The 144179-nt window shown below is 41.3% G+C and overlaps 3 protein-coding genes and 5 pseudogenes across 5 annotated transcripts; 7 read left to right on the top strand and 1 right to left on the bottom strand.

Annotated features, from left to right (window-relative positions):
• Positions 1 to 1590: 1590 nt before the first annotated feature.
• Positions 1591 to 4333, top strand: LOC101976322 (amyloid beta precursor protein binding family B member 2 pseudogene; annotated as a pseudogene).
• A 6432-nt stretch (positions 4334 to 10765) lies between these two features.
• Positions 10766 to 11629, bottom strand: LOC101960080 (trimeric intracellular cation channel type B pseudogene; annotated as a pseudogene).
• An 11953-nt stretch (positions 11630 to 23582) lies between these two features.
• Positions 23583 to 27592, top strand: LOC101961229 (HLA class I histocompatibility antigen, alpha chain G-like; annotated as a pseudogene). The gene is made up of 7 exons (XR_013424550.1): positions 23583 to 23599; positions 24561 to 24676; positions 24948 to 25209; positions 25453 to 25715; positions 26648 to 26922; positions 27040 to 27153; positions 27553 to 27592. The product of XR_013424550.1 is annotated as an HLA class I histocompatibility antigen, alpha chain G-like (transcript).
• A 15480-nt stretch (positions 27593 to 43072) lies between these two features.
• Positions 43073 to 50096, top strand: LOC101960943 (patr class I histocompatibility antigen, B-2 alpha chain-like; annotated as a pseudogene). The gene is made up of 7 exons (XR_013424549.1): positions 43073 to 43090; positions 46636 to 47050; positions 47446 to 47673; positions 48238 to 48516; positions 48613 to 48725; positions 49744 to 49791; positions 49958 to 50096. The product of XR_013424549.1 is annotated as a patr class I histocompatibility antigen, B-2 alpha chain-like (transcript).
• A 3542-nt stretch (positions 50097 to 53638) lies between these two features.
• LOC144364807 (H-2 class I histocompatibility antigen, Q9 alpha chain-like) lies at positions 53639 to 54581 on the top strand. Its single transcript, XM_078020314.1, has 2 exons — positions 53639 to 53988; positions 54292 to 54581. Exons 1-2 carry the CDS (start codon positions 53643 to 53645, stop codon positions 54579 to 54581), a joined length of 636 nt encoding a protein of 211 aa, XP_077876440.1. The 5' UTR covers positions 53639 to 53642.
• Positions 54582 to 80415: 25834 nt separating this feature from the next.
• On the top strand, positions 80416 to 81122 carry LOC101960652 (H-2 class I histocompatibility antigen, Q9 alpha chain-like). Its single transcript, XM_078018601.1, has 2 exons — positions 80416 to 80520; positions 80801 to 81122. Exons 1-2 carry the CDS (start codon positions 80457 to 80459, stop codon positions 81049 to 81051), a joined length of 315 nt encoding a protein of 104 aa, XP_077874727.1. The 5' UTR covers positions 80416 to 80456; the 3' UTR covers positions 81052 to 81122.
• LOC144364744 (patr class I histocompatibility antigen, alpha chain E-like) lies at positions 81104 to 83376 on the top strand. The gene is made up of 5 exons (XM_078018540.1): positions 81104 to 81120; positions 81202 to 81605; positions 82271 to 82612; positions 82733 to 82783; positions 83342 to 83376. The coding sequence occupies exons 1-5, from the start codon at positions 81104 to 81106 to the stop codon at positions 83374 to 83376; spliced, it is 849 nt and encodes a 282-aa protein (XP_077874666.1).
• A 32-nt stretch (positions 83377 to 83408) lies between these two features.
• LOC144365787 (patr class I histocompatibility antigen, alpha chain G-like) lies at positions 83409 to 98106 on the top strand (annotated as a pseudogene).
• Positions 98107 to 144179: the final 46073 nt, after the last annotated feature.

Here is a 144179-nt window from a genome sequence, read left to right as displayed (position 1 = left end):
GAACAGCTGTGACAACGTGTTCACAACAGATGACCCTAGATTAAGGGTTAAAAATAAAAGCTAGAAATAATAAATACATGTTTTCTTTCTATCTGACAATTAGCATATTCTTCCATTATGAACAGAATACCAAGGTAGTAGGAGCCTTACCTCCTACTTTGACCATTAATTTCACAGATGTTTGCATCTCTCATTGCAGTGTAGCAGGGAGCTCAACACATCCTTTATACTCTTTGGTACTGGTTAAACCTGTATCCAGGTCTGTCTATTTAATGTGTCAAGAAATAAAATAATATATTTTAGAATTTTCAATCATTTATTGTGTTTTTATTCATTTATTGCTTTTGGAGAGCATCATATCTTAAATCCAAACTCAAAGTTTTTTGTGATTATTGATATCAGAATTAAACCCAGTTTTTAAAAAGATGTAGCTTAGCAACCGGGCTTGACACATAAAGAACTTTTGAAGATACTTGTTTTTGAAGTGCTAAGGATTAAGCCCAGGCTTCATACATGCTAGGCAAGCATGTTACCATTGGGTTACATCCCCAGCCCTCTACACTTGAATAGGAAAAGTCTGCATACTTGAAGTCTGCATGATCTTCAGTGATCCAGTAAAGTTTGGTGCCAAAAACTTTGAACCACACCTAACTGTGGTTTCAGTTTGTGGTCAGGAACTCAGCATTGGCGCCCAAGGTCAACTGATAGAAAGCTCCACATAATTTCTGGATTTGGGGGGTTTATTTGTGTTTGGTTTTCTTTGTTGTTGCTTATTTTGGGAGGAGCTGAGCATTGAACCCAGGGTCTGGTTCAGGCTGTGCTGTGTTGTTAACCACCAAATAAATACATTTTAAGGAAACATAATCATGGGAAAATAGAACTCTGTTACCCTTCCTTATGTTTCTTTTTGGATACACACACACACACACACACACACACACACACACACACACACACACACACTGGGGATTAACCCAAGAGGCACTTTACCATGGAGTACATCCCCAGCCCTTTTTAGTTTTTTTATTTTTAATTTTGAGACAGGGTCTCAGTAAGTTGTTTAAGGCCTCTCAAATTGCTGAGGCTGGCCTTGAACTTGGCAATCCTCCTGCCTCAACCTCCCAAATCATTGGGATTACAGGCTTGTGCCATCACCACCAGCTGGTTTTTATTTTAAATATGATAAATGGAGGAGGGCTGTGGCCTTTTCTGCAGTGGGGGTTGTGGGGTGTCACTAAAGCTCAGGATCTACATCCTGTTCTGGAATCTTAATGGTGTAGATTTGGAAGCAGAGGCTTGATCCTGGGGGAAGGCAGGTAAGGGCGGGACCTGACAGCCCTCACCTCTGCATCTCTTTCTCCTTCCTGCTGTCCTTTCTTTTTAAATCCTCCTCCCCTAGCTCAAGTAGGAAGCTCTTGTGCTGTGCCTGCAGCTGATCCCGGTGCTCTGGGGAGGGGAGACTGGAGCAGAGCTGCAGGGGCAGTGAGCACAGCTGGTTGGAGCTGCCATGGGTGAATCGCTGTGATTGCAGGCCAAGCTTGCTGTGGTCGGATCTGCCCAGCCGAGGAGCAGAGACATTGGCCGGATGGAAAATCCATAAAAGAAAGCTCTTCTGAAAAGCTGAGACAGACAAGAACTTCCACAAACTCAGATGTATTTGGGCTGCCTGACCGCCTTGGGTGATTGCTATTAATTAACAGACTTTGTGGGGAGAAGGGAGCTTGCCTTCTGAGCTCTGAACCAAGGATCTGGGAAAACTAATCAACTCAATATTTCGTGAGTACTTGGAGCAGTTGAGGTCCCTACTAATGTGCTGATTGTCACTATGGGCAGATGATACCTGGAGGCTCACTGTCACCCAGGCAGCTCATATTGCAAATTATAAACTATTTCCTGCACCATTGCTGACGCCCAGTGATCCATGTCAGAAGTACTTCCAGGTGACTCAGGTGCAGACACCTTGGCAGTGTTTATGGCCAGCAGCGGAACCACAGAGGTTGCAAATCAGAACAGCCCAGCCACACCACCAAACACCATTAATCTCCGTTCTTCACACAATGAACTGCTGAATACTGAAATAAAACACTCAGACACCAAGAACAGCACACCTCCCAAATGCAGGAAAAAATATGCACTAACATCCAGGCGGCAATGGGCCTCTGGGATCCGGCTGCACAGCCCCTCCTGGGAAACGGCTCAGCCAACATTGAGCTGGTGAAAAATGGGGAGAACCAGCTCTGAAAGGCTGCTGAGCAAGGGCAGCAGGACCCCAACAAAAACATCAGCCCTGCGGCAGTCATCAATATAACTTCTGAGAAGTTAGAAGGTAAAGAGCCCCACCCACAGGATTCCTCCAGCTGTGAGATTTTACCCTCCCAGCCCAGGAGAACTAAGAGCTTCCTAAATTACTATGCAGACCTGGAAACCTCAGCCAGAGAACTGGAGCAGAACCTTGGCAACTGCCATGGGGTCGGGGAAGAGAAAGCCCAGCCAGGCCAGGGCCAGGCCCCTGCTGCCATCATGGGGAATGGTGACTTGCTGCTGCAGAAACCAAACAAACCCCAGTCCAGCCCGGAAGACGGGCAAGTAGCCATAGTGTCCTCCAGCCTAGAGTCCAAAAAGGATCATCCTAAGACAGGAGCCAAAACCGACTGTGCACTCCACCGGATCCAGAACCTGGCGCCAAGCGATGAGGAGTCAAGCTGGACAACATTGTCCCAAGACAATGCTTCCCCCAGCTCCCTGGATGAATCAGCAGATATCTGGAGTGATCAGTCATTTCAGACAGATCCAGATTTGCCACCTGGCTGGAAAAGAATCAATGACATCGCTGGGACCTATTACTGGCACATCCCAACAGGAACAACTCAGTGGGAACGGCCTGTCTCCATCCCCACAGATATCCAGGGTTCTAGGAAAAGGTCACTTAGCTCTGTAACGCCATCTCCCACCCCAGAGAATGAGGATTTGCATGCAGCCACAGTTAATCCAGACCCCAGTTTAAAAGAGTTCGAAGGAGCAACGCTACGTTATGCATCTTTGAAACTCAGAAATGTCCATCATGCTGATGATGATGATTCTTGTAGTATCAACAGTGACCCAGAAGCCAAGTGTTTCACTGTGCGCTCTCTGGGATGGGTAGAGATGGCAGAGGAGGACCTCACCCCTGGTAAAAGCAGCGTTGCTGTCAACAACTGCATCAGGCAGCTCTCTTACTGCAAAAATGACATCCGAGATACAGTTGGCATTTGGGGAGAAGGCAAAGACATGTACCTGATACTGGAGAACAACATGCTCAGCCTGGTCAACCCCATGGACCGCACAGCGCTGCACTCACAGCCCATCATGAGCATCCGTGTGTGGGGCGTGGGCCGCGACAATGGCCGGGATTTTGCTTATGTAGCAAGAGATAAAGATACCAGAATTTTGAAATGTCATGTATTTCGATGTGACACACCAGCAAAAGTCATTGCCACAAGTCTCCACGAAATTTGTTCCAAGATTATGGCTGAACAGAAGAATACAAAAGCCCTGGCCTGCAGCTCCTTTCAGGAGAGGACCAGTGTGAATCCCGAAGTCCCTTTGCAAGTAGATTTTCCAACGCCAAAGACTGAACTGGTCCAGAAGTTCCACATGCAGTACTTGGGCATGTTACCTGTCGACAAACCAGTTGGAATGGACATCCTGAACAATGCCATAGAAAGTCTAATGACCTCATCTAACAAGGAGGATTGGCCATCAGTGAACATGAATGTGGCCGATGCCACTGTGACGGTCATCAGTGAAAAGAATGAAGAGGAGACCTTGGTGGAGTGCCGGGTGTGATTCCGGTCCTTCATGGGTATCGGGAAGGATGTCCACACGTTTGCCTTCATCATGGACACTGGGAACCAGTGCTTTGAGTGCCACGTGTTCTGGTGCGAGCCCAATGCTGGTAATGTGTCGGAGGCGGTCCAGGCCGCCTGCATGTTACAATATCAGGAGTGCTTGGTAGCCCGGCCACCTTCACAGAAAGTTCGACCACCTCCTCCGCCTACAGACTCAATGACCAGAAGAGTCACAACCAATGTAAAACTAGGAGTCTTATTCCTCATTGACACTTTGAAACAGAAACTTCCTGTCACAGAAACACCCTAGTTGTATATGTTATAGGACTGTCATCTTTACCTGAAGATGGAGTAGCTTAAAAAAACAAAAAAAGAACTGATCTCAGCCTTCCATTCCGTTGCTGATGCTTTGTCTTCAGAGAATTCATCTGTACCTGAGCAGTGTTAGACAGGCATGTTCTCTCGTCTTGCCACCATCTTGTGCTATGAAAAGAAGCATGAATCTTTTTTTTTTTTTCCTGTCACTAAGTTACATTCTCAGCAGTGGAAGGTCTTTTTCTTACTATAAATATTGTGAACATTATGACTTCCCACATGCAGAGAAGAATGTGACCCCCGCCCCTCCTAGTGAACAATGCTATGTCCTTGGAGTGAATGATGCCTGCATTCTCTCACTGTCCTCTCAACTGGATCTGTCACAAGCAACCTTCAAGTTCCTGCAGCACTTTGCCCTGTTTTCAACATTGGAAACATGGAGACACTGCATAGCAGATACCATTGAATTGCTGTAAAGATAGGATGACGAGTTGGGGTTTTAGTATTTCATAAAATTGGACCTGTTGGTTAACAAAACTGGCAGTTGGCATCTGTATAGAAACCAACTGGCAGCTTTCCTTGACGAGCTGTGTGACACATGGATGCCATGTCATGTCTCCAGCTGATGGTGGAATGTTGGAAAAGAGAGGAACTTTAAAATGGATGAAAAACTAAATTTGAGGAATTAAAATCAAACAAAAATAAATAAATCCTCCTCCCCTCCCCCACCTTTCTTCCTCTCCTCTCTTTTCTTCAGCATTTCAACCTTTCTCTCCAGGACCCTCCTTTCTTCACTCTCTCCATTCCTTTTCATTTTGTTTTTTGAAGGCTGGTTGCCAAGACAGGGGACTGCGTCCACCTGGGACAAGCCAAAATAAAGAGACACAGGGCAGGGCTCCTCACCAGGGTGCTGTGCACACTGAGGCGCTGTCTTTGCTCTTCCTGGGAAGGTTCAGTGAAAATCACTTCAGTCTTCCCTGGAGATCACAGTGTGGGGTCCGGATTAGGGTCCTCACTGAAGGATAGAAACATTGAGAGGATTTTCCTTGAAGTTAGTCTTTGTTTTCCTTTGAATCTGGGGGTTTTCAATCAGTCCCGCCCTGAGGAGGGAATTCTGCTCCTGGCGGGAAACGGAGCCCTGGAAGTGATCTGATCCTAGAACCCAAAGGGGGGTGGGGGTGGGAGGGCTCCTCAGCTTTTCAGATCCACCCACCACAATCCAGGCGGATGCTAGTTGAAGTGTGTGGGACTCCACATCCCGCTCAGGACTGCGGATATCCCCAGCCTCAGGGTCTGAATCTCACAGCCCACAGACTCCCCTAACTGCCAAGCAGCCCCAGAACTGAAACACAGATGTAGCCCACTCACCCCCAGGCACCCACAAGCACCTTCACTCTGCTTTTTATTCAACCAACAGTTTTGATTTTCTTTGGCCCAAGTGGGGGTGACGTGATCTTCAGCAATTCCGTAAAGTTTGGCGCCAGAAAGTTCAAACCACACTGAACAGTGGTTTCCTTTATATTCAGGAACTCAGCATTGGCGCCCAAGGTCAACTCAGAGAAAGGCCCTGGTATTCTTGTGAGTCCAGGAGTCCAGAGGGAGAGTGGAGGGAGAAAGGGTGTTTAATGACAAGGCAAACTTCAGCACAGGGAGCTTTCTGGTAAGCATGGTTATTACTATTACTATTGAGATGTAATTCATTTATCAGAAGTCAGACTTTGAAAGTGTGCAATTCAGTGGTTTTAGTACAATCATGAGGTTGTGCCACCACCACTATTACCTTCTTTGGATTGTTTAAAGGATGTGGAGAGGAGGTCTGATGGTTGGAAGGCAGAGGCAGGAACAGTTCCCAGGGAGATTGCTTTGCAGTAATATCCTGTTGAGACAGGGCAAGGAGACAGGGCAGCCTGCTTTGACCCCAGCCTAGGAGAGATGTGACCAGAGAAATGGGGAAGAGGATGATGCTAAACAGCAGGTTGTGGCACCTGTGGGCTTGGATGGGAGAGTAGAGGTATCCTACGTTAAAATCAACAGATACAGCTGCTGTGGCTTGGATTGGAGCATTATGGTGACAACAGGAGATAGACACAGTATTTAGGAAGAAGTCTTTGCAGGAATCTAGGATAAAGGTTGTTGAAAGTTAGTACCAAGGTAGTGACTGTTAAGCTGTAAAAAAAATCCACTGGGGAAGCCAGAGGAGCAGGGGAAAGGGTCAGTGAGAAGTGACCAAGGGTGGTGATGCAGTTAATAGAAGTAGGGCATGTGGGGGGGGGTCTATAGTGGTTGGAAAGGTGTAGAGTGCACTTATAGACCTGTCTGATTTGAGGGTCAAATGGGCCCAGAGATGCAGATACCCTAAGGAGATTGGTCGGTGTTGGATTGGCCGATGGGGAGCAGCCTGATGGAGCTCATGAGTTACCCTGGGAGAGCTAGGGCAGTTACAGGATGTGGCCAGAAGAAAGGAAACCTGGCTGGATCTCTGAGTCAATGGCAAAAAAGGAGCAGATTAGAATAGCTGAAATGTCTAAGAGTGTTTGGAGCCTGAGAGTGCAGAAGGTGCGCATCTGAGAGCAGAGGTGGCTGAAATCTACAAAGAGCTCATCTAATCTGGTTACTGGTGACATTGGCAGCAAGGCTATACTTGATGGAGGGCAGTGTTTTGCTGAGAATGACAAGGCTTGGCTCTTCCAGAAATGTGCCATGCAAGGAACAACCTAGAGCCAGCCACATGGGGTGATGTGTTACCAGAGGTTGGGGAGATCCCTGCTTCTCTGTGGGCTGAATTCCACTAGGTTCCCAGAGATGTGGAAGTGCTTCTAAGGTTGGGCCATGGCACTTGCTCAGAATCTGATGCCACAGCATTCACCTAGCTGCCCTTACTTGCTGTCTAACCTACCTGAGGCATCCTAAATCACAGTCGCTTTTCTGGACTTTGAGGCTGATGGGACCCGGTGGATATTTCCCATTTTCTTTGGAATGTACCCTGTACTTGTAGGGAAATTCCATTTTAAACATAGCCCCTCCCTCTCTGCTTCTGTTTGGTCTGTCCCCACTGAGTGAGTGCTTATTGAGCAACACCCAATGACAGTTAAACTCCACCAGAATCTCCCTTCCCGGGAACTCTGAGCTGTGGTTCAGCAGGAAGGGTGGCAGACTTGTGAGCTTTGGGGCTAAACTGTTTGTGCACCCCTGAGTGCCTCCGCTGGTGAGTGCCCTCAATGTGGGTCTTCAGATTGGGAAATGCCTGACAAATCCAGAGCAAATCCAGGGCTTTGGGTGCCTACCCTGCTTGGCAAGCTCTGGAGGGGTGCGGGGCTGGACATGACCAGTTTGCCACAAAACCTCAACTCCTCAACTTTGCTCTTCAGGGCTCACTCCTCTGTCACCTCCTGTCACCTCCACATCTGGATGTGTGCTGTACCTTGCTTCCCTCCCTCCTCCCCTCTGAGCCTTGCTCTTCCTTTTGTTGTTCTTGGGACTCCCAGGGTCTGCCTCCTGCTTTGCTCCTTTGAGAGATATTCAAGGTCCCTTGGAGGTCTGCCTTTCAAGCGACCACCTGCCACCAGTGAGGGGAAGAATGTCCATCCCCCAGAAGCCCCGTCCTCTTCCTGGTGCCAGCAGCATGTTCTCACTGAAGTCCTCAGTGCCTGGAGTAGGATCTTCCTTTTTTCCTGCCAGGAACTAGTAGGGATGTCCCAGGCTCCCACTGCCTTTTCTATTGCTGAGGGCACTGTGGCTGCTCCAAACACTCAAACTGAGCAAGGTTAGAATCTGAGGACTTTGTCCAAGAGATTATTCCAGTGACTTCTCTCAATTCCACCCTCAAGGTCCCCTGGTCTCCTGCTGCTTGTGGGGCAGGATCTTCTCCCCTCTTGCACCTCGCCTTACCCTAATAGGAACTCCACTGTTCCCACCTCACCTCTCTGTGCCTCCCCAGCTGCCTCACACACCCCACCCTATTGTCCCATTGCCTTGCCCTCCCTGCTCTCCCCTCCTGCCTGTAGTGCTTTGATCTATTTCTAAGGAGTCTGTGTTTCACCTCCCCTGCCTCCCCACTGCTGGCCCTTCCTCCTTCCCTGTGTGTCATTGCTTACAGTAGCTGTACCCAATGCTGCTGTAAAAAAAAACCCTCACCCCATCCGCACTTCCCTGTTCCAAATTTTGCTGTTAATTTTTTTTTAAATTTTTTCCCCCAAGTTTTCTTTTTCTTCTCTCTCTCTTTTTTTGGTGTTGAATAACTTATTTTAATGAATTTATCTTTTAATACAAGGGTGAAAAATTGCTACCATTTTAACACAGTTAAATCTAAACTTCAAAACTGACCAATAATTAATGACATGTTAATTTTGAAGTTTTTGACTATAAGGATATCAAATATAATACAGAACTCAATTTAATGCTGTTAAGCTTCTTAGCATTTCAAGAGTATCAAATTGCTTCTCCTGCCCCCACCCCTTCAAAAAAGAAAAAAATCACTTCTCCTAAGCAAGTATAGTACCTGCTGGTATTTGCAGTCATTAAAAAGTAAAGACAAAGAACTTTCAACTTGAATATGATTTGAGCATTTGTAAGCCATCTAAAATTTCTACCTGATACAGGGAGTAGATAGGTTCATAACCTTGGCATAAGAAGTCATGACACAGAGTTTGAATGTTGAAAGTGTACTTTTATCAGTTAAAGCAACTCTAGCATCATTTAGTACCTTTTCTTGTTTTTTTTTTATTTTGCCAGTAAGAAACCAGATTTAATGTCACCATTCTTCAATCAATGATATTTCTGTTGATCTGTTTCTTACCTGATTACTATCAATTGTACACAGATAGTTCTCATCAGAGCTGAGCATTTTCACATGAAGCTAATCAGTTTTTATTTAAAATTAATAATACATGCATGTAGATTAAAATTAAACATAATCATATGTAATCTAACATGGGATATTTAAACAAAAAACTAAGAAAGTAGCCACTAGAAAGGAGACATGGAAGAAAAAAATTAAATGGAGATAATATTTTTTTTAATCATTAAGACAACTGCTAGCAATATATTCAGAACAACCAAAGTCAGAGAAAACATGTAAAACATGAAAAATTTCTTTCCAGTTGAAATAAATGTGTTTTAAGGAGAGAGGAAGAGAGGAACAAAAAAAAAAAAGCACTTTTTAAAATTTTGGAACACTGAAAAGTATCGAACATGGAATTAGTAATTTATCAAAAATCACACCCCAGCTGCTTGTGGGGCAGGATCTTCTCCCCTCTTGCACCTCGCCTTACCCAGATTTTCTTTTGAAGGGAATAAGAAATACAGTTTTTGAAACAAGGGCATGAAACAGACTTCAAATTGAAACTCATACTAACAATATTTTGTTTTTACTGAAAAATACTACTAGAGATAAAATTAAGTTAAATTTCAGGTACTTTCTATAAAGGACGATGGAAAAGCTCCCTAAACTCAACAAGCCAAAACAACTGTTTATCTGTCCCAGATGAGATTTTATTAGCAGGACCATAGTGGCCAGTCTCAGAAGAGAAGGGAGGAGAGGAGAGAGAGAGAGAGAGAGAGAGAGAGAGAGAGAGAGAGAGAGAGAGAGAGAGAGAGAGAGAGAGAGAGAGAGAAGAGAAAGGGGGAGAGAGAGAGGAGAGGGGGAAGAGAGGAGAGGAGGAAGAGAGAGAGGAGGAAGAGAGAGAGGAGGGGGAGAGAGAGGAGGGGGAGAGAGGAGAGGGGGAGAGAGGGGGGAGGGAGGAGAGAAAGGGGAGAGAGGAGAGGGAGGAGAGGGAGTAAGAGAGAGTAAGGGGGGAGGGGGAGAGTAAGAGAGGAGAGAGAGAGAGGTGAGAGGAGGAGAAAGAGAGTAAGAGAATGAACACAAACAGGATGTTGGTATTTATGGGTCTAACACAAGATGAGGAGGAGCAGGGCAAATGAGCTGTTACTTCTTCTTGGCTGAGAGTTCCTGCTACTTCAGGGATTGGAGGTGCAGCATTCAAAGTTCACACCATTCACAAGGATTGGAGGTGACAGTTTGCTCCACTTTCAATGCCTCATGAACCTGAGCTCATGGAAGAGAAGTGCTCCAGGCGCCATCTTTACCAACACTTTCCATTTATTGTGGGCAAAATTACAATTTTTACATATTAAATATAAACCAGCTATTTATTTGCACTTAAAATATAAAGTATTTTATATTTTATTTTAGGAAAAGTTTACAGTCTTCAGTGCTCAAAATTAAATAGCAATTTAATTTTTTAATCAATTTTCCATACCTAAGAATTATGATGGCAATATAAAACAAAAGTTTAATTCTGCTGAACTAAAGCTCAAATAGATTCATATTTTTAAATGTATGAAAATATTCAATCTTTAAAATATTGATAATTTCTTTTATCAATGTAAAATATTTAAGTAATCACAAGAGATACTTTATATCAGAAAAAAATTAACATGATATATTCATGACATTCAAGAATTAAAGTCAAGAAAGTGGTAGTCACCCTAATATTGAATTTATTTCTTTTTGTCACTTCCATTCCTTATATATAATCGTAATTTCACATCATCTGCATAGAAGCATTTATCACAATCTGAAAGGTAGAAAATATTTTTTTTTACCTTCTAGAGCTCAAGTAAATTTACTCAGTGTTCTTAGTATATTTCCTTTTGACATTATCTAAACCATCAGTCATAGGTTTTAAGACCAATGAACTAGTGCCATTAGAAGATGATTTTGTTCCACATTTCTTTTCATACAATGAAAACTGTTGCTGCTAAAGAGCAGCCAACTCAATATATATTCAAAAGGACTAAGAGTCATAGAAGAAAACTGTGTAACTATGATGGTTATCTTTTTGGCCACAAGAAAGAAGGTATAAAGGAACATAAGATTATGCTTTGATGTGGTCAGATGCTTGGTGTGCTGAAATGTGAAGGGACCCCAGCAAGGTTACCTTGGAAGGATAAGACATTTTTCGCCATTCATCATCTCTGGTTTCCAATCTCCTTTACCAACTGTTCAAAATTCATGATAGTGATACCAGCTGCACCTTGGGCCCATCCAATAGCTATCATGACTGGCCAGCCATTTTTGTAATAGCTATTAGCATGTGTGATTCCACCTTCTAATTTCCAAGTTTTTATCACTCCTTCATTCCCACAGCCAGAAGTTGAGCAGATAAGAATGAATAGTCCTGGGAATTTAGGTCCCATGGGCAAAATTATATGTAATATACCAGATTGAAGATGCCAGTAAAATATTAATGTGGTTTGCAAGAAACCTCAGTGGAGGCTCTTCAAGCAGTACACATGTTAAAATTCCTCCACCCAATCAGGGAGCATAGCAGTAGACCAGCTTGAAACAGGATTCTTCCATGCCCCTTCCACTCCTATCAGCTGATGTTTCAGTGCCATCACAGACACCAGATGTGGGTGATGTCATAAAAGGGGAACATGGATGTGCAAGAGAAGGCCAATGCCAGCTCCTCCCATGGAGAGTCCATGGCTGCACTTACCCCTGAGGCCAAACAGACTGGGCCTTGCCAGCTGGCCTCTAGTTTTATTTTCTTTTCCTTAACACATAGTTGTATAGATTTATAGGACACAGTGTGATGTTTTGATACAAGTATACATTTTATAATGGTGAAATCAGAGTAATTAGCATATCTCTCAGGTCAAACATTTATCATTTCCTGTGACCAGATCATTTAAAATCCTCTTTAAGCTATTTTGCATCATACACTACATTATTATTCACTGTGGTCATCTTGATGTGGAATAGAATGGCACAGATGTAATTCCTCCTATCTAACTGAAACTTTGTACCCTTTGACCAGTGTCTCCCCTCTTCTCTCTACTCTCAACCTGTGCTAACCAGCACCCCTCCTGCCTGCCTCCATCTCCAAATATAAGTGAAATCATTTGTGAGAGCATTATCTCCTCTAGGTTTATCTATATTGTCACAAATGACACAATTTCCTCTTTTATGGGGGCTTTTTAAATGTAAATATACTAGGGATTGATCTCAGGGTCTTGTGTCTGCTGGGCAATCCCTCTATCCCTGAAGAGCTTCATCCTCAGCCCTAATTACCTTTTTGTTGTGGTTCTTAAAACTGACTAGTATTCTTTTGTTTTTGTTTTGTTTTGTTTTGGAGGTGGGTCTGCTGTTTTCCAGGTTTGCAAGAAACCTCAGTGGAAGCTCTGGAAGCAGTACACAGGATAAAATTCCTCAACCAAAGCAGTGGAGCATAGCAGTAGACCAGCTTGAAACAGGATTCTTCCATGTCTTGGCTCAAAGGAATGCTCCTGCCTCAGCCTCCAGGTAGCAGGCCTGCACCATAGGGCCTGGCTCCTTGTTCATTTTTTATTTTCTATATTTTTTTTTATTGGTGCACGAGAGTTGTACATAATGGTGGAATTTGTTGTTATGTATTCAAATGTGTACACAATATAACAATGTAATTGTCTAATGTTATTCCCCAGGATTTCCCCTTTTCATCTCCTCCTCCCTCCCCTGGTTCCTTTCCTCCACTTATCTTCCTTTGATTCTCATGAGACCCTCCCCTCCTTTCTTTGTTTTTTCCTCTCCAGCTTCCACAAAGAAAACATGTGACCCTTGACTTTTTGACTCTGGCTTATTTCGCTTAACATAATGTTGTCAAGTTCCATCCATTTTCATGAAAATGGAAATTTTCATTCTTCCTTATGGCTAAGTCAAACTCCATCCTTTATACATTCCATATTCTCTTTTTCCAACCATTGATGGAAATCTAGGCTGGTACCATACTTTGGCTATTTTGAATCATGCTGCTATAAACATGAGTGTGCGTGTATCACTGTTGTATGATGATTTTAATTTTTTAGACTTAATACTGAGGAGTGGTGCAACTGGGTGGTGGTTCAATTCCTAGTCTCTTGAGGAACCTCTCTACTAATTTCCATAGTAGTTGAACTAATTTACAATCCTACCAACAGTGTTGTTCTTTCTTCACATCTTCTCCAGCATTTATTATTGTTTGTATTCATGATGGCTGCCATTCAAACTGGAGTGGGATGAAATCTCAGTGTAGTTTTGATTTACTTTTCCCTAATTGCTAATAATATTTTCATGTATTTGTTGGCCATTTGTGTTTCTTTTGAGAAGTGTCTTGTTTAGGTGATTTGCCCATTTATTATTTGGATTATTTTTTATGGTGTTGAGTTTTTTGAGTTCTTTATATATTCTGGATATCAATCCTCTTTCAGAAGAGTAAGCGTCATTTTCTGAGCTTTCAGGTTCCTATTGAGAAAGTCATTGCCTGTACCTGTATATTAGGTGTTGAACCTCCTTTTTCTTCTAGGACTTGCATAGTTTCTGACCTAATTCCTAGGACTTTGATCCATTTTGAATTGACTTGTGCAGGGTTAGAAATAAAAGTCACGCCTTATTCTTCCACATATGCATAGTCTATTTTCCAACACTATTGCTTAAAAGACATTCTTTTCTCCAATGCATGTTTTAGCACCTTTATCAAGGATCAGATGACTGTATCTGTGTGTGTGTGTGTGTGTGTATGTGTATGTTTTTATACCAAATACCCAAGTACCATGCATTTTTTGTTACTATTTGTTACAATGATGTCTCCAGCATTGATTTTTGGGTTTAGAATTCCTTTGGCTCTTCTGGGTCATTCATTCTTCCAACTGCACAGTAAAACTGTTTTCTCTCATTCAATGAAAAAAATGTCATTGGTATTTTGATGGGGATTGCATCAAATCTGTATATTGCTTTTGGTTTTATGTTCATTTAGCAGTATTCATTCTGCCTATCTTTGACATGGGACATCTCTCCATATTCTTCTGTCTTCTTCAATTTCTTTCTTCACTATTCTATAGTTTACACAGTAGAGGTTTTTTACCTCCTTAGTTTGATTTATTCCTAGGTACTTTCTTTGTTGAGGCTATTATGAATGGGATTGTTTTTCTAATTTCTTTCTCAGGAGATTCATTATTGATATATAGGAAAGTACTGATTTTTATATGTTGATTTTGTAACCTGCAACTTTGCTGAAGTTGTTTGTTGGTTGTAGTAGTCTCCTGGGGAGATTTTTTGGATCTTCTAAGTATAGAATTGTTTCATTTGCAATCATTGAAAATTTGACTTATTTTTTTCCTATTTTTATCCCTTTGATTTTCTGTCTTGCCTGTTTGATCTGTGTAGAATTTCTAGTAATATATTGAATAGGAGTGATGAGTATAGACATCCTTTTCTTTTTCCAGATCTTCAAGGAAATACTCCCAGTTTTTTCCCATTCACTATGATGTTGGCTTTGCGTTTGTTGATCATAGCATTTATGATGAGGTAAGTTCCTTCTATGCCTAGTTTCCTTGGTGCCTTTATCATGAATGGGTGCCACATTTCATTGAAGGCTTTCTCTGCATCTATTGAGATGAGTATGTGATTTTTCTCCTTAATTCTATTTATGTGGTATATTGCATGTCTTGATTTGTGAATGTTAAACCATCTTTGCAGCACCTGGGTAAATCTTTCTTAGTCATGATATACAATCATCTTAATATATTGTTGAATACATTTGCTAATATTTTATTTTTTGGTATTGATTTTTTGTCTTTTTTTAAAATTAATTATACATGTAAGTAGAATGCACTTATGTACTTTGATACATAGATAGGATATAATTTCTTATTTTTCTGAGTATACATATTGTAGAATATTATTGATCATACAGTCACATACATACATACAGTAATAATGTCTGTTTCATTCTACTATCTTTCTATCCCCACCTCCCCTGCCTTTCCTTCCTTTCACTTCCCTCTACCTAATATAAGGTAAGGCTATTCTTTATTTTCCTTTTTGCATTACAATTCTTAATACACATATGTACCACAATTTTTGTATCTCTGTTTACATATAAAGTATGTTGACTTCCAATTCAAGTCTTCATACATGTACTTTGTATAATGATGTCCAGCACATTCCACCATCCTTGCTAATCCTCTGCCCCCTCCCTTTTGTTAATATTTTATGAAGAATATTTTTATCTAAGTTCATCAGAGATATTGATCTGTGGTGATACTGGCTTTGGTCTGATGATGACACTGGCTTCATACTATGAATTTGAAGTGTTTATTCCCATTCCATTTTTGGAATTATTTGAGGAGAGTTGGCCTGAGTAAACCTTTAAAATTCTGGTAGAATTCAGCTTAGAATCATTGTGTTCCTGGTTTTTTTCTGTTGGATAATGTTGTAGTTGGCCTTTTTGTTACTGTGGCCAAAAGTTCTAACAAGAACAATTTTAGAGGAGGAAAAGTTTATTTGTTACTCATGATTTTAGAGATCTCAGTCCATAGATGGCCCACTCCATTGTTATGGGACCTAGATGTGGCAGAACATCATGGTGGAAGAGCATGGAGGAGCCTCACCCAAGACCTGCATGGGGTTGGGGGTGGGGGTGGAAATGGGGTTCCTCTAGGTGGAATTGGATAGGTGCAGAATAAAGGCTAAGAAAAACAGAGCAAGGGATAACACCACAGAACACAGGAAATATATATATATATATATATATATATTTTAAGCAGGAGGAGGGGGGTCAGGATTGGCTAGCTGCTTCCACACTAAAAAAAAAAAAAAAAAAAAAGCAAAATGGAGCCCATGTGTCTTGGGCAATCTGTTAAGTGGGAGAAGCCACAAATAGTTCCCAAAGTTAAACCTAAATTTCCTTGGCTTCCATTCCTAGTGAAGACCCTCAAGTAATTCACAGGTGGCTTCATGCAGAAGAGGAAAACAGGGTAGGACATAGCGACCAGGAAGTGGAATGAGGGTGAGAGTGAGAGTGAGAGAGTGAGAGTGAGAGCAAGAGCCAGAGTGAGAACCAGAGAGCTAGAGAGTGAGAGCAATAGAGCAAGGTAGTGAGAGCACCAGAGAATGTGGGGGGGGGTGGGGAGAGAGAAAGAGGGAGGGAGGGAGGGAGAGAGAGAAAGAGAGAGAGAGAGAGAGAAACAGAGAGATTCATTTATACAATGTAAGTACCTCCCCTGTCCCCTAAATCAGGTAGTCACTGCCTACAGTTACCTCTGGATTAATCCACTGCTTAGCTCATACCCCTCTACTCACTTCACCTCTGAAAATCATTGCATTGTCTCACATATTAGCTTTTCAGGAAATCTCATATCTAAATCATAACAGGTGGGGTTTTTAAAAATATCTTTTTAGTTATAGATGAACACAATACATTTATTTTTATTTACTTATTCATTTTTATATCTTTATTTTTATGTGGTGCTGAGGATGGAACCCAGTGCTTCACACTTGCAAGACAAGTGCTCTAAAACTGAGCTGCAACCCCAGCCTCCAGGTGTTTTCTTTTTTTTTTTTTTTCAATTACTGCTTTAATCTCCTTATAAGTTATTGATCTGTGTAAGTTTTCTATGTCTTCTTGATTTGATTTTGGCAGGTTATATGTGTCTAGAAATGTATCCATTTCTTCTAGGTTTTCCAATGTATTGGAATATAAGTTTTCAAAACTGCTTCCTAATAATCCTTTGGATTTCTGTGATATTTGTAGTTATTTCTCCTTTTTCATTTCAAGTTTGATTAATTTAGGTCTTCTATCTTCTTCTTTTGGTTGTTTGGCTAAGGTCTTATCAATCTTGTTTATCTTTTCAAAGACCAACTCTTCATGTCATTGATCCTTTTTATTGTTCTTGTCTTCTCTATTTCATCAATTTCACCTCTGTCCTTAATTATTTATTCCCTTCTATTTATTTTGGAATTGATTTGTTTTTGTTTTTCAAGGGTCTTGAGATTCATCCTTTGATTGTTTATCTGGGATCTTTCTGATTTTCTAATATAGGCACTTATAGTTATAAATTTGTCTCATAGAATGAGTTCATAGTGTTGCCAAGGTTCTGATATGTTGTATCATTATTCTTGTTTGACTCTAAGAATTTTTAAATTTCTCTCTTCTATTACTCATCATTATTCAAAAATGTAATGTTCAATCTCCACGTTTTTGTAGGTTCTGAAGGTCTTTTTTTGGTGTTGATTGCTAACTTCATTCCATTATGATAAGATGCAAGGAATTATATCAAGTTTTTTCTTATTTGGTATGGGTTGCTTTGTGGCCTCATATATGATCTGTTTGTGGGAAAGGTCCATATGCATTTTAGAATAAGGTGTATTTAGCTGAAGTTGGATGAAATTTTCTCTAGAATCTGTTAAATATATTTGATTTATAATTTTTTTTCAGTACATAAGTCTTTACTGAATTTGTGTCTGGATGACCTATCTACTAATGAGAGAGGTATGTTGAAATCAACCAGTATTGTTGTACTGGGGTCTATCTGAGTCTTTATGTAAGTAGTGACTGTTTTATATAATTAGCTGCACCACCTTTTGGGTTTTAACTATTAATTATAGTTATATTCTTGTTGGATTTTCTCTTTACCATTATGAAATGACTTTTGTCTCTCCTAATTAATTTTGGCTTGAAGTCTTCTTTGTTGGGTGTGAAAGAATAAACTTATGCTTTGTGGGAGGGGCTCCATTTGCACAATATTTCATTTTCCATCCTTTCACTTTCAGCCTGTGGCTATCTTTGCCTGTCAGGTGAGCTTCTTACCAACAGCATCTAGTTGGGCCTTGTTTTTTAGTCCATTCTGACAGCTTTTTTTTTTTCTAATTGGAGAGTTGAAACCGTTCACATTTGATATTATTACAGAGAGATGACTATTATTTCCAGTCATTTTGATTTATTTCTAAAGTTTAATTTTTCCTGTTTCTCATTTGTGTAGTGCCACTTCAAATGAGACTTGTCCATTTGTGGACTCTTTTTTTTTTTTTAAATTTCTTCGGTGTTAATTATGTGCTTAAATATTTTCTATACCACCAGCTGAGTATTTATGAATTCTTTTTGTCTCTGCTTATCATGGAAAGATTTTATTTCCACTTAAATTCTGAAGGAGAGCTTTGCCATCTTGGCTGACAGGTATTTTCTTTCAGGATTTGGAGCACATCATTCAAAATGTTTTGGCTTTAGAGTTTGTGCTGAAAAATCAGGTGTGATGCTGATAGACCTGCCCTTAAAAGTTACATTTAATGGGACGTTTTTTTCCCAGAGGCTTTTTACTATTTTATCCTTGCTCTGTATGTTAGGCATTTTAATTATAATGTGTTCTGTAGAGGTTCCTTTTTGATGTTGTCTGTTTGGAGTTTTCATTGCCTCCTGTATTGGATGTCCTTCTCATTCTCAAGTTTTGGAAAATTTTCTGTTATTTCCTTGAAGAGGTTATCTACACCATCAGCCTCCCTCTCATAACCCTCTTCAATTCCAAAGATTCTTAAATTTTGTCTCTCAATGATGTCCCAGAGTGTGTGTTCTCTGTCTCTGTCTGTCTTTCTCTATCTATCTATCTAGATAGATAGATAGATAGAGATTATATATATATATATATATATATATATATATATATATATATATATATATATATCTCCACCGATGACTAAATCAAAGATCATCGAACCCAGGGCCTCAAACTTGCTAGGCAAATGCTCTACTGCTGAGCTACAATTCTGGCCCCCTGGACCTTTATTTATTTATATGTGTATCTGAGAATTGAACTCAATGCCTCACCTATGCTAGGCCAGCACTGTTCCACTGAGCTACAACCCCAGCCCCATCCCAGAGTTCTTGTATATTCTGGTCACCTTACTATTCTCTGTAATATTGTCTGAATGTTTGAGGCCTGCCACCTTGTCATCGAGCTCTGAGATTCTGTCTTCAGCGGGGTCTACTGTCTTAGACTTTCAACAGAAGATTTTATTGACTTAATTTGTCTCATTTCCAAGATTTTTGTTTGGTTCTTTTTTAATATCTCTATCTCCTGTTGAACTTCTCTTTCATACCCTTCACTGACTTCCTTAATTCATTCAGTGGTTTTCCTTTGTTGTCTTTAAATTCATTCATCATTTTTTATAGTCATTCATTTGAATTCTTTTTTTTTTTACTTTATTGTTGGTCGTTCAAAACATTACACAGTTCTTAATACATCATCTTTCACAGTTTGATTCAAGTGGGTTATGAACTCCCAACTTTACCCCGTATACAAATTGCTGTATCACATCAGTTACCCTTCCATTGATTGACATATTGCCTTTCTAGTGTCTGATGTATTCTGCTGTCTGTCCTATTCTCTACTATCCCCCCTCCCCTCCCCTCCCCTCCCCTCCCCTCCCCTCCCCTTTTCTCATCCCTGTTTAATGTAAATCTTCTTCTCAAGCTCTTCATCCTTACCCTGTCCTTGTTTACTCATTTGAATTATTTGTCTCATATTTCATCCACCTGAATATCTTTAGTGCTATTTTCTGATGAATTATGAACTTTAGCAGGTGTTGTGTTAGCTTGGTTTTCATGTGTATTTTATTCCTTAGTTGGATTTTATGCATGTGTTGGGATGGATTTCTCTTTCACTCTTCTGTGTGGGCCTTTTTAGGGCACAACCTCTCTTGCCACAGTGTCCTAGAGTGCTCTACATTGGGAACCCTCAGCAATGTGGTACCCGAAGCCTTTGTGTTCATTCTCTCTCTTTTTGCTATAGGGAATGCCCCATAGCATACCCCTAGGTATTCACACATGGCATCTGGTTTTTAACTGGATTGTTTCCTCTTATATTCTTTGCTCTAAATATTGCTAAAGTTAGTGTGATTCATTTGTGTGTACCAAGGTGTGCTGTCTCTTTGCTGTGTTTATTTCAGCAGCAGAACATCTACCCTGTGAACTGTAGTGTCCCTGTAGATTCCCAGTCCCTCACAGAAAAAGGGAAACCAAGTATCTCAACAACTGAAACAAACATTAAAATCAATACCTGGTGCCTCCTATGACATCTACAACTCTAATTACCACAAAAATGGGAATACTGCAATTGCCAAGAAGAAATATAATTAGGCATGAACTAGGTCTGGCATTAAACAAACAACACATGTCGACTATGCCATCCACAGTACTAATTAAAGCAAAAAGGTGAATGGTGTGAGCAGGAGTTGTATAAACAAGGTATTGTAAGAGATGGTGAAAATGCTGTTCAGTACAAGAGAAGAAAATATAAGAGGATAGTGAAGAAAAGTTTAGAATGCTCAAAATGTGAACAGAGGGAATATAAAAGAGATGTAGCAAGTGATGGTTATAAAGAAGGATGAGAAAAAATAAATTAGAAAATAGTAAAAGGACAGAGAAAGAGAACAAGAGAATTTGACTGTTGGAGAAGAGGGGCGAAAAAGAGAAACAACAGACATAAACAAATAAAAATAAATCAAAACTAAATTTAAAAAACCCTAACCCTCAAAAGAAAGGGAAAATAAGTAGTGTTAAAAAATGCTAAAACTGAGAATAAAGAAAACAAATATGTATGGGGAAATATATTCACAAAATAATTAGAACAGCAAGATCACCCCCAAAAAAGATAGATCTTAATGAAAACTGAAAGAATTTTCTCCACTGAGGTGGTCAAAACAGTTGATAAGTATAGGAGGTCACTACCTTTGTGACCAAAGCCCAAGTGTCATTCTTTCTATTTATTCTGGGGATACATGAAGAGAAAGAGACCAAGAACTGGGTTAACCCTTCCTCTTTTTCAATTTCTCTCACATAGTTGCCAGCAGGAGTGGTCTGAAACTGAAGCTGGTTGAAATAGCTCTCAGCTTCTTACCAGTGTAAGGGGCGATGGAATGGAAGGACTGATGACTGGAGTTTTCTCTCACAGACCAGACTGATACACTCTCAGGGTTTAGCCTACTACAGAGTTCCAACTGGGGAGATCTGGTGGCTGTGGCTTGGGTCTGTTCAGGCCTTGGGAACTTGGTTGGATGGCATCTGCTCCTGAGAGATTAGATCAACACATTCTATGACCAGGCAGATGAGAATCTCTCCTGGGAGTCTGGATCTCTGGAGCCTCCCAAGACCTCTACTTGTGGAGCAGGAGGGCCAACCCTACACACACTCAGCTGCCCACAAACATGGCCTTCCCAGGGTTAGTCCCTGAGTGTGCTCATGCCCACCTGTTCAGGTTCCCAACCCTCTTCAGCTGGTTACATGATCCACCAGACTCAATGGGACAGCGAGTTGCACATCTCTCTGTATTTCTGACTTGAATCCCACTGGGTACAGTATTCTCTATGCCGGTTTCACTCATTGTTCTAGGTTCAACCCAGGCCACACTGTGGGTACTCATCTGGACAGTATAGAGATAATTGTTAGGATCTCCTGGGCTCTGGCAGCAGCAAGCTATAGCATGGCCTCCTCAAAGTGCTTCCCACCTCAACTGTCTGCTTGCCAGTTGAGAAACAGAGAACTCTTTTCAAACACCTGTTCACTGTGCAACTTCTGGGTCAACTAAATACATACTGCTTTTCTGATCTCCAATGTTTCTGGGCCAAATGTTTTTCTATGTGTTTTTCCTCCCTTCTATGGTAAACCAGTGCCATTGACACAAGCAGCTTGGTATTTGTACATTGTGTTGCACAATATTTTCTGAGCCTCTAAGAGCCTGACTGATATTGAATCTGGGTGAATTTCCTCTTTCACCCACCTCACTGAGAAGCAGTACTCCTGCTGCTTGAATCCTGATCCACAGAGCAGCTGGAAATGCAGACATCTTCTAATGCACCATCTTGAATCTCTCCTCCTTGGTAACTTTTAAATATGGTTACTTGTTTTGGAAAGTTACAGTTCCTTGTATATATTGGACAGTAACCCTTTGTCTGAAGTATGATTTGTAAATACTTTCTCCCATTGCATGAGTTGTCTTTTCTCTCTCATTGTTGTTGTTGTTGTTGTTGTTGTTGTTTTGTGTGTGTGTGTGTGTGTGTGTGTGTGTGTGTGTGTGTGGTTGTCATTTATTTCTTTGCTTTGTTTTCATTCTGGGGATTAAACCTAGGCCCTCAAATATGCTAAAAATATCCTGTACTATTGAGCTACACCACTACCAGTCCCCCTAAGTTTCTTTTTTCCCCCAAGTAGTAGGGATTGAATCCAGGGGTGCTCTAAGACTAAACACATCTTTAGCATATTTTGAGATAGGGTCTCCCTGAATTGCCTAGGCTGTTCTTGAACTTGACATCCTCCTGCCACAGCCTGTAGAATAGTTGGGGTTACAGTTGTGCACTTTCATGCTTGGCTTCATACTTTCACCCTATTGCCATCTCCTAAGGAACTGATTTTTATTGTTTCTTATGGATCTTTCTAGAGATTAAGCATGGATTTAAACCCCTATTCTGTTCCCTAATTGATAAAAGATTATTTCCATTAGGATTTGTGAATTGCTGAGGAATTTGATGAAATGTGAGTTGGTGCTACTCATTGCCCTTTCAAACAAGGAGTTGTTCCTATGGGAGCCCAGGCAGTGACTTAGCATGAGGGTGACCCTCATCTCTGACCATGACAGCAATTGTATTTCCTAGGGAAAACTTAAGATAAGTTCTGCCCTGAGGTTTTCACTAGATTTGATGTTAAACTTTGTTTTTGGAGCAGATCCAATCCCTAGGTCCCATGCCCTGTTCCCAACTCAACCCTGGACAATGCCTCAGTTACTAGCAGAGACCTTAGACCCTATCTGGATGCTGGCTGGTGGGACTTGGCCACCTGCTCCACTTAAGAATTAGGCAAGTGATGGAAAAAGAAAAATAATTTTTATGCAGTTCATTCAAAATGGGAGGAAGTAGCTACTAGTAGCATCTTCATTCTAGACAATGGAAATGGGGTGGAAATAGACCTGACCTAGGGTCTATGCCCAGTGGACTTCAGAAGGAAGGACAAGATGGAAACATCTTATGGGAGTGTTTATTTTCTTACTTGGATAAAGGACTTGAATAGCTTATATCATAATGCACAATTATAGTGGGGAAATTAGAAATAAACAATAAAAATCCACATTACAGAGTAGAGATTTTGACACTCTGAAGATGTGAGATTTATGGTCAAGCATGATGTTCAGCACCAGCTGTGGTTCTCAGGTTTCTGGCACCTGAAGGGTAAGAGAAACAAATGGGGAGTGCAGCAAATCTCCCGGGGAGAAAAAATTATCATGGTTTAAAGAAGAACTAATGGGGCTGGGGATGTGGCTCAAGCGGTAGCGCGCTTGCCTGGCATGCATGTGGCCTGGGTTCGATCCTCAGCACCACATACAAATAAAGATGTTGTGTCCGCTGAAAACTAAAAATAAATATTAAAAAAAATTAAAGAAGAACTAACTATGTATATCTGTAAATAAAATGATATTGTGTAAAAAATGAAAATATTCACAATTATTAGGCAGAAAAAGTATAAAATCTTTTAAAAATGTTTACTTGAAACATCTTCTAGAGAGAGATTGAGATTAAACAATTAATACTTAACTTGGTGAAGCCCTATTTGTGGAGATCTAAGGAAATGTGGCCTAGGAAATGTCCTTTCCACTATCTGAATGAATTTACAGGAATGGTGAGTCTGCAGTGGAGTCTGCTGGTGTACAGACAGTTTTCACTGAGAGTGTGACTCCTACAGCTCAAGATCCCAGGTGAAGTGAGAGCTGCAGAGCTGCCAGTCACTGGGAATCACCCTATGCCTCCTTCAGATTCTCACTCAGAATAACCTTGCATCTACAACCCCTGGGAAGAGGAACCAGGGAGCCAGGAAGTGCCATTGAGGCTAAACCAACATCCTTTCACTGGATCAAGGTTCAAGCACAGGTCTGGATCCTAGACTCCCCCTTGTCTGAAGCACATAGCTCATGAGGAATACTTTGGTCTCAGCATCCCCAATAAGGGATTTTTCCCCCCATTGAGTTGCTTTCAGTGGAAATTGTCTGAGCAATGCACCTCTCTCATGACCTTGGCACTGCTGACCTTCCTGCCTGGAGGGCTTCCCCCAGGTCTCCCAAGGCATCCTCCCTCACTTCTCTCCTGACTCTAGTCTCAGTGTTGCCTGACTTCTAGAAAATTCCAATTCTCATACTTATTACCTTCTACATACTTTTCCTGCCTTGATTTTTCTCCACAGCATAAATCATGACCTGATAAACCACACCACTGTCATTTAATTTATTCTTTGTCTCCTAATCTCCTAAAACTATAATGAACACCCCATGAAGTATGGATTTTTGTTATTTTTAAGCTATTTTCCCAGAACAATTACAATATTGCCTGCCAGATTGTGTGTGTATACATATATACATATGTGTATATATATATATTTGTTGAATGAAAGAATCTGAATATATTTTATTTTTAATATGATGATCACATCAAAAGTCCTCATCAAGAAAAATAACTATAGGGTAAAAGGTAGATCCTTTTAGTAAAAGCAATTTGTTTTAAAATTTTTGTGTTCATTTTTTGTTTTGTTTTATTGTTATTGTTTTTTTTCTGAGGATAATAATATAAAACTGTATTTACTCACAAAGTCCTCAGAGACAGGCTGGGACTGGAGGTCTCCCCAAATCTGAGAATAGGATCATGGCGCGCTGAACCCTGTTCTTGGTGCTCTTGGGGGTCCTGGCCCTGACCGAGACCTGGGCAGGTGAGTGCGGATTCTGGAGGGACCACCGGGAGGAAGTGCTGGACAGGGGGAGATTGCGACCCGCTGCCACCGATCTTTAATCCCCAACTCCTACCCTAACTACTCTTCCTTGGTAGTTTACTGCCCAGACCCCACTACTTCGTCTCCCTCCTGGTCCCTCCCCTCTCGAGTTCTGCATCCCGCCGCGCCTGTTCGGTTTCACCAGCACCTGCCCCTCCTCCGTTCCTCCGGGTCTCATCCAACTGGGATCCTGGTCGCACCTACCCTTCAGGCTCCCATTCTTTGAGATATTTCGATATCGCCATGACCTGGCCGGGCCGCAGAGAGTACCAGTACATGACCGTCGGCTACGTGGACGACAAGCAGTTCGTGCTCTTACGCCGCCAATCCAAGGATGGAGCCGCGGGCGCAGTGGATGGATCAGGTGGGGCCTGAGTATTGGGAAGATCAGACACGGATCTGCAAAAACTCGGCACAGATCGACCTAGGAACCCTGCGCAACCTGCTGGGCTACCACAACCAGAGCGAGGGCGGTGAGTGACTCCGGTCCGGGTAGGAAATCACTACCCCCACCACCCTCCACTGGCCCGAGCTGTCCCTGGTCCCCAAGTCCAAGGTTCATTCCCAGTCTTGGAGATTCGCGAACACCCTCCACCTGGGGAAAACCTGCTGGGGGCCGTTAACCCGTTCCATTTTCAACCTTGGTAGAAATCCCCTTGGATTGGTGAGGGTGGGGGCTGGCTGGGGGCAGTGGCTGACCACGAGGACGGGGTCAGGATGTCATAGGCTCCAGTGGACCCTGGGCTGTGAAGTGAGGCCAGATGGACGCCTCCTCCGCGGGTACCCTCAGGCAGCTTTTGTAGATTACCTTGCTTTCAAGGAGGACCTGCACTCCTGGACCACGGTGGATGCGGCGGCTTGGATCACACTGCACAAGTGGGACACGGAATTTTACAGGGCCTACCTGGAGGGCCCGTGCGGTGCGTGGAGTGGCTCCACAGATACCTGGAGAAGGGAAAGGAGATGCTGCAGGGCTCAGGTATATGAGTTTCTTGGATATCTCTCCTCTGCCCTCCTACTGCTGCTGGCGTCTTTGAGGAGGGGGGGAAAACGGGATTCTGGTTAGAATTCTGCAGCTCTCTGGCATCTGGAGGGAAAGGGGGAGATCAAATTTTCAGATCCAACACCAGGGAGTGAGAGAGAAGGTCCCTGAAATAACCCAGGAGCCCTTCCTTCCTTCCTTCTTTCTTTCTTTCCTTCCTTCCTTCCTTCCTTCCTTCCTTCCTTCCTTCCTTCCTTCCTTCCCTCCCTCCTTCCTTTCCTTCCTTCCTTCCTTCCTTCCTTCCTTCCTTCCTTCCTTCCTTCCTTCCTTCCTTCCTTCCTTCCATCCTTCCTTCCTTCCTTCCTTCCTTCCTTCCTTCCTGTACTGGGGATTGAACCCAAAGACTCACTGCCAGCTAGGCAAGGGCTTTACGACTGAGCCACCCACCCCACTTTTTTGTTTTCTTTTTTCACATTTGAGACAGGATCTCTCTAAATTGTTCAGGCTGCCCTTGAACTGAACTTGCAATCCTCCTACCTCAGCCTCTGAGTAATAGTTGTGCACCACAGAGTCCGCCAGCACTTCCCCTTGACTTAAGCAGCTGATTGGGAACTCATCTCTCCCACATCTTGTTCTTTGCCCCACGTTTAAAGCCTTTGCTTATCAGACTCCAGATATTTTGAGTTTCTTGGCCTCCAGTCAGAAACAGAAATCCCTTTTCTCCCCTTCAAAGACCTCGAGCCTCCTACCTGGGCTGGCTTACTCTGATTCTAGACCTTTCCAAGGAATAAGTTATCCCAGATGCCTCTAGGTGTTTTGCAATCTCCTCCACCCTCAGTGTCCTGTCTAGTCTCTGATGGTCTCATGAGTGCTGCTTCAGTGTACCAGGAATAATGCAAGGTGGCTGAATTTTCCAACTTTTCCCCTAGACCCCCCAAAGACATGAGTGACCTACCACCTCAGCCCTGAAGGAGACATCACCTTGAGGTGCTGGGCTCTTGGCTTCTACCCTAAGGAGATCACTCTGATCTGGCAGCGGGATGGGGAGGATCAGACTCAGGAGATGGAACTTGTGTAGACAAGGCCTGCAGGGGATGGAACCTTCCAGAAGTGGGCAGCATGGTGGTGCCTGCTGGAGAGGAGCAGAGATACACATGCCATGAGCACCATGAGGGGCTGCCTGAGCCCCTCACCCTGAGATGGGGTAAGGAGGGGATGAAAGTACAGAGCCTGTTGGCAGGGAAAGTGGAAGCTCTTCTGGAGGGTCAGGGCTTAGAGCTGGGGGTCAGGATCCCTCACCTACTTCCCCTTCTCTTCCCAGAGCCACCTTCTCAGTCCACCATCCCTGTCATGGGAATTGTTGTTGGCCTGGTTCTCCTTATAGCTGTGGTCACTGGAGCTGTGGTGTCTGTTATGATGCAGAGGAGGAATGCAGGTAGGGAAATGGAGGGATCTGAGTGTTCTTGTTCCAGGCCCCTGGTAGAAGTGAACTCTGCCTCATTAATGGGAAGCACCATCCACAGGCACTTGCTGATGCTCTATTGTATAGCACAAGGAAAATTCATCACAAATTTATTACCTTTATGGTGGTGATGATGAAGACCTGATTCCCAGAAGTCAGAGGTCACAGGGAAAGTCACTGCTGAGGACAGACCTCCAGGATGGCAGTTGATTAAGTTCCTGAATATCTCCTTTTCTTATCTTTCCCTGAGTCTGTGGTCGCAATCTAGAAACTTCCCTGAGGTCTAAGACTAGGGTGTTCCTCTGGGCCTTCATGGCCCTGCCTTCTCCTTGGCTCCTCACAGGTTGTTGTTTTTATTTTTTTCTCTCACAGATAGAAGAGGAGTTATCTAGGCTCCAAGTAAGTATTGGGGAGAATGTTGTCTCTGGAACTTTTGGGATAGTGTGTATAGGAGCCCATGGGGGAACTCACCCTTCTGGGCTCTGAGTATATCATGTTTTTCTGCCCTAAGAAATGACAGCGCCCAGTGCTCTGATGTTTCTCTAGGCCTGTAAAGGTGAGACCTAGAGGGCCTTAATAAGTAGGAGAGGGGTTGGGGCACAGGAGATTGGACTAGGTTACAGGTACTCTCTGGATCTTTTGAGTGAGCTATAGGTTGTTCAGAACATTATCACTGGTAGGAACTTCCCTGAATTTGTTCATGGTACTTTTGTTCTGAAGCATGAAACAACAGCCTTGTGTGGGATGGAGCAACACAAGATTTGTTCAAGTCTCCCCTTTGTGATTCCAAGAACACAGGGATTCTCTTCTCTTTCTGCAACTGGTTTCTGTTTTTGTTTTTTTTTTTTTTTTTTTTTTTTGGACTGGAAATTGAACCCAGGGGCACTTTACCACTGAGTTACATCCCCAGTCCTTTTTATATTTTACTTTGGAGTCTCACCAAGTTGTTTAGGGCCTTGCTAATTTACTGAGGCTGGCCTTGAATTTGCAATCCTCCAGCCTCAGCCTCCTAAGTAGCTGAGATTACAGCTGTGCACTATCACATCCACCTCTGCAGATGACTTCTGAATGTGTCTGTGTTTCTATGAGCATAATGAGAAGAGGTGAAGCGACCAGCCCAACCCTGCTTTCCAGGACTCTTGTCCCCACATTGTCTCTTCTGCAGTCACCTTTCCTGTACCAGCAGAGATACAGCTGGGACGACTCCATCCTAGGTTCAACATCAAGGTGCACTGAACTACAACTTCCTTCCTGAAAATAATAATCTGAACATAATTTTTTTTTCAAAATCTCGACCCAAACAATTGAGTGGTTAATTAACAGAGAAGATTCCTAAAATTTGAGGGAGGAAATAAATGGAAGCACTGAGAACCGATGGGGACACAGTATCTGTGGTATCAAGAGATGGATTTTCAGACTCATAAGCTCCTGTCCTTCTTCCATGGCCTTTTCCTGGATTGTCCTTCTTTATCCAATATTTTTTTTAATATTTATTTTTTAGTTGTAGGTGGGCACAATACCTTTATTTTATTTTTATGTGGTGCTGGGGATTGAACCCAGTGCTTCACGCATGTTAGGGGAGAGCTCTACATCTGAGTCACACCCCAGCCCATTTATCCAATCTTTTAAAGTCTGATTTCTAATTCTAGGATTAGCTGAAAAGAGGGATCCCATAGATCCTATTTTAGACAAATTCCTGCTGATATTCATTTTCTGCTCTGCTCTTGTATACCTCTCTCCCTGTCATTAGCTCTAGTAATTCTAGCACTGGCTCCAAAGTAAATTCAAGTATTTATAATTTAGAGCCTAATTTAATTTTTTTGGTACCAGGGATTTGAACTCAGGGGTGCTTAACCACTAAGCCACATCCCCAGCTCATTTTTTATATTTAAATTAGAGACAGGGTCTTGCTGAGTTGCTTAGGGCCTCACTAAGTTGCTGAGATTGGCTTTGAACTCACGTTCCTCCTGCTTCAGCCTCCCAAGCTGTTAGGATAACAGGTGTGCACCACCATACCCAGCCTTAATTTATATTTATTTGTAAAATAGGACCTGTGAGCCAAGAATTGTCATTTCTGAAGGGAGAAATGTACTTGTATGCTGTGAAGTGCAGGAGGCCTTGTGTGTGTGTGAGAGAGAGACAATAGCACTGTTACAAAAGTCCAGACAGCCCTGACCTCAGTGTTAGTGGACCTTGTGCTGCAGTAGCCACTGAGCAGCACTTGACCTGAGGCTCCATTAAAAAACATAGTGTGTTAGAAGACAGAAGGTGCTTTATAGTAATCATTCATTCATTGTGTACTGGATATGTGACACACTGTTTTTTGCATGTGGGAACCTTATTGAAGGAGAAATAGAAAAATTGCCTACCTTGTACAGCATGTGCCATAATGGGAAGAGGCAAAGGATACACTCTAGGCAGAGTAAGGAAAATTTTGATGTTAGAAGGTGGAAAGTATTATGGGAAAGGTGATCCCAGTGTGTGGGGACAAGGAAGATGACTGTTTTATTAAGATGGTCAGCATGGAAATCACTGGGAAGGAGATCTTTGAAGCTTTGAAGAGCATGAGGAATCATTCCTTGAGGGTGTCCAGAACAATTTCGTTCCAGGCAGGAGAAACTTTAGGGCAAGTGCACTGGGGCAGGAGTGTATCTACATGTTCTGGAAAGAATAAGGAAGTGGGGTGTCTGAAGCAGTCACTGAGATTTGGATGATGGTTTAACCAGATCATGAGTCCTGGAGGATGCTGGAAGATTTTGTACTTTTTCTCTGAGAAATAGGGAGTTGGAAGTCAGTTTGAGCAGAAGAGGACCACCATGTGATTTGTTTTGTAACAGAAATGTGTTGTAATAGGAACTGTGGTTTCTCTGCTGAGAAGAGAATCTTGAGGCTGCATAACTAGGTTGCAGCAAAACTGCAGGGGACTACTAGTGTTCTGTTTCTGGATGCAGACATGGTCCCCTCAGCAGAGATGTGAGCAGTGAAAATGGTGGGAGTCATCAGATCCTGGATCTATTTTAAAGATGGACTTTACAGCATTTCCTAATGGACTGAATCTGGAATGTGAGAAAGGAGTCAAGGAGGATACCAATGGTTCTGGACTGTGGAATAAGATAGGTGGAGTTGCTGGAAGACTATGGAAGGGGCGTACTTGAGGATAACTGAAGATGGAGTCGTGGGTGCCTTGGGTGGAACAGGAGGGGTCAGAGTATTGGGAAGAGCAGATGAGGTATGCCAGGGGTCACACACAAATTTACCAACTGAAGTTTTGGACCCTACTTGGCTACTATCATCAGAGCGAGGGCGGTGAGTGAACCCAGGTCCGGGTCAGAGGTCACAACCCTTTCACATCCCTCATGGGTATCCCAGGTCCCCAAGTCCAAGATGCAAGAATCCATGCATCAGCAGCAGGTGATGTTCTTCCACTTGGAGTTTCCTTATTTGTGGATGGAATGAGGGAGGACCATCTTCATTTCTGGCATTTCCATCTGGAGTTTACTTTGCCTCAAAGGCTGAAGCAATGAAAAATAACTATGTGAATGGGAAACCTTTCCTTGAGAAAAGCTTTAATAAACATCTGGAGCTTGAAGATGCTGTTGAGGCCTCTGAACCCCAAAGGAAAGCTTTGAAGGGAAAATTACAGAAGATGTTATAGAAGTTGAGATCTACAATTCAACTGGATCTAGGGGGCTTATTCCAGCTGAAGTTAAGTATTACTTAGAAGCCATTGCATAATAATAAAGTGACTGAAAAATCCAGAACTTCAGATAATCTATCTACTTACCATGTTTAAGCTATATTTTGTTTTTCAGACTTTTGTATACTTATTTCTGCGTTGTTTCATGAAGTTACACTTTTATAATAACACTTATAAATCATAATGAATTAAGTCCAAAATAAATAAAATAACTTGCTCTAAATCTATTTTTTTTGTAAGCTCATAGCTAGCTACAAAGCAAAAACCTATGGTATATGTGATAAAAAAAAAAACAAATAATCCCCCCCAAAACAAAAACAACAAGATACTCTCTAAATAAATAAGGACACTGAAGTAACTGCTTTCATGCCTTACAATGCTATGAATTAGTTAGTTCAGTTTTTGGAATTTATGCATATGGAATCATATAGCATCTGCTTTTTTTGTGTCTAGGTGGTATTGATGAAATGTATATATGTATGTATTTTTAGTGAGATCATCTGTATTTTGCGTACTGTAATAGTTTGTTCATTTTCATTCTGTAAATATTCTTTCTCTATTTTTAAATCTCTCCACTAGTGCAGTCTGCTAAAAGCCCTCCTATACTTCTTGGACTCCTAGTTACCACTCTGACTTTGACAAATACTTTGAAGCAGAGTGTTACCAAATACTGACAGCACATACCTAGCATTTCCCTCTCTGAACTCTGGTCTCATGGAGTCCTCAGTGCCTTGGTGGCTCTGCGGTGTCTTAATGTGGATGTTCTTACCTACCAGCCACTTTCACCATTGTTCCTGAAGGAGGCTCAGTTTGAAACAGGCTGGTCTGCCATCACTGAAAATGGAAACTTGTGTGGTTTTTTTTAAAAGATACAGTAAGAATTTCTAAATCTTTATGCTATAATTAGTTTACTCATGATGAAAACTGCATATGAATCAATTTACAAATTCAATCCAGTAAGAAAGGAAGAATCCCTTGGCAGACTAACTGACCAAAAATGCCACTTTTAATTTTTCCTCACAAGTGAATAAGGCCAGTGAATTTGTTTAAATAATGGCTTAGAGCAATCACAAGTTAGGGATGATTTCTCTGTCTTGATGTTCATGACTTAAAAACAATAACACACACACACACACACACACACATACACACTTTGCAATTAAATATGTACATTTGGAGTTTTCTCAATTTTCAGGAGGGATTCTGTGTGGCCTTGAGTAAGTGTTGGTTTTTATGTTAGTCAGATTTGCAAAAATACCCAACAAGAACAACTACAGCTACACATTATGTAGCTCTCTTTCACCTCTCCATTCTGTTCTATACCCTTTGGCCAGTACCATATTCTCTTTGATTAATGTTATCTTTATAAAAAATCTTAAAATAGTATTACATAATCTTCAGTGATATGTTTTCATTATAATTCAGTTCAAAATATTTTCTAATTTCTCTTAAGTTTTCTTCTTTGATCCAGGTTATTTTGAAAGGTGCTTTTGAATTTTCAAATATTTATTTTCTCCCTCTAGATAAGTTGCTTTTGATTTCCAATAAAATCTGTTTTGTCCTCAAGCATACTATGTATGAATTCAGACTTTTGAAATTTGTTGTTGACTCATTTTAGTGAATATACTTAGGCACTTTAAAAATTAGTATAGTTCCCAAAAGAAGACGTACATATGGCAAAATAGATATTTCAAAATAGGTATTTAAGACTTTTGAAATGTATTGTTTTCTTCCCCAATAGATTTAACAATATAATTTATTTTACATAGGTTAAGATATTAGGTGTCCACCAAAAGCTCATGTGTGAGTCAATGCAAGAAAGTTTAGAGGTAAAATGATTGGGTTATGAGACTCTTAACCTAATGCAGGCATTTATTCCCTGATAGGGATTAGTTGGGTGGTAAGTAAACGTATGGAGATAGGGTGTGGCTGGAGGAGGTGGGCCCCTGGGAGTGTGTCTTTGGGGTTTATATTTTTCCTCTGATAAGGGGAACTCTTTCTCTCTGCTTTTTGGATCCATGTCCTCCTCCACACTCATTTGCCATGCTATTCTGCCTTATCTTGGGCTCAGAGCAGTGGAGCTGTGTATCTATGGACCGTGACCTCTAAAACTGTAAGTGCCAAATAAACTTTTCCTTCTCTAAAATTGTTCTTGTCAGGTCTCTTGGTCATAGCAGTGAAAAAAATACTTTTTCTTGGTATTGGGGATTAAACCAGGGACCTTTACCCTGAGCTACATCCCCAGTCCTTTTTATCTTTTATTTTGAGGCAGGATCTCACTAAGTTGCTGAGGCTGGCCTCAAACTTGTGATCCTCCTCCTCAGCACCACCATGCTTGGCTTTGTTGTATTTTTTTTAAACCAGAAGAAAGATTTTGAACGTTTTCACTATAAAAGAAATGAGTGATGGGATTTAGCTCACTGATAGAGTATATGAGGCACTGAGGAAAATAAAAAGAAAATTCCCTGAGAGTCTTTTTAAGCCAGACAAGATGGCACATGCCATTCAGGAGACTGAGGTAGGAGGATCATGAGTTTGAGGCCAGCCTCTGGAATTTAGTGAGATCTTGTCTCAGGTGGGAAAAAAAAAAGGCTGGGGCTGGGAATGTACTTCAGTGGTAAAGTGCCCCTGGGTTCAGTCCTCAGTACCATCAAAAAGAAAAAAAAATGATGAGGAAATGTTTAACCTGATATAAATATTACATAATGTATATGTATATACACATTATGCATAGAAACATCATATGGTACCCCATAAATATGTCTAATTTTTATGTTTTTATGTATCTGTTAAAAAGAAATATAAAGTGACATATAGTTGTGGTGTTCTGTAGTGGTCAATTAGGGCAAAATGGTTAATATTGTTCATTTGCATTGTAAAGAAACTAAGATAAAAAGAGTATTTTTTCCCCAATAGACTTAACATTTCTCATGTTATTTTTCCTATCTGTTGGTTCAGGTCTCCATCTAGTATGATTTCTTTCAACCTGAGATATTTCTTTAGTACTTTCTTTGTAGTGTAGTTCTATCTACAATACTGAGCAAGTGTTTCTGCTTCTTGCACTAAAGGTGGGCTCTGTCCACCCGGCAGCCTCTGTCAGCAGCTTTCTCCAGAAAAAGCCTGAAGTCTTAGAGATAAGCCAAGAGCAGGTAGTGTTTCTGACAAAGAGAATGGAAAACCCACATCTGGAAGGGAAGTGACTAAACTGGAGGCCGGGTCATCACAGGTTCTCTGGGGATGAAGTGTCAACAAAACGATGATGACAAATGAAGGAAAGTGGAAGAGTGAACATGTGACCAGACCTCTGCTAGTGTCCTATTTCCAGTTGCTCTGACTGCTCCAAGGGAAATTATCTGAAGGAAATACACCCTATTCTGTCGTCATGTTGGTCTTTCCTGTTATTCAAGCAAATAGCCTGCAGATGGCGCACTAGGCATTCGAATTTCTGGTCCCCATTTTCCTCCCCTTCTTCAAAGGGAAAGTCAGAGTCACTAGGGGAAAAGGGAGGATTTGGAGGTACAAATGATCACCATTGACAGTTTTTTCATCTGAGCTGGGGTTTCTTTGCAAGAGTGAGAGCACAATTTAGAATGGACAAAATTGCCCTGAAAACAGCCAGAAGAATGTGAAATAGATCTCCTTCCATAGGGACTTCTCAGCCTGAGCTGGGGCTGTTAGGAGAGTCTGAGAGGTGCTGAACAGTCAATAAAAAACATACACCAAAGCTTGCACTCTCTCTTTAAAGAAGCACAGCACTGGCATCCTCAAAAATAATTATCAACAGATGAAATAACATCCTGTTTGGGATTTTTTTTCAAAAAGACCCAGTGTGGTTCTGGGTAGGGAAGGAGGTGCATCAAGACTGGAGAGCTTCATGGCTATGGCTGAGTGCAGGGAACAGGATTTCCCTGTACTCTTCTCTCCATTTGTGTGTGTACTTAAAATGTGTCCTTAGTAGATTTCAAAATAAGGATCTAGATATCTGTGTTTACTTAAAGGAACTGAATTTTATGACCATCTGTCCATCCATGCCATCCTGTCACCACACAGTGCTAGTGTCTAGCTCTGCTGGGCATTTCTCAGCCTCTGATGTCCAATGTCTTCTGCCCTCAGCATCTCTGGGAAGAGGAGAGTTGCTTAAGGAATTCAGATAAAAAGGCACTGACTCTGGGAAAGCAGAAGCATTTTAATTGCATGTGTTTGCAACCAGCAAACCATCTGTTGAGTTGCATTTCTGTGTGTGGGCCTTGCTCTGTTAAAGTCATGGGGCTTCTAAGGGACATGGCAGACAAAGTGAGAAGCTTTCTCTTACCCTGTCAGGTTCAGATGGCCAGATGCAGGTGCACCTCTGCTTGGTGAGTGCTGGTCTTTGCTTCCTTGGGTTTGGGCTGTCATGTTGGAGGTCTCTGTGAGATCAGTAGTTTTGATGCTGTGCATCAGTGAGAGTTTCAGAAGCTCTAACAAAACCCCTCTTGCATTCTAGAAATTAAAAAAAAAAAGGATCCAGGACTAGGACAGGTGGAGGCATCATGTTTCTCACATTTGTGAAAGCATCAGAGATACTGGCTTTAATTTCAAGTCAAAGCTTCAATAAAAATACATTTGAAATAAAATTATAGGGACAAGATGCCTTTAGATATCTCCAAACTCCTCATTTTCCTCCTCAAAACTTGGTTTGGTCACTCCAGGAGTATGTGTGTGTGTGGGGGGGGGGGGTTAAGTACTCCATTGAGATCAGCTGCAGGAAAGAGGACTAGCATTAGCTGAAGGGTCAGCAGAGACACCTGGAAGGTCCCTATTGCCAGGACATTTTTTCCATTCTCTGAAAGTATGACAAGATTCAAGATCCTTGGTTTTCAGGGGTCCTATTTACCCCCTTTCCCAAGCTGAGGCAAGGTGGTGTGGGATGTAGATCAATGAGTTTTGATTGGGGCAGGTATTGTGCGAAGTTGGTGGCCTCAGATTGTGGAAGTCATACACATCCATGGAAGGGATCAGAGCCTCTAAATAGAACGTACCCATTGCCTGAGACAGGAGAAACTGGAGACCAGGAATTGAAGGATTCACAGACACCAGCCCCCACCAGTAGTCATGGCTCCTCTGCCTCTTGCTTCAACTGTGTGAATTCTCTGGAAGCTTTCAGATTGTGTTGAGGCCTGAAGTGAGATGACTCTGAGGCTGATGAGGATGAAGTTCAGGGCCCCTCCACTTGCTCAGGAGCTCTCACTTGCTTAGGGCCTTCTTAACCATCTTTTGCTTTTGTGTGTAATACTATATTTGTATTTTTGGATTATTTTCTTTCTTAAAGAAGATTTCCAAGTTATATAAACATCAATCTGCAAAAACATTGGGTCTCAGGTGGGTGTGGTGTCACATGCCCATAGTTCCATTGCCTCAGGAGGCAGAGGCAGGATGATTGCAAATTCAGCCTATGCAACTTAGTGAGACCTTGTCTCAAAATAAAAATAAAAAAGGTAGGATATAGCTCAGTGGAAGAGTGCTCCTGAATTCAATACCCAGTACTGTAAAATAAATAATAAAAACCTTAAATCCTCCTAATTACATATAGATCTCTGACCCTCATCTGTAAATTTCACAAGTGAAAAGTAAATGGCTTCTTCTCCTCTTCCCCCAGTTACCCTATTGCCATCTCCTAAGGAACTGCTTTTTATTGTTTTTTTTAATGGATCTTTCCAGAGATTGAGCATGGATTTAAACCCCCATTCTGTTCTCTAATTGATAAAGATTATTTCCATCAGGATTTGTGAATTGCTGATGAATTTGATGAAATGTGAGTTGGTGCTACTCATTGCCCTTTCAAACAAGGAGTTGTTCTTGTGAAAGTCTAGGCAGTGACTTAGCATGAGGGTGACCCACACCTCTGACCATGTCAGCAATTATATTTCTCAGGGAACACTTAAGATAAGTTCTGCCCTGAGATTTTCACTAGATTTGATGTTAAACTTTGTTTTTGGAGTAGATCCACTTCCTAGGTCCCATGTGCTGCTTTCACTCAACCTGGATAATGCCTCAGTCTCCAGCAGAGACCAGGGATCCTGTCTGTATCCTGGCTGGTGGAATTTGGCCACCAGCTCCAATTAAGAACTAGGCAAGTGATGGAAAAAGAAAAATGAATCTTATGCAATTCACTCAAACTGGGAGGAAGCAGCTCCTTCCTGGCTACTAGTAGCATCTTCATTCTAGACAATGGAAATGGGATGGAAATGAGACTTGGCACCTGACCTAGAGTCTATGCCCAGTGAACTTGAGAAGAAAGGACAAGACGGAAAAATCTTATGGGAGTGTTTATTTTCTTATTTGGACAAAGGACTTGAATGACTTATATCATAATGCACAATTATAGTGGGGAAATTAGAAATAAACAATAAAAATCCACATTACAGGGCAGAGATCTCGATACTCTGAGGATGTGAGACAGTCAAGCATGATGTTCAGCACCAGCTATGGTTCTCAGGTTTCTGGCACCTGAAGGGTAAGAGAAACAAATGGGGAGTGCAGCAAATCTCCCGAAAATAAAAATATTATGACGTATTTAAAGAAGAACTAACTATGTAGATTTGTAAATAAAATGATATTGTGTAAAAAAAAACTGAAAATCATTCACAATTATTAGGCAGAAAAAGTGTAAAGTCTTTAAAAAATGTTTACTTGAAACACCTTCCAGAGAGAGATTGAGATTAAACAATAAATACTTAACGTGGTAAAGCCCTATGCATGGAGATCTAAGGAAATATGGCCTAGGAAATGTCCTTTCCACTATCTGAATGAATTCACAGGAATGGTGAGTCTGCAGTGGAGCGTGCTGGTGTATGGACAGTTTTCACTGAGAGTGTCACTCCTGCAGCTCAGGATCCCAGGTGAAGTGAGAGCTGCAGAGCTGCCAGTCACTGGGAAGCACTCTATGCCTCCTTCAGATTCTCACTCAGAATAACCTTGCACCTACAACCCCTGGGAAGAGGAACCAGGGAGCCAGGAAGTGCCATTGAGGCTAAACCGTTGGATCAAGGTTCAAGCACAGGTCTGGATCCTAGACTCCCTCTTGTCTGAAGCACATGGCCCATGAGGAATACTTTGATCTCAAAATCCCCCAGTGAGTTGCTTTCCATGGAAATAGTCTGAGCAATGTACCTCTCTCATGACCTTGGCACTGCTGACCTTCCTGCCTGGAGGGCTTCTCCCAGGTCTCCCAAGGCATCCTCCCTCATTTCTCTCCTGTCTTTGGTCTCAGTGTTGCCTAACTTCTAGAAAATTCCAATCTCATACTTCCTACCTTCTACATACCTTTTCTGCCTTGATTTTTCTCCACAGCATAAATCATGACCTGATAAACCACACCACTGTCATTTAATTTATTCTTTGTCTCCTAATCTCCTAAAACTATAATGAACACCCCATGAAGTATGGATTTTTGTTATTTTTTAAAGCTATTTTCCCAGAACAATTACAATATTGCCTGCCAGATTGTGTGTGTATACATATATTTGTTCAATGAATGAATCTGAATATATTTTACTTTTGATATATTGATCACATCAAAAGTGCTCATCAAAATAAATAACTATAGGGTAAAAATCTAAATTTGTGGACAAGGTAGATCCTTTTAGTGGAAGCAATTTGTTTTAGAATTTTTGTGTTCATTTTTATTTTTATTGTTATTGTTTTTTTCTGAGGATAATAATATAAAACTGTGTTTATTCACCCACTTGACTCAGTTTTCAGCTCATACTTCATTAGATTAGATCTACTTCTGAGAATCCTTTATTTTTTTGGTGTTCAAAGACCTTGAATTCTCCATATGCACTTCATCCCTTGAGTTTAGACCCAACCTTGCCAATACCCTTCATGGTTAAGGTTAAGGTCAGAGAAATGAAAGTATGAAATGAATTCATGTTCCAGTTTAGTTATGAGGTGTCCTCAAAATGTTCATGTGTGAGACAATTCAGGAAAGTTTAGAGATGTAATGATTGGGTTATGTCAGCCCTAACCTTATTAGTGCATTAATCAACAGACATGGATAACTGGAGGGGTGAGGTGACTGCAGGCAGGGACAATGTGGGTGGAGGAGGTAGGTCACTGGGGGCATGTCTTTGGGGTTTATATTTTGTCCCTGGTGAGCAGAACTCTGCTTTCTGTTGCCATAATCTGAGCTGCTTTCCTCTGCCATGATGTTCTGCTCACCTTGGACCCAGAGCAATGAAGTTGGCCTTCTATGAACTGAGACCTCTGAAACTGTGAGCTTCAGATAAACTTTTCCTCCTGAGATTGTTATTGTCAATTCTTGGTCATGGTGATGGAAAAACTGACTAAAACAATGAGAAAGCACCATGACCAGAATTCCTTAAAGCTAATGTCCCCAGACTCCTCCTAAGATCTCAGGGTTGGAGAATCACTGGATTGATTCATGTGGCAGCCCAAGTTCCAGTGGTAGCAGACAGAACAAATGATAGGAACTTGGCTTCTAAGTTCCCATCCAGTTGACTAAGGGCACTAATACTTTTGTGGGTCTACACTGAACTGGGATCCAGATGTTATGGGTTGGAGACCTTTCCTGCCTTGTGCTCATTCAGTGGACCGGAAATATGAATACCACTGTGGTTTTAGGAAACGGGTTGCACCTGGTACCATGGGGGATAGGAGGACCCCAGTGTGCAGAGCTCTGTCCTGGTGCTGGGATCCCAAAGAATCCTTTGTAGGAAGGAAAAGCTGAACTGGATTTCTGTGTTCAGCATTGTGGCCACACGGGGGAGCTGTCACATTACTCTGAAATTTTGCCTGAGCAGCCCAGGAGAGAGCTGGGCTGTGAGTGGGTCAGAGGTACCACTCTGGGGTTGGGTGTCAATGAGAATGAAGAAGCTTCTGAGGAGCTCTGGACTCCTCGAGGTCCAGGTCAGGGATGTGCCAGAGACTGAAGAAGAAAGATCAAGAGAACTTACGCTCTCCCAAAGGCTTCTATCTTCTCTCTGCTACTGAACTTTTTAGCTTCCTGGCAACACCCCATTACATATGACAAGAAAAAATATTTTCCTCTATTCCCTATTTCTGTTTTTTGAAGCTCAGTTTTAAGAATCTCCCTGTTCACTAGGTTTTTCAATAAAATCACCTCTTGTTTGTGAACAATGTCTTAATATCTACCTAATATCCTAGAATGTGGACATGCACATTGGGACTATCAGGACAAAGGGCACAGCCTCTCTCCTCCTTGGGCCTCTGGTACTTACAGCAGGGCAGAAAAAAAATCCTGTTCTGGAGTCAGACATGTTCCCAGAAGTCTCATCTCCAGCAGCAGGTGCCAGAGGACCTGAGCCTTAGGGTGGGTGCCCTCTCTTCTTACGGGACAGGAGTAAATTATACATCCTTTCAAGATGTCCCTCCTAACAGAAGCCTGGGTCTCCCCAAGGACCCAGCCCCTCTCAAGTTCTCTCTGCATGGCGCTTCCCCGGGGACATTGCACTCCTGGCTTAGGAGGTGAGGTGGAGACCTTATTCCTCATTGTGGTTCTCAGACCTTTCTGTTTCTTTGATTTCTACCATTCCCTAACTTGTCACCAGAGTAGAGCTCCCATTCCTCTCTTTGCTACTATTCCCCAATTCATTCCCCTACTTCTGGGCTCTTTGCTCCTGGGTCCCTGTCTCCTCTCCAGCAGCAATGTCTCCTTGATCCTCATGGATTTCAACACAAGCAGAATTGGTGACTGAAGAATGAGCCCCAAAGATGCCCAGGCCCAGGATGCATCACATGGAAGAGGGGACATTGCTGATATAATTAAGGTTAAGGACCTGAAAATAAGGAGATGTTCCTGGATTATCTGGGTGACCCCATCAAATCACATGAATCCTTAAAAGCAGACACCTTCTCTGGCTGGAATCAGAGAGATGCTGCAGAAGAGGCAGGCAGAGGGGAAATCAGAAACAGATAAGAGGATGTCAGAGGTTTCAGTGAGAGAAGGATTGGTATGTGCTCTAGGGGGCTATGTGTGAGGGCTAGAAAGAGAGCTCTAGGAGCTAAATGCGACTCCCAAATTACTGTCAGCAAGGAACTGGGAGTATTAGCCCTACATCTGCAAGGAACTGAATTCTAACATCCTGAATGAGCTTGGAAGCTTATTTATTCCCAGAGCTTACAGTAAGTTTCACAGACCTTCTGACACCTTGACCTTAGCCCTGTGAGACCCATTACTGGACTTGGAAATTCATAACTGTCAGGTCATAAATGGTGCTGGCTAAAGCTGCTTAGGTTGTGGTAATTTGTGAGGCTCCAGGAGCTCTGTGAAGACTGGAAATAATGATGTCCAACTCTCAACAGATGGAATACAGAGGCTGAGGGAAGTGGGGGTGTGGAATGTAGAGATTTTGGGAAGGCATCAGACCCATATTTTGTAAGAGACCCAGCAGGCCCCCCACTTTTACCATAGTCTTCAGAAACGAGCTGGTGACAGGGACCTGCATTGCTAAGAAGTTTAGGGTGCTGTTCTCTGCAGGCTGGTGGTAAACGTAGTAAAGGTGATCCTAGAGTTAGGCTCATTAATACCTAAGGAGAAATCCTGGCCCTGAAGAGCTGGAGACCAAGTGGTGACAGTTAACTAGCACAAGTGAGGGGAAGCCACCACAGTAAGCGCAGAGCAGAGGCCAGGAGCATTCCACCTGCAGAGGGCTGTGGAGAAGGTTCATGGGTGGTGTCCTTAGGGTCAAAACAGACAGTCAGCCTGCAGAACAGTGCTCAGTATCTGTGATAAAAAAGCAGTTGAAGATCAGGAGGCTGAAGGTGTTTGAACCAATTAAAAACAAATCATGGGCTGGGGATGTGGCTCAAGCGGTAGGGCGCTCGCCTGGCATGCGAGCGGCCCCGGTTCAATCCTCAGCACCACATACAAACAAAGATGTTGTGTCCACCGAGAACTAAAAGTAAATATTAAAATTCTCTCTCTCTCTCTCTCTCTCTCTCTCTCTCTCTCTCTCTCTCTCTCTCTCTCTTTCTCTCTCTCTTTAAAAAAATAAAAACAAATTATGTTTCCATTCTCAATTTCCAAATCTGAGCCAATGTTCAGATTCCAAACTGTGATGTTGTCCATATCTGAAGGAAGAAGGACCTGGAATATCATGGTGAGTATATACAGTCACAATTTCCTCAGTCCTTCTACCAAGGAACCCCACTGATTTGTCCAGGAGACTATAGTTTAGAGAGAAATTATTAGCACGTGCTACCAGGGAAAGGTGTCAGAGCTGCATTGGATGCAGACACTTTGAAGTCCTGAAGCAGGAGGCTCTGAACAATTACTGCATTAGTCTGGCAATAGTGTCAGACCTCAGTAACTTGTGAGTTGCCCAGCTCGAATATCAAGGCATGGCTCCAGGATTAGGTGGCACCCACTAGGGTTGAATTACACTCAACTATTCCTTTGTAATCCTATGCCTTTGCCCTTTGGGATAGAATGTTCCATGGAACTTCCCTATATAAGAATAAAGAATTCCATTGGCTCTCTCTCTTTCCACAGACCCCTAAGGTCAAAGGAGCCATCACAGAACCCCCCAAAAATGTATTTCTCTGTCTCTGTGTGATTATTTTGTGCCAGCCCAGTTCACCTGGAGTGACCTTGAGTGTTTAGTCATGAGACTTGACAGGAAAGAAACAGGCAGAATGCTAAGGAGTATTGTGATATAGACACCAGCCTCCCATAATGTCAGGTCTGCATGTTAAAGTGGGGGCCCGCAGACCAGGTAATTAACATGAACAAAATCTGGCTCACCATGGGGCTCCTGGGTCTGCAAACATCCAGGTTATTTCTTCAAGTACATAATTAACCCTTGAAATTGGATGAACCTTACACTAGGCCCTTAGCTTTGGAGAAAGGATCTCACTGTGCTAAAGCAAAATGGAAACCTCTGACACTGCCCACTGACCTGCATTGCTAGGAAGCAAATAGAAACCTCTGACCTGTATTGCCAGGAAGTTTGGGGTGCTATTCTCTGCAGGCTGGGGATAAAGGTAGTAAAGGGGGAGATTGGAGCCACCATTAGAGAGATGAAGGGTGCAAGCATGGTAGCACGTGCTAATAATTTCTCTCTCAACTATTTGAAGCCCCTAGGCTCTACAATACAGTGTGAAGCTATCTGGACATCTGGAATTTCATGAGAATATGAAATCTGTTCGTTTCATTGTAACACCAGATTGTCAGGGATGGATGAGCACGTCATGGTAAGACACTGAATTCCAGAATGTGGACAGTAAACCTCATGGAGATTCAGAAGGGATCACTTTAGTGAAGTTTGTGGGTCTAGTTGTTAGAGACAGGCATTGGTTGCATCTTGCTCCTTGTGTTAGTCAGTTTTCCATCCCTGTGACCAAAATGCCTGATAAGAACAACTTAAAGGAGGAAAGATTCATTTTGCCCCATGGTTCAGAAGTTTCAGTTCATTGTCAGCTGGCTCTTTTATTTCTGGGCCCAGGGTGAGGCAAACAAAACTTTATGACAGAAGAAAATGGCAGAGCAAGGCTGCTTAGCTCAGGGCAGCCAGGGAGAAGTGATGGGGTAGGGGAGAAGAGAGGGAGCAACAGATACTCAGGACAAGGGCATGCCCCCAAGTACCTACTCCCTTCAACTGGGTCTCACATCCTATAGTTTCCACTCCCCCAGTCCATTCAGCTATGAGACATGAATGTATCAATCCATTGGTGAGTTGGACTGTCCTAATGAGGGGAGCTCTGAAAAAGACTAGGCTCTTCCTGAGCAAACAAACTCATGATGTGAGATATTTCTTGCAATGTGGGCATTTAAGCTGATGGGGGTGTGCAGAATCAGTGTTGTGAAGAATGTTGGTAGTTGCTGGAGTTGGGAGCACATTTCTTCCCAACTCTGGCAGCCCACAAAGATAGGAGACCTCAGTCCTTTAAGAAATGGAATTCTGCATAAAGCTCTGTATAAGTTTGGAGGAGGATTTCATAACTCAAGATGAGAACAGAGCTTTGTTTAACCCTGAACAATCTGTGAACACCATGCCTGGATTTGTGACCAAGGAACTATGAACCAAAAACAGGTATTCTTTTAAACCAATAGGCTTGTAGTAACTTGCTATGCAGTCATCAAAAACTAATAAACAGCCAGGTACAGTGGCGCATGCCTGTGATCCCAGCAAGTTGGGAGACTGAGGCAGGAGGATCATGAGTTTGAGGCCAGCCTCTGGGCAAATTATCAAGGCTCTAATCAACTTAGTGAGATCCTGTATCAAAAAAAAAAAAGACTAATAAGCAGGGTCACTTATGCAATAGATAAGCACAGATAAGTGCTTTCTCCCTTGGAATGACTTTATGAACTGTTGTACACACTAGGTACATGAAATAAAACCTTTCCTAAATTTTTTTGTATTTTTCATTTTGATTTTTTGTGTGATACAATTTCATTTTATTATAGTCATATTTCATTTATTTATTCAACAAAAATTAATGTCTCTATTTGCTGGGGATATGTTTTAATTAGCTTTTTTTGTCATTGTGACCAAAATGCCTGACAAGAACAATTTGGAGGAGGAAAAGTTTATTTGCGGCTCACAGTTTCAGAGGTCTCAGTCCATAGATGGCGACTCCATCATTCTGAGCCCAAGTTGAGGCAGCCCATTCATGGGGAGCTGACCATGGTGAGGACAATAGTCACAGGTGGCAGGTGAGGGAACTACTGCCACAGTTCAGGAATGATGGGGTGGTGGGTACTAAAGGGTGAAGAAGGCCTTTAGGATGGGAGTGACAGAAAAGGGTTAGAGAAGAGTGGGGTGAGGAAATGAAGCAGAGTTAAAAATTTTTAAAGCAATGTCATCCTTAGATTTAAGTATGCTGTTTTATAAGTTTAATAGGTTAATATTTATAACTACAGAGTCTAGCACAATATATTTTGCATTTATTATTCAATATATTCAGTGGGGGTGCCTAAAAATTAATTGTCTCCTATGTTAATCACATTAAAAAATACCACAACCAACTTTTCCAATAAAATAAGCACATCCCTTAGATGTTGTTATGGTTTGGATGTGAGGTGCCCCCAACTTCTGTGTCAATACAAGAATGTTCAGAGGGGGAATGATTGGATTGTCAGAGCTATAACCTAATCAGTCCCTCCTCTTTGGACTAACTGGGTGATAACTGAAGGCAGGTGGCACATGGCTGGAGGAGTTGGGTCACTGGGATCACGTCCTGGAAAGGTTCATTTTCTTTGCAGCCCTTTCCCCTTTCTCTCTCTGCTTTCCAGCTGCTTTGAAAGGATCAGCACTCCTCTGCCATGTCCTTTTGTCATGATGTCCTGCCTCACTTTGGGCCCCAAAGAATGAAGTTGGCCCACCATGGACTGAACCTCTGAAACTGTATGCCCAAATCAACTTTTTCTCCTCTATGTTGTTCTTGTCAGGTATTTTAGTCACAGCAATGAAAAGCTCAATAACACAGATGTGGATGATTCATAAAACAGTCAATGCACAGCTACTAGTGAAGAGAATATTGACAGTATTGAACATTTGCAACTCTGAGATGATTAAATTTTTTATAGTTCTAGTTGTGCTTTCCTGTGTTTTTCTTTATATTAGCCCCCACAATCCATTAGTTTTACTTTTCAGGTATTCACAATGTATATGCTATACACTCTTAGTTGCTTAGTAGTCAACTGGTTATTAGATCCACTGTCCCACATTTCTACAACATTCATCTGATTTATCAGTGGGCATTGTGTCATTTTGCATCACCACAAGAAGTGTGAGCACAATATTGTTTTAGTCAGCTTTCTTGATGTTGTGACTAAAAGACCCAACCAGCACAATTGTAGAGGAGGAAAAGTTTATTTGAGAGCTCACTATTTCAGAGGTTGACAGAAGGCTCCATTTCTCTGGCTGAAGGTGAGGCAGGACATCATGGCTGGAGAGTGTAGTGGGGGGAAGCAGCTAACATCATGGTGATCCGGAAGCAGAGATAGATTGCACTCTCCAGATACAAATATATACCCCCAAACCATGCCCCAATTACCACCTCCTCTAGCTACACCCTACCACTTCAGTTAATCCCATCAGGGATTGATTTACTGATTGGGCTAAGGCTATAACCCAATCATTTCTCCCCCAAATCTTCTTGTATTGTTTCATACGTGAGCTTTGAGGGAACAGCACATCTAAACCATAACAAATATAATTGGCTATTTTGAAAGAGATCTCATAACATTTATTACAACGTTTAATTGTTACTTAGTAGGCCAGAGGGCAGTGTCTGGGAAGAGGAAGCCATGCATAAGAATGCACCATTTCCTGGGTTCCAAACTGTGCCAGGTTATTCTGCCTGGACACTAATGACGCTGCACCAGTTCTCATTCCCATTGCACGTAGGGTTTCTAGGGAAGCCAATGGGAACCTCGCCTGGATTTCTGACTGGAAAGTCTACCGAGACTGATTCTTCCTTAAATCCCACGGGTCGGGTTCATGGCTCCCTGAACCCTGTTTCTGCTGCTCTCTGCTCTCGGGGGTGCTGACCCTTAGCGAGACCTGGGCGGGAAAGTGCAGTGTCGGGAGGAAAACCGCTTCTAAGAAGAAGGAGCGAGGGGACCATCAGGCAGAGGCACAGGACCTGGAGTAGTTGCGTCCCACCGCCACCGGCCCAGACCCTGCCTCATCCCAGCCATGCTCGGTCCTTGTTCCTAGTCTCCCGCTTCCTCCTTTCCGTCTACGTCAGGGCCTTCCAGTCCCGCTGCCCCAGTTCGGTCAACAAGCCCCTAGCCCCATCCCAATCCCAACGACCTGGACTCCTCATCCAGGGCCGGGAGGAGGGTCGCACCGGGACTCAGCCGCTTCCCTTCCCCAGGCTCCCACTCTCTGAGGTATTTCGACACCGCGGTGTCCCAGCCCGGCCTCCAGGAGTCCCGCTTCATCTCCGTGGGCTACGTGGACGACACGCAGTTCCTTCGCTTCGACAGCGACTCCGGGACGACGCCGAGGGCAGAGCCGCGGGTGCAGTGGATGAAGCAGCTGGGGCCGGATTATTGGGACCGGGAGACCAGCAAGGCTAAGGACGCTGCTCAGATTTACTGGGGCAGCTTGAACAATTTACGAGTTTACTACAACCAGAGCGAGGGAGGTGAGTGACCCCAGGCCCGGGTGGGACGTGACGGATCTTCACGGATGGGTCCAAGTAGCCCCGGGTACCCTGGTTAGAAGGTCACACCGAGGCTGCGGGACCCGCGGAGACCCTGGAACCAGGAAGTGTTAACCGGGTTTCGTTTTGCAGAATACAACAATTACTAATTGGGCATTATGTAAAATTGTGGATGTATAACCGACGTGATTCTGCAATCTGCATTTGGGGTAAAATTGGGAGTTCATAACCCACTTCAATCTAATGTATGAAATATGATATGTCAAGAGCTTTGTAATGTTGTGAACAACCAATAAAAAAAATAAAAAATTAAAAAAAAAAGTAAAAATCCTCGCGGGTTGGTCTGGGCGGGGGGCGGGGCCTGGTGGACGGGACTGACCGCGGGGGCGGGGCCGGGCTCCCTCACCCTCCAGATCTCTTCTGGTTGCAACAAGGATGCCTGCTCCGCGGGTACCTTCAGGATGCCTAGGACGGCACGGATTACATAGCCCTGAAGGAGGACCTGAGCTCCTGGACTGCAGCGAATTCGGTGGCTCAGGCCACCCGGCGCAAGTGGGAGGCGGCTGGTGCCTCCGAGCCACGGAGAGCCTACCTGGAGGGCCCTTGCTTGGAGTGGCTTGGCAAATACCCGGAGAACGGGAAGGAGAAGTTGCTGCGCAAAGGTGCAAGGGCCCTCAGGGAACCTCCCCATCTGTCCTGGGATTGGGACCGACATCTCCCGCTGAGGAGAGGAAAATGGGATCATCTCCAAAATACTGCCACTCTCTTTTGCTTTGGAACCCAGATAAGTGTTCCTGGGTTTTCATATCCAACACTAGATAGTAATTCGCTGGAGGGACTGCTCTGAGGACAATTAAGAATCTGTCTCAGAATGGAAGGAGAGAAGACCCCCAAAATAGCTGAGTCCTCTTTGGGGCAGCAGATTGTGAACCATGACCTGTACCAGGTCTTGTTCCCTGCCCCAAACCCAATGTCTTTGGAGGTCTGATTGCAGTTATTTTGAGTCTCTCAGTCTCCACTCAGTCAGGACCAGTAGTTCTTTTTCTTTCCCACAGAAATCTGGAGTCTTCTACCATGAGTTGGCTCACCCTGAGTCTAGAACAATGAATAGATTATCCCAGATAATCTGTGGCTGCGTTAGTGTCCGTTTAGTAAGGTCACATGAATAAGGCTGGAATGGCCCACAAAGAATGCAAAATGGTTGAATTTTGAACTTTACCCTTCAGATCCCCCAAAGACATATATGACCCACCATCCCAGAGTTGAAGGAGATGTCAGCACCCTGAGGTGCTGGGCCATGGGCTTCTACTTGAAGGAGATCACCTTGATTTGGCAGAGGGATGGGGAAGATCACACCCAGGACATGGAACTTGTGGAGACCAGGCCTGCAGGAGATGGAACTTTCCAGAAGTGGGCAGCTGTGGTGGTGCCTGCTGGGGAGGAGCAGAGATACACATGCCATGTGCATCATGAGGGGCTGCCTGAGCCCCTCACTGTGAGATGGGGTAAGGAGATGAGGGCACAGACCTGCTTGTCAGTGAAAGCAGGAGCTGTTCTCTGCAGGGTCAAGGGCCTGAACCTCGCTTGCCTTCTGTTTCCAGAGCCACGTCCTCAGCTCATCATCTACGTTGTGGGAATCATTGCTGGCCTGGTTGTCCTTGGAGCTGTGGTTGCTATTGCAATTTGGATGAAGATGAAACATAGAAGGGAAGAAGTGAGTTTTGTCTTGTTAAGCACTGTCTCACTAATAGGAAGCAACACACACACACACACACACACACACACACACACACTCATCTAACAGGGACTCCTGATTCCCAGCAATTAGAGGTCAGGAGAATATTCCTGCCGAAGACAGATGTCATGTTGATTCAGACCCTGCACATCTCTTTTCCTTATGCTTCCTGATCTTTCTCTGTCTACAGTCACAATTCAGGAAACTTCCCTGGAGTCCAGGTTTAGAGTCCTCATGGCCCAGTCTCCTCCCTGGCCTCTCAAAGGTTGAAAAAGAGGGAGCTATGCTCAGGCTCCAAGTAAGAATGCTGGAGGGGATGATCCTTGGGATTGTGCAGTCAGGAGCCCATGGGGCAGCTCACTCACTTATACCTTCTATGGGCTCTGCTATATTTGTATTATAGTTTGGTTTTGAAATGTCTCTCAAAGGCTCATGTGTCAAAGGCTTGGTTCCCATTAGAGCTTTTGGGAAGTAATCAGATCAAGAAGGCTCTGATCCCATGAATGGATTCACAACTGAATGGACTACTGGAGATGATGGATTATTGAGAGATGATGGAAACTGTAGGAGGCAGGGTATAGGCAGAGGAAATAAGTCACTGAGGGTATGTCCTTGTCTTCTTGCTCTCTCTTTTTCCTGGCTGCCATGAGATGAGTAGCTTTCTCCACCACATGCTCCTGCCATTATAATGTATTGTTTTTTTAAAATATATTTTTTAGTGTAGTTGGACATAATACTTATATTTTATTTATTTTTATGTGGTGCTGAGGATTGAACTCAGCGCCCTGCACATGCTAGGTGAACACTCTACCACTGAGCCACAACCCTAGCCCCTATGATGTACTGTTTTAACTTAGGCCCAGAAAACAATGGAGCAGTGGATCAAGGACTAAAACTTCTTTACCTGTGAGCCAAGATAAATATTTACTCCTTTCAGTTTTCTCAGGTATTTTGTCATGGCGATGAAAAGGTGATTAATATTCTTTTTCTGCCCCAGGTAGTGACATTGCCCAGGGTTCTAACTTGTCTCTCATGGCTTGTAAAGGTAAGAACCTGAAGGACTGAAGTAAAAGACGGGGTGGAGCAGAGAGGACAGGACTGGGTATAAGAACTTTCTGAATTTGGACCTTTTGATTGATTGATGGGTTGTTCAACATGTTGTTACATGTAACGACTGCCTTGAATTTGTGCCTGATTCTTTTGTTCTGTAGCATGAGACAGCTGCCTGTGTGGGATTGAGCGACGTAAGACTTGTTCAGGCCTCCTCTTTGTGACTTGAAGAACCTTGGATCTCTTTCTGCAGAGGTATCTAAATATGCCCACATTCCTACTGGCATAATGTGAGGAGGTGGAGAGACCAGCACACTCCTTCCCACCAGGATGCCTTTTATGACACTGACCTGTGTTCCCTTTCACAATCAACCTTCTTCTTCAGCAAAGGCAGGGCTGGGTTTTCTCCATCCCTGTCTCAACATCATGGTGCTCTGAGCTACAGCTTCTTAACTTCTGTAGTAAAAATATGAACCTGAGCATAAATTTATTTTTTCAAATTCTTTTTATTGATTTTTAATTTTATTTTTTGATTTTTAGTGCATTTAGTTGTACATAATAGTGGGATTCATTTTGACATATTCATAACTGCATCTAATGCAATTTTCTCCATTTCTATCTCCTCTCTCCCATCCTCCCTCTCCACTGATCCTTTCTTTCTACTGTATTGGTTTTCCTTCTGTTTATTTGTTTTTTAATTGGTGCACTATAGTTATATGTATAAAATTGCAACACATTGTGATATATTCGTACATGAGCATAGTATAATTTGTTAACTTTATTCCCCGATGTTTTCCCTTTCCCTCCCCAGATTCCTCTACTTGGTCCCATGTTTTACTTTATTGCTTTCTTTTGTATTTTTGTGAAATCTCCCTCACCAGCTTTTTTCCCCTCTCTAGATTGTGTATATGAGAGAAAACATTGACTTTCTAAATCTGAGTCCTTGACTTTATGAATCTGGCTTATTTCACTTGGCATGATGTTCTTCAGTTTCACCAATTTACCAGCAAATGACATCATTTCATTGTTCTTTATGGCTGAGTGGAACTCATTGTGTATATACATCACATTTCATTTTCTTTATCCATTTCTCTACTGATGGGTACTTAGGCTGGTTCTATAACTTGGCTATTGTGAATCGTGCTGCTATAAACATTGGTATACAGGTACCATTGTAGTATGTTGATATTGGTTCTTTTGGATAAAGACCAAAGAGTGGGATAGCTGGGTCATATAGTGGTTCCATTCATTCCTAGTCTTTGGAGGAATCTCCATACTGCTTTCCAAGCATTAATTGGAGAACAGATAGCCTCTATAACAAATAGTGCTGGCAAAATATGGAAAGCCACGTATAGAAGAATGAAACTAGACTGCTGTCTTTCACTCTGCACAAAAACCAACTCACCATGGATCAAAGGAATTAGAGCAGAAAATTTGAAACTTGCCAGAAGAGCACACTCCAACACATTTGCGTGGGTACTGACTTCTTTACTAGGATTCCTAAAGCACAAGAAATGAAACCAAGAATCAAAAATATGAATAGAATCAAATTAAAAGGATTTGTATAACAAAGGAAACAGGAGTGTGAAGAGAGAGCCTACAAAATTGGACAAAATCTTTGCCAGCTACTCTTCTGACGGGGGATTAATAACCAGAATATGAAAAGTTCTCAAAAAACTTAACACTAAAAAACCCTAATAACCCACTCAATCAATGAATGAAAGACCTATAGACATTATTCCAAAGAAGAAATACAAATTATCACAAAATATATGGAAAAAATATTCCACATACTTAGCAATCAGGAAGCTTTAAATCAGAACTACATTGATATTTCATCTCACCCCAGTCAGAATGGCAATCATCAAGAATACAAATAATGAAGCAGGCGTGGTGGCACACACCTGCTATCTCAGTAGCTTGGGAGGCTGAGGCAGGAGGATTGGGAGTGCAAAGCCAGCCTCAGCAACTTAGTGAGGTCCTAAGCAACTCAGTGACACCCTATCACTAAATAAAATATAAATAAAGAGCTGGGGATGTGGCTCAGTGGTAAAATTCAATCCCTGGAACCAAAAACAAAATAAAAACAAAATGAACAAACCAATACGATATGAACAAATATTGATAATTGCTGGTGAGTATGAGGGGAAGAAGTTATACATTGTTGATGGGACTGCAAATTAGTACAACCACTTTGGAAAGCAGGATGGAGATTCCTCAGAAGACTAAGAATGGAAACACCATTTTTTATTTTCAAATTCTAGACTTGAGGAGTTGATCAAGTAATTAAAGGACATTTCTAAAGAAATAAAATAAAGAAAAGAAATAAAGGCTCTGAAAACCTTCTCTGGATTTTCCCATATGCTGACATTAGCAAGAGCTACTCCCTCTCACATCATTGCTCTTACACAGGTCCCTAAACAGGTTACTCTATATTATCAAGAGATGAATCTTCAGACTCATGAGGTCCTGACCTCTTTCCAGAGCTGTTTACTTAAATGCCTTCTTTTCCATAATCTTTAAAAATCCAATATCAGATTTTAGAATTAGCAGAAAGGAGGGATACCACAGTTTCTCATCTTAAGTTAATTCTTGTTGGAATTCTTTTTCTGCTCTGCCTACTTATCCCCCTCCCAGCCCTAAGTTCCAGTAATCCTGGTACTGGCTTCAAAGTAAATGCAAAAATATATAAGGCAGAGTCTAATTTAGATTTATATTTACTTGGAAAACAGGACCTATTAATTAAGGATCATTCTGTGTTGGAGAAATATGATCCTGTGCTATGAAGTGGATGGAGGAGGGCTGGTGAGAGAAAGGAAGAGGGAGAGAGGGCAGCACTTGTGACAAAAGCCCAATCATTCCACATATCAGTATGTGAGTACTTAAAGATTAAAACCTTAGTTTAATCCTAAAAACTGAGATTATGAACATGGACCACAGTGTGGGCTCAGACACATTTATATATGAAGGGTAAAATCACTAGGGGTAGATAGGAATCCAGATCATTGCAGACTATGAAAATTGTGCTTCCCTCAGTGGATAAATCAAAGGAAAAAAGTCTCTGGGAATCTGTGTGGTTTCCCAGGCACTTCTCTAAGATAGAAAGGGAAACCATTGCTTCTCCACCTCCTTTCCCCAGGGCTGCTCACTCTCTGACATCATATGCCCTGGGGATGTGCTTTCTTTTAGAAGGTCTATCCTTGGCTTCTTCAAACAGCCTCTGGGCCAGGACTCAGAGAGATGACGTGAGAAAGACAGCTTGGTGCTGGAGGAGAAAGATCAGAAGAAAACCGCAGGTCCTGGGCGTGGCCCAAGGTCTCAGGCCTGAAGGAGGTTTCTGGGGTTGGGGAACCAGAAGGAAACCAAATCCCCACTTTCCAGGAGTTTCACTTCCTCCTCTTTCATCCTGAGTTCTTCTGCCTGGTGACTCATGACGCGTCCACAGTTCTCACTCTCACACCAGTGGTTTCTAGAGAAGCCAATCAGAGTTGTCGCCGCGATTCCAGGTGACAAGGTCCAGGCACCCCTGCAGGAACTGATTCTCCCTGTCCTTGGAGGTGTGTCATGAAGTTCAGAACTCTGTTCCTGCTGCTTTTGGGGCCTCTAACCTTGATCCAAACCTGGGCGAGTGAGTACCGGGTTGGGTGGGAAACAGCCTCTGTGGGTAGGATCTAGGGGACTGCCCGGCGGGGTCGCGGATTCAGGGACGAGGCATTTCTACCGTGTGAAGCCTGAACATTCCCTGGGACTCAGACTCACCCTGTCCGGATCTGAATCACCGACCATACCGTCCTTTTAGTCTGCCCCCTTTCTGTCTCAGGAGTCCCCTCGCCCCCTCCTCCCATCATGGCCCATCAACCTGGGACCCTGGTCGTGTCCCAGGAGGTGGTCGCTTCGGGTCTTAGCTGCTCTCTGTCCTCAGGGTCCCACTCCCTGCGTTATTTCCACACCTCTGTGTCCCGACCTGGCCACAAAGAGTCTTTTTACACCTCGGTGGGCTTTGTGGACGACACACTGTTCCTGCACTTCGACAGAGACGCCCAGAATCCGAGGGTGGAGCCGCGGGTGCAGTGGATGGAATTTGAGGCACCAGAGTTTTGGGAAGCACAAACCAAGATTGCTAAGGCTCATGCACAGAAATTGAGCTGGAACCTGCGCTCCACTCTCCGTTACTACAACCAGAGCGAGGACGGTGAGTGACCTGGGACCAGGTGGCAGGGGACAAATGCCCCCATCTCTTTGGAACAGGCCATGGTCGACTACAGTCTCCCAGAGGAGACTGCGACTTAATTTCATTTCCAGGCCTCCAACATCCCTTGGCTCCTCAACTCAAAAAACTTGGCAGAGTTAGCTGGGGGTTCATTTTACGTTTATGCAGAAGCCTTAGACCAAGCCACCCCCTCTCCTACCCCGCTCCCGGATTGAGCTGGCAGAGTTAAGCACCAGGGCGTAAAAAGCTGGAGCAAAGCCAGTCTGACTTCCTGGGCGGGGCCAGGCTCTCACACCTTCCAGTGGATTTCTGGCTGTGACCTTGGGCCAGATGGAAGCCTCCTTCGTGGATATGAGGAGTTTGCCTATGATGGTGCAGATTACATCTCCCTGAATGAGGACCTGCACTCTTGGACCGCCTGGGACAAGGCTGCTCAGATCACCCAGCGCAAATGGGAGGATTCAGGAGATGCAGAGCACTACAGGGCCTACCTGCAGGAGGAGTGCCTGGAGTGGCTCCGCAGATTCCTGGAGAAAGGGAAGGACAAGTTGCTGCACACAGGTACCAGGGGATGAGGGGAGTCCTACATAGTTTGGACAAAAATGGAATTGCTAACAGAATACCAGAGGGCCTTCCTTCCTCTCAAGACAATTAAGGCATCAAGTCTGCCTGGAATGGGGAGGGAGAAGATCTCTGAACAAACTTAAGAGCACATTGCTTGGACCCTGACAGCAGCCTTGGGTACCACAAGGTGACTTTCTCAGGCCTTGTTCTCAGCTCCACATTCAAATTGTTTGAGGTTGGACTCCAGGTTTTGTGAGTCTCTGGGCCTCCATTCAGGTCAGAACCTGAAGTCCCTCTTAGAAACCTGGGGCATCTTTCCCTGGTCAGTCTGATTCTACAACTTTCCAAGGTAAAGGAGATTATCTCAGAAGCTTGAGTCCAGGCTGGTGCTTGGGTTTTGCTTTCCTTCTTTACTTCCATTGTCCTGTCTGACTTAGTATGTTCACATGAGCACTGGTTCAGTGGCCATGGGAGGTAATGTAAAATGTCTAATTAAAAAATATTTTTAGTTGTAGATGGGCACAATACTTTTATTTTATTTATGTATTTTTATGTGGTACTGAGGTTTGAACCCATGCCTCATATGTGCTAAGCAAGCACTCTACCAGTGAGCTACAGCCCCAGCCCCAAAATGTCTTATTTTTCTAATTCTTTCCTTCAGAGTCTCCAAAGATACATGTGACCCGTCACTTAAGCCCTGAAGGAGATGTCAGCCTGAGGTGCTGGACCTTGGGCTTCTACCCTAAGGAGATCACCCTGACCTGGCAGAGGGATGGAGAGGACCAGATTCAGAACATGGAGCTTGTGGAGACCAGGCCTGCAGGGGATGGAACCTTCCAGTAGTGGGCAGCTGTGGTGGTGCCTGCTGGGGAGGAGCAGAAATACACATGTCATGTGCATCATGAGGGGCTGCCTGAGCCCCTCACCCTGAGATGAGGTAAGGAGGGGATGAGGGCATAAAGCCTCCTGCCAAGAAAGCAGGAGCCATTCTCAGGGCTGAGAGCTGGTGGTTACTGTATCTCATCTTCCCTCTTTTCCCTTCCCAGAGTTATCTCGTCAGCACACCTTCTCTATGATTGGAATTCTTCCTGGCCTCCTTCTCTTTGGAGTTGGGTTTGCTAGTGTGAAGTGGAACTGGCTGATAAAAATGAGGTGAAGTCTGAATTTTTTGTCCCCCTATGGGTTTCAAGCAACAGGCAGGTGTTTTCCAGTCTTTTGCCTTATTGCTGAGGAGCACCATTCACATGCATGGGTACCCAGAGTGAGGCCCTGTGTGCTGAAACTTTCTTAAAAAGCACAGGTGAAAAACAGGAAACTTTTCACCCTGGTGATCATGACCTTATGAACCTGATTCCCAGCAGTCCCGAGTCATTTTCCTCATGCTTCCTGATCCTTCCCTGGGTCTGCAGTCACAGTCCTGGAAATGTCACTGGTTTAGAACCAGGGGATTCCTCTAGAACCTCATGGCCCTGCATCCTCCCTGACCTCTCACAGGACACTTTCTATCTACTGTTGGAAAGGAAAAAGCTACACTCAGGCTACAAATAAGTATGGGTTGGAGTATGATCACTGGGACCCTTGGGGTAGTATGAACAGAAGCCCAGTATGGAGCTCACCTACCCTATGATTCTCTTTAGCTATAGCTCTTTTGGACTCTGAGTAGTTTTCTTTTCTTTAGCTCTTGTTCTACCCTGGTCAGGAAATAATCCCAGGGGTTTAATGAGTCTCTCATGACTTCTAAAGGAGGGTGGGAAAGGGGGAAGAGACAGAATGGAGGGGCACAGCTGGGTTCTGGGGACTCTGAATCTGGAACTTGTGAGTGAGTGATGTTCAGAATGTTGCCACTTCTAGTGAATGTTCCTAATTGTTTTTCTGCAAATGGCTCTGAATGTGTCTGAGTTCCTATTGATAAAATGTGAAGAGGTGGAATAACCAGCCTATCCCTCCCAATAGGACCTGTGTTCCCTTCTGTATCAGAAAAGGGCCAGGATGTCTCTACCCCTAGTTTAACTTTATGTTGCATTGAGCTGCATCTTCTTATTTCACCATTGAAAATAAGAATCTGGGAATGAATGTGTTTTTTTTAATTCTTTACCTATAGAGAGATTGGCAAGGTTATTCAAGGGGCACAATATTCCACAATTTGTGAGAGAAAACAAATTGAGATCTGAGAACCTCCCAGAATCCATGTGTTTGCTGTGCTGAGTCTGCTGCAGTGGGCACAGGAGGAGCTGCGTATGGGCAGGGCTGCAGCCAGGCTGTGCTCAGTCCTCTGTGGGCTTGGATGTGGTCACTCAACAGCTGGTTGTACCTCAATAGAGTCTTGTCCACTAGACCTGTGATCACAGGGACTCAGATATTTCCTGGGCCTTGTCCTGTGTCCAGGACCAAAGGCAGGAAGGATTTGTGTGGCCAGATCAGCGTGGATCATGCCTGAGTTCAACCCTTAGCTCCCATTTTGGGGTTTGTTTCTTTGTTTCTGTAGAGGATTATGCCTGTTCTTATTCTTGTGAATGAGTTCTGGTCTTTTGCTTTGCATCTAATTTAAATTATATCTGGTGGAAAATTAAATCCATCTGCTTAGGTTCCCCCCCCCAAAGGAGCAAATGAAAAGATGTGCTGTGGAGTGCAGGAGGGCTGGTGTGGGTGGAGGAAGGGAGGAAGAGCGCTCTTATGAGAAGAGCCCAGGCAGCCTGGACTTCTATGTGACAGGAAATTGTGCTGTAGCTGCCACAAGCAGCCTTTGGCCTGAGGCTCCATTAATAATGATAGTGTCTCTAGAAGAGGGAGATGCTCCGGAGTGATCATTCATCCAACTGATACTTACTGTGTGTCAGATCTGTTACACTGTTCTGTACCTGGGAAACATGAGTGAAATTAAACCAGTTGTCCTCTCTGAGGAGCAGATGTCCTGGTGGGCAGAGGTAGAAAATTTCATCTAGGCAGTGGGTAGTTTTCATGGCAGGAAGTGGCAAGTAATATAGGGAAGGTGATCTAGTGCTTGATGTGAGGCAGCGAAGAGGGCTGTGTGCTGGGGTGGGCAGCGTGGGCATCATGAAGAAAGTGAGATTTGAGGAGAGACGTGAGGACCTGAGGTAATTAGCTATGAGGAAACCTGGAGGAGTTCTTTCCAGGCCAGGGGAAGTGCACTGCAAGTGACAGGGCGGAATGAGTGTGTAAGAGTGTGTGTGTGTGTGTGTGTGTGTGTGTGTGTGTGTGTGTGTGTGCATAAAAGAGAAGAGAAAGACTGAGATGATGTCAGAGGGGCTTCCAGATCTGTAGCCTAAAGGTCCTAGAGAGCTTGGGCTTCATCTGACAAATGCCTTGTCATGGTGTCCACAGAGCTCTGCTTCTGCCCCGGAAATTCCTTCACAGCCAAAGAAGTGTGACCACAGCTGGAACTTCTTCGGAATCTCTGCTCCTACCACCTTCTCCCTTCTCCTGAGGTACCTGGCTTGATGAGGGGTGCTATGGCCTTTTGAAGACTTCATGACAGTGGCAACTACATGGAGACACCTTGCAGCTGGGTCAAGGTTCCTCAGGAGGCTGCACGTGCTCTGAACTAGTGTCTGACAGGTGGTACTGTTTCCCCCACAGCCAGGATTCATGGGTCCAGGAATCAAGAAATGGGAATGGGAGTGGCAACTCTCACTATGGCCCCTAGTGACCCACTATGTACTTCCTGTTCCAAGACCTTATGCCCTGCTGGCCTGGAGATCTTAGTTTCACAGAAGAAATGCTTCCATCAAGAGACAACAATGAGTTCACTGAATTGGAAAGGACAACTGTCACTGGCCATGTTGGGCTCTTCTTGCTTTGAATCAAGAGCCCAAGAGTGGAGTTAGCTGGTGGGCCTGAGTGATGGATCCTGGCAGCTAGGGGGACATGTGGCAGCTGCTCCCCAGGAAGGGAGGGAAGAGAATGTCTGGAATACAGGAGTCCCTTAGGGTGCCTCTTAGTGTTACATCCCCTGTGATTAATGTCCATGGGAAACTACATCAACCTAACCCAGGCAGGAGTAAGAGTGGCCAAGACCCTTCAGGAATGAAGGTTGGCATCACCACAGCAGGAGAAATGCCACAGGCAGCTGAACTACTTGCTGAATTAAAGGGAATATGGAATGGGAGGTGGAAGAAGATAGTTATGAGTACCAGCAGCAACACATGACCATTTTCAGAGGAGAGGACTGTAATTTTCATTTGCATATCTTCTTTATTTTATTATGAATATGTTTGTGGTATATATTTATTAATCAAATATACTTATTTTCTTGAATATCACCCTTTTATACAAAACCAATAATTTTGACTGTTTATCATAGTATTAAGCATTGTTATGTGTATGTCTTAGTGTCTTGCATTTTGGGATGTCTATCAATGGGAGGAGGAGAGTACATCACAGAGGGACTTTGCATCCTGTGTTAGGAAAGGGATGGTGTAGTTCAGTTGTATGCAGGAGAGTATTATCATGTTAGGTGGAAGTATAAATTATTATTCTCTTTATAACAAAGGCCATCCTAGTGCTCAGTGGGATTGAGGTGTGTGATCAAAGCTATCCCAGGGTGGGATATGTGTTAAAACCTTAAAGTTTTTTTCCTTAGAAAGAAAAGGTGGACTTATATTGTCAATCATGATATGTGAATTGGAAGATCATGTTGTTTTCACCCCATGAGGTACAACCAGGTGGACTAAGCAGAAAGTTGATCAGAGCTCAGCATGGAGAATATCTCTGTTGCTACTCTCTGAAATGACTCCCCAAACCCATTTGTCACTTCTTAGAGTAAATAATGGAATCCAAAATTTTTCCACTTTAATGTAAAGTATATATCAAATTGGGAGCTAATTACATGTTTGGGAAGGCCACAGAACCAGGCTTAATGTTATGTAGCAAAGGACAGAAACTACAATCTTACCCTAGGACAGATCCCACATAGGCTCCACTGTCCCTGCTGCTGGTACAGGTGCCACTGATCACACTGATACTCTGATGACTAACAAAGGATTCTGTGACTGGTACTGCTGTTGCTGCTGATGCTGGGAACTGGTCATTACTACTTCCACTTGAGCCACTATCCCAAATGTGTCTGCCCTTCCCCAGCCCCTCTGTCATCATGTCCTGGTCAGAGTCCAGCATGTGGTCATCTGACTGGTGGAGCTGAAGCCTCATGTTGTGTTCCCCTGTAATAATGCCTGGGAGGTGGAGTTTGTCCTTTTATGGAGAGAAGTGGTTTCTGACTCTTAACAAGATGAAAGTGTGGAATTACCCTAACTTAGGAAGAGATTTTAGTGCCAGGGCTGAGGAATAGAGAAAGAATGGAACATTCTAATTTTTGGAACAGTGATCAGGGACAAGAACTTTATGTGTTGTTTGTAGATTCTCAGGTTTGGATATGAAGAAGTAACTAATGAATGGCATCTTCTCATACATTCCCTTGAAAATGTGTTACTAGATCCAGTTTTGGTCTATATCAGCTTATACTTGAGACAACTGAAGTCTTTGTGGGATGGTGAATGGTCACTAAAAACACCTCCTAGCCTTTGTTTCTTATTAGTAGTGTTAAAATAGCCAGGTCTATACTCTTCAGAGAATCTGCATGTACACTGATGTTTTCTATGAATATTTATATTTTCTTGTGCATGAAAATGTTTCTAGGGAGAGAACCTCTAACATCTATCAGTCTTTTGTATTGAGTACTGCAAAGGACTTAAAAAACCTGAATATTCCAGTTTAGATATGGTGCTACAGTCAATCTGGACCATGATTAGCTGGTAGCATTGTTTTTAGCAGATCTGAGGACATGAAGTAAATCCTCATATTTTGCTCATCTTTTTTTCTGGAATTTTTCTTTGAGAGATGGCAAGGGATTTTTTTTCCCTCTACCCATCCAAGTATGTGATTCTCCACCAGCAACTGGGAGTTCTGCTATTGAATCCTAAGACTAACTTATGTTAATGTCACATTCTAAAAGTTCAAGGGCTCTTCCCACAAGACTTCCCTCATTTAACATGCCAGAGCAAGCATGGAGACCCTAGGTTACTACACTTCTCTTTTAACTGGTACAATTTTGGAAGTTTCTGTAGCCTCTTTCCTAAGTTTTGATAATTTCATAGAAAACCTAACAGAACCTAGGTAAAGGCCGTTTATTATTATAGTTTATGAAGGGTACAAACAAGCAGCCAGAGGTAGAGGTATACAGATAAGATCTAGAAGTGGTCCAAGTGCAGAAGCCTCTGTTCCCATGAATTTGGGGTACATCACCCTCACGTGGATCAACAATATGGAAGCTCTCCAGACACAGTTGTTCAGGTGTTCTGTTCTAGTCAAGGTTTGAACTATTGAATGAAATCCAGTAATAATGAGGAGAGCATTCTGCTTTACTCAAACTAAATTAATTGTTAATCTCATCCATAAGACACCCTTTGGTAAACATCCAGTATAATGTTTTAACAAATATCTAGGCACTATGGCCCAGCCAAGTTGACATATAATTACCAAATTTCCCAGGACAAGAATATTCTAAGAAAATTTATATGAGAATCAATTGAGAGACAAACATCTGTTTTTGAGAATTTATGAAAAATCAACCAACAAACAAAAAACCCACCAGGCAGTTCTCCCAAAGACTTTTTGCTAAATTTTATTAAGGACTGAAATTACCTGTATTTGTTCACCAGAGAAAAGAATGTGAAAAGCAGCAGAGGACAAAGAAAATACTTCATGGGAAAAATCATAAAGACGACAGCAGCTTTTGTATTGGAGACAAGCAAATGAGAACACTGATCAGCAACGTGTCAGAAGGACTGAAAGGAAAATGCTGTAAATTTAGAATTCTTTCCCAGCAAAAGTATCTTTCACAAATGAAGGTATTTCAGGGTGAAAGAATTCATAATGAGCAGACAAACTGTACTGTAATGTATGTCCTTCAAATCTAAAGAAAATCATACTAGATGGAAAGGTACATGGTTAGATACATAAGATTTTCTTATTATTTAAAAAATCTCTTTAAAAGAGAATGTCTTTTTTTCTTTTCTTTCTTATTTTCTTTTCTTTCTTCTTTCTTCTTCTTCTTCCTCCTCCTCCTCCTCCTCCTCCTCCTCCTCCTCCTCCTCCTCCTCCTCCTCCTCTCTTCTTCTTCTTCGGATTTGAACCCAGGGGTACTTAACCACATCCCCAGCTCTTTTTTATGTTTTGAGACAGGTACTTGCTAAGTTGCTTAGGGCCTTGTTAAATTGCTTCTGCTGGCTTTAAACTTGAGGTCCTCCTGCTTCAACCTCCCATGCTACTGAGATTACAGGTGTGTGCTACTGTATCCAGTAACTTAATATTTCTTGACTTCACCAAGAATAGTGTTGTGGAATACTCCAACAACTCATTCATCCACTAAAGCAGCTATTAACTTATGAACTTTGAGACTAATAAAAAATCTTACAACAATTAAGAGAGTGCTTAATACATGAAGAAGCCCCTAAATTTGGTAAGAAAGCATTCTTACTTACCTCCTCCCTCCCACCAGCTCTGAGTGCCACAGTCCTGGTACAGTTTCCTAATATCAGAGGAGGTACATAGATTTGTTCTCTAAGAAATATGGTTGTGTGATTTGATATGATGGCTCCCTGAGCTTGTCTTTGTTGCCCTCTCTGCCTCCCTCAAACTTGATTACTGTTGGTGTGGTCTCCACAGCTTGTGCTAACAGTGGCCACAAGTAATCACCTGCAGACAGACTACAAGAACAAAGACTGGATCTTCATCAATTATACCTACAAGCCTTTAAAGGGCCTGATTGTGGGGGGCGGGGGGGAGGATGGTGAAATGGAAGCAGCAAAATAGAACCCTTGTCATGGAATTCTGAGTGGAACAAAGTTCTTTGTACAACACCAGAGTTTTCCTCTTACACTTTTTTGAAAGAATTTCCATGAAGTTTATAAAAGCCATCAATATGTCATAGTCAAGTTTCCTGAAATGTGATAGTAAGTGGATTTTCTTCAATAATGCATCTGAAATCTGAAAGAACAGTGACTGCCATTTTTACTACGTTGGCTACAAGGCTTCTTGAGAAGCATCATGAGCCAACTGGATAGGTGTTTTTAAAAATATCTACTATTGGGGCTGGGGTTGTGGCTCAGCAGTAGAGCGCTCGTCTAGCACGCACAAGGCCCTGGGTTCCATCCTCAACACCACATAAAAATAGGTAAACAAAATAAAGTTGTATTGTGTACAACTAAGAAATAAATATTTTTTAAAAATAATTACTATTTCCCCAAATTCATCAGAATAAAGGGGAAAGCAGCCATCATTCAACATTATCGAGATTCTAATGTACATTCCCTAAATATCAGCCAATTCCTGATATATGGTGACACACTTCTCTGCCCACCAAGTATTCCTTTTTTCTTTACAGTAAAAGTTCTATAGTACCAAGAAAATAAAGCAATAATGACAGTCTCAGCAGCCAACATTTTGACTGAGGGAAATGACCCACCATCCCACTGGACAATGATGATAGTTTCTCCCTATACTTCAGCAATGAACGAGTGGCTTTTCATACCGTCCATTCATGGCGCATTTGATGGTACTAAGATAAAGACCCTCAGACCACTGATTTATCTCCCTTTTCCCATCCATCTAAAGATTCATGCTGATCTTCTGAGTGTTGATGGGAGAACAATAGCTAGCTTGATCTATTGTTGTTCTTAGAAGCCCCCCAAAGCCACTGGGCATTGCCAAGGAGTTCTGGATCAGGTGGAAACCCTCACATTGTCTTCAGGCTATATCAGGAAATCCCTAAGATGGATGCTGCTATGAACTAGCCTTACCTGTAAGTGCTGCCAGCAGGAACTCTGTGTATTTTGGGATCACAGCAAGGAAAGTGCTGGCTAGGGTTCCTCTCTTTCGAAGTGTGCAGAACCTCCTTGGAAGTAGTGAAGATTCCAGCTCAATAGAAAGTGCATAGCTGGCTGATAAATCCCTGTGAAGTTCACTCCTTGATCCCTGGTGCAATCATTTTGTCTTCTATCTTGGTGTTTCCCTCTCCTAACTTTAAGCAGCCATTTTTCCCAATCATGATTTGGAATCATGATTACAAATTTTTCCTTTATTGATGCCTTTCTGGGGCATACTTCCCCCACCCTAAAAGGTCATCTGCAGCTTAGACTGACTGGTCTTCTCTTCTGTGGCATTTTCTCACAAGCAATTCTTTGAAATTTAGCACAAAGTGCCTTTTCTGTCACAGTTCTGTCACCTTCCGAGGACTTTTGCTGCATCCAAAAATGTGGAAGTTCCATATTAATGCAATGCTCATTTTTGTTTTAAGGTTTTTTTTTTGTTGTTGTTTGTTTGTTTTGGCACTGGGGTTTGAACTCAGGGCAGTTGACCACTGAGCCACATCCTCAGCCCTATTTTGTATTTTTATTTTAGAGATAGGTCTCACTGAGTTGCTTAGTGTCTTGCTTTTGCTGAGGCTGGCTTTGAACTTGAGATCCTCCTTCCTCAGTGTCCTTAGCCACTGGGATTACAGGTGTGCTTTACTGTGCCCAGCTGGTTTTAAATTTTGATAACTGTTGAAGCATCATTTGCACCTGTGTGTGATTTTGCCTGTTGTAAAGCATCATGGCCATGCTCCAGCTGGAAGACTGATTTCTTCAGTCTCAAGGTTGAGAAGGTCAGCTTTGAAAGGGAAGTATGCCCCAGCTTAGACATTCAGAAGAGTATGAGATTAGAGGTACAGTCATGTGAAACTGCTTGGATTTTAACATCTTAGTTGATGAAAAAAAAGAATGTTAGATAAGTCTTAATCTGGATGAAGGTAGCATGTTTATCCCTTAATCTTTCATTCATAGCCTGTTAGTGAAAGGATGTAAATGAAATTATTTTGTGTAACTTTGTAGTTTCTATGTATTATCAAACAATTGAGGGGGGCTGGGACTGTGGCTCAGTGGTAGAGCGCTCGCCTAGCACATGTAGGGCCCTGGGTTCGATCCTCAGCACCACATAGATAAATAAAATAAAGATACTGTGTCCAACTACAACTAAAAACTAAATAAATATTTTTTAAAAATACAGTGGAGATGCTGACTCCTGTGTGTTTTGTGAAGGTGTAGCATCTGTGTTTTGGGATTCATAGGGGGTGGTTTGTTTTACAGGGAAATACCCACATTTACAGAAACCCAAAGGAACCAACAAGAAAAAGAGGTGATGCAATTAGGGACCTTGTAGATGGGGTTTGAGGCTGAAGGGAGGTCCTTTATCTCCTGCCCTTCTGCTTCCTGATATGTGAGGATGAAGCATGGCTCCCACTCACAGGACACTGTTCAAGGTGCTATCTTGGAATCAAAAATCACAAAACTTGACAGTGCCTTGATATTTGACTTTGCAGTCCCCAGAACTGAGAGTCAATAATTTATGGTTATTATAAATTATTCAATCTAAAATAAAGAAATAATTTAGTGTGTGGTATTTATTCTGTTATAGCAGTGCAAAACAGACTAAGACAACAAACTGCTAAGTAGAATTATGGATGAAGAGATGGAAATGATAATAAGAAGCTAGACAGCAGTTAATGGAGTAGAAATGTTTAGTATCTGAAATATAAAATTCACTTGAGGGGTTAAACAGCAAACATAAACAGGCAGAAGAAAGAATCAGCAAACCCATAGGTGATTCATTTGAAATTATCAAGTTTGAATGTCAAAACAGAAAAAAAAATTAAGAAGGAAATTGAATGGAGTCTCAGGAACTTACAGGATACCACCAATTCACTAATATATGCCAAGTTTGTAGGCACGAAGAATCATCAAATTGACAGTAGGTCAATGAAAATCATCCAGACTGAGGAGCAGAAAGGAAAAGGAATGGAGGCAAATGAGTAGGACCTATGAAAGCTCTGGACACCATCAAGTGCACTAACACGTGTTTAACAGGCAACTCCAAAGGAGAGGAGAGATGAGAAGAGGCAGTAAGAGTATTTAAAGTAATAACAGGTTAAAAGCCACCAATCTGATAAGAGATATTAAGCTACTTACTCAAGAAACTCAATGGACTCCAAAGATGATAAATTCCAAGAGATCCTCACTAAGAGACAAGACCATCCAACTGTTGAAAGACAGAGAAAACATTGTCAGCAGCAAGCGAGAAAAAGTTCATCCCATACAAGGAGTCCTCATGAAGATTAATAGCCAATTTTTCATCAGCAACGACAGAAGCAGAAAGAAATGGGGTAATGGAAGTGCTGAAGAATAAAGCTGTCAACCACAAATTCTATTACCCAATAAATCATCCTTCAAAAATGAAAATACACATTTTTAGATTTACAGGATGAAAAGAGATCTGGAGGTTTGTTGCACAACAGTATGAATGAACTTAACATTACTGAGCTTTGTGTTTACATACTTGTTAAGATGATAAATTTTGTGTTATGTTTATTTTATCATAATGAGAAAAATAAAATAAGTAAAAGAGAAATTAAGACATTCTCCATCATTAAAAATGGATGGAATTTATTATTAACTTACCTAACTTACAAGAAATTCTAAAGTGAGTCATTTGGATTAAACTAAAAAGACACTAGACAGTTTTTCATGGGCATGTAATGCATTCTGCTGTCACTTATTTTTCAAAAAATCAATAAAAAAATAACATTAGTCAAGGTGTAAAGACCATTCAGTGAGGGAAAGTATAAATGCTTCAGCAAATGGTACTGGGAGAATTGGATACCCATAAAGAATGAGTTTGAGCTGAGTGTGGTGTTGTATACCTATAATCCCAGCTGTTCAGGAGGCTGATGCAGAGAAGGATTGTAAGTTTGAGGCCAGCCTCAGCAATTTAGTGAGACTCTGACCCTGAATAAAAATTAAAAAGGGCTGGGAATGAAGTTCACTCTTAGAGCTCACCCCTGGATTCAATACCTAGCACTACAAAACAGAACAACAAAACAACAGCAACAACAACAACAAAACAAAAAACAAAAGCAAAAAATAAAAAAAAGTTGAAACTCTACAGCATATGCAAATATTAATTCAAAATGGATCGAAGACTCTACTGTAAGCACTGAAACTGTAATACTCTTAAAAGCAAATAATAGAATTTACTTATATTAACCTGTGTCAGTCCTTGAAAACAATATTGCACTCTTATAATTACTGTAGCTTTAGAGTAACACTTGCTATCTGGTAGTTCAGATCCTCCAATTTTGTTCCTTTCCATGGTAGCTGGTCCTTAAGATTTCCCAAGTACATTTTTTTTTTATTGTTGGTCGTTCAAAACATTACACAGTTCTTAATACATCATCTTTCACAGTTTAATTCAAGTGGGTTATGAACTCCCAACTTTACCCCGTATACAGATTGCTGTTTCACATCAGTTACCCTTCCATTGATTGACATATTGCCTTTCTAGTGTCTGATGTATTCTGCTGTCTGTCCTATTCTCTACTATCCCCCCTCCCCTCCCCTTTTCTCATCCCTGTTTAATGTAAATCTTCTTCTCAAGCTCTTCGTCCTTGCCCTGTCCTTGTTTACTCCCCTTATATCAAAGGGGTCATTTGGTATTTGTTTTTTAACGATTGACTAGCTTCACTTAGCATAATCTGCTCTAATGCCATCCATTTCCCTCCAAATTCTATGATTTTGTCGTTCCTTAATGCAGAGTAATACTCCATTGTGTATAAATGCCACATTTTTTTTATCCATTCATCTATTGAAGGGCATCTAGGCTGATTCCATAATCTTGCTATAGTGAATTGTGCTGCTATGAACATCGTTGTAGCAGTGTCTCTGTAACATGCTCTTATTAGGTCTTTAGGGAATAGACCGAGAAGGGGAATAGCTGGGTCAAATGGTGGTTCCATTCCCAGCTTTCCAAGAAATCTCCATACTGCTTTCCAAATTGGCTGCACCAATTTGCAGTCCCACCAGCAATGAACAAGAGTGCCCTTTTCCCCGCATCCTCTCCAGCACTTATTGTTGTTTGACTTCCTAATGGCTGCCAATCTTACTGGAGTGAGGTGGTATCTTAGGGTAGTTTTGATTTGCATTTCTCTAACTGCTAGCGATGGTGAGCATTTTTTCATGTACTTATTGATTGATTGTATGTCCTCCTCTGAGAACTGTCTGTTCAGGTCCTTGGCCCATTTATTGATTGGGTTATTTGTTATCTTATTGTCTAATTTTTTGAGTTCTTTGTATATTCTGGGCTCTATCTGAAGTGTGTGGATTAAAGATTTGTTCCCAGGATGTAGGCTCCCTGTTTATCTCTCTTATTGTTTCTTTTGCTGAGAAAAAACTTTTTAGTTTGAGTAAGTCCCATTTGTTGATTCTAGTTATTAACTCTTGCGCTATGGGTGTCCTATTGAGGAATTTGGGGCCCGATCCCACAGTATGTAGATCATAACCAACTTTTTCTTCTATCAGATGCCATGTCTCTGATTTAATATCAAGCTCCTTAATCCATTTTGAGTTAACTTTTGTGCATGGCGAGAGATAGGGGTTCAGATTCATTTTGATGCAAATGGATTTCCAGTTTTCCCAGCACCATTTGTTGAAGATGCTATCCTTCCTCCATTGCATGCTTTTAGCCCCTTTATCAAATATAAGATAGTTGTAGTTTTGTGGATTGGTTTCTGTGTCCTCTATTCTGTACCATTGGTCCACCCGCCTGTTTTGGTACCAGTACCATGCTCTTTTTGTTACTATTGCTCTGTAGTATAGTTTGAAGTCTGGTATCGCTATACCGCTTATTTACTCTTCCTGCTTAGCATTGTTTTTGCTATTCTGGGTCTTTTATTATTCCATATGAATTTCATGATTCTTTTATCTATTTCTACAAGAAGTTCCATTGGGATTTTGATTGGCATTGCATTGAACTTATAGAGAAATTTTGGTAATATCGCCATTTTGATGATGTTAGTTCTACCTATCCATGAGCAGGGTATATTTTTCCATCTTCTAAGGTCTTCTTCTATATCTTTCTTTAGGGTTCTATAATTTTCATTATATAAATCTTTCACCTCTTTTGTTAGGTTGATTCCCAAGTATTTTATTTTTTGGGGGGATATTGTGAATGGAGTAGTTGTCCTCATTTCCGTTTCAGAGGATTTGTCACTGATATACAGGAATGCCTTTGATTTATGCGTGTTGATCTTATATCCTGCCACTTTGCTGAATTCATTTATTAGCTCTAATAGCTTCTTTGTAGACCCTTTTGGGTCTGCTAGGTATAGGATCATATCATCTGCAAATAGTGATAATTTAAGTTCTTCTTTTCCTATTTTTATGCCTTTAATTTCTTTTGTCTGTCTAATTGCTCTGGCCAGTGTTTCGAGGACTATGTTGAACAGAAGTGGTGAGAGAGGGCATCCCTGTCTTGTACCAGATCTTAGAGGGAATGCCTTCAATTTTTCTCCATTCAGAATGATGCTGGCCTGTGGCTTATCGTAGATTGCTTTTACAATGTTGAGGTATGTTCCAGTTATCCCTAATTTTTCTAGAGTTTTGAACATAAAGGGATGCTGTACTTTGTCGAATGCTTTTTCTGCATCTATCGAGATGATCATATGGTTCTTATTTTTAAGTCTATTGATGTGGTGAATAACATTTATTGATTTCCGTATATTGAACCAGCCTTGCATCCCAGGGATGAATCCTACTTGATCATGATGTATAATTTTTTTGATATGTATTTGAATCCGATTCGCCAGAATTTTATTGAGGATTTTTGCGTCAAGGTTCATTAGAGATATTGGTCTGTAGTTTTCTTTCTTTGAAGTGTCTTTGTCTGGTTTCGGAATCAGGGTGATGTTGGCCTCGTAGAATGAATTTGGAAGTTCTCCCTCTTTTTCTATTTCCTGAAATAGTTTGAAAAGTATTGGTGTTAGTTCCTCTTTAAAGGTTTTGTAAAACTCTGCTGTATACCCATCCGGTCCTGGGCTTTTCTTAGTTGGTAATCTTTTGATGGTTTCTTCTATTTCCTCTATTGTTATTGGTCTGTTTAGGTTGTCTATATCCTCCTGACTCAATCTGGGCAGGTCATAAGACTTAAGGAATTTATCTATGCCTTCACTATCTTCTATTTTATTGGAGTATAAGGATTCAAAATAATTTCTGATTATCTTCTGTATTTCTGAAGTGTCTGTGGTGTTATTGCCTTTTTCATCCCGTATGCTAGTAATTTGGGTTCTCTCTCTTCTTCTCTTCGTTAGCATGGCTAAGGGTCTGTCGATTTTATTTATTTTTTCAAAGAACTAACTTTTAGTTTTGTTAATTTTTTCAATTGTTTCTTTTGTTTCGATTTCATTAATTTCAGCTCTGATTTTAATTATTTCTTGCCTTCTACTTCTTTTGCTGTTATTTTGCTCTTCTTTTTCTAGGATTTTGAGATGAAGTATGAGATCATTTATTTGTTGGTTTTTTCTTTTTTTGAGGAATGAACTCCAAGCAATGAATTTTCCTCTTAGAACTGCTTTCAATGTGTCCCATAGATTCCGATATGTTGTGTCTGTGTTTTCATTTAACTCTAGGAATTTTTTAATTTCCTCCTTGATGTCTTCTAAAACCCATTGATCATTCAGCAACCTATTGTTCATTCTCCAAGTGATGCTTGATTTTTCCTTCATTCTTTTATCGTTGATTTTCAGTTTTATTCCATTATGATCAGATAAGATGCATGGTATTATCTCTACCCCTTTATATTGTCTAAGAGTTGCCCTGTGACATAATATATGGTCTATTTTTGAGAAGGTTCCATGTGCTGCTGAGAAAAAAGTGTAACTACTTGATTTGGGGTGGTATAGTCTATATATGTCAATTAAGTCTAGGTTGTTAATTGTGTTATTGAGTTCTATAGTTTCTTTATTTAACTTTTGTTTGTAAGATCTGTCCAGTGGTGAGAGAGGTGTGTTGAAGTCTCCCATGATTATTGTATGGTGGTCTATTAGACTCTTGAACTTGAGGAGAGTTTGCTTGATAAACACAGCCGCACCATTATTTGGGGCATATATATTTATGATTGTTATGTCTTGTTGGTGTATGGTTCCCTTGAGCAGTATGAAGTGTCCTTCTTTATCCCTTTTGATTAACTTTGGTTTGAAATCTATTTTATTAGATATGAGTATGGACACTCCTTCTTGTTTCCGCATTCCATATGAGTGGTATGATTTTTCCCAACCTTTCACCTTCAGTCTATGAATATCTTTTTCTATCAGATGCGTCTCCTGTAGGCAGCATATTGTTGGGTCTTCTTTTGCGATCCATTCTACTAGCCTGTGTCTCTTAATTGGTGAATTTAAGCCATTAACATTTAGGGTTATTATTGAGATATGATTTGTTCTTCTAGCCATATTTGTTTATTGATGTTTCTAAACCTGATTTGTTATCCTCTTTCACTATTTTTCCCCCTTTACTGTCCTATCTCCCATTGTTGGTTTTCAGTGTTATTTTCCATTTCCTCTTCCTGTAATGTTTTGCCAAGGATTTTTTGAAGAGATGGTTTTCTAGCTGCGAATTCTTTTAACTTTTGTTTATCATGGAAGGTTTTAATTTCATCTTCTATCCTGAAGCTTAATTTCGCCGGATACACGATTCTTGGTTGGAACCCATTTTCTTTCAGTGTTTGAAATATGTTATTCCAGGATCTTCTAGCTTTCAGGGTCTGTGTTGAGAGATCAGCTGTTATCCTGATTGGTTTGCCCCTAAATGTAATCTGCTTTCTTTCTCTTGCAGCTTTTAAAATTCTCTCCTTATTCTGTATGTTGGACATCTTCATTATAATGTGTCTAGGTGTGGATCTCTTATGATTTTGCACATTCGGCGTCCTGTAGGCTTCTAGGATTTGTGATTCTGTCTCATTCTTCAAGTCTGGGAAGTTTTCTTGTATAATCTCACTGAATAGTCTGTTTATTCCTTTAGTTTGGAGCTCTGTGCCTTCCTGTATCCCAATGACTCTTAAATTTGGTCTTTTGATATTGTCCCATAATTCTTGGATGTTCTGCTCATGGTTTCTTAGCAGACTTGCTGAGCTGTCTATGTTCTTTTCCAGTTGAAATACTTTGTCTTCATTGTCTGATGTTCTCTCTTCTAAGTGATCTAATCTGCTGTTAGTATTCTCAATTGAGTTTTTAAGTTGGTTTAATGATTCCTGCATTTCCAGGATTTCAATTTGTTTGTTTTTTATTACCTCTATCTCCCTGTGAAATTGATCTTTTACTTCCTGGATTTGTTTGTCAATGTGATCTTTCATTGTCTGATTTTGCTGTCTCATGTCTTCCTTGAGACTCCAGATCATCTGAAGCATATATATCCTGTACTCTTTATCTGACATTCCGTCTGTTGCAGCTATTACCTCTTCTAAAGTTGAGTTGACCTGCATTGCTTGTGGACCTTTCTTTCCTTGTCTTTTCATACTGCTCGCGTTTCTTCCTGCTTGGTGCAACTGTTGTGTTTTTGAAATTTACCTCCTATTTATTTATATTGCTCTTGTATAGTTGGGAAGTCTCCCTTGCAGGGCGGGTAGTGGCTGTGCTCCTCCCCTAATTAGGGTGGTCTGTCTACCACGCTAATTGGTCGCAGGTCTGCCCCCACTGCAGGCACTGGTGGCTGTTCTGCTCTGACCCCACTCCAATTGTGGTAACGTAACTACCACACCCTGGGGTCGTTGGTCCTGATCTGGATGTGGGTGGCGGCTCTGCTGTGCCCCCACTCCAATTGGTGTGACGTGTCTAACACGCTGGCAGACCTCTAGGCCGGTGGGTCGCAGTTCTGCACAGCCCCCACTCCCAATGGGGGTACCTGACTACCTCTCCAATGGGTCGCTGAGCCCCCTCCGGACCCGGGCGGTGACCCTGCTCCACCCCCACTCCAACCAGTGTGACGCGACTGCCTCAGTGTTACGTGTCCACCACGTTGGCAAGCTACCTGGCCTGTCTTGCCAGTGGGTCGCTGGTCCTATTCTAAGCGTGGGCGGCTTCTCTCTTCAGCACCAGCTGCATTTGGGGTTTCATGGTACCACGCCGGCGGGTCACTTGGCCTGCTCTGGGCGCAGGTGGAAGCTCCACTCTGCCTCCACAGCACCCAGCAGGACCCTGGCCGAGAAGCAGTCACCGCCGGTTCCCTAGCCTTGGGCCAAAGCAGCTTAGGTAGCAATAACCCCGCCTTTCCGATCCGGATACACTCTCTCCACTGGGAGCTGGCCCCAGCGAGCGACCCCCGGGGTTCCCCAGCCCCAGGCCAAAACTGTCCCGGGAGTCAGAACCCAGTCGCCCCAAGCTCAGCGCACGCTCCACTCGGAGCTCGCCTTCACAGGCAGTCTCCGCAGATTCCTCAGACCTGGGCCCGGTTAGCCCCGGGAACCCAAGTCCCGGGAACCCAAGTCCCGCTGCTCAGTGCCCGGCGCACGCCTTGCCAGGCACGAGCCTTCAAGAGTTTTCTCCACAGGATCCCTAGTCCCGATCCTGAGCAAGAAATCTGTCTGCTAGACGAAGGCAAATACCAGCCTGAATTCACCTGTTCCGTAGCTGAATGAGCTGAGATCAGCAGAACAATGGGATGATTACATCATCTCTCCAAGATGGAGGCCGCCGTCCTCCGTGGTCAGACCGGTGACTGGAACCGCCGCTTCTCTCCTCTGTCTCAAGCCGGAACTCCGCACCAAGCGCTGCCGATGTATCGCTGGCAGGAGCCCTCCGAATCCGTATCGCTGTTCTCCCTCTCCTCGCTGTTCTCCCGCTCCGGCTCCCTGCCGATCCCCAGCGCGCGCCGCAGACAACCCGCCGCGGAGCAATCAGGCTATGCGACCCTCCGTGCGGAGAAATGGAGCTCCCACTGCCGAACCTCACACAATGGAAACCTGTCTATTAGATTCTGTAGCGCCTCAATTTCACTGGAAATTCCCAACAAGATATCCTTCAGCCGTTTCATATCTTCTTTCACTGGCTCAGTGATGCGGCGCACTGGGGTGATGCACTCCCTTCGCCGCCATCTTTCCTTCCCCCAAGTACATTTTTAAAGGGCATGTCAATCTCCCGATAGCATAGGCTGAGATTTTCACTGGAATTGCAAAATTTTGTAAATCATTTTGTGGACAAATGGCAGTTTAGAAGTAATGAGTCTTCTAATCCACAAATATGGAATAATATCATTTAATTGATAGCAATATTATTCTTATAATTTTGAATTTAGAGATTCTATGTAATCTTTTTTATAAATTATTTCTACACTTTTATGTTTCTTTCTAGTATTGTAGATAATATTGATGAAAGAATGTCAATGTTCTCCCTATTTGTTTATAACATGTCGAAATATTACTTTTTATTTGCATCGACACTTGTTATTTTTAGTAGTGTATTCATAGAGTTTGTTAGATTTTTCTGCACATACAATCATGATGTCTGTGAATGCTTCTCATGTAATCTCCATTTGTTGGTTTATGTTGCTGCTTTTGGATCCACAATACAATGTTAAAGAGAAATGGTGACTTGACGGGGTGTGGTGGTGCACACTTGTAATCTCAGTGACTCCAGAGCCTGAGGCAGGATCAAAGTTCCAGGCCAGGCTTAGTAATTTAGCCAGGCTGTAGGCAATTTAGTGAAACCCTGTCTCAAAATAAAAAACAAAAAGGGCTTGGGATGTAGCTCAGTGGTAGCATCCCTGGGTTCAATCCCCAGTACCAAAAAAAGGAAAAAAAATCTTTAAATTTTTAGTATGGCTAGTTACCTACTCTTTCTCTCTTTGTTCTTCATTTTCAAGGTTTTCCAGGTTATTATCAGGCATTTATTTTCTCATGTGAATTTTATAATGAATATGAGCAGCTTGAGAGATGAGAACTTGTTGACATTTTATCAGAGTGTGTTGCATTTGTAAATGCAGTCTATTACAGCTTTGTATTTGTCTTCTTATCCAAGAATATCCCTCCACTTGTTCAGATATAGTTTTTTAATATTGTAATTTGTAAAATATGTGCTTTGAAGTTTTCCTTATATAGGATTTGCATACTTTTTATTTAGTTGTAATTGTATTTGCATACTTCTTATTTATTTCATTTGAAAAATCTTTTTATGGTTCCTATTGTATATGAAGTCATCTTTCCAAAAATTTTAATTTGTGAGCTGGGGACGTAGTCAGTGGTACAGTGCTGGTCTAGCATGTGTGAGACTCTTGGTTTGACACACACACACACACACACACACACACACACACACACACACTTAATTTGCTACTGTTTATATGAATAAAGTCAAGTGTTTACTGTTGAGTAATTTATATGCTACTAATTTGCTAAATGCTCCTATTACATGAAGTAGCTTCCCAACATTTCTTTTGTGAATTTCAGGGTGCAATCATATCATCCATTACAGAGACAGGGTTAGCCCCTTTTCTTCTGATCCTTCATCACTATGTGCTTGTTAATTTTTTTAATTTAATTTTTTTCTATTAACAGGTAAAACTTTTACAAATTTATTGGTTGAAGTTTAATATTTCAACATATGTATATATAGTATATCCAATTCAAATCATGGCAACTAGCATTTCCATCTCCTTATCATTTTTTTATGATTTGAAACTTTGAGCTGCTCTGTTTTAGTCTTTCATAAAATATATAATTGGTGTTGTAAACTATAATCACCTTATTGTGCTGTAGAAAACTAGAACTTATTTCACCAATGTCATTGTACTCTGGTGCCTATTATCCAAACTCCCTCTATTCTGGCAACCTCTTTACCTTTCCTAGTCTTTAATAACCACTATTCTACTTTGAGATCAACTTTTTAACCTTCAACAGATGGGAGAAAACAGGTGCTATCTGCCTACCTAAGCCTGGCTTATTTCACTTAATATAATCTCACCAGTTGCATTTATGTTGTCACAAATATCAGGATTTCATTCTAGTTTTGGACTGAAATATATTCCAACATGTACCACATTTACTTTATCCATTCATCCTCTGCATTTTGGTAGATCCATATCTTGGATAATGTGAGTAGTGTTGCAATGAACCATGGGAATGTAAGTATTTTTTTGATATGCTGATTTCATTTCCTTTGGATATACACCTCAAAGTGGCATAGATAGATTATACAATAGACTTCTTTTCAGTTCTTTTGAAATTTTTAATATTTATTTTTAGTTTTCGGTGGCACAACATTTTTTATTTTATTTTTATGTGGTGCTGAGGATCAAATCCAGTGCCCCGAGCATGCCAGGCGAGCGCGCTCCCACTTGAGTCGCATCCCCAGCCTCTTTTTCAGTTTTTTTAAAAATTATTTTTAATGGGCTGAGGCTATAACTCAGTGACATCAAACCTAGGGCACTTGCTTAGCACATGCAAGGCCCTAGGTTTGATCCTCAGCACCACATAAATATAAATAAATGAAATAAAGGTATTGTGTCCAATGACAACTAAAAAATAAATATTACAAAAACCAAAAAAGGCATTCTGTCCATCTGAATTACAAAAAAAAATTTAAAGTTTCATTTTTACTTTTTCAGTTGTTTATGGACCTTTATTTATTTTATTTTATATGTGGTGCTGAGAATAGAACCCAGTGCCTCATATGTGGCAGGCAAGTGCTCTACCACTGAGCCATAACCCAAGCCCCATCTTTTTAGCTTTTTGAGGAAACTCAGTATTTACTGTTCTTTACAATGGCTATACAAATTTATGTTCCCACCGGCAGCATAGGAAAGTCTCTTTGCCTCCTTCACAGATGTATTATGCTTTTTTTTTTTTTTTTTGACAACAGGCATTCGGAATGCATTGAGAAGAGATCTCATTGTAATTTTCATTTGCATTTGCCTGGTGGTCTGTGATGTTTGGCATTTTAAAATATGATTTCTGGCTATTTTAATTTCTTATTTTGAGAATGTATACTAAATTCATTTGCCCATTTTTAAGCTGGATTTTTTTGTGTTACTGTTGAGATTTTTGAGTTCCTTATATATTCTGGATATTAATCCCTTGTTAAGTGTATAGTTTGCATTTTCCCCCATCATTTATGCTGTCTTTTCACTCTGTTGATTGTTACATTTGCTATGCAGAAACTTCTTATTTTGACATAATCTCTTGGTGGATGGTGCTGGTGGCAAGACTAAGGCCAAATGAGATTTTATGCAATGCAGAGAGGATGGGACAGTTTCTGAGTCTCTAGCTGGGATCACGATCTGCCAGTCTCACCATGGCATGGGTCTACTCTCTCAAATGGTCTCTCTCTGTCTTAGGACTCACCAGAGTGTTATAATACCCTGTCTGGATCCCACAGCTCCTGCAAAGGTTTTTTGTCTGTAGTTGGCTGCCAAACTATTGTTGCTGGGGGCACAAAAAGGGGGACATCATATTCCATCATCTTCATAATGTACTTTAATTAGGGTTTACATTTCTATTGCACTTGAATTTGCCCTAAATTAGTTTGAGATATTATACACATTGTCATTTAGTTTTAACAGTAAAGAAGAAATTCCATGGCTAAGTAGAAACAAAATATTTTATTAACATTCAGAACAATCTACTTATTTGAATTTTGATTTCTAACTGTGATCCAGTTAAGCACAAAATGAAGCCCCAGGCCATGCTAGGCAGAATCTAAGATGCCCTATGATAACAACCTCTTCTTGTAAGTGCCCAAGGAGGTTTAGTTCACTGCCACCTTATGGAGTCAATGATCCAAGGGACAGAATGACAGAGAAAGAAAGGGTGTTACTAGGAACAAGCTGGCTTTTTGCCTTCAATGACCATTTTACCCTTTTCCTTAATATATGATTTTTCAAGGGAAGATATGCAGGACCCAGATAGAGAGGTGCCTCAGTTTTTCAGTGTTTGAAAAATAGCCTCTTCTGGAATGTGGGCTGTATACATTTTACCTCTTTCATGTAGGTTCATGAGAATTGCAGTCCAGTGGATCTAAAGGACCTAAAGGGAGCAAAGGAAAATATTGAAATGACTTGTATCTGATTTTTGTTGTGATCACTGTTTCTGGCAAAGTACTATTCCACATGTGAATTTCTCTCACAACTTGGGACTAGGGGGTATTTGGTAAGGGAGATTTGTGCATCTCTAGCTAACTTTAGTGTGTGGTTAATCTATAAAAGACTTCTGTGGTCAGTGATCTTTAAGAGCTAGAGCAGGTAAGAGCAGAAACTTGGGAGAATTGAGTCTTTATTGGGATTGGGGATTATGTGCACTTTTAGGCTTATTCAACATTTCCAAGTTATTCAAACAGGCATCTAGGTGGTACTGAGAAGGAATTTTACAGACTTACTTAAGTTTGAAATCAGTTAAATTTAAGTCAGAGTGAGTAACCTGGTGATCCTGCCCTAATCAGAGCAGCCCTTCACTGGACTGGCTTTGTGTAGAGCAAGAAGATTCCAAGAGCAGAGGGATTCAGAGTGAGGGAGGCTTCCAAATGAGAAGTGAGGGTTTGAGAATGGAGTGGCCATGTGGCAAGGAATGCTGGGTACCACAGCAGCTAGGGCAGGAAATGGAGCACTGATCCCTAAAAGTGCAAGTAACAGAATTCTGCCAACAGCTGCCAACAGCTATGAGCTCCAGTGGAGGAGCCCATCACAGCCTGATGAAATCCTGAACATGCCTGGACTTTTCACCTTGTGAACTGTGAGCAAATAAATTTTGAGCAAATAAAATTTGCTTTTATTTGTAAGCAAATAAAATTTTGCTTTTATTTGTGAGCAAGTAAAATTTGAAGCTACTCTAATTTGTTAGACGGAAACAGGAAACCAATACCAAGGCTTTACTGTGCAATTAATAAGCACAAACACTACACTAAAATGAACTTGTGAACTGCCATGTTCACTCCTTACATGAAATAACATCTTTGCTAAGAAGTATATTCTTTGAATCTGGTATCCTGGGGCTGAAAACTTAATTGCCTTTTAAAATTTATGTTAATCAGTTTCAAAAAATACCATTATGCATCTTAGTATAATATGTATGTTCACAGGTAACTAGTTAGTACTGATAAAGGGCACTTTGAATGCACCCAATGCTTAGAACTTTGAGGAAAAATTTGAATACGCTCATTGAAATATGATATTTAAATAATATATATTTTCATTTCTTTGGTTCTTGATGCTGAAGCTTTTTTATTTTATTATTTATTTATTTATTTATTTAGAGAGAGAGAAAGAGAAAATTTATATATATATACATATATATATATATATATATATATATATATATACATATATATTTCCCATTTTTAGTGAATACAACATCTTTGTTTGTATGTGGTGCTGAGGATCAAACCTGGGCTGCATGCATGCCAGGCAAATGCGCTATCGCTTGAGCCACATCCCCAGCCCAATGCTGAAGCTTTTTGATGATTATTGTTGAGAATTTGAGGTACATTTGTTTTTCATTTTTTAATTAATTTATTTTTGATACCAGGGATTGAACTAGTGATAACAACCTCTGCTTGTAACTACACAAGATGGATTGGTTCACTGCCACCTCATGTAGTCAATGATTCAAGAGATAGAGTGATAGAGAAAGAAAGAGTGTTATTAGGAACAAGCTGGTATTGTTAGAAGATGGTTGGCTTTTACCTTCAATAACCATCTTACTACTTTTCCTAAGAGAGAGTCTTTTATATGATTTTTGAAGGGAAGACATGTAGGACCCAGACAGATAGGTGCCTCAATATTTCAGTGTTTTGAAAAATAGCCTCTTCTGGAATGTGGGCTCCATATATCTTATCTCTTTCACATGTAATCTCTTTCAGTTTGTTAACAGTTGCAGTCCAGTGGATCTAAGAAAGATATAAACGTTAGCTGTAATGACTTGTATCTAAGTATTTTGTGGTCAGTGTTTCCGGCAACTATTCTTCCAGGTGTGATTTTTTTCCCTCATTGTTTGATGAGGAGTTTTGTGCATCCCTAGCTAACTTTAGTGTGCAGTTAATCTATCAAAGATAGGCTTCTTGGGTTGGGGATGTGGCTCAAGTGGTAAAACGCTCGCCTGGCATGCGCAGGGTGCTGGGTTCGATCCTCAGCACCACATAAAAAAATAAAATAAAATAAAGATGTTGTGTCCACCGAAAACTAAAAATAAATATTAAAAATTTCTCTCTCTCTTCTCTCTCTTTCTCTCTCTCTCAAAAAAAAAAAAAAGGATAGGCTTCGGTGGGCAGGGTATCTTCCCTAATGTTTGGTTTTCTGTTTTTTATTTTATTATTTCATTGATGATATTAAACTTTAATACAATCCAATTTGTCATTCTTTCATTGAACGTCTATTATCTTAGTGTCCACTATGAACCAGGCATGGCTCTATATCCTAGGGATGCAACTGTGATTAAAACAGCCCTAAGCCTATGTGTGGGCCTTACATTTTAGAGGTTTGTCCAGAGTGAGATGGAGCCACTGGAGCATTTTAAATGAAGAAATGGCACAACCTGACTCACATTTTCAGGATGGCTCACAGAGGTGGGAGAGTAGTCATGGGAGGTGAGTGAGGGCGCAGTTTTAGTGCCCTAATTCAAGAGTGAAGGGTTGGTGGAGACTGAGGGGAGACCAGGGCCTGAGGAAAGAGAGAGTCTGGAAAGCAGGGCTGTAGAAACAGGAGGTGAGGATGTGAAGCTGAGCAAAGAATTTTAAAGTTGTAGAATTCTCAGATTTCGGTATGTTTTATAGATTTTTAACAAATACCTAGCTATAGGGGGTGTGGGGAGGAAGCCAAATTCTGGGGATTCCCCACGTCCTGGGAACTTCACTTGCTCATCTCTCAACTTGAGTCAAGTTTTTCTGCCTGGTGACTGGTGACGCGCCCACAGTTCTCCCTGTCACACTAGTGGTTCCTAGAGAAGCCAATTAGAGTTGTCGCTAAGATTCTCGGTAACAAAAGCCTCATACACCCGCAGGAACTTGGATTCTCCCAGTCTATGGGGTGTGAGTCATGAAGTTCAGAACCCTGTTCTTGCTGCTTTTGGGGCCTCTAACCCTGAACCAAACCTGGGCGAGTGAGTATGGGGTCCCACGGGAAACAGCCTCTGTGGGTAGGATCTAGGGGACCGACCGCCCGGCGGGGTCGCAGATTCAGGGAAGCGGCATTTCTACCTTGTGAAGCCTGAACTTTCCCTCCATCTCGGACTCGTCCTGTCCTGACCTAAATTACCGGTCCTTCTGCCCCCTTTTGGTCTCATGAGTCCCCGCGTCCCCTCTTCCCATCAGGGGCCAGATCAACAAGGGACCCCAGTCTGGAGGAGGTCACACTGGGTCTTAGCTGCTCTCTGTCCTCAGGGTCCCACTCCCTGCGTTATTTCCACACTGCCGTGTTCCGAGCTGGCCACGAAGAGGCTTTTTACACCTCGGTGGGCTATGTGGACGACACGCTGTTCCTGAGCTTGGACAGCGACGCCCTGAATCCGAGGGTGGAGCCGCGCGCTCAGTGGATGGAGTATGAGACGCCAGCGTTTTGGGAAGCGCAAACCAAGATCTCAGAAGGGCACAAGCAGAAGTTGCGCTGGAACCTGCGCTCCACCCTCCACTAGTTCAACCAGAGCGAGGACGGTGAGTGACCCTGGACCAGGTGGCAGGGTACAAATGCCCCCACCTCTTTTGTAGGAGCTAAGGTCGACGGCGGTCTCAGACACCACTTGGCCTCTTGACTCAGACCCCACGAGTATTCCCTGGGGTTTCAGTTTCCATTTGGGCAGAAAAGCCTTAGACCCATCCACCCTGTCCCCCTGGCTCCAGGTTGCTCTGGCAGAGTTAAGCACCAGAGGTGAAAGATGGAGTAAAGCTAATCTGACTTCCGGGGCGGGGCCAGGCTCTCACACCTTCCAGTGGATTTCTGGCTGTGACCTTGAGCCAAATGGAAGCCTTCTTCAAGGACATGAAGAGTTTGCCTATGATGGTGCAGATTACATCTCCCTGAATGAGGACCTGCGCTCTTGGTCCTCCTGGGACAAGGCTGCTCAGATCACCCAGCGCAAATGGGAGGATTCAGGAGATGCAGAGCACTACAGGGCCTACCTGCAGGAGGAGTGCCTGGAGTGGCTCCGCAGATTCCTGGAGAAAGGGAAGGACAAGTTGCTGCACACAGGTACCAGGGGATGAGGGGAGTCCTACATAGTTTGGACAAAAATGGAACTGCTAACAGAATACCAGAGGGCCTTCCTTCCTCTCAAGACAATTAAGGCATCAAGTCTGCCTGGAATGGGGAGGGAGAAGATCTCTGAACAAACTTAAGAGCACATTGCTTGGACCCTGACAGCAGCCTTGGGTACCACAAGGTGACTTTCTCAGGCCTTGTTCTCAGCTCCACATTCAAATTGTTTGAGGTTGAACTCCAGGTTTTGTGAGTCTCTGGGCCTCCATTCAGGTCAGAACCTGAAGTCCCTCTTAGAGACCTGGGGCATCTTTCCCTGGTCAGTCTGATTCTACAACTTTCCAAGAAAAAGGAGATTATCTCAGAAGCTTGAGTCCAGGCTGGTGCTTGGGTTTTGCTTTCTTTCCTCACTTCCATTGTCCTGTCTGACTTAGTATGGTCACATGAGCACTGGTTCAGTGGCCATGGGAGGTAATGTAAAATGTCCAATTAAAAAATATTTTTAGTTGTAGATGGACACAATACCTTTATTTTATGTATTTATTTTTATGTGGTGCTGAGGATCGAACCCAGTGCATCACATGTGCTAGGCAAGCACTCTACCAGTGAGCTACAGCCCCAGCCCCCAAATGTCTTATTTTTCTAATTCTTCTCTTCAGAGTCTCCAAAGACACATGTGACCCGTCACTTAAGCCCTGAAGGAGATGTCAGCCTGAGGTGCTGGGCCTTGGGCTTCTACCCTAAGGAGATCACCCTGACCTGCCAGAGGGATGGGGAGGGCCAGATTCAGAACATGGAGCTTGTGGAGACCAGGCCTGCAGGGGATGGAACCTTCCAGAAGTGGGCAGCTGTGGTGGTGCCTGCTGGGGAAGAGCAGAGATACACATGTCATGTGCATCATGAGGGGCTGCCTGAGCCCCTCATCCTGAGATGGGGTAAGGAGGGGTTGAGAGCACAGAGCCTGTTGGCAGGAAAAGCAGGAGCCCTTCTGAAAATCCTCAGTAGGATAAGGGCTGAGAGCTAGGGGTCAGGGTCCCTCACCTACCTTCCCTTCCCAGAGTCACCTGCTTTGTCCATCATCCCTGTCATGGGAATTGTTGCTGGCCTGGTTCTTTTTGTAGTTGTGGTCACTGGAGCTGTGGTGGCTTTTATGAGGTGGTGGCAGAATGCAGGTAGGGAAGTCAAGGGTTCTGGGTGTACCTGGTCTAGGCCCCTGGAAGAAGTGAGCTCTGCCTCATTAATGGGAAGCACCATCCATACACACTTGCTGACACTCACTCTATTGTAAAGCACAAGGAAAATAAAGGACAAAATGATCACCATTATTATTGTCATGGTGGGGATCTGATCCCAGCACTCAGAGGGCAAAGGGGTAGGTTCCTGCTGGATACAGACCTCCAGGAGAGTGGTTGGTTAAGTGCCTGGGCATCTCCTATCCTCATGCCTCTTGATCCTTTCTAAGGTTTCCAGTTACAGTTCAGGAACCTTCCCTTGGATCCAGGCCTAGGGGATTTCTCAAGCCCTCATAGCTCTGCCTCCTCCCTGTTTTCTTCTCATAGGTAGAAAAGAAGAGAGCTATTTCATAACTGTTCAGAGGGTGTTGTCCCTGAGACCCTTGGAGTAGTGTGGATGGGAGAACAAGGGGGGGAGTCCCCCATCTGCCCCATAATTTATTCATTCTTCACATATCTTTTGGATTTTGACTCTCTCTTGTTGTTTTTCTGACCCAGGCAACGTCAGTGCCCGGCATTCCAATATTCTCTAGCTCCATAAAGGTGAGACTCTGGAGGGCTTCAAATGGTAGAAGGTGTGATAGAGGGGAATGGAGAAGGTTGTGGGAATTCTCTTGGATCTCGGGTGAGTGCTGGGTTCTTCAGAATGTTGCCACTTAAAGCAACTGCCCTGATTTTGTTCATCACACTTTTGTTCTGTAGCAGAGACAGCTGCCTTGTGTGGGACTGAGCAACACAAGATTTGTTCAAGCCTTTGTGACTAGAAGAACTCTGGAGTCCCTTTCTGTCATGGATTCTTAAGCCATCCACATTCCTATTGGCATAATGTGCAGAAGGGAGACCAGTGCATAGGACCCATGTCCTGTACTGTCCCTTGCCCACTCACCTTTCACCTTTTCTCTGTTCTAGCAGAGTTGAGGCTGGGATGACTCCTTCCCTCTCTCAACATCACTGTGCACTGAGCCACAACTTCTTACTTCCATCCTGAATATAAGAATCAGAATATAAATATTTTTCAAAATCTTGATCCAATGGATAGATTGGTTAATAAACAGAGAAAATTCCAAATTAGAGAGAGGAAAGAAATGGAAACACTGAGAACCTTCTAGAATGTGTTTTCATTGTCCTGAGTCAGTGACAGCTAAAGACAGAAGAAGGCTGTGAGGAGCCCAGTGTGGACAGGGCTGTGTCCAGTTAGTGCTCAGGCCATGCTGGGCTTTCATGTGGTCCCTCTTTAGCTTGGTCATCTTCTGTATTCCCTTGTCCTTGTCACTGGGTAGAACCTTGTCCCACCAGGACTTGTGATCACTGGGACACAGACATCACCAGAGCCTTTTGCTGTCAGCCAGACCCTAGGCATCAATGGCTTCCTGTGGCCAGATCAGGCTGTCCCCTTCATCCTTTGTATTTCCTGTCCCTTAGTTTCTATGGAGGATTATGTGTATGTTTGTTCTCCCTCCTCCTGAGGTAGCTGGCTTGATGAGGGGTGCCGTAGCCTTCTGAAGACTCCATGACAGTGGCAGCTACATGGAGACACCTTTGCAGGCTGGGGCCAGATTCCTCAGGAGGCTGCACGTGCTCTGAACTAGTGTCTGACATGTGGCACTGTTTTCCCAACAGCCAGGATTCATGGGTCCAGGAATCAAGAAATGGGAATGGGAGTGGCAACTCTCACTATGGCCCCCAGTGACCCACTAGCAATGTATGTGCTTCCTGTGCCAAGACCTTATGCCCTGCTGGCCTGGAGATCTTAGTTTCACAGAAGAAATGCTTCCATCAAGAGACAACAATGAGTTCACTGAATTGGAAAGGACAACTGTCACTGGCCATGTTGGGCTCTTCTTGTTTTGAGTCAAGAACCCAAGGGTGGAGTTAGCTGGTGGGCCTGGGTGATGGATCCTGGCAGCCAGGGGGACATGGGACAGCTGCTCCCCAGGGAGGAAAGGAAGGGAATGTCTGGAATACAGGAGTTCCTTAGGGTGCCTCTTAGTGTTACATCCCCTGTGATTAATGTCCATGGGAAACTACATCAGCCCAACCCAGGCAGGACTAAGAGTGGCCAGGACCCTTCAGGAATGAAGGTTGGCATCACCACAGCAGGAGAAATGCCACAGGCAACTGAACTACTTGCTGAATTGAAGGGAATATGGAATGGGAGGTGGAAGAAGATAGTTATGAGTACCAGCAGCAACACATGACCATTTTCAGAGGAGAGGACTGTAATTTTCATTTGCATATCTTCTTTATTTTATTATGAATGCTTGTGGCATGTATTTATTAATCAAATATACTTATTTTCTTGAATCTCACCCTTTTATATGTAACAAATAATTTTGACTGTTTATCAAAGTATTAAGCATTGTTAAGTGTATGTCTTAGTGTTTTGCATTTTGGGATGTCTATCAAGGGGAGGAGGAGAGGACATCATGGGTGTAGTTCAGTTGTAAGCAGAGAGTCTTATCATATTAGGTGGAAGTATAATTTGTTATTCTCTTTATTTAGATGTACATTGTGATTTAGGGAGATGCTTCTGTGTGCCAAATTGATGACGGGGGAACTGGTGATAGTCAATTTTATTTGTCAAATTGGTTAGGGCCAAGATTCTCAGTTATTTGTCAAACATATCTGGATGTTGTAAAGGCATTTTGAGATGAAATCCACATTTAAGTCAGTGGTCTTTGAGTAAAGCAGGACACCCTTCAAAATGTGGTTGGGCTTCAATTAATCAATAAAAGACCTTAAGAAAAAGATTGGCCTCCCCCAAAGAAGAAGTATTTTCTCATCATTGTTTTTGGACTGAAGTGTAACATCAGCTCTCCCTGAGCTTCCATCCTGCTAGCCTACCTTGAATATTTTCAAGTCATTGCCTCCAAAATTGCATATGACAATTTCTTAAGGGATCTCTTTCAACAGATAGACAGAAATACATGTAGATACATATTCTGTTAGTTCTGATTCTCTGTAGAACCCTGACTACTACAAGCACAGTTTCCTATGTTCTAACTACTAGAAATGAATGATAAAGAATATAAAAGGCAATTTCTTTTTTTTTTAAAGAGAGTGAGAGAGAGGGGGACAGAGAGAGAGAGAGAGAGAGAGAGAGAATTTTAACATTTATTTATCTTTTCTTAGTTCTCGGTGGACACAACATCTTTGTTGGTATGTGGTGCTGCTGAGGATCGAACCCGGGCCGCACGCATGCTAGGCGAGCGCGCTACCGCTTGAGCCACATCCCCAGCCCCATATAAAAGGCAATTTCACGGTTATGGTTTGGATCTGAAATGTCCCCTGAGAAACTCATGTACTGGAAATGTGATATCCAATATAGGAATGTTCAGAGGTGAAATGATTAAATTATGGAATTATTAAATTATTACATAATCTCAACAGTGGATAAATCCATTGGGTGAATTAATAATTTGAATGAATCATTGGGGAGTGCTTGACTAGAGAAAGTAGGCCAGTGGTGGTGTGCCCTTGGGGATTAAATTTTGGCCCTGGCTCCTCACTCTCTGCTTTCTGGATGCCATGAGGGGAGAAGTTTTCCTCTGTCATGTCCTTCCTTGTGATGTTTCTGCCCTGGAGCCATGCACTCAACCACTGAAACTTCAGTTTTGGTGTTGCTTTGGGAGATTTCATTGAAAAAAATTCAGCTACCTTCCAGCTGTTAGACCCTTTGTAAACTATGGACAGATGACATCCAAGCAGAATCTGTTTTTGCCTGAGCAATAATGTTGTGATTTCAATGGGATATAGATTTCTAGTCCATCCAGAATCCAGGAAAACTGGAATTAAATGTAGCAATATCTTCTCAGCAAGCAATCTGAAGAAATTTTATTTGCCTATGTACTGGGAATGATTTTATTAGTTCTTTCTTTTTTAAAAAAAACATTTATTCTTTAGTTTCTTGGTGGACACAATACCTTATTTAATTTTTATGTGGTGCTGAGGATCAAACTCAGAGCCTCACTCATGCTAGGTGAGCGCTTTTCCTCTGAGCCCCAATCCCAGGCTTATTTACTACTTTCTTGTATGGCCTTGTGGCCTGATACAAATGAGCTGTCTTTCCAGGAAAAGATGATGTGCCCAAGGCTTGGAATATTTTATTGTTTTCTTTATTGTTATCATTTTAACATTTGCAATATATGTACTTGTTTACAAAATATCTCCAATGGCTTTATGTATATGTGTATATATTATTTTTTACTGGCAAAATAAAAACTTTAACAAACATTAAAATAAATCTGTTGCTGTGTACCATATGATAGATGAGAGTTGAAACAAAACCTTCCAACAATCTTCTTTCTATAGCAGGTCTATTCAACCCATTTTCCGCAATATTATATCAAAACTATCATTTACCCAATTTTCACTAATCTTCATGCCAGGGGTTCTTTTTTTTTCCCAACAATATCAATAATTAATTTAAATATAAATGATACAGATATTGTAATTAAAAGTAATAATTGTTCAACCTGTGTAAAAGGAAACAATAACTATATGCTCTATACATATGTATAAATATGTATAATTGATACGTATGTATAAATGATACAGATGTTGTAATTAAAGTAATAATTGTTCAACCTGTGTAAAAGGAAACAATAACTATATGCTCTATACATATGTCATCCTTTAAATATTAATACACCAATAGGTTAAAATCAAAAGAAGGGTAAAATAAGCACAAGAAATATGAAGTAGAGCTATTAATATGAAATAAATGTCAAGAAAAAGTATTTTCAGAGATAAAGGGGAACATTTCATAACCATAATAAGGTGACTTCTTCAAGAAAGTATAAGAATCCTAAACATGTATGTACCTAATAACAAAATTCCAAAATACATGAAGTAGAAATTAATAAAACTATAAAAACAAATCCAGAATCATATTTGGAGATTTTGAGCCCCCTCACTTTGTTGGAAGGAATTATAATATAGAAAGCTTAACAACATTATGAGCCTCCTTGACCTATTTGTTATATATAGAGAACCAAACACACAAAAAATGACAAGTAGAAAATTAACAGGGATAGACTATATTCTGTCATAAAATAAATTTTGAGAAATTAAAAAAAATTGAAATCATGCTGTGTTTCCTGCATGATTTGTTACATTAGAAGGAACATTTTCTTGATATACCCACCCTGGTCTGAAAACAAACCTGAAACTATCTAACCTTAGGAAACAGTTGAGAGTTAGTATTATTTTTAATTTTTTTTTTGGCGGGGGTACTGGGGATTGAACCTAGGGCCACTTTACCATTGAACTACATCGACAGATTTTTTACTTTGAAAAAGGTTTTTGTAAGTGCTTAGGGGCTCACTAAACTGCTGAGGCTGACCTCAAACTTATGATCCTCCTACCTCAGCCTCCTGAGTCACTGGGATTACATGTGTGTGCCACTATGCCCAGGAGCAAAGTATATTTAAGCTGAATCTACTGATTCGGTAGCAGGTATTCAGATCAAACATTTGTGCAAGATCTCTGACCTTCAAGCAGTGGAAAGACCTATATTCATGGATATGACATTTCTATTGTGTGATGATAGGAATACTTCAAAATATGTGTCTTCATGAAATTTACAATTGGCTTTTAACCTGCTAGACAAGTGTGATGCATCTTCAAGGCCACTGAGTGGCGAATGAAGCACAGACCTTGAAGATGCATAAAGTCTCTGAAGATGATGTTGTTGAGGCAACATCTGGCAGGGACCCCACCTCAAGGAGGGCCACCAGGGATCTCCTCTGGAACTGTAAACAGGGTCACACCATCCTACTGACTACCCATGTCATGGATGAAGCTGATGTGCTGGGTGCCTGCATAGCCATCATAGTCAGAGATCCTTGCAGTGTGTGGCTCCTCAATATTCCTGAAATGATTCGATGGTTCTTGTCTTTTTGACCATTCTTAGGATATTGATGCCTTAATATTTGTTTAACATAGTTTTCATCTTTTTCTATCTACCCCAAACCTCAGTGATTCCGTCTGTTCTATTAATTAGGGTTCAACTACAATATTTCATTATTGAAATAGTGCTCCTATTCTCATCAAAATTTTAAAAGTTTTACTGCTTTTATGTTTATTGTATTAGTCAATGTTTATATTTATTCATCCCATATGGCTTCCAGTAACTTTGACCAAGTGCAATTGTGCCTTTGATGAAATGATAAGTAGATAGACATTGGTAGATAGATGATGTATAATGAATAGACCAGTGGTAGATTGATAGATACTAGGGGAAATACAGGGACCAGATATTTCTGCTTCTTGTTATTTTTTTAAAACATTATTAAATTGCTTATATGTTAGCAGAGTCATTTATTCCAATCTGAAGAATTGTTCTAACCATGGAATATACTAAATATATATTTTTAGGTCATTTCAAAAAATTGCTTATTTTTTTGTGTGTTTGCTTCCTAATAAAATTTCAATGCCTTAAAAAAAATCTTTGCAAGCTGGGTGCAATGGCAGTGGCTCATGCTTGTAGTCCCAGCTTCTAGGGAGGCTGAGGTGGGAGGATCATTTGAGCCCAAGAGTTTGAGACCAACCTAGGTAACAGAGTGAGACCCAATCTCTTTAAAAAAAAGAAAATTGTATAATGAATAAATTTACACAAAGACTCACACAAACCCCTCCACACACACACTCTACTGTGGTTTGTGTGTGTCCCGAAGATCCACATATAAAGCCTGGTACCTGGGGTGGTGGTATTGGCAGGTACTGTGAAGACCTGGAGCTTAGTGGGTAGTCTTTAGATCATTGGAGACATTCTTTTGAAGAGGATTGTGGGTACTAGTTTCTCAGTCCTTCTCTGCTTCCTGTCTCATAATGTAAGCAGTTTATTATACCATAAATTCTCACCATGATATGCCACCACCAACCAGAACTGAGCTGGTGAAGGCACCAGGCTTTTGAACTTCTCAAACTGTGAACTAACTGTTCCTTCTCTTTTTCTGTTAGTTTTTTTAGGTGTTTTCATGTAGTGATGTGAAACTAATACACATCCATACACCCTGACACATTGTTACATATTTGCTCTTGAAACTTAATTTGCATTCAACATAATGTTGTGAACATTTGCCACATCATTATGAATTACTAGATTAATTTTCCTCCAGATTATTGGGGTAAATGTCAAAGAATACTAAGTTTGAAAGAATAGTACAATGGTCACTCTAGACCTACTCATTTTAATATTTGGTCACATTTGCTTTATGTATGTATTGAGCTGTATTACTAGAATTTTTGCTCTATGAACTTTGTGCTAAGTAGAAAACTGATGTCCAACTCTCTGCAGGTGGACATGACTAGGATGCCCAAGAAGATGGTGGAGAATGGAATACAGAGGCTGAAGGAAGAAGGTGTGTGGAATGGAAAGATTCTGTGAGGCCATGAGACCCACCAGAGGGGCACTTCCCCCTAAGGCCCATGGAGTCCCCTTTCATCACAGCCTGAAGGAAGAAGCTGATGAGAGGAACCTACATCACTAAAAAGTTTAGGGTGCTGTTTTCTGCAGGCCAGAGGTTGAGGGTAGGAAAGGTGATTCCAGAGTTGTGCTCATTAACAGCCACAGGGAGGGTCTGGCCCTGAAGAGCTAGGGAACAAGTGGTGGACAGTTAACCAGAACAAAACAGAGGGCATGCCCACCACAGCATCTCAGAGCAGAATCCAGGTGCTTGAACTGCTGGGGCACTGAAAGGGTTGGTGAAGGGTGGTGTCCCTAGGTTTAAAAGTCTAACAGGTGCCACCACTCCTGAATCTTTCCTCTCTATCAACTGAGCTATATCACTAGCCCCTATTCATCTCTTTAACAGTGGATACAATTTCTGCAAGACCTTTCCCCCAACACCTCTGCATGGCTGTGATGAAGACAGTGTCAGAGCTTTCCCTTTGGTCTTCAGCACTGTGATAGCCCTTTCTCCAGAGACCTGGAGCCCACTGTGGAGTTCCTCCATCTGCCAGGGTATCAGTGCCAATTATGCAAGATTGGGTTGTGGGACCAGAGTCCCATTGTGAGCCCAAATTTGTCTAGGTATATGACCTGTCCAATTTAGGACCTTTTAAGTTAAACAGAAAACCCATTCATTTGGGCACTTGCCATCCTATAGTTGTTTGTTGTCCCATGGTCAAGAATTCTGTCTTACCAGGGCCCAGTAACTTGTTTCTGAAAGGTTATTTCTATATGTAGATGTTATGGCCTCCCTCTGAACACCAGGATCCTCCATTCCAATTCTCCCACTGGTGCTAGGTTCAGTTCCATTTTATATTTTTCCTCCACTTACATCCCAGTATCATGAGGGATGGTGGCTAATTCCACCACAGCTGGATTTGCTATAGAGTCCATTCCTGTCCAAGCTTCACTTCAAGAGCTCCACTGTTGTCTGAAACCCAGGGCAATATTGGTGCAGAGGCTCTTCTTCCCATTGGTTATTCCCAGCCGATGACTGGTCACAGCAGGGACATTGAGGCAAGCCAGTTCTTCAGAGGCATGGGAGGCCTCTGATGGCCAGTTGTGAAGAGGACTCCTCTGTGGTCTGGCTCTACTCTCCTTAGTTTTTCTGTGGTTTGATGAACCTGCACACTTCTTTCCTTCTATCCACCACCCAGGTCTCATTGTACCTCAGCCTGCAGCCTCTCCAAGTGATTTCTAGCTCCCACCCCATGTTTTCCAACAGGTGTTTCCCTTAGTAACATGCTGGTAAGTTCAATTCCTTTTGGCAGCTGTATCTTTGAGGGCTTGGACTAACAAATTGTTTCTATCTGTGTGCCTGTGACCTATTACTTATTCTAGCTTGTGAAATTCTTTATCCAATTTCACCTACTGCTTTCGTTCCATTTTGCTGCTCTTTGCATTAGCTCAGGAGTTAGTAGATACTTCTTGTTTTGGAGTAGTCATTTAGTTTGATGTGTAATAACAGATAATTCATCAAGCTTCTTAACATTTCTATTATTCAATGGATTAATATTCTTGTATTTTGATAATGTTATATTCACTGCTTCCAGTTAATCTCTTGTTCTCTATTTAATTTTGTCTTTTCTTCCTTTCCTTTTTCCCTCTCACCCTTTCTTCCTTTCTTATTTGTTGTTTTTTACTTTGGAGGATTCCAAACACATGAATGTACTCCATGCACTTATTTAAAAGGAAGCAGGATCAGGACCTAGGTGCTGACAGTGTGATGTCACGTGTCAGCAAAGAAAGGAGGTTACTGATCAAGTGTGGAAATGAGAGGCCTGTGTGGCTTTTACAAGGCAGTGGCTCTCCACTCTTCCCTGCTCCGTGTCAGTTCTGTGTTTTCTTTACAGTACTTGGCAGGGCAGGGGAGGCCAGAGGCCACAGAACTGCAGCCTCAGGAATGTTCATAATTTCCTGGTAAAAGTTTCAATGAGTGCAAGCACCTTGGAAATTAGCATTATTCAGTTAGGTTGAATAAAATATGCTTTTGAATGTTACAATCCTATTCTTTATCTTTTTTAAAAATATATTTCTTTAATTGTAGATGGATACAATGACTTTATTTTATTTATTTATTTTTATGTGGTGCTGAGGATTGTACTCAGTGCCTCACATGTGCTAGTTGAATGTTCTACCACTGAGCCACACCCCAGCCCCCTATTCCTGATTTTATGCTTGAGATCTTTCTTGCCTGTGTGTACAGGAGACATGTGCACTAATGTTTATGGCAGAGTGGAATCAACCATTTTTACATCCACAGGAAAGTACCACATGGTGGTATAATCATCAAAAGTAAAACTTCTGCATTAAAGTGAATGAAGGACAGCCTTGCACAGGAGGGGTAAGGCTTTTACATGTTATATGTATCCCAGAAACACACATGCAGCAGGAGGTCACTGCACAGGAAGGTTATAAACAGGCAGAATGAACTAACATTTGATTGGGGATGAAACAATTATTGTAAAATTCTTTAAAGAAATGGAAGGGAACAGTTAACCCAAGTCTCAGGATGGAGTTTCTATTTGGGGGATGAGACAAGCAGCTCAGGAGACTTCATAGTTTCTGTTTTTTGTGCCTGTAGTTAGCACCCAAGTATTTACTTGATCTCAACTCCTTAAACTGGCATTTTCAAACTACAATTTGTGAACAATTCCTGATTAATTTTTTTCCATGAAAGATAACAAAGCAACAAAGTTTATTGCAAGAATTGTTAACAAGAATTATTCACGTTGGAATAAAGCTACCACTGTATAGAATTGCTTTATAAAACATTAGCAGCACATCCTAATGGTTTTTATTTTTATTTTAGAATTATACTGGTGTCCAAATAGCCTCTACTACATTTCATTCAAAAACATAGTGAAGCACATTTAATTCATTATAGGAAGCCAACCAAATAGCTAGTTTTTTTAAAAAAAAAAATTAGTTTCTGGATACAAGCTAACAATTTCTGACTACCAAAATTGTCATAATGATAGACTGAAGTATAGATTTTAGACAATTCACATTTTTAAATTGATTTTACTATTCTTTTAAATACATGACAACAATGGGACAATTTACAGTTTTCTAACTGAAAAGCAATCTGTGTGTATTTTTGAAGATGACATTTGAGTATAAAAATTGGCATGCTTAACAAAGTAAATTTGAAACTTCCTAGGAAAAACAAAGATAGTTATCATTTAAAGGAACTATTGTGATTGCACTGAAGTCCTGGGTCTATGTTATCGTCTACCATACACCACTCTCAATGATGTTGTAACTTATTGAAAAGGAAGTTTTTTTTTTATTGAGAATTCACTTTAATGGTGAATAATACAATCTTTCTCCCAGAGATTAACGTTTAGAGGAGAATTAAGGTAAGGGGCAATTCTATTATAAGTGATAAATGCTATAGTGGAAGTCTTTGGAACCATTCTACCTTGAGATTGAGTGCGGACATGCAATAAGATAATCTACATTAATATCCCAGTCAACTTCAAAGTTCTTCACAATGAGACCTTTGATAGTTCAGTTTTTCTGAAAAGGAAGTTTTTAAAAAGGCATTTGCAAGCTGAGCACAGTGACTCAAGCTTGTAATTTCAGCAGCTCAGGAGGCTGAGGCAGGAGGATTACAAGTTCAAAGCCAGCCTCAGCAAATTAGTGAAGTCCTAACGCAAGACCCTCTCTCAAAATGAAAAACGAAAAGGCTGGACATGTGGCTCAGTGGTTGAGCATCTCTGGGTTCAACCCCTGGTACCAAATTAAAAAAAAAACAAAACTTTGTAGGAAAAACTCAGAGACAATAATGTGTATCTCTCTCTCAAAACTTTTTTTTGTACCATGGATTGAACCCAGGGGTTCTTGATTATTAAGCCACATCCTCAGCACTCTTTTTATTTTTTATTTTGAGATAAGGTCTTGCTAAGTTGCTAAGGCTGGCTTTGAAACTGCAGTCCTCCTATCTTAGCCTCTTGAGCCACTGGGATTGCAAGTGTGTACCACCACACCCAGCTGTCTCAAACTTTTGATCATGAATTTTCCAAGATAGAAATCTAAAGCATTTAAGAAAAATAATTGGATATAACAGCACTTGGCTTATGGAATTTTAAAACAATGTTGCTTTAGTTTTGGTTTTAACAGATGTGCCAATTCTTTCATGCTCCTCCTTTGCAGAGAGGCAGCTTCTTCCCTTTTGGAGGGTGGTCTGGACTTGCTGACTCAACCTCTACCTGAAGGAGTGAGGCTAATGTAATGAGCTGTGGCTCTGAGTGTAGGACATTGAGCATGTTGCAGCTTCCATCTTGTTTCTCTTTCCCTTGGATCCCTGGCTCTGGGGAGGCCAGCTTCTGTGTTGTGAGCAGCCTGTGGAAAGGTCCATGGACCCATGGACCTAGAAACAGAGGCCTCCTGGGACCAACCTGCAAGAACCTGAGGCCACTTTCAACAACTATATGAAGGAACCATATTCCCTGGAAACTCCTAGCACCAGTCAGATCTTCAGAGGATGCACAATAAGGAACCTGGTCTTCTCTAGATTTAAAGAGAAAATCTGCCTCTCCACCCCACTTCTAGACCAGGCACTCACATGGAGTGATTTTCTTCTAAGAGTTCAGGTGGACAGTCAGGGAGTAGAAATATAACTCAGGGAGAAGGAATTCAGTAATAGAATAGGAGGAAGAGGGGCTGAGCCCAGCTGGAGGTTTCCTGTGGTCTGCTCAGACAGCCTCTGAGCCAGGAGTGTGAGAAGAGGAGGTGACAAAGAACACTCTGTTCATTAGGAGAGGGATTAAAGCAAAGTCCTAGGTTCTAGTGCATGGCTCTCCAGGTCTCAGGTTCCAGGGAGGAGTGTGGAGCAGGGAAGCTGAGCCTTGGGGTGTCTTCATATCCCTGATGTTTCCTTTTCTCAGACCTTGTCAGGTGCTTCATCTTGGACACTCCTGAGGCTGACCCAGATCTCACTACCCTTGTGTGTCGGGTTCTTTGGCTAATCAGCATTGCTGCAGTTCCTGGTTATAAGGCTCTGTGGACCCATAGGGACCGGGATTCTCTCCAGATCCTGAGAATGGGGGTCATGGTGCTGTTCTTGGGGGCCCTAGCTCTGACCAAGACCTAGGCAGGTGAGTGAGGGTAGGTGGTCAATCGGTAGTGAATGGGCATGCGCGGGAGGATAAAGGGGTGGGGTCGCTGGACCAGAAGAAGCTTCCAGGTAGCCCCTAGCTGGTACCCCTCCCCACCTTGGTCACTTCCTGTCTCGATCCCTTTCTCATCTTCCACCCTCTTGTCTCCCATCTATATCTCGCTCTTCCTGTACCTTTTCTATTTCAAGAGCCCCTGTGCCCCTTGGATCTTCAGAGGCCTGGAGCTCTGAGAAGGGTCGAGCCGGTCTCAGTCGCTCCCCGCCCCCAGGCTCCCACTCCATGACGTGTTTCTACATCACTATGTCGGTGCCTGACCGCGGAGAGGCCAGGTACTTGGAAGTTGGCTGTGGTTACCTGGAGGACACACGGTTTGCGTGCTTGGACAACTAGGCAGCGAATCCAAGAACCCACCGCAGAGAGCGCCTTGGGTGGAGCAGGTGGGACCTGACTATTGGGATAAGCAGATGCGGAAAGCTAAGGTCAACACCCAGACTCACCAAGTGAACCTCAATAACCTGCTGGGCTACTACAACCAAAGTGAGAACAGCGAGTGACGCCGGGCACAGGGCAGAGGTCACGACTCTTCCACGTTCCCCACGGACCGGTTAAAATTGCTGTGGGTCCCCAGGTTGGAGGATCATCCCTAGTCTGCAGGGCCCACGGAGACCCTGGATCTGGGAAGTGCCCAAGGGAACTATTACCTGGTTTCATTTTGAGGTTGGGTTAGAATTTCCTCGGGTTGGGCTGGAGGGGAAGGGGCTGATGGAGGGGACTGGGCCAGGCTCTCACACCATCCAGTCCAAGTTAAGACTGCCACAAGGATTCCGATGGCCGCCTCCTCCGCGGGTATAAGCAGTATGCCTATGAAAGTGAAGATTACCTTTCCCTGGACGAAGATCTGTGTTCCTGGACCACAGCGGACCCTGGGGCTCAGATCTCCCGGGGCAAGTTTGAGGCAGCGGCTGCAGCAGAGCTATGGAAAGCCTACCTGGAGGGCAGGTGCGTGGAGTCGCTCCAGAGATGCTTGGAGAATGGGGAAGAGACACTGCAAAGCAAAGGTACAAGCTGCAACAAGGCAATTTCCCCATCTGTGGGGTGGGACATCTCCTCAGGAGGGGAGGAAAATGGGATCCTAACTAGAATACTGTCTTTATCTAACATGGAGGGATGTAGAGTGCTCCTAGGTTTTCAGATCCAGTAGCAGAGAATGACTCACCTCAGGGCCCACTTTTTCTTCTCTCAGGACAATTGGGAATCTGTGACTGAAAAAGAGAGTAGATCCCTGAAATAACCCATCAGAGGTTCCCTTTGATTCTGGGAACAGATTGTGAATCATGACCTCTCTCAAGCTTTGTTCTCTGTGCTACACCCAATGGCTTTGGAGATCTAACTGCAGTGTTTCTGAGTCTTTCAGCCTCCTTCACCCAGTCAGGACCTTTTACAACCCCTCAAATACCCGGAGCTTCCTGCCCTGATTCTACAGCTTTCTAAGAAATAAATTATTCCTTTTGCCTTTGTGTAGGCTAGCATGTGGGGGTTTGTTGTTGTGGTTTGTTTGTATTTGGCTTATAAATATATCTTTTACTATTCAAAACACAGTAAATTCCAGCAAAGAGTTGGTATAAGAACTGTTTTATCAAATCAATTTAGTAATACTCCAATTTTCAACAGCTTCTTCAGAAGTCTATTGTTGCAGTTACACACAGGCAAAGCAATTATAATGTGGGGTCCCAAAATATTGTGGTTTAGACTGTGGCTTATTTAAGTCTCACATGGGAAGCCAGTTCACCTCCACATAGTTATTTAAGGATGTAGTTGTTTTTTTTTTCCATTTTGTGGTTCTTTATCTTCATCTGCATGGTCAAGTTGAAACTCAAGCACAGCAGCATGGGAAGTAGTGGCACTTACAAGTAGCTTATCCTCATAAATTGTGAAATGTTAACTTGATACTTCACTTCTGTTTGTGTTCAGTTGGTGATAACAGTCATGTGGCTACATGTAGCTTCAAGTGGTGGTCAGGAAATACAGATTTAGCAGAGCAGGTACTGTTTAGTATTGGGGTTTGGCATTCCCCTATACCAGTTGTCCTATTCATTCTCAGGTTGGACAATTGAGTGATGCTGGAGTGACCCACAGAGAATTCAGAGTACCTAAAATTTGTCACTCTTCTTCCCAGGCCCCCAAAGACACATGTGACTCACACCCTAACCCTGAAGGAGCTGTCACCTTGAAGTGCTGGGCCCTGGGTTTCTACCCCAAGGATGTCACTCTGATCTGGCAGTGGGATGGGGAGGATCAGACCCAGGACATGGAACCTGTAGAGACCAGGCCTGCAGGAGATGGAAGCTTCCAGAAGTGAGCAGCTGTGGTGGTGCCTTCAGGAGGGGAGCAGAAATTCACATATCTTGTGCAGCATGAGGGGTTGCCCGAACCTCTCCCCTGAGATGGGGTCAGGAGGGGATGAGGGCACAGAGCTTATTTTCATGAAAAGAAGGAGCCATTCTGGAGCCTCTTTGTAGGTCAGGGCTGAAAGCTGGGGGTCAGAGCTCCTCACCTTCCCCTCTGTTGGCTTCACAGAGCCACATCCTCAGCCCTCCGTCTCCATCAAGGGAATCATTGTTGGCCTGGTTCTGGTTCTTCTCATAGCTGTGGACATTGGAGTTGTAATGGTTGCTGTGATGAAGTGAAGGAAGAAGCAGGTAGGGGAGGAGCTGAATCTGAATTTTCTTATTTCAGGCCCCAGGTAGAAGTGTGTCCTGCCTCATTAATAGGAAGTACCACCCACACATACATGTTTATACAGCCTGGGGCTGTTTGCTGACATTCTATCATAAAACACATGAAAAATAAAAGACAGATTTTGCACCTGATTCCTAGCAGTCAGAGGTCAGAAGGGAAGGTCCCTGCTGAGGGCAAACCTCTGGGAGAGCAGTTGGTTCAGTGCCTGTAATCTCCTTTCCCCATGCCTCCCGGTCATTTCCTGGGTCTGAAATCATGTTCTGCCAACATCCTTTGAGTGTTAGTACTAGGGACTTCCTAAAGGGCCTTCATGGCCCTCCTCCTTGCTGACCTCTCACAGGTAGAAAAGAAGGGAGGAGCTACACTCAGGCTCCAAGTAAGTATGGCGAAAGGGATGATCCTTAGGATTGCATAGGCAGAAGTCCATGGGGAATATCACCCATCCCATAATTCTTCCTTCAGCCAGTTCTCTTTTACCATCTGAATATATCTAGTTGTTTTTCTGTTCCAGAGAGGGACAGTTTCCAAGACTCTGATGCATCTTTCACAGCATAAAGGTGAGACTCTACAGGGCCTGATGTAGGAGAGGGGATGGGACAGAGAAGACCAAACTGGGTTCCAGGACTTTCTGAATTTGACCCTTTTGAGTGAGTGAAGCTTTGTTCAGCAGGTTGCCACTAATAGTGCTTGACCTGAATTTGTTCTTGATTATTTTGTTCTGTAGTCTGGGTCAGCTGCTTTGTTTGGGACTGAAAGAAGATTTGTTCAAGCCTCCTCTTTGTGACTCTAAGAACTCCTGGATTCTCTTCCTGCAAAGTGTCTAAAAGTGTTTGTGTCCTTGTTGGCATAATGTGAGAAGGTGGGGAGACCAGAGCACCCCTACCCACCAGGACCCCATCCCAATACTGACCTATGTTCTTTTCCACAGTCAACTTTTCTGTTCCAACAAAGGTATGACTTAGAGGACTCCATCACTGACTCAAGTACACTGATCTTCAAGTTTTTATTTCTGTACAGAAAATAAGAATCTAAATATAAAATTGATTTTTAAACAGTTGGGGTTATTTGAAATGAGGGGTTGATTGCTTAATGAAAGAAAAAGATGCCTGAAATTTGAGGAAGGAAATAAATTGGAGCACTGAGAACTATCCACAGTCTGTTTTTGCTCTGCTGAGTCTGTTGCAGGTGGGGACAGAAGACTGTGAGGAGCAGAGAGTGATTGGGACTGTGCCCAGTCAGTGCTCAGTCCATGCTGGACTTTGGTCATCATCCCTGCTCCTTTCTCTTTGCCCCTCTGGTAAAACTTCTACAATTTGTGATCATAGGAATACAGGAATTGCCAGGACCATGGGTAGCAAGGGCTTTCTGTGGCCAGGTTGTTGGGTAGGGGCTCAGACTCAGGAAACAGATTCAGTATCCCAACAGGTGGAAGAAGATGCAAGGAGCAGTTAGGATAGTAGACGTGCTTTATTCCGAGGTGACAACAGCCTCCAGCTTCAGCTTTGGCCCCCAGCCAGTTCCATTTTACCCCCATCAGTTTAGCCCTGGTTAGTTCCATTTAGCCCCCAAGTCTTTTCCTTTGGCTCTTTTTATATACAGGCCAACAAAAAAGGCACACTACTAACTAGTCACATAAGTGGGTGTGTGCTCACAAGCAGAATGTTTATGGCTTTGAGTATATATGTTGAATCAGAGTGTTTCTGACTTTGGTTACACACTGACCATAGCATAGATGATTCTTGGTTTTGGTCACACACTAAAAGCACGACAGAGCTTGCCAGAAGCCTAGGTGAGGGAGCCTAATTATGGCCATTTGGGGCCTGCTCCAACACTAGGCCAGCCTAAGCTCAGCCCCTGGTGTGGTCTTCAGCCCATGACTTTTGTGTTTATTTCTTGCTTCTCATAGAGGATTGTGTCTGTTCTTGTTCTTGGGAATGATGCTGGTCTCCTTGTCCTCTAGTGTCTTTCATTTTTGATAGCAGCAAGAGGAGTTTTTCCTGTCATTGTTCTCATAAGGCCCCTGCAAACAGGAGTCTCTGTGGTATCAAAAGATGAATTTTCACAGTATGATCTTCTGCCCTCCTTTCAAGGTTGCTTCCTTGTTTGTGTCCTTTCCTTCTTTCCCTCAATATTTAAAAATTGAATTATAGATTCTAGGATTAGTCAAGGGGAGAGATCCTGTTGTTTCTCTTTTTAGGTAAATTCCTTTTGGAATTCTTTTTCTACTCTCCTGGCCTACCCCTCTCCATGCCTTTAGCTCTAGTAATCCTAGTGCTGGCTCCTGTCTAAACTGAAGGGTTTATAGGACAGAGTATAATTCATATTTATATATATTTTGGAAAATAGACCCAAATGTCAAGGACTTTTCTTTGCTGAAGGTTTACACATGTGAGCATGTGCTGTGTAGAGCAGGAGCAGGAGGGCTGTTTTGGGAGGGAGTGTAAGAGGGAGGGCAGTGGTTGTGAGAAAATTCCAGGCATCCCCAATGTCAGTATAAGAACAGTTTTGCTGCAGCTGCCATGGGGAGTCTGAGACTGAGACTCTTCAATAAAGATGGAGGGAGGTGCTCTACAGTAATCATTTATTCAATTGATACTTATCATGTGTCAGATATGTGACAGTATTTTTTGCATCTGTGAATCTCATTAGAGGAGAAACAAAAAATGCTGGCCTCGTGGAGCATGGTCCTAGTGGGAAGAGGCAGAGGATACACTGTGCAGAGACAAGAGAAAAACTTGAAAGCAAATGAGAAAAAACTCACCACACACAAGGGGTTACCATTAAGATTAATAACCAGTTTTTCATCAGCAACGATTGAAGTAGAAGGCAATGGGATGACATATGGAATAGGCTGAAAGACTAAAACTGTCAACCACAAACTCTCTTTCCTGGTAGACTGTCCTTCAAAAATGAAGATAAAATTATCAGTTTAGATGAGGCTAAGGACATGTGTTCCCTTGTCTTCCCTGTGTAGCTACACTGATTAAGATTCCTTGGTTTCTTTCATGTTTGTTTTGGTTATGGGGATTGAACCCAGGGGGACTTAAACACTGAGCCATATTCCCAGCCATTTTTTAAATATTTTATTTAGAGGCAGCATCTCGCTATGTTGCTGAGGCTGGCTGAATTCACAATCTTCCTGCCTCAGCCTCCTGAGCTGCTGGGATTATAGGCATGCACCGCCATGCTTGGCTCCTTCCTTGCTTTTCATTATTACTTTTTTGATTTGTTTTTTTAGGGTGAATGCCAGACCTTATTTATTGGATTCCCAGAGTCAGGCCTGTGGCCTGGGACTCAGATAATAATTTAGGTGAGGTGAGCCAGGAGAGAGCATGCTCTTTGAACATTAGCTACTTACAGCCAGCCAGACCTGAAAGAAGAGGGCATGAAATAGGGATTTAGGATAAAGAGAGAGACTTAAAGACCCACAAGTCCTTGAGATGGAAAAGCATATTTGTAAATATTGAGTAATATGCCCTTTGGCACATGCCCTTGTAAAATTAGGGAAATGCCCAAAGGAAAAACTGGCAGGAAATTGTGTAGCTCCACCCTGTCTCCACCAATTGTCCAGCCCCCAGCACTGGCCCTTTATAAGTATTAACATTCCACACCAGTGGGTGACTGTCTCTCCTTCTGGAGATTGCCCACATTCTCCCTTGAATGTGTATCTATTTTCCTAAATAAACCTCTGTCTATGCCTTTGACAGGCATGTGCTGAAATTGTTTTCCATTACGTATGCCAAGGATCCTGTTGGTCTTAAAGTCCAGTTCTCTCTTCTCTCTGGGAACTCCATGAAGCCTTCTTCTGTGACATCTCTTCTCCCAATGAGGGGCAGAAAAGAAGTTACCCATGCGGCTGCTGAAATTACATTCATTATAGGGTCTCTCCCTTCCTTTCTACTGTGGGATGACATTGGCTGCTTTATACCATCATTTACTGAAGCAGAGAAACAAACTTCTGGATTCTGGCCCCTGAAGTCTGACCCCTGATAAATTCTCCCTGACAGTGCATGGCAGGCCTTGTCCTTCCTTTTCCTTGTTGGGGGCTCTTTCCTGAACCCCTCTGGGCTTTTCCCATTTGTCTGAAAGGGAAGTTAGGATTTTTCTTGGTGCCAAGTAGACCTAAGGTACACAGAGAACCGGGTTGGTTTTGGGAGATCTCAGTTATGATTTGCATAGTAATGGAGAGTGGGAAAATTTTCTTGAAATATATATAAATTTTAGTACCAGGAATTGAACCCAGGCATTTAACCACTGAGCCACATCCCTAGCCTTTTAAAATTACTTTCTTTTTTTTTTAAAAAAAGTTTTGAGACAGGGTCTCCTTAAATTGCTTAGGGCTTCACTAAGTTGCTGAGGCTGGCCTTGAATTTGTAATCCTCCTGCCTCAGATTCCTGAGCCACTAGGATTACAGGCATTATAGGTGTGCTGGATTTTTGTACAGTATGGCCTATTTATCTGAAAGTGCATGCTAGTTTAATGTAATTGTTTTATGTGTTTATTTATCTGTTAGTGTGTGTTTATGTAGAATGACTTGATAAAGGAAAAAAAATATGATGGCTGGCAATGACGATCTCTACTGGAAATTTGTTTGACTGACAATTCTTGGTTTATCCTGAGCTGGTTCATTTGAATATTTTTTTGTTTCATAAACTTTGTCAGAACATTGTTGGATAACATATTTTGTCTTTTTTCCTCACAATCCATTATGTAAATTTGCCTTTTTGCTTTATGTCTCTTTCTCCTAATCATTACAAACTTGCACATTTTAGTTCAAAACCAAGTCCACCACTTACTCTGAAGGTTGCAATTTTGGGAGAAAGGGGACCTCTGCTAAAATGGGAAACAAATTCAAGGGGGAAGAGTGTTTGGAGGAAAAAAAATCTGGTACTCCAGCTGGTTTTATGTTTGATGATTGCAATGCCTCAAATTGCAAGTACTTAAAAAAATGTGAAACATTTAATATCTTAAACTGGTTTTCTTATGGGATGGTCTAGAGTCCTTAGGCAGTAATATAAAAGCAAATATATATATATATATATATAAATTCTGATATAATGGGACATATTTTAAAATTTAAGCATACTCTTTCTCAAAAGACTAAAAATTTAGTTTATTTGTGATAAATTAAAATTTAATTTATTTGTGATAAATTAAAATTTAATTTATTTGTGATAAATTAAAGCAGGAAAAAAAGTGTTGGAAAGCTTACAGCAGGCTTTCTCATGTTAGATGGGCCTAGAAAGTGCCCTTTGCCTTTCTCTTGGAAGGGCTACATCTAACTAGAAAATAGGTTAGGTCAGAAGGACTTATCAACTAGATCTCCAGTATATGATTTTTTTAATCCTTTACAAAAAATGCTGTGTGCTATTGATCAGCTCTTCAAATGGGGAAAAATGTTATCTTAAGCCTGCATAACAAACCTCACCTTTAAAATTTTCGCTTCCACTGGACATTTGCCTTTACCCTTCTCAATGATGTTTAGATTAAATTCTGTGTCTTTGGGATGTAAATATTCCGCTTTGTTTCAACCAAGTTATATCTTTGGAAGTGCAGGTTTAAAATTAGGAATTGTTTATGACTATGGTAATTGTATCAACAGATTGATTTGAAAAAATGACAAATAATGATTCTAAATTAAATTTTTATTTTCTGTCATTTTTATGTATGTTTGTGTACATGTAATTGTGTCTACATGGTACCAAATTGGCTGATAAATAAATGAGTACTCATAAATTTTTAAAAGACACAAATCCAATGACTTATTTGTTCACATGACTTAAATATTTTTTTAAAAAAATATTTTTTAATTGTCAATGGATCTTCTTATTTTATTTATTTACTTTTACTTATGTGGTGCTGAGGTTCGAACCCAAGACCTCATGAATGCCAGGCAAGTGCTCTACCACTGAGCCACAGCTCCAGCCCACTTAAATAAATCTTAGATAAATAAATTAATTTAAATTTTTGGTAAGACAAAGTAAAAACATCTTTAAAATTATTCACATGCACTTTTTTTTTGTCTAGGTTACTAAACAATTGGGATGATATTTATTTTTAAAGTTGGGACTGGGGTTATGGCTCAGTGGTAGAGTGTTTGCCTCACACATGCAAGGCCCTGGGTTTGACCTTCAGATCCACATACTAAATAAATAGATAGAGCTCCAGCCTACCTATGGAGAAACTTCTAGCAAAATTCCCTTAAGAGGAGAGCTGCCATGAACTGGTAGGTTTATTGGAAGTGACAGTTTGTCCCAGAGAAGTGGATCTTGGGCGGCCACGCGGGCACAGAGGTCTAGTCCTGCAGCCATCAGCCGCTCCTGCAAGCGGCTCTCCCGGGAGGCCCAGCTCTCGCTCTGCAAGCGGCCACCTCACCCGCCCTGCGAGCGGCCGCCCCACCCGCCCGGCTCTTAACCACTCAGCCTCAGCTACCCGGCTCTACAGGTGGCCCCCGCGGCGGGTACAGAAGTCCAGTCCTGCAGTCAGCAGCCGCTTTTGCAAGCGGCCGGCACCTGGAGCGGTGCGGCCCGCCCCGCCTGAACCTGCAGACGGCCCCGCCAACTGGGCTCTCACGGGAGGCCCGTGAGCGGCTGCCACACCCACCCTGTGAGCGGCTGCCACACCTGGCCGGCTATTAACCAACCAGCCGCAACTGCCCGGCTCTACAGGTGGCCCCCCCAGTGGGCGCAGAGGTCCAATCCCGTTGCCACCAGCAGCTTCTGCAAGCGGCGTCGGCCCGGAGCAGAGTGGCTGCCCAAACCGGCAGACACCCCTCCCATCCTGGCTCTCCCGGGAGGCCCTGCTCTCGCTCTGCGAACAGCCACACCACCCGCCCGGATCTTAGCCATGCAGCTGCGGCTGCCCCACTCTTCAGGCGGCCCCAGAGGCCCGACTCAGCTAGAAGGGTCCCCGCATGGCCCAGCACATGGCCATGCCCTCCGGGCTCTGCTAACAGCCCCGCCCACCTGGCGAAAAACGGAAACTTCAAAATCTCTCCGTGGGCGTGACCGTAAGGACCAAAGGACTCTCGACCCCCAACTCCGCCTACTGCCAGAGTCAGGCAGACCTGAGACCCACCAGCGGAACAGGCCTAGAGGCCTGCCAGCATGGTAGACATGTCACACCAATTGGAGTAGGGGCAGAGCAGAGCAGCCGCCCGCATTCGGATCAGGCCCAATGACCCGAGGGGGCGGTAGTTACATTACCACAATTGGAGTGGGGGCAGAGCAGAGCCGCCACCCGCGCCCACAGGGTGGGCAGACCTTTGAACGACTGGCAGAGCAGGCCTAGCGGCCCGCCAGCGCGGTAGACAGATCACCCCAATTAGAGGAGGAGCACAGCCACTACCCACCCTGCAAGGGAGATTTTTCAACTATACAAGAGCAATATAAATAATTAGGGGGAAAATTTCAAAAACACAACAGTTTCACCAAGCAGAAAGAAACGCGAGCAGTATGAAAAGACAAGGAAAGAAAGGACCACAAGCAATACAGGTCAACTCAACTTTAGAAGAGGTAATAGCTGCAACAGAGGGAATGTCAGAGAAAGAGTTCAGGATATACATGCTACAGATGATCTGGAGTCTCAAGGAAGACATGCGACAGCAAAATCAGACAATGAAAGATCACATTGACAAGGAACTACATAAACAAATCCAGGAAGTAAAAGATCAAATTCACAGGGAGATAGAGGTAATAAAAAACAAACAAATAGAAATCCTACAAATGCAGGAAGCAATAAACCAACTTAAAAACTCAATTGAGAATACTACCAGCAGAGTAGATCACTTAGAAGATAGAACATCAGACAATGAAGACAAAGTATTTCAACTTGAAAAGAACATGGACAGCTCAGCAAGTCTGCTAAGAAACCATGAGCAGAACATCCAGGAATTATGGGATAACATTAAAAGACCAAACTTAAGAGACATTGGGATACATGAAGGCACAGAGCTCCAAACCAAATGAATAAACAATCTATTCAGTGAAATAATACGAGATAACTTCCCAGACTTGAAGAATGAGACAGAATCCCCAATCCTAGAAGCCTACAGGACGCCGAATGTGCAAAATCATAAGAGATCCACACCTAGACACATTATAATGAAGATGTCCAACATACATTACAAGGAGATAATTTTAAAAGCTGCAAGAGAAAGGAAGCAGATTACATTTAGGGGTAAACCAATCAGGATAACAGCTGATCTCTCAACACAGACTCTGAAAGCTAGAAGATCCTGGAATAACATATTTCAAACACTGAAAGAAAATGAGTTCCAACCAAGAATCATGTATCCAGCGAAATTAAGCTTCAGGATGGAAGATGAAATTAAAACCTTCCACGATAAACAAAAGTTAAATGAATTCGCAGCTAGAAAACCATCTCTTCAAAAAATCCTTGGCAAAACATTATAGGAAGAGGAAATGGAAAATAACATTGAAAACCAACGGAGGGAGGTAGGACAGTAAAGGGGGGAAAGTAATCAAAGAGGAAAACAAATCAGGTTTAGTAACATTAATAAACAAATATGGCTGGAAGAACAAACCATATCTCAATAATAACCCTAAATGTTAATGGTGTAAACTCACCAATTAAGAGACACAGGCTAGTAGAATGGATCACAAAACAAGACCCAACAATATGCTGCCTACAGGAGACGCATCTGATAGAAAAAGATATACATAGACTGAAAGTGAAAGGTTGGGAAAAATCATATCACTCATATGAACTGCGGAAACAAGCAGGAGTGTCCATACTCATATCAAATAAAATAGATTTCAAGCCAAAGTTAATCAAAAGGGATAAAGAGGGACACTACATACTGCTCAAGGGAACCATACACCAACAAGACATAACAATCATAAATATATATGTCCCAAATAATGGTGCAGCTATGTTCATCAAGCAAACTCTTCTCAAGTTCAAGAGTCTAATAGACCACCATACAATAATCATGGGAGACTTCAACACATCTCTCTCACCACTGGACAGGTCTTCCAAACAAAAGTTAAATAAGGAAACTATAGAACTCAATAACACAATTAATAACCTAGACTTAATTGACATATATAGACTATACCACCCAACATCAAGTAGTTACACTTTTTTCTCAGCAGCACATGGAACCTTCTCAAAAATAGACCATATATTATGTCACAGGGCAACTCTTAGACAATATAAAGGAGTAGAGATAATACCATGCATCTTATCTGATCATAATGGTATGAAACTGAAAATCAATGATAAAAGAAGGAAGGAAAGATCAAGCATCACTTGGAGAATGAACAATAGGTTACTGAATGATCAATGGGTTTTAGAAGACATCAAGGAGGAAATTAAAAACTTCTTAGAGTTAAATGAAAACACAGACACAACATATCGGAATCTATGGGACACATTGAAAGCAGTTCTAAGAGGAAAATTCATTGCTTGGAGTTCATTCCTTAAAAAAAGAAAAAACCAACAAATAAACGATCTTATACTTCATCTCAAAATCCTAGAAAAAGAAGAGCAAAATAACAGCAAAAGAAGTAGAAGGCAAGAAATAATTAAAATCAGAGCTGAAATTAATGAAATCGAAACAAAAGAAACAATTGAAAAAATTAACAAAACTAAAAGTTAGTTCTTTGAAAAAATAAATAAAATCGACAGACCCTTAGCCATGCTAACGAAGAGAAGAAGAGAGAGAACCCAAATTACTAGCATACGGGATGAAAAAGGCAATATCACCACAGACACTTCAGAAATACAGAAGATAATCAGAAATTATTTTGAATCCTTATACTCCAATAAAATAGAAGATAGTGAAGGCATAGATAAATTTCTTAAGTCTTATGATCTGCCCAGATTGAGTCAGGAGGATATAGACAACCTAAACAGACCAATAACAATAGAGGAAATAGAAGAAACCATCAAAAGACTACCAACTAAGAAAAGCCCAGGACCGGATGGGTATACCACAGAGTTTTACAAAACCTTTAAAGAGGAACTAACACCAATACTTTTCAAACTATTTCAGGAAATAGAAAAAGAGGGAGAACTTCCAAATTCATTCTATGAGGCCAACATCACCCTGATGCCTAAACCAGACAAAGACCCTTCAAAGAAAGAAAACTACAGACCAATATCTCTAATGAACTTAGACGCAAAAATCCTCAATAAAATTCTGGCGAATCGGATTCAAAAACATATCAAAAAAATCATACACCATGATCAAGTAGGATTCATCCCTGGGATGCAAGGCTGGTTCAATATACGGAAATCAATAAATGTTATTCACCACATCAATAGACTTAAAAATAAGAACCATATGATCATCTCGATAGATGCGGAAAAAGCATTCGACAAAGTACAGCATCCCTTTATGTTCAAAAGTCTAGAAAAACTAGGGATAACAGGATCATACCTCAACATTGTAAAAGCAATCTATGATAAGCCACAGGCCAGCATCATTCTGAATGGAGAAAAATTGAAGGCATTCCCTCTAAGATTGGGTACAAGACAGGGATGCCCTCTCTCACCACTTCTGTTCAACATAGTCCTCGAAACACTGGCCAGAGCAATTAGACAGACGAAAGAAATTAAAGGCATAAAAATAGGAAAAGAAGAACTTAAATTATCACTATTTGCAGATGACATGATTCTTTACCTAGCATACCCAAAAGGGTCTACAAAGAAACTATTAGAGCTAATAAATGAATTCAGCAAAGTGGCAGGATATAAGATTAACATGCATAAATCAAATGCATTCCTGTATATCAGCTACAAATCCTCTAAAACGGAAATGAGGACAACTACTCCATTCACAATATCCCCCCAAAAAATAAAATACTTGGGAATCCACCTAACAAAAGAGGTGAAAGACTTATACAATGAAAACTACAGAACCCTAAAGAAAGATATAGAAGAAGACCTTAGAAGATGGAAAAATATACCCTGCTCATCGATAGGCTGAACTACCATCATCAAAATGGTGATATTACCAAAAGTTCTCTATAAGTTCAATGCAATGCCAATCAAAATCCCAACAGCATTTCTTGTAGAAATAGATAAAACAATCATGAGATTCATATGGAATAATAAAAGACCCAGAATAGCAAAAACAATGTTAAGCAGGAAGTGTGAATCAGGCGATATAGCGATACCAGACTTCAAACTATACTACAGAGCAATAGTAACAAAAAGAGCATGGTACTGGTACCAAAACAGGCGGGTGGACCAATGGTACAGAATAGAGGACACAGAAACCAATCCACAAAACTACAACTATCTTATATTTGATAAAGGGGCTAAAAGCATGCAATGGAGGAAGGATAGCATCTTCAACAAATGGTGCTAGGAAAACTGGAAATCCATTTGCATCAAAATGAAACTGAATCCCTTTCTCTCGCCATGCACAAAAGTTAACTCAAAATGGATCAAGGAGCTTGATATCAAATCAGAGACACTGCGTCTGATAGCAGAAAAAGTTGGCTATGATCTACATACTGTGGGGTCAGGCTCCAAATTCCTCAATAGGACACCCATAGTGCAAGAGTTAACAACTATAATTAACAAATGGGACTTACTCAAACTAAAAAGTTTTTTCTCAGCAAAAGAAACAATAAGAGAGGTAAATAGGGAGCCTACATCCTGGGAACAAATCTTTACTCCTCACACTTCAGATAGAGCTCTAATATCCAGAGTATACAAAGAACTCAAAAAATTAGACAAAAAGACAACAAATAACCCAATGAACAAATGGGCCAAGGACCTGAGCAGACACTTCTCAGAGGAGGACATACAATCAATCAATAAGTACATGAAAAAATGCTCAACATCGCTAGCAGTCAGAGAAATGCAAATCAAAACCACCCTAAGATACCATCTCACTCCAGTAAGATTGGCAGCCATTATGAAGTCAAACAACAACAAGTGCTGGAGAGGATGTGGGGAAAAGGGTACACTGGTTCATTGTTGGTGGGACTGCAAATTGGTGCAGCCAATTTGGAAAGCAGTATGGAGATTTCTTGGAAAGCTGGGAATGGAACCACCATTTGACCCAGCTATTCCCCTTCTCGGTCTATTCCCTAAAGACCTAATAAGAGCATGCTACAGGGACACTGCTACATCGATGTTCATAGCAGCACAATTCACGATAGCAAGATTGTGGAACCAACCTAGATGCCCTTCAATATATGAATGGATTAAAAAAAATGTGGCATTTATATGCAATGGAGTATTACTCTGCATTAAGAAATGACAAAATCATAGAATTTGGAGGGAAATGGATGGCATTAGAGCAGATTATGCTAAGTGAAGCTAGCCAATCCTTTAAAAAAAATGCCAAATGACTTCTTTGATATAAGGGGAGTAACTAAGGACAGAGTAGGGACGAAGAGCAGGAGAAGAAGATTAACATTAAATAGGGACGAGAGTGGGGAGGGAAAGGGAGAGAGAAGGGAAATTGCATGGAAAGGGAAGGTGATACTCAGGGTTATACAAAATTACATACAAGAGGAAGTGAGGGGTAAGCGAAGAATAATACAAGTGGAAGAAATGTTTTACAGTAGAGGGGGTTGAGAGAGAAGAGGGGAGGGGAGGGGAGGGGGGATAGTAGAGGATAGGATATAGAGCAGAATTCATCAGACACTAGAATGGCAATATGTAAATCAATGGAAATGTAATCGATGTAACTGATGTGATTCAGCAATCTGTATACGGGGTAAAAATGGGAGTTCATAACCCTTTTGAATCAAACTGTGAAATATGATATATCAAGAAAGATGTAATGTTTTGAATGATCAAGAATAAAAATAAATAAATAAATAAAAAATTAAATAAATAGATAAATAAATAGATAAATAATAAAGAAAGAAAGAGAGAAAGAACAATGTTTAAAATATACTGTCTATTGCTTTTAGGGTTTTTATGGGGTGGGACAGGAAAAATATCTTAAAATATTAACTCTGCTTGTCTGATATCTTGGTTTTTAGGTTAATATCAAAGAGCTGTTAAAAATTTGGGTTAGATTTTATATAAATGAGATAAACATGTATAAACATATTTGTTAGAAGAAAACATCTGTGTCATTTGTAAGTTAAAATACTGAAAAATTAATTGCTAAATATAAATACAAGCACTCTTCGTCTCTTAAATTCCATAAAAAATGAATATTTGGTCTATTAAATGTGTTTTTATAAATTGTTGGTATATTTAAAAATCAAAAAAATTTCCACATTTTTTCATTGATGTATTATAGTTGTACTTTGACCTTCTGAGTCTGGCTTATAGTTAATATACTGTTTTCAAGGTCCATCTAGTTCTTTGAAAATGCCATAATTTTATTTTCTCTATGGCTGAATAAAACTCCATTGTGTATATAACTTAGGTTTCCTTTATCCATTCATCCTTTGATGGACACCTAGGCTGGTTCCATAGTTTGGCTATTGTGAACTGTGCTTCTATAAACATGGGCATACATGCATCACTGTAGTATGATGACTTTAATTCTTTAGGATAAATACTGAGTAGTAGCACAGCTGTATCAAATGGTGGTTCTTTGAGAAACTTGTGTATTGATTTCCATAGTAGTTGCACTAATTTACACTCCCACCAATAGTGTGAAAGTGTTCCCTTTTCTCCAGAATTTACTATTTGTATTCTTGTTGACTGCCATTCTGACTGGTATGAGATGAAATCTCAGTGTAGTTTTGATTTGCATTTCCCTAATTTCTAATGATATTGAGCATTTATTATATATTTATTGGCCATTTGTATTTCTTCTTTTGGAAAGTGTCTGTTTAATCCATTGACTCATTTATTAAGTTGGTTATTTTATTTTTTGGTGTAAAGTGTTTTGAATTCCTTATATGTTCTAAATATTAATCGTCCATCAGAACAGCAAAGTTTTTCTCCCATTTTGTACATTCTTTCTTCACATTCTTAATTGTTTCATTTGCTGTGCTTTTTAATTTGATGCCATCCACTTATTAACTCCTGGTGTTATTTCCTTAGCTTTACAGGTCCTATTGAGAAAATTATTACCTGTGCCTATATGCTGGAGGGTTGACCCTATTTCATGGATGAAATTTCTGGAGATTTTCATATCTTTTGCCAAACCTTTCCTGTTTTTCCTTAAGCATATTGTGAAGTGAGTCCTTGTTTGCTGGCTTCAGTACCTTCTCTTGGTTGTTTTATCTCTCCTGTTTACCTTTTTCACTTTCCATTTTATTCCTTCCTTGCCCAGTGTTGTAGGTGGTTGTTATAGAACCTTTATGTTTTGCTTTTTCTTCCCAAGACTGCTAACATTATTTTCAACATTTAGTTAATTACTAAAGAACTACTTATATCTAAAATTAGAATACTCTTGTTTTTATTTGTTCTTTTTAGATATACATGGCAGTAGAATATGAAAGAACGATCAAGGCTTGCCATTGGAGAAAATTCCAGTTTATTGAGTCAGCTCTGCATATTTATAGAGCCGGGGGTGGTCTGAGGGTTGAAACAGTTTAATAGTTTAATGGTTTTGGCAGCTGGCATGGGGTGCTTTCTGAATGGTGAGTAAGGATCATGTGAGTCACCAGGAGTCACCATTGGATGGTGATGGGGAAGTTCTGATTGGTGGGTAAGGATCATGTGAGTTAGCAGGGCTCACCATTGGAAGGCTCTTTTTGGGGGATAGGGAGGTTAGTCTTTGGAGCTGGGCTGACTCCCAACAGAATATATTTTGACATATTATATATACGTGGAGTATGACTAATTCTAATTAGGATTCCATTCTTGTGGTTGAACATGATGTGGAGTTTCACAGGTATTCATATGTGAATATAGGAAAGTTATGTCTTATTTATTTTACTATCTTTCCTATTTTCATCTTTCCTTCCTTCCCTTCATCTCCCTTTGTCTAATCCAATGAACTTCTGTTCTTCACTATTTACCCTTTATTCTATGTTAGTATCCACTTACCAGAGAGAACATTCAGATTTTGCTTTTGGGGAATTGGTTTATTTCACTTAACATTATAGTCTCCAGTTCCATCCATTTACTGGCAAATGCCATAATATTAATTTTTATGGCTCAGTATTATTCCATTATGTATATATACAACATTTTCTTTATCCATTCTTCTGTTGAAGGGCACCTAGATTAGTCCCATAGCTTAGCTATTGTGAGTGGAGCTACTATCAACTTTGATGTGGTTGTATCACTGCAGTATGCTGATTTTAAGTACTTTGGATATATACTGAGGAGCGTAATAACTGGGTCAAATGATGGTTCCATTCCAAGTTTTCTGAGGAATCTCCATACTGATTTTTCAGATTGGTTTCACTAATCTGTAGTCCCGCCAGCATTGTATTAATGTACCTTTCCCTCCACATCCTTGTTAACATTTCTTGTTACTTGTACTCTTGATGATTGGCATTCTGCCTGAAGTGAGATGGAATCTCAGTGTAGTTTTAATTTGCTAGAGATGTTGAACATTTTTTCATATATTTGTTGACTGATTCTAATTTTTTTCTTTTGTGAAGTGTCTGTTCATTTCCTTTGTCCATTCATTGATTGGGTTTTTGTTGTTGTTAATTTTTTTGAGTTCTTTGTGTATTCTGGAGATTAATCTGAGGTGCAGGTGGCAGAGATTTTCTCCCATTCTGTAGGCTCTCTCTTCATATTCTTGATTGTTTTATTTGCTGTGAAGAAGATTTTTAATTTAATATCATCCCATTTATTGATTCTTTATTTTACTTTTTGCTCTTTAGAAATCTTGTTGAGGAATTCGTTTCCTATGCTGGCATAATGGAGAGTTGGGCCTACATTTTCTTCTGTTAGGTTCAGAGTCTCTGGTCTAATGCCTAGGCCCTAGATCCACTTTGAGTTGAGTTTGTGTAGGGTGAGAGATAGGGGTTAAATTTCATTCTACTACCTGTGGATTTCCAGTTTTCCCTGCACCATATGTTGAAGAGGCTATCTTTTCTCCAATGTATGTTTATGGTACCTTTGTCTAGTATGAAATAACTGTATGTATATGGGTTTGTCTCTATGTCTTCTATTCTGTTCTATTGGTTATCATGTCAAAATCATAATACTCTTGATCCTCCATTAAGCTTGATTTCAGTCTTTGTTAAGGCAGATTATTTTAGTTGGTACTTACTCCAAGGTCATAGTCTTCACTCCTTGGTCTCAACTTGATCTTCATTCTGATGTCTCAACTGAAAACTCAGATTTGGCTCATCTAAAATTCCCCCATGTCCCCTGCTCTCTTAGCCTTTGTGATTTCTACTTAGCACAGCAAACCCTAAGTAGCTGTCCTCTGATAGCTTTCATGGTGTGACACCTTGGGCACATGCAGCCTAGGAGTGTGACTTTAGGGTATTCTTGTAGTTCTCTCTCAGTACTCTAGCCTCCAATCCCTGTACCTTGGCACCCTCGAATTCTGCTCTGTTTGCGTTGCCTCCTGACATTGCTTCTCTTTGCCTGAGTTCCATTTCCCTGCATTGTAGTTTGGAAAATGCTTTAGGAAGAGAATTGATGAGAGTGTGTTTCACTTCAAATACTTGCATTTTCTCAAAGATGATAGTCCTGAGTTGGCTGCAGCTAAATGCCTGCAATAAGTGCATTAAATATTTTGTCTCCCTTTAATCCTTGTTCACAGTGTGAGGATGAATTTATAAGCAGCGTCTGTTTGACAGTATAGACAGAATAGAAGACACAGAGACAAACCCATATATATATACAGTTATTTCATACTATTTTTCCAGAAAACTCTAATTTCTCTATCTTTACTTTCATTTGTACTGATGCATATGGTGGTTTGCCACTTGACGGTAAGAGTAATATCTATTATATCTTGCTGCCTGGTTGAAATCTCAGTTTCATCTCTAATGAACTTATGCACAGAAACACACACACACACACACACACACACACACACACGCAAATACACAGAGACATACACTTATACACTTTCGTTACACGTTTTTCCTTTTAAGTCCAAACATTTTCAAATTGCTGTAGAAATGATTCAGACTATTTCTGTCTCATTTAAGAAACATTTTCTCACTCAAATATCTTCAGGCAATTCTCTCAACTTTTGTGGTAATTTTAGTTTTTTGTTTTCATATTGGTCTTTACTTCTTATAAAATCATTTAGTTTTTTTAAAAAAATGTTCACATTTTTTTTTGTTTTATCTGGGTGTTAGGGATTGAACCCATTGCTACCTCAGTGGTATAATTTACTTTGTTTATATCAAAATACAGAAATTTAGTTTAATCATGCATGTTTGGTAGAGTATTCATGATGGAAAGATAGAATGAATGAAAGTCTCTGTGGATAATAACATATAAAAAAGAACAATAAAGAAATTAATGAGGTTGTTTTTTGGTGGAGCACTTTTATTTATTTATTTATTTATTTGTACTGGGGATTGAACCCATGGGTTCAATTAACCACTGAGCCACATCCTCAGACCTTTATATTTTAAATTCAGATACAGGGTCTTGCTAAGTGGCTTAGGGTCTTGCTAAGTTTTGAAGGCTTGTTTTGAACTCATGACCCTCCTGCCACAACCTCCTGAGCTATTGGGATTACAGGTGGGTGCCACTGCACTCAGCCGGTTAAGGAGTTTCTGAAGAATTCTTTTCATGTAATTTCTTTTCTTGTAATTCTTCTTTTGTTCCCACAAGAAACATGTAATATGCTAACTGAGATAACCATCTGCTTTTCCTCTCACTCCTCCCCTTCTGAGTTCCTTTGATCCTACTGATAATCAGAACATCAAGAATATCCTGCAAACCACTTAGCTACTCAAAACTTGTCAAAGTTGCAGGTGTTTTCCTCTAAAGTTTGTTTTAAAGCCGTGGAAAGAACATTTTCTTTTTCTTGTTCTTTCTTTTTTTTTTTTTTTTTTTGGTGAGAGTCAGGAAGGAAGAACTGGTTGCTTAAAGGCAGCACATCTATCCCGACATTCCTGTCTTCATGAATGTTTGATTCCTTCCTATACTGTTAGTATTTAGATATGAAGCATTCCCCAGACTCATGTGTTGAAAGATTTATCCCCACTGTAGCAATGTTTAGATGTGGGGCTTTGGCGAAGTAATTGGATTGTGAGGTTGTTAACCTCATCAGTGAGCATATCCATTAATGAGTTCTTAGCTGATGACTTTGTGAAGAAGTGGTGGAAACTGGAGGAGATAGAGTCTATTGAGGAAATAGGTCATTGGGGGCATTCCCTGGAAGGCTATGTCTTGTCCCTAGCCCCTTCCTTCCTTCTCTCTCTGCTTCCTGCCACCCAGAGGTGATAACCTCTGCTCCACCATGCCCCCTTTGCCAAGATGCTCTGCCTCACCACAGGTCTGTAGTGATGGAGCCAGAAGAGCATCAACTGAAACCTCTGAAATTGTGATCAAAATAAATCTTTCCTCTTCCAAGTTGATTTTCTCATGTATTTGGTCACAGTGAAGAAAAGCTAATGCAAATACCTTATATCAAATACTTTCTGACATCAAATCCTGCTTTGTAAGGCCACTACTAACTCACATTGAAAACTAAGTCAAACTGTAGAACAGCCTATGCTGCTCAAGGTATCACCAAAAGTCCAAAATCTTTGATTGACCTTCCCATGCCCACACATTCAGCCTGAACTCTACCATAATTGCTCCCTTTCCTGGGTCCCTTTTCATGTGTATTCCCCTTTCTTTTCTTCTAATTATTTCTCTATGTAAATCTTTCCCAGAAATTCATTTATTTTATCATTAGGTTCCTGAGTTTTGCTCAGATCTGACTCCAGCTGTTAGTCTGAAGGTAACAGAGGACTGTCAGGGTAGGGCATACACCTAAGAGGTTTATTCTTGCAGCGTTATTGCCTCAGATGAGTTCATTACAGGGTTGAGTAAGAAGTAGAAGGAGGCTGGGGTGTAGCTCAGTGGGAAAGTGATGCATGATATGTGAGGCCCTTGGTTCAAGCTCTAGCACCTTAAAGAAATGGAAGAAATTTAGCAGAACCATCATATCTGACCTAACCATCCATCTATATTTATCTGCCTAGCCCCATACCAAATGGAGAACACATATTGTTAGCAGGTACAAATACTGAACTAATAAAATTCTTTAATATATGAGAACATAAATGAAGAACATTCCAGAGGCTTTATTTCATATAGATCCTTCTCATAAATTCAATGTAATAAAATTAGGTACTGATAACAATGGTCTCATGAAGTGATTCATTTGCCAACTTTAAAAATTTCAAAAAAATTGTGATTCAAAACAAGACCAATGGACTACTTATAAAGGGCTCAATAATGAATGCACTTAAATGTAAAGGCATTAAAATTTAAGGCTTTAAAAGCATTTATTATGAAAGAATAAAGACTGGAAATAAGAGTGTTGAGTGCTAAAGTATACAGATAATACAACAAAAAACATCAAGGAAGAAAGGATATAATGAAGACAAAACTAAAAATTAAAGCAATTAATTAAAGAAAGTGGGAAAGTTAATGATATGATGAAAACAACAGAGGAGTCCTGCCGTGGTGAGCCTGGAAGCCTAGGACACAGGCCAGGGTGGAGTCACACTGTAGGGCAGATCTTGGTTGTGGTAGCAAATATTCAAATGAGAACTTTGAAGGCTGAAGTGGAGAAGGGTTCTATGTGAACAGCAATTGAACATAGGACATTTGGCTCTCCTTCTTCAAACAATGTGACAGAACATGTGACACAATATGTGATGGGGTCATAGAATTGAATATTTTTCTCTTGGATGACTGTAAAATGTACAGTAGGAGGCATCTATATCTGAAGAGGAGGGATCTAATTGATCTTCAAGGAAAGATAGACGGAGTGAATCCTGGTTACTGAAAGACCTCTGAAGACCCCAACTATTCCGTGAGGGAGCACACTAGGTCCTCCAGAGATCAGTTTATTCAGCACAGGCTACAGTAGAGGAGGAAGCATCTGTGTCAGCAGCAGTGTGGTTTTAGGGACTTTAATCATCCCCCACAGGAAGTGTGTGGTTATGACTGGCATATCTGTGGTCAGATTTCTATTGGGCTCCTGGGCCGGTGATGGCCCTTTGGTGGGTTCTGTCCTGGGCCCCTTCTCTTAGACAGGAAGAAGAATGGGAAGCCTAAAGCCTAAAGCCCTAGGGGTGGTCACCATTGTTGGGTGGTGGCCCGGCCCTGTTCTGGTTCAGAGCCCAACAGATAATCTTCCCATTGGATCAAACTTCTGTGTTTTCTACTATGTCTTAATTCTTCTGTGAAATGAGAACCCAAAATTCAATAAATAAATTAATAAACAAATAATAAAAATTTAAAGAAGAAAAAGAAAACAAAATGAAGCCTGACCCAATGGTGCACACCTATATCCTAGTGATTAGGGATGCTGAGGCAGGAGGATCCCAAGTTTGCAGCCAGGTTTAGCAACTTCCCGAGATCTTGTCTTAAAATATAAAAATAATTTTAAAAAGGGGGCGCTGGCAATGCAGATCAGTGGTAAAGCACTTGTAGGGTCAATCCCCAAGGGTGGGGGGGAAAGAAAAGAAAATAGAAAAAAATCATGCTCAAAAGTTAGAAAACCAGACGAAACATTTTTCTATCTTTTTTTCTTTTCTTTCTTTTTTTTTTTTGGTACCAGGGATTGAACTTGGAGGCATTTGACCACTGAGCCACATCCCTAGCTCTATTTTGTATTTTATTTAGAGACAGGATCTCACTGAGTTGCTTAGCACCTTGCTTTTGCTGAGGCTGGTTTTGAACTCCTGATTCTACTGCCTCAGCCTCTGGAGCTTCTAGGATTATAGGCGTCAGCCATCCTGCCAGGCCTTAGACATTTTTCTAGATGTGAATGGAAATTACCCAAATGGATTTGATTTCAAATGCAAAACCTTATTGAAGCCGGCCAGAGATCCCCACCCAGAAAACCCTGTCATAATTAAGCCTCTCCAGAGACCCTCAAAAATTCTGTTTAGTATAATTGTTCTTAGACTATCAATCAGCAAGAATTTCTACAACAGAGACAGAATGTGATAAGGGACTCAAGGCCTCCAACCTGGTCTGGAGGCATTTGCATCTCAAAGGACTTAGTCAGGTCCTGGGGGAGCCAGCTGGTGAGAAGAAAGGGGAGGGGGACTCTCCCTTTCCCAGACACTGATTTCACCAAGTGTCCTTGACCTGAATTGGGTGCCCAGAATAGTGAAAAAGCTGCTTTTATGTGAGCTTCTACAGATTGTGAGCCCCTCCCCTTACACACTGGGTATAAAGTTCTAAGACTTTCTGAACTCAAGGTTCAGAGAGGTGATTTGGAGGGGAAAAAGCCCCCCTTCTGAACCTGACTGCAGCCAATAAATCTGCTTCTTGCTATTCCTCAGTGTCCAGCCTCCTCTGTCCTACTTCATTATCAGACAGGCACAGTGAAGCTGGCTAGCAGGTGACTTAGAACACTTCTGGGGGCCTCTGACCTGGCTAAGAACTCTGGCCCTGCCACTTACCAGTTGACTTCAGGCAGGCTACTTGATCTTTATGTTTTAGATTCCACACCCTGTGGACTTTTGTGCACACTAATTGTTCAAGATAAGCTTTGGTCTAGCATTCAAAAATTCTCCCTACTGCATTAGAAAAGTTAGTCTCCAGACCCAGATGGCTTTATGGGTCATTCTTCCTGAAATTTAAGAAGCAGGGGATTCCTATTTTATGCATAGAATAAAGAAAAACATACTAAAGAAAAGCTATGCATCTCATTTTCAAAAATAATAACAGTTTTGATTCTAAAACTAGAAAAAGATACAACCAGAAAAGAAATAGGTGCTAAATTTCTTGTTAACATAGATGTAAAAATCATAAAAAGATTATTTGTCAAGTGTACCAGCTGCATACACACAGAAACAGACACACGCACATTCACACAATTCCACAGAACAAGCATACTCAATCCTGAAGACCTCTTTATACCACTACAAAGAGATTTTAGTTCCTGTGAATCACTGCTGGCCTTATTGTGTGGATGGACTCAGTGTTCCTAGATCCTATCTGGTGAACAAGAACAATTGCCATGTACTTTGGAACACTCTCTAGTTTTGCTCTTCTTTTGGCTTAAATTTTCTTTGTGATTCATAGTTATTTTTCACTATGGTTTAAAAGAAAGCAACCATGAGCACTGGGAATATTAAAAAATTAGTGCAGAAAATGATAGAGAAAGCAAAGAAAGACCGATATTTAATGAGCAAAAGATCCTTCCTCCCTCATTTCTCCCTCTCGCCTTCCCTTCCTCTCTCTCTTCCCCTCTTCTCTCTCTCTCTCTCTCTCTCTCTCTCTCTCTCTCTCTCTCTCTCTCTCTCTCTCTCTTTTGTATGTGTGTGATAAAGGGGATTAAAAAGGAAAAAGAATACTACATTCTATCTTAGTTATTTTGTATATATGATACTAACAAATAATGAAAGATGAAAGTCCTGAATTGGTTGCATTTCTGAGGAAGTTATTTATTACAGAGCAGAAAAGAAGCAGATATTTAAGACTCCTTCACACTAATTGCCGACAACATTTGCCTACTATCATGAATCCTCCTCCTTCTTGGGGTGTGAAGTCATTGAGGCTCCCCCTACCCAGGTTTTTAAAATAGCTTTTATTTTTTTAAAGTTAATATGTGCATTATAAGAAACAGAAAAACACGAGCAAAAACAAAGTCATATAGTCACAAGCAGCTTAGTTGGATATATCTCTCCAGGTTGTGCATATACATATATAACATCCCATTTTGTGTAATTGGTATTGTATGTACATCAGGCTTTTCCACACATCATGAGTATTCACCAACTCAAAATCCCAAAGCTACATGGGTATTTTTGACAATCAAGAATATCTACTGTTATAGTTTGGATGTGAAGTGTCCCCCTAAAACTCTGCATTAGAAAGGTTAGACTGTAGGACTCACAGTCTGTAGAAGCTCACATAAAAGCTTTGGGGGGATATGAAGTGTCCCCCCCCGAAAAAAGCTCATGTGTGAAACAATGCAGGAAGGTTTAGAGGAGAAATGATTGAGTTGTGAAAGCTTTAACCCAATCAGTGAATTAATCTCCTGATGGGATTAACCAAATGGTAATTAAAAGCCAGTTGGGTGTGGCTGAAGGGGATATGTGCCTGAGGTATATATTTGTATCTGGTGAGTGGAGTCTCTGTGTTTTTCTGATCATCAAGTGAGCTGCTTCTCTCTGCTACACTTTGCCACAATGATGTTTTGCTTCACCACAAGCCCAGAGGAATGGAACTGGCTGTCCATGGACTGAAATCTCTGAAACTATGAGCTCTTAAATAAACTTTTCCCCCTCTACAATTGTTCTGGTCAGGTCCTTTAGTCACAGCAATGAAAAGCTGACTGAAACAACTGCTCAAACTCAATTTCTTGGAACAAAATTGTAATCCTTTCTTGGGGACTAAAATTTCACTGAAGACAGAAATGGCAACAGGCCTCTAGATAGACATATTGGCAGAGTTACAATTAAAATGATGCATTCTTTAATGGTCAATTTAAAATTAGCTAAAGCAACAGAATATACCAAGCACATTTTTAAGAGTGTTCATTATCAGATTTCTACTTCTAAAATATTAGAAAGAATGCATGTTCCCTGTGAATTAAAGGATTCCTATAGTACAGCTAGAAGATGCGCACACACTAGTGGCTCACATCAGAATGTAAATCCTTGAGCATTTGCTCCCATCTTTCCATGTGTGCTTCTATCTACCCTTCTGCTGCCAGCCTGATGAACACGTCCTAATACACACTGCCCAGAGATAAAACAATTCATGTCCAAGATGCATCTTTTCTTACAAGTTGGCTAATTCACTAGCTTTACTTTTTATGATACACTGTCACTTCAGAACATCTAGAAAGCTTAGATGTGGTGAAATAAATTATGAACTTTGTGCACAATGAACTTGAATACTTTACCAAAAATGCACATATAGATCCAAGGTTATAATCCAAAAATGTCTTCTGGCTATGGGGATCCTCAAAAAAAAGCACTTCCCCTCACCTTTCCTTGTCTCCCTCTTCACCATTCCAGTGACTAAGTTCAGGACTATGCCTAGCTCCAAAAGGTGGATTAACAAAGGTCATTCCCAGAAGACAGTTTTTCCTAAAAACTAACAAAATGATGTTTATATAGGAATTATTTTGCTACTTCTAACAAAATTGGGGCATTAGGATTACCCTTTAATACCTGGCAATATTAACTAAAATGTACAAATAATAATGGCTAGACAGACTGAAATAATCTAAGGGGCAAAGAATGCTTCTTTCTGCATACTTTCTCCTCCTCCCCCCACCCAATGAATCTTCAACATACTCTTCAAGACATCATAGTTTAACAAGGAATTACTTTAGCCATCTACTACTAGATGTTTCCAACAAGAACTTAAGTGTCCCACCATAGTACAGAATAAACCACACATGCTTAACAAAGGCTAGACTTGAAACAAAAACTCCCTGTTTTAAAGGCTAGAATTTGAATTGTCTTTGAAACAGGTACATACTGGCCTAGAATCCTCCGCTTTCTTATCTCTTAACCATCTTGGGGTCATGCATCTTTTATACTTTGACATCTCTAACAATTTTACTTCCTGAAATGTGGTTTTAAATGCAGTTTTTACTATGAATCTTTACACAAAGTCAGTACAGTGGTTTATGGAAGAATTGCACATTACTTTGAAGTTTCTCTTCATTAGTTACACAGAATATTTTCCATTGCTTGATTAAAAGATCTTTCTATCTATAAAATTTATCAGTGGATCTTGTATTTGCATAGGCTGTACTATATGTAATTTTTACCATTAGGATTTTAATTTTAATTTTCTGTTTTTTACTTGGTGTCAGGATGTCCCAGAATTAAAGTCACTAAAGGAAGAGCAAGTTGCTATGCATTTGAATATCTTTGGGGTTTTTCTATTATGCTCCATTGGGTTGTCTGTTCATGCAGAGCCAAATTGTTCTGATGACACTGAGTTTGTAAAATTGTTAAATATGCAGTGTGGCTAGATAGTCTTTCCTCACCACTGTGTTCTTCATTTTCCAGAATATTCTTTATTCTACTGATTTTCCTTGGATTTTCATGAGACCCTCCCTCCCCTCCCCCACACCTTTCTTTTTCTTTTTCCTTTCTAGCTTCCACCTATGAGAGAAAACATGACTCTTGACCTTCTTAGTTTGGCTTATGTTGTTTAATTTAATCTTCTCAAATTCCATTCATTTTACTGCAAATGTCATAATTTAATTTTTCTTTATAGATGAATAAAACTCCATTTACACCACATTTTGTATCCATTCATCCATTGATAGACACCTAACCTGGTTCCATAGTTTGGCTATTGTGAATTGTGCTGCTATAAACCTGGGTATACATGAATTGTTATAGTATGACAACTTTACCTCTTTAGTATAATTGTTGGTAATAAGGTGGTTCCACTCCTAGTCTTTTGAGTAACCTCCATACTGATTTCCGTATTAGGTTATACTAATTTACAATGCCATCAACAGTGTAAGAGTGTTTCTTTTTCTCCACATCTTCTCCAACATTTATTGTTGTTCACCTTCTTGATGGCTGCCATTCTGACTAGAATGAGATGAAATCTCAGTGTGGTTTTGATTTACCTTTTCCTGATTACTAATGATGTCAAACATTTTTTTCAGGTATTTATTGGACATTTGTATTTCTTCTTTTGAGAAGTGTCTGTCTCATTCATTTGCCTGTTAATAAACTGGGTTTGTTTCTAGTGTTAAGTTTTTGAGTTCTGTAGATATTATGGTTATTAACCTTCTGTCAAAGAGTAGTTAGCAAAGATTTCTCCCATTCCACAGGTCCTTTCTTCACATTCTTATTGTTTCTTTGCTGTGCAGAAACTTTTTAATTTGATGCAATCCTATTTATGAACTCCTGGAATCATTTCTTAACTTTAGGAGTCTTATTGAGAAAGTTATTGCTTGTACCTATTTGCTGGAGTGTTGATCCTACATTTTTCTAGTAGTTGCAGAGTTTCTGGTCTAATTCCCAAGGTCTAAGATCCATTTGTGTTGACTTTTGTGCAGGGTGAGAGATAAGGTTTAATTTTATATTTCTACATATGGATAACCAGTTTTCCCAGAACCATTTGTTTAAAAGACTGTAGTTTTTCCAATGCATGTTTTTGGCACCTTCATCAAGGATCACATGACTGTATCTGGCTGGGTTTGTTTGTGTGTCTTCTGCTGCATTATTGGTCTATGAATCTGTTTTTACGTCAAGCACCATGCAGTTTTTGTTACTATAGCTCTGTAGTATAATTTGAAGTTAGGTATTGTGATGCCTCCAGCATGCTTTGGGGGCTTAGAATTAATTTGACTATTCTGGGTCTTTTAGTCTTCCAAATGGATTTTAGGACTGTTTTCTCTAGTTCAATAAAGAAAGTCATTGGTATTTTGATGGGGATTGTATTTAATCTATCGATTGCTTTTGGTAGTATGGACATTTAAACATTATTTATTCTGCCTATCCATGAACATGGATAGTCTTCCCATTTTCTGTGCCTTCTTCAGTTTATTTATTTAATGTTCTATAGTTTTCATTGTGGAGGTCCTTCACCTCCTAGGTTAGATTTACTCCCAGGTGTCTTAAATTTTTTTTTGAGGCTATTGTGAATGGGATTGCTTTCCTGACTTTTTTCTCAGCAATTTCATTATTGGTATAAAATCTAGTGATTTTTTTATGCTGATTTTGTTAACTTCTACATTGATGGATTTGTTTATTAGTTCTAGCAGTCTTTTGATGTAATTCTTTAGATCATTTAAGATAGGATCATATCATGGGCAAACAGTGATAACTTGACTTCTTCCTTTCATACATTTGTCTCTGTTATTTCCTTTTCTTGTCTAATTGTTATACCTAGAATTTCTAGTACTATGGTTAAATAGGAGTGGTGAGAGGGGAATCCTTGTTTTGTTCCAGATTTTAAAGAAAATGCTTACAGTTTTCCCCCATTCACTATGTTTTTCTTATATGGCCTTTATCATGATGTTAAGTAGGTTTCATCTATCCTTAGTTTCTTCAGTGTTTTTTAACATAAAAGGGTGCTGAACTGCTTGAAAGCTTTCTCTGTATCTAATGTGTATGTAATTTTTGTCCTTAATTCCATATATGTGATGAATTACATTTATTGATTTGTGTATGTTAAACCATCCTTGTATCCATGGGATAAGACAAACTTGGTCAATGTACAATCTTCTTAAAATGCTAATTGAAGATAATTTGATTATATTTTATTAAGGATTTTTTTCCATTGAGTTAATCAGGGACATTGGTCTGTAGTTTTCTTTCCTAGAGGTGTTTATATCTGGTTTTGGTATCAGAGTGAGACTGGCTTTATAAAATGAATTTGGAAGAGTTTCATCCCTTTCTATGTTATGAAACAATTTTAGGAGCATTGACATTAGTTATTTTTTTTAAAGATTTAAAACCTTTTATATCCAAGGCTTCTTTTTTTCTTAATTTCTCAATTGCATTATTGAAATTCTCATTCATATTCTGTACTGACTTCCTAAATCCATTTGGTTGTTTTTATGTGTGCTCTTGGAATTCATTGATCATTTTTCTAATGATTCTTTTGAATTCTTTGTCTGATATTTCATCCACTTCAATGTCTTTGTAGTCAGTTGCTAGTGAGTTAGAATTCAATTGGGAATTCATCTGGTCCTTGGCTTTTGTTTGTTGGAAGGCTTTCTGTTACTGTTTCTATCTCATTGCTGGTGATTTAGGTTTAGGTTTTCTACATCCTATTGATTCAATTTCAGCACGTTTCATGTGTCTATACATGTGTTCTGTTTTCTAATTTATTGAAGTATAAGTTTTCAAAAATAGTCCCTAATGATCCTCTGTGTTCCTGTGGTAATTTTTCCTTTTTCATCTCTAATTTTAAAATTTGTGTCTTTTCTCTTTTTCTTTTGGTTAGTTTGTCTAAGGACTTATCAATTTAAATAATATTTTCAAAAAAACCCTTCATTTCATTATTCTTTTTTTGATCTTCTCTATTTGATGTTTTGAATGCTGCTATATTGGGATGTCCATCTCATTCTCAAGACTTGGAAATTTTTCTATTATTATTTCCCTGAAGAGGTTATCCATTTCTTTAACCAGCATCTCACAACCTTCTTCAATTCTAATGATTCTTAAATTTGCCACCAGAGTTCCTGTATATTCTGGTCATAATTACTTCTTTTCTTTAACCTTGTCTGAATGTTCAAGGCTGGCTACTTTGTATTTCATTTTTGAGATTCTGTCTTCAGCATAGTCTATTCTAAACCGAACATTTTATTTGATTTATTGTGCCTCTTATATCCAAGGCTTCTGTTTTTTTTTTTCTTGATCTCTCTATTTCCTTATTGAAATTCTTCATAATCTGTACTGACTTCCTTAATCCATTTGGTTGTTTTTATGTGTTCTCTTGGAATTCATTGATTATTTTTACAATGATTCTTTTGAATCCTTAATCTGATACTTCATCCACTTCAATGTCTTTGGAGTCAGTTGCTGGTGAGTTATGAACTTTAGAGGATATTGTTTTACTTTTTTTTCCTATTTCTATATTCCTCTGCTGAGTTTTAGACATCTATTGGGATGGATTTCTTTTTCATTCTTATGTGTGTGCCTTTATAGAGAACAGTCTTCTCTTACCAAAATATCCTAGAGTGATCTAGAGTGAGCCCCTTGTTGGTGTGGTAACCACAGCTTTTTCTGTTTTGCTGTAGGAGTGAATGTCCATTCATGGGACCTGAGGGTCCACCCCTAGCTGTTTCTACAACCTGTCTGGTTGTTAGTTTAGGTCTTTTTCTCTTCTTTGTATTAAAGTATAGATGAAGTAGAAGTGTGGTTAATCTGTGTGGAGCAAGGGTCACTGTCTTTTGGCTGCATTTAGTCCAGCAGCAGAATCTCTACCTTGCAAACTTACAGTGTCTCTGAGGATTCTAAGCACCTCACAGAAAAGAGGGAAACAATGGCATCAACCAATGCAAACAATGTACAGCATTAAAATCAATACCTGTTGTCTCCTAAGATATCTACAACACTAAATGCCACAAAACAGGAATGGTGGGGTCAGCAATCCTGAAAAGCAAAACCAATACATAACTGCGAAGTAGACCTGGCATTAAAGTAAACATCAGGTGTCAGTTATCATCCATAGCACTAAAAATTGCAAAAACAAATGGTGCAGGCAGGAGGTATATATACCATATTGTTTGAAAAGATGGTAAAAATTTCTTAAGAGAAAAGAAATTTGATAGGAAGATAAAAGATTTTAGAATGTTCAAAATGTGGACAGAAAGAATGCAGAAAAGATGTAGCAAGTGATGGTTATAATGAAGGAAAAGAGAAAACAGAAAAAACAAAAGGACCGAAAGGGAAAGAGAGAGGGAGGAAAAGGGAGAGAGAAAGAGAGAGAGAGAGAGAGAGAGAGAGAGAGAGAGAGAGAGGGAGAGAGAGAGAAACACATGAGAATTTGGCTGTTAGAAGAAATGAGACAAACAAACAAAAACAACAAAAAACCAAACAAAATTAAAAAACCAAAACCCATAACCCTCAAAAGATAAGACAAGGAAAAATTAAGTATAAAAAATGCTAAAAATGAGTCTGGCACAGTGGTGCACGCCTGTCATCCCAGTGTCTAGGGAGTCTAAGTCAGGAGGATCAGGAGGTCAAAGCCAGCCTCAGCAACAGTGAGGCACTGAGCAACTCAGTGAGACCTTGTCCCAAAATAAAATACAAAATAGGACTGGGAATGTGCGTCAGGGGTTGACTTCCCCTGAGTTCAAGCCCTTATATCCCTCCCACCCCAAAATGCTAAAAAATGAGGGAAAAAACCCCAACAAATATGTATATGTAAATTTAAAAAAAAAGAATTGCCTCCACTGAGGTGGTCAAAATAATCAGCAAGAATGGATGGTCACTTTCTATCCCCAACTCTCTTTTCTGTTTCTTATTGAGAAAGAAGGGAGAAAGAGCAAGGGCTGGAGATTGTTAACCAATTCCTCTTCTGTCTTGTTCATAAAGCTGCCAGTGGAATTGGCCTAAAGTTGAAACTGGTTGAAATTCTCACCAGTTTAAGGAGGAAAAAGGAAGTACTATTGTTTGGGGTTTTGTTGCCCAGACCAGGTGGATGCATTCCTTGGGTGGGGCTGCTGCAGAAGTCTACAAGGGGAATTCCAGTGGCTGGGGCTTGGGTCTAGTCAGGACCTGCACTCCAGGACTGCAGTGGATAGATCACCCATTGCCAATAGGAGGTTTCCGGGGATGCAGAGCCCTACAGGCCCTACCTGCAGGAGGAGTGCCTGGAGTGACTCTGCAGATACCTGGAGAAAGGAAAGGACAAGATACTGCACACAGGTACCAGGGCATGAGGGGAGCCTGACAGATTTGGGGAAGAAAATGAGATTGCCATCAGAATACTCACTTCTCCATTCTCCTCCTTTAGGTCCTGAGGGAGGGGAGTCCTCCAGGGTTTTCAGATCCTGAGGGTTCATCTTTCTCTTAGGACAATTAAGGGATCCAGTTTTTCTTGGGACGGAGAGGAAGAAGATCTCTGAAATAATTTAGCAGATTGCTTTGACCCTGACAGCAGCCTTAGGTACCCCTGGGTGATTTTCCTTTTCAGGCATTGTTCTCAGCTACACACCCAAACTGTTTGAGGTTGACTCCAGCTTTTGTGAGTCCCTGGGCTTCCATTCAGGTCAGAACCTGAAGTCTCTCTCAGAGACCTGGAGCATCCTTTCCTGGTCAATCTGATTCTAGAACTTTCCAAGTAAAAGGAAATTATCCTAGAAGTCTGGTGTCTTGGTTTTTCTTTCTCTCCTCATTTCCATTGTCTTGTCCATTTTCAGGATGGTCACATAAGCACTGGTTCAGTGGCCATGGGATGTAATGAAAATGTCTTAGTTTCTGTATTTTCTTCTTCAGAACCCCTACCCGCCGCCACACACACATGTGATCTATCATCTCAGTTTTGAAGGAGATGTCACCTTGAAGGAGATGTGCCTTGGGTTTTTACCCACCATTGATCACCCTGACCTGGTAACAGGAGAGGAGGACCTAGGACATGGAGCTTGTGGGGGACCAGACCTGCAGGAGATGGAACCTTCTAGAAGTGGGCAGCTATAGTTGTGCCTTCAGGGGAGGAACAGAGATGCTTGTGCCATATACAACCTGAGATGGGTTAAAGAGGAAATGAGGGCACAGAGACTGTTTTCAGGGAAAATAGGAGCCTTTCTGGAGACCCTCAGCAAGGTTAGTGCTAAGAACTGGGATACAGGGACCCTCACCTCCTTTCCCCTCATTTCCCAGAGATGCCTCCTCAGCCCACCATTCCCATCATGGAATAGTGTTGGCCCAGTTCTCCTTGGAGCTGTGGTCACTAGAGCTGTGGCGGCTGTGGTGATGTTGAGGAGGAAGAATTCATGTAGGGAATGGTTGGGGGTCTGATTATTCTTTTTTCAAGTCCTAGATAAAAGTGTGCATTGCCTCATTAATAGACTATCCACCCACAGATGCTTGTTCAACCCAGCGCCTTGTGTACTACATGGAAGATAAAGGAAAAACACATCATTGTGACAATGGTGATGAGGACCTGATTTCCAGCACTCAGAGGTCCGAGGGAAATTTCCCTGCTGAGGACAGACCACAGCAGGGCAGTTGGTCCAGTGTCTGCACATCTCCATTCCTCTTGTCTTCTGATCTTTCCTTGGGTCGATAGTCACAGTTCTGGAAACTTCCCTTGGGTGTAGGACTAAGGGATTGCCCTAGGACCTCACAGCCCTGCCTCCTCTCTGGCCTCTCACAGAAACTTTTCTGCCCACTGTTGGAAAAGGAGGCAGTTGTGCTCAGGCTGCAAATAAGTATGAGTGACTAGGTGAGTTTTATTTATTTATTTTTTGTTCTTTTCCAGCCAAGGAAAATGCCAAGCTTTCTGATGAGTCTCTTGTGGCTTCTAAAAGTGAGACCCTGTAAAGCAGAAGTGGGGGAGGGGATAGAATGGAGGAGGCACAATTGGGTTCTGGGGATTCTCTGAATTTGGGCCTGTTGAGTGAGTGATGGGTTGTTTGGAATGTTGCCATTTAGTGTATCTGCCCTGAATTTGTTCATGCTTTTTTTTCCCTGTCATATGAGACAGTTGATGGGACAGAACAACACAACATTTCCCCAAGTTTCCTCTTGTGACTTCAAGAATCTCTGTATTCTTTTTCTGCAAATGGCTTAAATGTGTTTGAGTTCCTATTGGCAAATGCGAGGAGGTGAAAAAACCAGCCCACCAGGACCCCTGTCCCCACACTGACCTGTGTTCTTTTCTGTAGTGACCTTCCTATTCCAGCAGAAATGGGGCCAGGGTGTCTCCATCCCTGGATTAACTTCTGAAAAATTTGTTCTTTTTAGATATACATGACAATAGAGTATATTTTGACATATTATACATACATGGAGTATTACTCTAATTATGATCCCATTCTTGTGGTTGTACATGATGTGGAGTTGTGATGTATTTGTGTATGAACACAGGAAAGTTATGTTAGATTCATTTCATTGTCTTCCCTATTTCCATCCCCCCTTCATTCCACTTTGTTTAATCCAGTGAACTTATATTCTTCCCTCCCAGCCCCCTTGTTGTGTATTAGCATCTACACATCAGAGAGAACATTCGGCATTTGGTTTTTGAGACTGGCTTATTTCACTTCATGATAATCTCCAGTTCTATCCATTTACCAGCAAATGTCATAAAATCATTATTCTTTGTGGCTGAGTAATATTCCACTGCATATATATTCAAGCTGCACAAGATTCCACAATTTGTGAGAGAAAACAAACAGAGATCTGAGAACCTCCCAGAATCCATGTGTGTGCTGTGCTGAGTCTGCTGCAGTGGGCATAGGAGAAGGCTGTGAGGAGCTGCGTGTGGGCAGGGTTGCATCCAGGCAGTGCTCAGTCTCTGTGGGCTTTGATGTGGTTTTGACTCTTCAGCTTAGTCATCATTGCTGATCCTTTGTCTCTCAGTACAGCCTTGAACTCCTGGACTTGTGATCATGGGGCTTCAGACATTGCCCATGTTTAAGACCCTAAGTGGGGCTTCCTGTGGCCAGATCAGCCCAGGTGCAGGCCCGAGTCTTAGGTTCCCATTTGCTGTGTTCATTTCTTTATTTTATCAGAGGATTGTGCCCAATCTTGACCTTCTGACTGAGCTCTGTCCTTCTCTGTGTGCCCCTATCTCTGAAAGCAGCAAGAGAAGATGTTCTGTCTGTCATTGTCCTGCTATACCAAGGTGGCCCCTATGAACAGGAATTTCTGTGGTATCAAGAGATCAATTTTCAGAATCATATAGCTTTTGCCTTTTTATAGGGCTGTTTCCTGCTCATTCCATCTTTTCAATTTTTTTTAATGAACTAGATTCTGGGATAGGCATAGAGAAGGTGTCCTATAATTTCTCATCTTAGAGAAGTTCCTGTTGTGTTTCTGTTCTTCCTCAGTCTTCTGTGTTCTCCACCTCCTCTTAGCTCTAATAATCCTACTGCTGGTTCTAGTCTAAGCTCATGAGTCTCATTTAAATTATAGTTAGTGGAAAATTAAATCCATTTGCTTGGGAGGTTTTTCTTCCTAAAGGGGCAAATGAAATGATGTGCTGTGGAGTGTAGGAGGGCTGGTGTGAGCGGAGGGAGGGAAGAAGAGCAGCTCTTATAAGAAGAGCCCAGGCAGCCTGGACTTCTATGTGAGAGGACATTGTGCTGTAGTTGCCACAAGCAGCCTTTGGCCTGAGGCTCCATTAATAATGATAGTATCTCTAGAAGAGAGAGGTGCTCTGAAGTGAACATTCATCCAACTTGACACTTGTTGCATGTTAGATAGGTTACACTGTTTCTGCACCTGAGAAACAGGAGCAAAATGAAATCAGACAATTGTCCTCTCTGAGGAGCAGGTGTCCTAGTGGGCAGAGTTGGAGGACATTAGAATTCATGGCAGGAGGTGGCAAGTATTATAGGGAAGGTGATCAAACATATGGTGGGAGGCAGGGAAGAGGGCTGTGTGCTGGGGTGGGCAGTGTGGGCATCATGAAGGAGTTGAGAATTGAGGAAAGACTTGAGGACCTGCAGTAATTAGCTGTGAGGACACCTGGAAGAAGTTCTTCCCAGGCCAAGAGAAGCTGCACTGCAGATATAACAGGGCAGGCACTGGACAGGGGAGCAAGTAGATTGCTGTGGCTGTATCTGATAATAATGGAGATCATGTCTGAGGAGCATTCACATTCTTTAGCCTGAGTCCAGGAGAGATAGACTTCACCCATATACTTATGGATGCCTTGTCATGGTGTCCACACAGCTCTGCTTCTGCTCTGGGGATTCCCTTCATGGCCAAAGAAGTGAAGTGACCACCGCCTATTCTCAGGAATCTCTGCTCCTAGGTTGTTCTCTTCACTCCTGAGGTGGCTGGCTTGATGAAGGGTGCATGACCTTTTGATGACCCAGTGACAGTGCAAGCAACATGGCTCCACCTTGCAGGGCTGCTCATGCTCAGAACTAACATCCAGCATGTGGGTGCTGTCCCCCCATCCCCAGCCAGGATTCCTGGATCCAGGAATCAAGGGATGGGAATGCGAGTGGCAGCTGTCAAGAGGCCCCTAGTATCCCACTAGCAAAGTGTGTGCTTCCTGTCTGGTGACCTCATGCCCTGCTGGCCTAGAGTTTTTAGCTCCCAAAGTGAAATGCTTCCACCAAGGGGCACAGCAATGATTCTACTGAACTGTTCCATCAGTACACCAGGTCCCCTCAATGTCCTGTACTCTCATCCTCTCTAGGTTCTGCACAACCCTCTTTTGTCTCCTTTTATGCCTCCTCCTCAACTCCTGAAACTTTTCCACTGCATCTTCTGGAATTCTCAGCTCAGGACCAACAAAACCTCCAAAGTCCTCTCAGGATATTCCCCACCTCCTGGCTCTAACAGAAAACTGGGTTTCTTGGAGAACATGGCCCCTCTGAAGTCCTGTCTTGTGGGAGTGCTTCCCTAGGGCCAGGAGCTGGGGTAGGGTCCTTGCTTCTAATGGAAGTTCTCAGACTTTTCTACAGTCCCCTCACTGACATTCCTTAACCTGTCATCAGACTAGAGCCCCCAGGAGACTACTACTCCCAGAAGACTCCAGGCTACCACCCTATTTCGTACTCTTCACTCCTGGCTCCTCATCATTTTTCCAGCAATGCTGTATCCTTGCTCTTCAGTGATTTTAACACAATAAAATGTGGTGACTGAAGAAAGGTCCCCAAACATGTTCAGGCCCTAATTCTTGGAACTGTGCATAAATAGCATCACGTGACAGAAGGGACATTACTGATGTAGTTAAGGTTAAGGACCTGAAAATAGGGAAATTACCTTGCAGGGTCTGCATGGACCAGTGAGATTCAGAAATCCTTAAAAGAGGAGACCCAGGGGATGGGAGTGTTGCCCAGAGGTAGAGTACTGACCTAGAATATATGAGGCCAAGTTCTATCCCCAGCACCATGAGGAGCAGGGGAATCAGAGAATCTCTGACTCGAGTAAGAGAGATGTTACAGAACAGGCAGACGGAGGAAATGTGGCAGAGGGAACAGCAAAGTTTCCACGAGAGGAAGGATTCGATGGGCTTTAGGGGCCATGTGGAAAGTATCCAAAGGAGGGCTCGATGAGGTAGGAGCTAAACATTGTTCGTGTGTGACCATCAGCAAGGAACTAGGGACCTCATCCCCATATCTGCAAGGAATTGAATTCTGACAACAACCTGAATGAGCTTGGAAACAGATTTCTCCCCAAGCCTACAGTAAGGAACACAGATCAGCTGACACTTTGACCTTAACCCAGAGAGACCCATATTAGAGTTGGAACCTGCATAAATGTGAGGTCATATGGCATTAGATATCTTCACTGCATCTTATGGGGACATCTGTGACATAATAAAATTTTAATGTTGTGTATATATTCTAACAATTCTGCTAATGTTTCCTCCACTCACAAATCAGTGGTATCCACATGACCCCACAAAGAACTTGCCATCCTCTTGTCTCTGCCTGTAGAGTAGCTGGGTTTATAGGCATGCACCACCAATCTGGCTTACACACATATAGACTTGAAACCTAATTTTAGTCCAGCATTATATTGTGAACATTTCTTGTGTTGTTAGGAATTATCAAATTAAATTATCTCCAAATTATACTAAAAAGATCAAAGATTCCATACTTTGAAAGAATAATACAATGGTGACTATAGACCTAATTATTTCAATATTTTCTTACATTTCTTTTAGGATGTAAGAAATTATAGTTGTATAATTCTTGCTGAAAGACCAGAAAAAGCATTCATTGTGACACTTATTCCTAAGTAAATCAATGCTAATTATAAAATAACATTTTTCTTTGAATAATATGGTCATGACACTAAAACAATTAATATAATCTTCTAATATTATCCAATGTCAAATAGTATAAAATTCGCCTAATTACTTCACACATACCTTTCATTTGGAAGTATAATTGGGAGTCCTTGGCCCTTTCCAAGGATCCCATCTGAACTTGCAGCCCTGGTCCCTTGAGAACCACACCCAGGACAAGAGAAAAGTAGAAACATCTCCTCCACCTCCTCTCCTTTTTACCCAGCTTTTTTTTTTCTTCCTGTGGGGCAGGGGAGGGGGATACTGGTGATTGAACTCAGGGGCACTCAACCACTGAGCCACATTCCCAGACTGATTTTGTATTTTATTTAGAGAAAAACTCACTGAGTTCTTAGCACCTTGCCTTTTGCTGAGGCTGGCTTGGAACTCATGATCCCCCTGCTTCAGTCTCCCAAGCCCAGGTGTGTGCCACCATGCCCAGATCTCAGTTTTTAAAAAATAAAATTTGGAAACACCCTAGTCACTAAGGTTTTTTAAATAAAATGTTCTCTTACTTGGGAACAGCAACTCACTGTCCACCAAATATCCTATATTGTGGATATATATACACTGGGACTATCAGGACAAGGTCACAGCCTCTGTTCTTTCCTGGCCTCTGTCCCCTTTAGCAGGACAGGGCTCTGTGTCAGGGTGTCATATGGTATCCAGAAATGGCACCTCCAGCAGCAGGTGTCAGGAGGTCTGACCCTAGGGGTAAGCACCCAACTCTCCTCAGTTGAGGAATAAATCATGCACAGCCTAGCCAACCTCCACCCTCAGATACTCCACCTAATGATCAGGGGTCAAGAAAGGTTCCACAATGGCACTAAGACCCAACAACCCCAAACTAATTTTCATCCATAGAGAAAAGAAACAGACCCAACTGCTCTTACACCTGCTCCTCTCCCAGCCCACCTCACTGCCTGTCCTGAATCCCCCAGAACTAACCACCTGTGTCCCTTCCCTGTTTGGTTAGCCATGCTAGGTCCCCTTCAACATCCTGCACTGTCATCCTCGTGAGGCTTGCACAACCCTGTTCTGTCTACTCTTGTGCCCTCTTCCCAAATCCTGGAATCTTCCCATAACACCTCCTGGAATTCTCAACTTATGAAAAACAAACCTACAAAATCCTCTCAAGATATCTTTGCCTGCCAGCTCTAACAGAAACCTGGGCTCCTAGAGAACAAAGGCCCAGTGAAGTCCTCTCCCCTGGGGGTTTCCATGGGGACAATGTATTCCTGGGCCAGCAGCTGGGGTGGGGTCCTTGCTCCACATTGAGTTCTCAGACCATTCTGCTCCCCATTCCCAATACCTTACCCTGTCTTAAATGGGAGCCCCCAACTCCATTCATCGTGGGCACTCCCAGGCATCCCAGGCAATTTACCCATCTCTGCACTCTTAGCGTCTCCTTGTTCCTCACCCTCTCAAAAGTGCTATCTCCTTGCTCCTCACTGATTTCAATACAAGAAGAGGTGGGGACTGACGAATAGTTCCCAGAGTTTCCCACACCCTAATCTGGAAGAGTGAAGAGGTTGTATCATATGGTGAAAGGGACATTACAAACTAAATTTGGAGCTGAAATCAATGAAATTGAAACAAAATAAACAATTGAAAAAATTGGCAAAACAAAACATTGGGTTTTTTTTTGAAAAAATAAATAAAACTGATAAACCCATAGCCACACTAATGAAGAGAATGAGAGAGAAAACTCAAATTACTAAAATCCATAATGAAAAAGGAAATATCACAATACTGAAATACAGAGGATAATTAGAAAATATTTTGAAAATTTATACTCCCCATAATAGAAAATATTGAAGACATTGACAAATTTCTAGAGTCATATTATCAACCAAAACGGAATCAGGATGATATACACAAGTTAAACAGATAAATTTCAAGCAATAAATTAGAAGATGCCATCAAAGCCTACCAATCAAGAAAAACTCAGGACCAGAGTATTCATAGCTGAGTTCTATTAGACCTTTAAAGAAAAACTAATACCCGACTCTCCCAATTATTCCATGAAATAGTAAAAGAGGAACACTTCCAAACTTATCCTATGAGACTAGTATCACCTGATTCTAAATCCAAACAAAGACACATCAAGGAAAGAACACTTCAGACCAATATCTCTAATAAACACAGATGTAGAAATTGTCAATAAAATTCTGAAAATTGAATACAAAAACATATTAAAAAGATAGTGCACCACAATCATTTGGGGTTCATCCCAGAGATGCAAGGTTGGTTCAGCATATGGAAATCAATAAATGTAATCAATCACATCAAGAGACTTAAAATAAGAATCATATGATCATTTCAGTAGATGCAGAAAAAGCAATTGATAAAATGCAATAACGCTTCATGTTCAAAACACTAGAAAAACTAGGGATAACAGGAACATATATTAACATTGTAAAAGCTATCTATGCTAACCCCAAGGCCAACATCATTCTAAATGGAAAAAAATTGAAAGCATTCCCTCTAAAAAGTGGAACAAGACAGGGATGCCCTCTTTCACCACTTCTATTTAACATAGTTCTTGAAACTCTAGCCAGAGCAATTAGAAAGACAAAAGAAATTAAAGGGATACAAATAGGAAAAGAAGAACTCAAACTATCAGTATTTGCCAAAGACATGATTATATACTTAAAGGATCTGAAAATTTCTAACAGAAACCTTTTAGAATTAATAAATGAATTCAGCAAAGTAGCAGGATATAACATCAACATCCATAAATCAAATGCAATTCTGTATATCAGTGACAAATCCTCTGAAAGAGAAATTAGGAAAACTACCTCATTTACAATAGCCTTGAAAAAAAATACTTGGGAATCAACATAACAAAAGAGGTAAAAGACCTCTACAATGAAAACTATAGAGCTAAAGAAAGAAATTAAAGAAGACCTTAGAAGATGGAAAGATCTCCCTTATTCTTGGATAGGCAGAATTAATATTGTCAAAATGATCATACTACCAAAAGTGTTATGCAGATTTAATGCAATTATAATCAAAATCCCAATGACATTCCTTATAGAAATAGAAAAAGCAATCATGAAATTCATCTGGAAAAATAAGAGACCCAGAATAGCCAAAGCAATCCTTAGCAAGAATGAAGCAGGTGGCGTCACAATACCAGACCTTAAACTATACTACAGAGAAATAGTAACAAAAATGGTATGGTATTTGGCACCAAAATAGTCTTGAAGATTAATGGTACAGAATAGAGGACACAGAGACTAACCCACATAATTACAGTTATCTTATATTAGACAAAGGTGCCAAAAGCATACATTGGAGAAAAGATAGCCTCTTCAACACATGGTGCTAGGAAAACTCGAAATCCATATGCAACAAAATGAAATTAAACCCCTATCTCTCACCATGCACAAAACTCAACTCAAAGTGGATCAAGGACCTAGGAATTAAACCAGAGAGACTGTGTCTATTAGAAGAAAAAGTAGGTCCAAATTTCTATCATGTCAGATTAGGCCCCAACTTCCTTAATAAGACTCTTATAGCGTAAAAATTAATATCAAGAATCAATAAATGGGATGGATCTAAGGCTGCTGATTCATAATGCAGTGGGGCATGGGAGGATTAGATGAACTCTAGATAGGGCAAAGGGGAAAAGGGGAAGGAGAGGAAGGGAGGGGACTTGCGGATAAGAAAGAAGGTGGAATGAGATGGACACCATTACTGTAAGTACATGTATGAAGACACAAATGGTGTGACTCTATGTTCTGTACAACCAGAGATATGAAAAATTGTGCTCTAATTGTGTAATATTAATTGTAATGCATTATGCTGTTATATATAACAAATTAAAATAAAAAATGAAAAAAGAACAAAGAAGTGAAGAGAGAACCTACAGAATGGGAGCAAATTTTTACCACATACACATCATATAGAGCACTAATCTCTAGGATATATAAAGAACTCAAAAAACTTAACACCAAAAAAAAAAAGATAACCCAATCAATAAATGGGCCAAGGAACTAAACAGACACTTCTCAGAAGATATACAATTGATCAACAAATATATGAAAAAATATTCTATATCTCTAGCAATTAGAGAAATGCAAATCAAAACTACTCTAAGATTTCATCTCACTCTAGTCAGAATTGCAGTTATCAAGAATACAAGAAAAAAAATAACTGTTGGCAAGGATGTGGGGGAAAAGGCCCACTTTGTCATTGCTGGTGGGATTGTAAATTGGTGCAACTAGTCTGGGAAGTAGTATGGAGATTCCTTGGAATGGAACTACCATTTGACCCAGCTATTCCACATTTTAGTCTATACTCAAAGGACTTAAAAACAGAATACTACAGTGATGAAGCTACATCAGCACAATCCACAATAGCTAGGCTGTGGAACCAACCTAGATGCTCTTCAGTAGATGAATGGATAAAGAAACTGTGAGATTATATATATATATATATATATATATATATATATATATCTGTGAGATTATATATATATATGTATATATGTGTATATATATATATATATATATATATATGAATATTACTCAGCATTAAAATAGAATAAAATTATGGCATTTGTAGGGTAATGGATGGAGTTGGGGAATATCATGCTAAGTGAAGTAAGCCAATCCCCCCCAAAACAAAGGCTGAATGTTTTCTCTGATATGTGGATGCTGACCCATAATGGGGTGGGGAGCATGGGAGGAATTGGAGAACTTTGGATAGGGGAAAGGGAAGGGAGGAGGAACAGGGGTAAGAAAGATGGTGGAATCAGATGGATATCATTACTCTAGATACATGTATTATGACACGAATGGGTGACTGTACTTCATGTACAACTAGAGAAATGAAAACAATTGTTCTCCATTTGTGTACTATGAATCAAAATGCATTCTGCTGTCATGTATAACTAATTAGAATAAATGAATAAATAAATAATTTTTTTTAAAGGGACATTATGGATGCAACCAAAGTGAAGATCTGAAAATGGGGAGATTGTCCTGGGTGGCCCTATCAAATCACAGTAAAACTTCCAAGCAGAGATCACCCTCTGGCTGGATTCAGAGAGATGCTACAGGAGAGGCAGGCAGAGGAGATGCAGCAGAGGGGACATAAGAAGTTCCAGTGGAAGAAAGATGAGATGTGCTATAAGGGGCACATATGAGGACCTGAGAGAGGGCTCTAGGAGGTAAAAGTGGCCCCTGCATGACAGTCAGCCAGGAGATAGGGACTGAATTCTCAGAATAACCATATTGACCCTGGAAGGAGATTCCTCACCAGAGCCTCCAGTAAGGAACAAAGACCTGTGACACCTTGACCCTGTGAGTCTCTTGGGGGGACTTGGAACCTACATAACTGTGAGGTTATAAGTGGAACTTCATAAAGCCATTTGGCTTGTGGTAATTTCCATGATATTTTAACCTCTGTGGAGACTAAAAAAACTGATATACACCCCTCAGCAGGTGGACATGACTTAGATGAAGAACATAAGAAATCATCTTGATGATGTCAGGATCAAGTTCTTTCCAGTCACAGAGAAACAGCATGCAAATGCACTGGGGCAGGAGCATGTCCCTGTGGTCATTGGAGAGTAAGTACTCTGGTGTGCCCTGAGTAGGATCACAGAGTAGAGGCCAATGATGTGTTCAGATCCTGTAGGCCTGAAAGTTCCTGGAAGTCGTTTAATCTTTTTTTCTGTGTGAGTCAGAGAGTTAGAAGACAGCTTGAGCACAGTAGGATCATAATAGAACTTCCCTTATAAAAAGACTTGTGTTGTAGAAGGCACTATGGATTCTATGATGAGAAGACAATGCCAAAGAGAATCAAGAAAGGCAGTAGAAACTGCAGGGAACCAGTGTTCTGTTCCTGACTAGAGAGGCCAGTCTCATCCCTGGTGTGTCAGTAGTGGAAATGGTGGGGGTGATTGGATCCTAGATCCTTTCTGTGGATTACCTTCCCAGCACTTCCTAATGGACTGAAGCTGGGGTATAAGAAGGAAGAGTCAGTGGTGCACCCCTTATATCAGACTGCATAAGGAGAAGGATGGAGTTGCCCTCAGTGGAGCAGCAGAGGACTCTGGAAAGGGCATATGAGAGAAGGGACATGGCAGGCACTCAGCATAGACATTGAACTGAGATCTATCCTGGAAATGCAGGTGAGGTTGGCACATTGGCAGTAGGATAGAGGGCATCTCCATCCTTCTCCTTAGTCCAGCCTACTGATCTGGGATATTTGGTCTGTGGACAGAATTGAGTGTTTTGTAACAAGCCCACCAGCCATCTTGGTGCCCAGCCAGATAGGGACTACTGAGGTCAGTGATCAGTGTCAGAGTGGGAGGGGTCTTAAATCCACATTTAAATGTGTTTTTCTCTTGAGGAGAAAAGGGATGTATATTGTCAATGACGAGACATGATGTTGAAAGATCATGTTGTTCTCTCTTCCAGGGGTACATCCAGGTGGAAGATGCAGGTAGTGAAGAATATCTCTCTGCTGCTCTCTGAAACTGTGCCCAGACCCATTTCTTACTTCTTAGAGCAAAGAATGGGATCCATGTTTTTATGACTTAAATATTTAAGTTTTATACAGAACGAGGAATCAAAGATGGCAGAATAGAGAAAGGCTGTACTTTCCAGTTGCTCCACAGCTCAGAATAGAAGCAGTAGGAGTGCTGTGTTTCATTGAAGTGGGTGCCTGAGGGAATTCACTAAAGTTCAATATTAGACAGCAAGAGACCCAAGAATTCAGGTATTTTGAATAAAGCAAGAAAGAGTACATTGGAGCCAAGCTAAGGAGAAGCCATTCAAATGAGGCAAGGGGTCAGGTTTCAGGGGGTTGAGTCTAGCTTCCTTATGTCTGCTGTCAGCAGGTTGACTGACATCTAGGAAGTCTGCACCCAAAGGCAGAGCAAGAGAAGGGGACACACAAAGTGTTTCCATAGAACATTCTATCCCAAACAGGGCAAAGGGATAATATCACAAAGGAACAGGTGAGCCTAACTCAGTCCATGGGGCAACACACCTACATCTGAAGATGTGTCCTCAAACTTCCAAGACTGGGGCAATGTCCAGGTCACTATGAGATGTAGTGATGGTCAAAGCCTCTCCGCTCTGGGACAGAGAACACGAACCATTCAAAGTGACTTCCCACAAGTGTTGCTAAGCAAATAAAAAATAGAATCAAATTAAACATTAGAAATCAATAAAAATGGCAAGAATTCATACATATCTCTCTTCTCTTTATAGGAATTTAAGTGGTCACATCATCGATTGAAATATGGATGCTGTTACAAAGTGTTAAAAAAATAAGACCTCATTGTATGGTATTTATATGACCCTTGACACAGGCAAAATATTCAAAGGCTGAAGTGAAAGAATGGAAAATTATATTCCATGTAAACAGAACCCTAAAGTAAGTAGGAGTAGCAATTCATATCCAACTTAGTAGACTTCAAGCCAAAATTACTCAGAAGAGAAAATCTATACTGGTAAAGAGAACAATCCAAAACCAAGAGAAATATTTATACTCTAAATGTCAGTGCACCTAATTACAAATAATAGATACTACTTGACCTAAAGACTCAGATAGACTGCCACAGTATAATAATACTAGGTGGTTTCAACACAATTTTCACATAGATAGGGCATTCAGGTATCAATTCATAAAAGATTCTTCAGGCCTAAAAATTTATTCATATGTATCCAACAGATTTCTTTAGAATATTTCAGCCAACAACAATCAAATTCACATTACTTTTAGCTGCTCATGGAAGCTTCTCCAAAATGGATCATATATTGCATCAAATAACAAGTCTTAGCAAATAAAAATAATAATTCTTTTCATCTTATCAGATCATAATGTAATCAATACAAATCCACAGCAATAAAAACTATAGAAACTATATAAACACACTGAGATTGAGCAATACACTTTGGACATTTTAACAAGTGATAGAAAATATCAGGGGAGAACATTTAAAAATCTTTACATCATCAGAAAAGAAATATACCACAATCTCTAGGAGACTAAGAAGGCAGCTGTCAGAGGAAAGTTTATAACTATGAGTATCAATATTAAAAAATCCCAAATAAGGAATCTCTACATTGAAAATTAATAACACTGAGGAAATATATTGAGAAGCCAGTAAAAGATGAAAAGCTTTCCCATGTTCATGGATACACAGAATTAGTATTGCTAAAATGACCATATTACCAAAAGCAATCTACTGATTCAATGTAGTCCCCATCAAAATTCAATTATATTATTCATAGCAAAAAACAAACTAAAAACTCCCACAAAAACAGTCCCAAAACTATTCTAAGAAAAAAAATTCTGGAAGCACCACAATACCTGTCTTCAAATTATACACCACAGCTATAGTAACAAAAACTGCATGGTATTGAAATAATAGATGCATAGATCAATGCAACAGAATAGAATACAGAGAGAAAAATCCAGACAGATGTTGTCTGTCATCTGATCTTTGACAAAGGCACCAAAAACATACATGAAAGAAATAACAGCCTTTTAAATAAATGGTGTTGGGAGAAACGAATATCCAAGGCAGAAGAATGAAACTACATTTCAATATCTCACCCAGCCCGAAAGTCAATTTGAAATGGAAATAAGACCCAGGAATTACAACAAAAAACTTTGAAATTGCTAGAAGAAAGCAGGGTAAAACTCTTCCATATAAGCAAAGAGAATGACTTTCTCTATAGGATTCCTAAAGCTCAGGACATAATACCAAGAATTAGTAAAATGTATGGCATCAGAGTAAGAAGGTTCTGAACAGCAAAGTAAATTATTCAGACCATGAAGAGAGAGCCTACAGAATGAGAGAAAATCTTTGCCAGATACTCTTCCAACAAGATAAGTATTCAGATTATATAAAGAAATAAAAAACATAAAAACTAAAACAAACAAACAAGAAAACCAAACCCATCAATAAATGGTTAAATGAGCCAGGCTTGGTGGTACAAAACAGTAATCCCATGGCTCTGATGCTGAGGAAGGATTGTGAGTTCAAACCCAGCCTCAGCAACTTATCAAGGTCCTAAGCAACAAAGTGAGACCCTGTCTGTAAATAAAATATTTTAAAATGGGTGGGGATGAGGTTCAGTGCTTAAGTGTCTCTGGGTTCAATCCCTGGTACCATCCCCCCAAAAGCTAAATAAACTAAATAAACACTTCTTAAAGGAAGAAATACAAATGCTTTTAAAAATGTTCAATATCTTTTGCTACAGGGATTTGCATTCAGGAAAATAAAAATCAATACTACATTGAAATCTTGTCTTACTCTAGTAAGAATGATAGTCATCAAGAATACAAATAATAATAATACTGATGAGGTTGTGGGAAAAAGATTTATTCAGTTTCAATGGGACTGTAAATTAGTACAACCACTATGGAAATCAGTATGGAGGCTGATTCAAAAGTCCAGGAATGGAACCAACATAATACTCAGTTATGCTACTCTTTATGATTTATCCAAAAGAATTAAAGAGAGCATACTGCAGTAACACATGCATATCACTGTTCATTACAGCACAATTCACAATAGACAAATTATGGAGCCATGCTAGATGCCTGCCAACAGATGAATGGATGAAG

Source organism: Ictidomys tridecemlineatus, chromosome 8 (assembly GCF_052094955.1).
Source record: "Ictidomys tridecemlineatus isolate mIctTri1 chromosome 8, mIctTri1.hap1, whole genome shotgun sequence".
Taxonomy (NCBI): Eukaryota; Metazoa; Chordata; class Mammalia; order Rodentia; family Sciuridae; genus Ictidomys; species Ictidomys tridecemlineatus.
The sequence above is the reverse complement of the archived record's forward strand: the minus strand, read 5'-3'. Positions and strand labels throughout refer to the sequence as shown.

What these genes read in the sequence shown, in the direction of transcription:
- LOC144364744 (XM_078018540.1), top strand. An exon ending in GGACAAGTTGCTGCACACAG is followed by an intron (nt 81,606 to 82,270) that starts GTACCAGGGGAT and finishes TCTTCTCTTCAG; the next exon opens with AGTCTCCAAAGACACATGTG. An exon ending in GAGGTGGTGGCAGAATGCAG is followed by an intron (nt 82,784 to 83,341) that starts GTAGGGAAGTCA and finishes TTTCTGACCCAG; the next exon opens with GCAACGTCAGTGCCCGGCAT.
- LOC101960652 (XM_078018601.1), top strand. Translation starts at nt 80,457, where the DNA reads ATGAAGTTCAGAACCCTGTTCTTGCTGCTTTTGGGGCCTCTAACCCTG. An exon ending in CCTGAACCAAACCTGGGCGA is followed by an intron (nt 80,521 to 80,800) that starts GTGAGTATGGGG and finishes CTCTGTCCTCAG; the next exon opens with GGTCCCACTCCCTGCGTTAT.
- LOC144364807 (XM_078020314.1), top strand. Translation starts at nt 53,643, where the DNA reads ATGGCCCATCAACCTGGGACCCTGGTCGTGTCCCAGGAGGTGGTCGCT. An exon ending in CTACAACCAGAGCGAGGACG is followed by an intron (nt 53,989 to 54,291) that starts GTGAGTGACCTG and finishes GGGCGGGGCCAG; the next exon opens with GCTCTCACACCTTCCAGTGG.